At 43.2% G+C, this 144,179-nt stretch overlaps 4 protein-coding genes and 1 pseudogene across 5 annotated transcripts in view; 4 read left to right on the top strand and 1 right to left on the bottom strand.

The window, feature by feature from the left end:
- LOC311052510 (lactoylglutathione lyase-like) overlaps positions 1-20,892 on the top strand; it is a 25,412-nt gene extending 4,520 nt beyond the window's left edge. The window contains exons 2-6 of the mRNA XM_084067490.1: positions 11,914-11,996; positions 15,225-15,365; positions 18,014-18,081; positions 20,501-20,590; positions 20,752-20,892. Coding sequence (XP_083923616.1) covers positions 11,914-11,996; positions 15,225-15,365; positions 18,014-18,081; positions 20,501-20,590; positions 20,752-20,843 — 474 coding nt within the window. The 3' untranslated portion in view covers positions 20,844-20,892. The remainder of the gene's footprint in view (positions 1-11,913; positions 11,997-15,224; positions 15,366-18,013; positions 18,082-20,500; positions 20,591-20,751) is intronic.
- Positions 20,893-26,439: 5,547 nt separating this feature from the next.
- LOC311047123 (solute carrier organic anion transporter family member 3A1-like) lies at positions 26,440-52,640 on the top strand (annotated as a pseudogene). The gene is made up of 8 exons: positions 26,440-26,445; positions 30,027-30,212; positions 35,613-35,928; positions 38,628-38,779; positions 39,014-39,112; positions 43,928-44,170; positions 45,834-45,998; positions 52,624-52,640. The product of its transcript is annotated as a solute carrier organic anion transporter family member 3A1-like (transcript).
- Positions 52,641-54,370: 1,730 nt separating this feature from the next.
- Positions 54,371-59,683, bottom strand: LOC311047026 (nucleoporin NUP188-like; the record flags this gene model as incomplete). Its single annotated transcript, XM_084059608.1, has 1 exon — positions 54,371-59,683. One exon carries the CDS (start codon positions 59,681-59,683, stop codon positions 54,371-54,373), a length of 5,313 nt encoding a protein of 1,770 aa, XP_083915734.1.
- Positions 59,684-77,673: 17,990 nt separating this feature from the next.
- Positions 77,674-83,676, top strand: LOC311046921 (protein mono-ADP-ribosyltransferase PARP14-like; the record flags this gene model as incomplete). Its single annotated transcript, XM_084059500.1, has 5 exons — positions 77,674-77,683; positions 80,763-80,797; positions 81,641-81,890; positions 82,101-83,151; positions 83,490-83,676. 5 exons carry the CDS (start codon positions 77,674-77,676, stop codon positions 83,674-83,676), a joined length of 1,533 nt encoding a protein of 510 aa, XP_083915626.1.
- A 46-nt stretch (positions 83,677-83,722) lies between these two features.
- On the top strand, positions 83,723-92,425 carry LOC311046820 (protein mono-ADP-ribosyltransferase PARP14-like; the record flags this gene model as incomplete). Its single annotated transcript, XM_084059394.1, has 12 exons — positions 83,723-83,752; positions 84,016-85,085; positions 85,424-85,606; positions 85,956-86,043; positions 86,533-86,754; positions 87,235-87,459; positions 88,175-88,283; positions 88,705-88,854; positions 89,481-89,543; positions 89,847-90,032; positions 90,653-90,856; positions 92,298-92,425. 12 exons carry the CDS (start codon positions 83,723-83,725, stop codon positions 92,423-92,425), a joined length of 2,658 nt encoding a protein of 885 aa, XP_083915520.1.
- Between the last annotated feature and the right edge of the window lie 51,754 nt (positions 92,426-144,179).

Genomic DNA, 144,179 nt, shown 5'->3' with positions numbered 1-144,179 from the left:
CCAAATTCATCTTTATCTTTAATTAAAATCATTGTTAATTTAACTCTGAAACACGCACAACGTACAAGTTTCACAGGTCCATTTGGTTCCTTCCTATCATTTAGCTGGGGACCCCCTGGAACTCCCTCAAGACCCATGGTGGTCCCTGGACCCCACTTTGAGAACCAATGGTTACAGAATGTATAGGGAAAATTCAAAGCGTGGCAATAACAGCGTCAGGACGTCGTGACGCTGGCTGCAGACCGCCGCAGACTCTTCTAAAATGCTACTCCGCCGGACATTTCGGTGAGCGAGACATCTCCGGCGTGAGGAGGGCGTGAGGAGGGTGAGCCTCCGCTCGGCGGGGCCCGCTCTGTCCAGGCCGGCCTGACGTCAGTTGCAACGCCGATCTGCTAGCTGGGTAGATTATATATTTATATTTTCCATTGGTCACTAGATTATATATTTATATTTTCCGGTGGTCACTAGATTATATATTTATATTTTCCGGTGGTCACTAGATTAGACATTTATATTTTCCATTGGTCACTAGATTATATATTTATATTTTCCGGTGGTCACTAGATTAGACATTTATATTTTCCAGTTGTCACTAGATTAGACATTTATATTTTCCGGTGGTCACTAGATTATATATTTATATTTTCCGGTGGTCACTAGATTAGACATTTATATTTTCCGGTGGTCACTAGATTAGACATTTATATTTTCCGGTGGTCACTAGATTAGACATTTATATTTTCCGGTGGTCACTAGATTAGACATTTATATTTTCCAGTTGTCACTAGATTAGACATTTATATTTTCCGGTGGTCACTAGATTAGACATTTATATTTTCCGGTGGTCACTAGATTAGACATTTATATTTTCCGGTGGTCACTAGCCTTGTTGTGTTGGTGGTCACTAAACTGGACAGACGGTGATTTTAAGTTTGACAAACATATTCACTCTGTTGTTAAATCCAGCTTTTATCAGCTGAGGCTTTTAGCCAAAATCTGCTGTAATCCTTTCTGATTCTGAATGTCTTATCCATGCTTTTATCTCAACCCGACTCGACTACTGTAAAATAAAGTGAATGTGAAACATGGCACTTTATGTTGGCCTTAGCCAAGCCTGCTTGTCACGACTACAGTTAGTCCAAAACGCTGCCGCTCGCCTCTTAACAGAGACACGGAAATATGATCACATCTCCCTGATTCTTGCCTCCCTACAATGGCTCCCTGTTCGTTATATGATTCAGTTTAAGACTTTAATGTTTGTCTTTAAGTCTTTAAATGGGCTGGCACCAATATACATATCAGAGATTCTACCTCCCAATAACTCTACAAGGGTCTTAAGGTCTACTGACCAGTCACTCCTTAAGGTCTACATTACATTACATTACATTACATTACAGTCATTTAGCAGACGCTTTTATCCAAAGCGACTTACAATAAGTGTATTCAACATAGGTAGGGAACGAAACTACTAATCACCAGAGGTCTTAAGTGTATTTCCTGTAAAAACAAGCAACCAAGAGTATACCTAGCGCTAAGGTAAAAGTGCAATATATCAGCTATCTACTTTCAAGCACATGAGATAAAATAGCCAAATCAAATGAGCACGAGCTAATCAATCCAATACAACAATAGTTCCTAAACTAGTTAACAACAAGTAGGCCAGGCAAAGAGGAAGGGTAGTGTTTCCTGAAGAGGTGGGTTTTCAGCCTGCGGCGAAAGATGGGCAGTGACTCTGCTGTCCTGACATCAGTGGGAAGTTCATTCCACCACTGTGGGGCCAGAACAGAAAAAAGTCGTGACCGTGTCGATCGACCAGAAGGACCGTTGAGTGGCGGGGGAGTCAGTCGCCCCTTGGTGGCCGACCGGAGTGGTCGGGAAGGGTTGTGGGCATTGACCAATACCCGGAGGTAAGAGGGAGCTGTTCCTTTCACTGCCCTATAGGCTAGCACCAGGGTTTTAAACTGAATGCGAGCCGCTACGGGGAGCCAGTGCAGGGAACGGAGAAGGATAGTTGTGTGAGAGAACTTGGGGCGGTTGAACACCAGACGAGCCGCAGCTTTCTGAACAAGCTCCAGGGGTCTGATGGCAGATGCCGGAGCGCCAGCCAGGAGGGAGTTGCAGTAGTCCAGGCGGGAGATGACAAGAGCCTGGATGAGCACCTGGGCTGCCTTCTCCGTGAGGAAGGGCCGAATTCTCCTGATGTTGTAGAGGAGGAATCTGCAGGACCGTGTCACTGATGCGATGTTAGCCGAGAACGACAGTTGATCGTCCAGGGTCACACCCAGATTCTTCGCAGTCCGAGTTGACGTCACCACAGCGTTCTCAATGGTGATGGCCATGTCTCGGTGAGGACAGCCCTTCCCCGGGATGAACATCAGCTCGGTCTTGTCCAGGTTGAGCTTCAGGTGGTTCGTCGACATCCACTCCGAGATGTCAGCCAGACAAGCAGCAATGCGTGCCTCCACTTGTGTGTCAGAGGGGGGGAATGAGAGGATCAGCTGGGTGTCATCGGCATAGCAGTGGTAGGAAAAGCCATGGGAGCGGATGACAGCACCAAGAGATGTAGTGTAGAGAGAGAAGAGAAGAGGACCCAGAACCGAGCCTTGGGGAACCCCAGTAGTGAGCCTGTGTGGTTCAGACACAGACCCTCCCAGCATCACCTGGTAGGAGCGACCCGTCAGGTAGGATGCAAACAGGGAGAGTGCAGAGCCTGAGACACCCATCCCCTCGAGGGTGGAGAGGAGGATCTGATGGTTCACTGTGTCGAACGCTGCAGACAGGTCCAGGAGTATCAGGACAGAGGAGAGAGAGTTCGCTCTAGCGGCATGGAGTGACTCCGCCACTGCCAGGAGGGCAGTCTCTGTCGAGTGACCCACTTTGAACCCAGACTGGTTGGAGTCCAGGAGGTTGTTCTGGTGGAGATACGAGGACAGTTGTTTGAACACAGCACGTTCGATAGTTTTAGATAGGAAGGATAGAAGGGAAACCGGCCTGTAGTTCTTGACTTCAGAGGGGTCAAGTGTCGGTTTCTTGAGGAGGGGGGTGACTCTGGCAGTCTTGAAAGTAGAGGGAAAGTAACCAGATGTCAGAGAGGTGTTAATAAGGTGGGTTAAGAAGGGAAGAAGTTCAGGTGCAGTGGACTGCAGCAGAGGGGATGGGACAGGGTCCAGAGAGCATGAGGTGGGGCGGCTAGAGGTAACAAGGAGAAGGACCTCGTTAGGAGAAAGGGGAGAAAAGTGGGATAGAGAGGTGGAGGGGGGGGAGAGAGGAGTAGATGAAACTAGAGAGGGGAGGGTGGAAGAGGGACGGGTGTGGGTAGTGCGCAGGGCACCAGCCGGGGGAGGAGGGAATGAGGATCGGATATCGTTCACCTTCTTGTCAAAGAAGTTGGCGAAATCGTCAGGGACGAGGGACGAGGAGGGAGGAGGGGGAGGTGGTTGCAAGAGAGAGGAGAAAGTTTCAAAGAGTTTTTTTGGGTTAGAAGCAGAAGCCTGAATTTTAGTGCAGAAGAAAGCAGCTTTAGCAGCTGATAGAGAGGAGGAAAAGGTAGAAAGGAGAGATTGGAAGGTAAGGAGGTCCTCCGGGAGGTTGCCATTTCTCCATTTACGCTCAGCTGCTCTTAGGCTCCGTCTCTCAGTACGCACTGAGTCCGACAACCAGGGTGCAGGTGGAGTTTGGCGTGCAGGCCTGGTGGTGAGGGGACAGAGATGGTCCAGGGAAGAGGATAGAGTAGAGAAAAGAAGATCAGTGGCAGTGTCGGGGGATAGTAGGGCAAAGGATTCGGGGGCAGGGAGAGCAGAGAGGACAGAGGAGGAAAGATCAGAGGAGGATAGTGAGCGAAGGTTGCGACGTGAGGAAATCATGTGGGTAGGGAGGGGCTGTGGGGGGGGGGAGGAGAGAGAGAGAGAGTAAGACATGAGGTAGTGATCAGAGAGTTTCTTACCCTTTTCACTGGGAGGAGGAGTGACGGACAGGTTAGCAGTAGAGCAGCCTCTGGTGAAGATCAGGTCCAGTTGGTTGCCCTTCTCGTGGGTAGGGGGAGATGGGGAAAGGACTATGTCGAAGGCGGCGAGAAACGACAGTAGTGGGTCTAGCTGCTTCTCGGTCGGGAGGTTGAAGTCACCCAGAAGGATGATTCCAGAGCCGTCGACCGGGAAGTGAGAGACTAGATGGTCGAGTTCCTCCAGGAAGCCACCAGCATGGCCCGGTGGGCGATAAACAACTGCAATGGTGAGCTTGACTGGATGAGAAACCGTGACCATGTGATATTCAAAAGAGTTAGGAGAGAATTGTGACAGTGAGACAGGAGAGTATTTCCATTTTCTGGAAATTAGGAGACCAGCACCACCACCTATCCGCACGCCTCTGGGAGTGTGAGAGAAAGAGAACACATCTGACAGAGCCGCGGGTGTAGCAGTGTTTTCTGGTGGGATCCAAGTCTCAGTCAGGGCAAGGAAGTTAAGGGAGAGCCCGGATGCGTAGCCTGTGATGAAAGCAGCTTTGCCTTCCACCACAGCCGAGCGGCAATTCCAGAGCCCCCCTGTTACCACTTGCTCGACGTGAGTTGAAATAGTAGGATATATTAGATTAGCGGTCTCAAATATACTCAAACTATCTAGGTGACTCAGGCAGAATACAGGGTTCCTTCAGCTGTTGAATTTACACACTGAAGTCACACTGGCCCCACACTGACTTTAAACACCTTGACACTGTGAATGCCCCTCCCCTAATTATACAAGTCTTCAGTTCAAAGTGCCTTTAATAGGCTGTCAGCTGAGCAATAGAGCAAGCTAAATAACAACTAGTTAGAAGCTAAAGCAACTATACAACTACACAACACTACAACTATACAAACTACACAACACTACAACTATACAAACTACACAACACTGACACTTTAGAACAAAGTACAGCTACTTAAAGCAACCTGCTATTAGAAGAAAATATACTCAAACTATCTAGGTGACTCAGGCAGAATACAGGGTTCCTTCAGCTGTTGAATTTACACACTGAAGTCACACTGGCCCCACACTGACTTTAAACACCTTGACACTGTGAATGCCCCTCCCCTAATTATACAAGTCTTCAGTTCAAAGTGCCTTTAATAGGCTGTCAGCTGAGCAATAGAGCAAGCTAAATAACAACTAGTTAGAAGCTAAAGCAACTATACAACTACACAACACTACAACTATACAAACTACACAACACTACAACTATACAAACTACACAACACTGACACTTTAGAACAAAGTACAGCTACTTAAAGCAACCTGCTATTAGAAGAAAATATACTCAAACTATCTAGGTGACTCAGGCAGAATACAGGGTTCCTTCAGCTGTTGAATTTACACACTGAAGTCACACTGGCCCCACACTGACTTTAAACACCTTGACACTGTGAATGCCCCTCCCCTAATTATACAAGTCTTCAGTTCAAAGTGCCTTTAATAGGCTGTCAGCTGAGCAATAGAGCAAGCTAAATAACAACTAGTTAGAAGCTAAAGCAACTATACAACTACACAACACTACAACTATACAAACTACACAACACTACAACTATACAAACTACACAACACTGACACTTTAGAACAAAGTACAGCTACTTAAAGCAACCTGCTATTAGAAGAAAATATACTCAAACTATCTAGGTGACTCAGGCAGAATACAGGGTTCCTTCAGCTGTTGAATTTACACACTGAAGTCACACTGGCCCCACACTGACTTTAAACACCTTGACACTGTGAATGCCCCTCCCCTAATTATACAAGTCTTCAGTTCAAAGTGCCTTTAATAGGCTGTCAGCTGAGCAATAGAGCAAGCTAAATAACAACTAGTTAGAAGCTAAAGCAACTATACAACTACACAACACTACAACTATACAAACTACACAACACTACAACTATACAAACTACACAACACTGACACTTTAGAACAAAGTACAGCTACTTAAAGCAACCTGCTATTAGAAGAAAATATACTCAAACTATCTAGGTGACTCAGGCAGAATACAGGGTTCCTTCAGCTGTTGAATTTACACACTGAAGTCACACTGGCCCCACACTGACTTTAAACACCTTGACACTGTGAATGCCCCTCCCCTAATTATACAAGTCTTCAGTTCAAAGTGCCTTTAATAGGCTGTCAGCTGAGCAATAGAGCAAGCTAAATAACAACTAGTTAGAAGCTAAAGCAACTATACAACTACACAACACTACAACTATACAAACTACACAACACTACAACTATACAAACTACACAACACTGACACTTTAGAACAAAGTACAGCTACTTAAAGCAACCTGCTATTAGAAGAAAATATACTCAAACTATCTAGGTGACTCAGGCAGAATACAGGGTTCCTTCAGCTGTTGAATTTACACACTGAAGTCACACTGGCCCCACACTGACTTTAAACACCTTGACACTGTGAATGCCCCTCCCCTAATTATACAAGTCTTCAGTTCAAAGTGCCTTTAATAGGCTGTCAGCTGAGCAATAGAGCAAGCTAAATAACAACTAGTTAGAAGCTAAAGCAACTATACAACTACACAACACTACAACTATACAAACTACACAACACTACAACTATACAAACTACACAACACTGACACTTTAGAACAAAGTACAGCTACTTAAAGCAACCTGCTATTAGAAGAAAATATACTCAAACTATCTAGGTGACTCAGGCAGAATACAGGGTTCCTTCAGCTGTTGAATTTACACAATCTACTAACTGACCAGTCACTCCTTAAGGTCCTACTGACTGACCATTCACTCCTTAAGGTCTACTGACTGACCAGTCACTCCTTAAGGTCTACTGACTGACCATTCACTCCTTAAGGTCTACTGACTGACCAGTCACTCCTTAAGGTCTACTGACTGACCAGTCACTCCTTAAGGTCTACTGACTGACCAGTCACTCCTTAAGGTCTACTGACTGACCAGTCACTCCTTAAGGTCTACTGACTGACCATTCACTCCTTAAGGTCTACTAACTGACCAGTCACTCCTTAAGGTCTACTGACTGACCAGTCACTCCTTAAGGTCTACTGACTGACCAGTCACTCCTTAAGGTCTAGACTGACCAGACACTCCTTAAGGTCTACTGACTGACCATTCACTCCTTAAGGTCTACTAACTGACCAGTCACTCCTTAAGGTCTACTGACTGACCAGTCACTCCTTAAGGTCTACTAACTGACCAGTCACTCCTTAAGGTCTACTGACTGACCATTCACTCCTTAAGGTCTACTAACTGACCAGTCACTCCTTAAGGTCTACTAACTGACCAGTCACTCCTTAAGGTCTACTGACTGACCAGTCACTCCTTAAGGTCTACTGACTGACCATTCACTCCTTAAGGTCCTACTGACTGACCAGTCACTCCTTAAGGTCTACTGACTGACCAGTCACTCCTTAAGGTCTACTAACTGACCAGTCACTCCTTAAGGTCTACTAACTGACCAGTCACTCCTTAAGGTCTACTGACTGACCAGTCACTCCTTAAGGTCTACTGACTGACCAGTCACTCCTTAAGGTCTACTGACTGACCAGTCACTCCTTAAGGTCTACTAACTGACCAGTCACTCCTTAAGGTCTACTGACTGACCAGTCACTCCTTAAGGTCTTAAGGTCTACTGACTGACCAGTCACTCCTTAAGGTCTACTAACTGACCAGTCACTCCTTAAGGTCTACTGACTGTCCAGTCACTCCTTAAGGTCTACTGACTGACCAGTCACTCCTTAAGGTCTACTGACTGACCAGTCACTCCTTAAGGTCTACTGACTGTCCAGTCACTCCTTAAGGTCTACTGACTGACCAGTCACTCCTTAAGGTCTACTGACTGACCAGTCACTCCTTAAGGTCTTAAGGTCTACTGACTGACCAGTCACTCCTTAAGGTCTTAAGGACAAAGAGACTGTGTCTCAATGTGTTTTACTGGTTAAATAAAGGTTAAATAAAAAAATAAAAAAAACTGACCAGTCACTCCTTAAGGTCTTAAGGTCTACTGACTGACCAGTCACTCCTTAGGGTCTTAAGGTCTACTGACTGACCAGTCACTCCTTAAGGTCTACTGACTGACCAGTCACTCCTTAAGGTCTTAAGGTCTACTGACTGACCAGTCACTCCTTAAGGTCTACTGACTGACCAGTCACTCCTTAAGGTCTTAAGGTCTATTGACTGACCAGTCACTCCTTAAGGTCTACTGACTGACCATTCACTCCTTAAGGTCTACTGACTGACCAGTCACTCCTTAAGGTCTTAAGGTCTACTGACTGACCAGTCACTCCTTAAGGTCTACTGACTGACCAGTCACTCCTTAAGGTCACAGCAACAAAGCTGGAGATAGATCATTTTCCTCCATAGCGCCACACTGTGGAAGGAGCTTCCACCCCATGTTAGAGCGTCTCAAACCCTGCCTGTGTTTAAAGGAGAATTCCGTTCATTTTAAGTGTTATGTTTGATGTGAGTCAAATCACTTACCAACGTAGAAATGAAAATCGCGTGACTCCACAGATCCCCCTATCGACCCCCACCGTTGGCATGATAGTAGGATTGTGGATAGCCCAAATTCGCCTATTTTAACAAATGCAAAGTCTGTTTTTTTGCTTCTAGTACTCATTGTTGAGTCCCATGATAATGTAACAGGCGCTAAAACTCCGAGAAGCTAACGGCTAATAACAGAACGAACGAAATGCTGGTTGCCGGTTTCTCTCCCGACCTGGCAACCTGGGGCTGCCATGCAGAGATATAAGCAGCCCCAGCGTTAGCTCGTTCTGTTATTAGCCGTTAGCTTCTCGGAGTTTTAGCGCCTGTTACATTATCATGGGACTCAACAATGAGTACTAGAAGGAAAAAAACAGACTTTGCATTTGTTAAAATAGGCGAATTTGGGCTATCCACAATCCTACTATCATGCCAACGGTGGGGGTCGATAGGGGGATCTGTGGAGTCACGCGATTTTCATTTCTACGTTGGTAAGTGATTTGACTCACATCAAACATAACACTTAAAATGAACGGAATTCTCCTTTAAATCACGTTTGAAAACTCACTTGTTCTCCTTGGCGTTTGAACATTCAGATTGAGAAGCTGCTGTTTCCTCTACAGGCATTGTGTCTGATGTTGTCCTGTTTATTGTGTTGTTTTTGCTCTTGTTTATGTTAGTATTGTGTTACTGAGTGTTACTTTGGTTCAACATGTTGTTTTAAATGTGCTCTATGACCAAGGTACACAACTCTGACTGCACACTAACACTTATACACACAGTCCTATGATCAGAGATGAGGTTCCACTGGGCGTGGCTACCCCATAGGTACAACAGCGGCAAAGGGTCCTTGTTTTACCTTTTTCACCACATGGTATCTATAAACTAAACAAAGGGTCCTTGTTTTACCTTTTTCATCACATGGTAACTATAAACTAAACAAAGGGTCCTTGTTTTACCTTTTTAACCACATCGTATACATAAACTGTGTGTGTGTGGACCATCTCTGTCCCCTCACCACCAGGCCTGCACGCCAAACTCCACCTGCACCCTGGTTGTCGGACTCAGTGCGTACTGAGAGACGGAGCCTAAGAGCAGCTGAGCGTAAATGGAGAAATGGCAACCTCCCGGAGGACCTTCTTACCTTCCAATCCCTCCTTTCTACCTTTTCCTCCTCTCTATCAGCTGCTAAAGCTGCTTTCTTCTGCACTAAAATTCAGGCTTCTGCTTCCAACCCTAAAAAACTCTTTGAAACTTTCTCCTCTCTCCTGCAACCACCTCCCCCTCCTCCCTCCTCGTCCCTCGTCCCTGACGATTTCGCCAACTTCTTTGACAAGAAGGTGAACGATATCCGATCCTCATTCCCTCCTCCCCCGGCTGGTGCCCTGCGCACTACCCACACCCGTCCGTCTTCCACCCTCCCCTCTCTAGCTTCATCTACTCCTCTCCCCCCCCCCCTCCACCTCTCTATCCCACTTTTCTCCCCTTTCCCCTAACGAGGTCCTTCTCCTTGTTACCTCTAGCCGCCCCACCTCATGCTCTCTGGACCCTGTCCCATCCCCTCTGCTGCAGTCCACTGCACCTGAACTTCTTCCCTTCTTAACCCACCTTATTAACACCTCTCTGACATCTGGTTACTTTCCCTCTATTTTCAAGACTGCCAGAGTCACCCCCCTCCTCAAGAAACCGACACTTGACCCCTCTGAAGTCAATAACTACAGACCGGTTTCCCTTCTATCCTTCCTATCTAAAGCTCTCGAACGTGCTGTGTTCAAACAACTGTCCTCGTATCTCCACCAGAACAACCTCCTGGACTCCAACCAGTCTGGGTTCAAAGTGGGTCACTCGACAGAGACTGCCCTCCTGGCAGTGGCGGAGTCGCTCCATGCCGCTAGAGCGAACTCTCTCTCCTCTGTCCTGATACTCCTGGACCTGTCTGCAGCGTTCGACACAGTGAACCATCAGATCCTCCTCTCCACCCTCGAGGGGATGGGTGTCTCAGGCTCTGCACTCTCCCTGTTTGCATCCTACCTGACGGGTCGCTCCTACCAGGTGATGCTGGGAGGGTCTGTGTCAGAACCACACAGGCTCACTACTGGGGTTCCCCAAGGCTCGGTTCTGGGTCCTATTCTCTTCTCTCTCTACACTACATCTCTTGGTGCTGTCATCCGCTCCCATGGCTTTTCCTACCACTGCTATGCCGATGACACCCAGCTGATCCTCTCATTCCCCCCCTCTGACACACAAGTGGAGGCACGCATTGCTGCTTGTCTGGCTGACATCTCGGAGTGGATGTCGACGAACCACCTGAAGCTCAACCTGGACAAGACCGAGCTGATGTTCATCCCAGGGAAGGGCTGTCCTCACCGAGACATGGCCATCACCATTGAGAACGCTGTGGTGACGTCAACTCGGACTGCGAAGAATCTGGGTGTGACCCTGGACGATCAACTGTCGTTCTCGGCTAACATCGCATCAGTGACACGGTCCTGCAGATTCCTCCTCTACAACATCAGGAGAATTCGCCCCTTCCTCACGGAGAAGGCAGCCCAGGTGCTCATCCAGGCTCTGGTCATCTCCCGCCTGGACTACTGCAACTCCCTCCTGGCTGGTGCTCCGGCATCTGCCATCAGACCTCTGGAGCTTGTTCAGAAAGCTGCGGCTCGTCTGGTGTTCAACCGACCCAAGTTCTCTCACACAACTATCCTTCTCCGTTCTCTGCACTGGCTCCCCGTAGCGGCTCGCATTCAGTTTAAAACCCTGGTGCTAGCCTATAGGGCAGTGAAAGGAACAGCTCCTTCTTACCTCCGGGTTTTGGTCAATGCCCACACCCCTGCCCGACCACTCCGGTCTGCCACCTCGGGGCGACTGACTCCCTCCCCACTCAACTGTCCTTCTGGTCGATCGACACGGTCACAACTTTTTTCTGTTCTGGCCCCACAGTGGTGGAATGAACTTCCCACTGATGTCAGGACAGCAGAGTCACTGCCTATCTTTCGCCGCAGGCTGAAAACCCACCTCTTCAGGAAACACTACCCTTCCTCTTTGCCTGGCCTACTTGTTGTTAACTAGTTGTAGGAACTATTGTTGTATTGTTGTATTGGATCTATTAGCTCGTGCTCATTTGATTTGGCTATTTTATCTCATGTGTTTATGAAAGTAGATAGCTGATATATTGCACTTTTACCTTAGCGCTAGGTATACTCTTGGTTGCTTGTTTTTACAGGAAATGCACTTAAGACCTCTGGTGATTAGTAGTTTTCGTTCCCTACCTATGTTGAATGCACTTATTGTAAGTCGCTTTGGATAAAAGCGTCTGCTAAATGACTGTAATGTAATGTAATGTAATGTAATGTGTGTGTGTGTGTGTGTGTGTGTGTGTGTGTGTGTGTGTGTGTGTGTGTGTGTGTGTGTGTGTGTGTGCAGGACTTCATGATGCAACAGACCATGTTGAGGGTTAAAGATCCGGTCAGATCCCTGGACTTCTACACCAGGATACTGGGCATGACGTGAGTGTTGATTTATCATCCATTCATTGTTGTCTCCACCAGGCCGAAAGGCCTGGCGAGTATGTTTTACCATAGATATATATATAAAGGCTAGATGGCTCAAGGGGGCGTCGCAAGCGCAGCTCAACCGCGGCCATCTTGTGACGGTCATTCATAACATTATATCTATGGTACATGTACTTTGAAATAACCATAGCGTGCTCAATTTTCATCCCATTTTCAAACGGTTTGGTGTTTTGTAAACACCAAAGATGTAGTTATGATACCGCATACTTAATTTTATTAAAAAAAAAAACATGATTATAATTATGAGTATGCGGTATCATAACTACATCTTTGGTGTTTACAAAACACCAAACCGTTTGAAAATCGGATGTAAATTGAGCACGCTATGGTTATTTCAAAGTACATGCACCATAGACATAATGTTATGAATGACCGTCCCAAGATGGCCGCCATGTGGCAGCGTCGTACTCCATTGGCCAGCAGCGCGGGTGAGTCATCTAGTGTTTATATATATCTATGTGTTTAACCCTCTGTCCGTTTGTCCGTCTGTGACCAGCTAATCTCCGCCACCGTTGGCTTGATGACAGTGAAACTGTGCACACACACTCCCTGAATGCCAATTCAGAACTTCTGGCCCAAACATGGGCCTTTTATAGCGCCACCAGGTGGCCGATTTGTGCAAAACATATTTTTTGACAGTACTCCTACACATTTTGTCCAAAAATCTCGCAAATCGGCACACAGTATCTCTATAGTCATAAACAAAACGGTTTCCAGCAGTGGTCCGTTTTCAACAAAATGCCTCAAATCAAAACACAGCGTGCAATTTACGTGAAATGTTGCACGCATATTATCACTAGGCAGAGGAAGAAATACCACATGAAAATGTTCAAATCAGCCTCATGGTGGCGCTATAACAGGCCGATTCATGTTTTTACCTATAACTGCACCGATCTGTGTAAAACTTTGTATGTGCACTCCCTAGAGGCCAAGGAAAAACTTGGCCCTGCATCTTTCACATCTGCCTTTTATAGCGCCACCAGGAGGCCGACTTATGTAAAACATTTTTTTTTATATTACGCCTTCCGATTTTATCCAAATTTCACGCAAATCGGTACACATGATTTCTATAGTCATGTGATCAAGTGATCAAGACGGATGTATTGTCATTTTTCATATTCCATCCTCATTGGCTAAGATTGACATCTAAAGTTTGCATTATTGGCTTGTTTTGAACAAAATTCCGCAAATCATGAACGCACCGTCCGATTGCGGTCAAACTTAGCGCGCACATTCACACTATGTTGGGAACTAATGTCACCCTTTTAACATTGGCCTGTTATAGCGCCACCAGCAGGTCTAATTTAGCAAAACATTTTTTGGCACAAAATGCCTCAAATCATGAATGCAGTGTCCGGTTGCCGTGAAAGGCCTAAGAATAAATGGCACCCTTTAAACATTGGCCTATTATAGCGCCACCATGAGGCCACAATGACCTACCTGACCTGGCGGAGACCTGTGCTGAGTTATTTTGTCAGATTAATTTAGCCAGTTAACCTCGATATGTTTATTATCCATAGCCTCGGAAACCCATGCCTTTTTTTTTTGTTTCAAAAGAAAAAAAATCACACCCAGTGTGAAGTGGGCGGTGTGTGGTCATCACAGTGATGGAAGCTCACTTTTAAAAAAAAGTGTTTTCTTTGAAGTGCATAGTTATTAATGTCATCATGTGGTGTACACTACAATGTCTCTGTATTCTATGATCTTATAGTTTACTGACACACTACACTGTCTCTGTGTATTCTATGATCCTATAGTTTACTGAGACACTGCACTGTCTCTCTGTATTCTATGATCCTATAGTTTACTGAGACACTACAATGTCTCTGTATTCTATGATCCTATAGTTTACTGAGACACTACACTGTCTCTCTGTATTCTATGATCCTATAGTTTACTGAGACACTACACTGTCTCTGTGTATTCTATGATCCTATAGTTTACTGAGACACTACACTGTCTCTCTGTATTCTATGATCCTATAGTTTACTGAGACACTACACTGTCTCTGTATTCTATGATCCTATAGTTTACTGAGACACTACACTGTCTCTGTATTCTATGATCCTATAGTTTACTGAGACACTACACTGTCTCTCTGTATTCTATGATCCTATAGTTTACTGAGACACTACACTGTCTCTGTATTCTATGATCCTATAGTTTACTGAGACACTACACTGTCTCTCTGTATTCTATGATCCTATAGTTTACTGAGACACTACACTGTCTCTCTGTATTCTATGATCCTATAGTTTACTGAGACACTACACTGTCTCTGTATTCTATGATCCTATAGTTTACTGAGACACTACACTGTGTCTCTGTATTCTATGATCCTATAGTTTACTGAGACACTACACTGTCTCTCTGTATTCTATGATCCTATAGTTTACTGAGACACTACACTGTCTCTCTGTATTCTATGATCCTATAGTTTACTGAGACACTACACTGTCTCTGTATTCTATGATCCTATAGTTTACTGAGACACTACACTGTCTCTCTGTATTCTATGATCCTATAGTTTACTGAGACACTACACTGTCTCTCTGTATTCTATGATCCTATAGTTTACTGAGACACTACACTGTGTCTCTGTATTCTATGATCCTATAGTTTACTGAGACACTACACTGTCTCTGTATTCTATGATCCTATAGTTTACTGAGACACTACACTGTGTCTCTGTATTCTATGATCCTATAGTTTACTGAGACACTACACTGTCTCTGTATTCTATGATCCTATAGTTTACTGAGACACTACACTGTCTCTCTGTATTCTATGATCCTATAGTTTACTGAGACACTACACTGTCTCTCTGTATTCTATGATCCTATAGTTTACTGAGACACTACACTGTCTCTGTGTATTCTATGATCCTATAGTTTACTGAGACTCTACACTGTCTCTGTATTCTATGTATGTGTTTACCTTGTGTATTGTAAGTCAGTCTGGATAAAAGCATCCGATAAATGAATACATTATACATTGTTTATAACTATACATTAATGGAACTTCTAATTTGTGTGTGTGTGTGTGTGTGTGTGTGTGTGTGTGTGTGTGTGTGTGTGTGTGTGTGTGTGTGTGTGTGTGTGTGTGTGTGTGTGTGTGTGTGTGTGTGTGTGTGTGTGTGTGTGTGTGTGTGTGTGTGTTTAGTCTCCTCCAGAAGTTTGACTTCCCGTCCATGAGGTTCTCTTTGTTCTTCTTGGGGTTTGAAGACAAGAAGGAGATTCCTGCTGATGTGAAGGAGAGGACGGCCTGGACCTTCTCTAGGAGAGCTACTATAGAACTGACCCAGTACGTTTATTATATATATATGTATATAGAGAGAGAGAGAGAGAGAGAGATTATGAAACACCTAATAGTCCACCTAATGTAATTTCGTTCAAATTTTCGGGGGATTAGGAAAACTATATATTTTTGGAAACTTCAGAGTATAACAAATCAGAAAATCCATGATTCCATTTGCGCAGAAGCCAATATGGTGGCCATCTTGGATTTTGAAAAATGGCGACCTTTGAATATTCGTTTTTCAATATCTCGACTTCTTGATTACGTAGGATCTGGATTCTAGTGGCTAAATCTACATTTTTAGGGTCAGGAAATCCAATGGTGCTAATTAAAAATATTTACAAATGATCAATGGCACAGATTTGGTCATAATCCTTGATTTTGGGGGAAACAATGTAATATTCGTTTTTCCACTATTATGACTTCTAGATTACATAGGATCATGATTCAAGTGGTTAAATCTACATTTTTCAGGAAATCCAATGGTGCTAATTAAAATCTGTGATCAATAGCACATATTTACATAACAATCTCGAATTGTAATATCTGATTATCTGAAGAGACAGAGACAGATGATTTCTCTCATTGACACAAGGTTGCGTCATTTATTTACACAAACACAAACTAGACCAGTCTATACATCATCCTCACTATCATCATTGCTGTCACTAGCCAATGTATCTTGACAGTCTTCATCATTTTGGCAGTCAGCAATACACTGACATAGCTCCATACAGGGTAGCCCCACTGATCTGCATGAACATCTAAGTGAAGAACAGTCTGCTTTACAGTGACATCTGACCATCTCAATGATTGCCTCTGGTGCTGGGAGGGACTCAGTTGTAACTGGTTTCAGCTGGTCGTCCTTGTCCTTGTAGTAGCCATTGTTGAGTGGGTCAAGGAACTCCTGCTGAGTAATGTGGACTCTTAGGACATGCTGCTTGAGAGCACCAAGGGCGGGTGGAAGCTTGTCCCCTTCTACAGTACCTTGTGTTTGCAGAGTATCACTCACTATCATCATTGCTGTCACTAGCCAATGTATCTTGACAGTCTTCATCATTTTTGCAGTCAGCAGTACACTGACATCTGTCAGCTGGGATTTTGGAAGTGGCACCAATATGGAAAATTCTGGGTGCAGACCGAGCCAAAGCTTTGCCTGCATTTCATGCCTTTACAGGAGCAGACAACACTGGGATAGGATAGGCAAACCTACCTGGTGGAACAGCTACCTCAAAGCTGGTGATGATGTCCTCCAGGCTCTGAAGATGCTTTCTCAAACCAGTGATGTGATAGAGGATCTACTAACTACAGTAGCTAAGTTTGTATGCACTGCATACTTACCAAAGGGGATCAAAATCGAAAACATCCCTGAGCTGAGATGGCATCTATTATGCAAACACATGGCAGAAGGGGACAAGCTTCCACCCACCCTTGGTGCTTTCAAGCAGCATGTCTTAAGAGTCCATATCCAGGCCAGAGTGTGGAGTCAGGCACACATTGCTCAGCAGGAGTTCCTTGACCCACTCAACAATGGCTACCACAAGGACAAGGACGGCCAGCTGAAACCAGTTACAACTGAGTCCCTCCCAGCGGGGTGCTCCTTCCATTCCGACATCTCACCACTCCGACTAGTGGCTTCCGCGTGCGGTTAAGGTTAGGGTTAGGGTTAGGTATAGGGTTAGTTAACGTCGGAAAGGCGACATGTCGGAAAGGCGACCCCCACCAGAGGCAATCATTGAGATGGTAAAGCAGACTGTTCTACACTTAGATGTCCGTGCAGATCAGTGGGGCTACCCTTTACGGAGCTATGTCAGTGTACTGCTGACTGCCAAAATGATGAAGACTGTCAAGATACATTGGCTAGTGACAGCAATGATGATAGTGAGGATGATGTATAGGCTGGTCTAGTTTGTGTTTGTTTAAATAAATGACGCAACCTTGTGTCAATGAGAGAAATCATCTGTCTCTGTCTCTTCAGATAATCATATATTACAATTCTAGATTGTTATGTAAATATGTGCTATTGATCACTGATTTTAATTAGCACCATTGGATTTCCTGAAAAATGTAGATTTAACCACTTGAATCATGATCCTATGTAATCTAAAAGTCAAAATAGTGGAAAAACGGATATTACATATTTCATTTTTTTTCCCAAAATCAAGGATTATGACCCAAATCTGTGCCATTGATCATTTGTAAATATTTTTCAATTAGCACCATTGGATTTCCTGTGGTGAAAAACGAATATTCAAAGGTCGCCATTTTTCAAAATCCAAGATGGCCACCATATTGGCTTCCGCGCAAATGGAATCATGGATTTTCTGATTTGTTATACTCTGAAGTTTCCAAAAATGTATAGTTTTCCTAATCCCCCGAAAATTTGAACGAACCTTCTTTTTTGGACATATAGAACTGGACTATAAATCACACATAGAACTTGTCTGTAAAAACACTTCAGTTTGACATTTTATTTTGCTTTGATCCATGTTTGAGTCACTCCCACAGACGGGTCCAATGTGGGCGTGCACTCCTCTTTATGTAAATAGGTGGCTGTGGTAAAAAATGTCTTTCTCTCTCTCTCTCTCTCTCTCTCTCTCTCTCTCTCTCTCTCTCTCTCTCTCTCTCTCTCTCTCTCTCTCTCTCTCTCTCAGTAACTGGGGTTCAGAGACAGATGAGACTCAGTCTTATCACAACGGGAACTCAGATCCTCGTGGTTTTGGTGAGTTTTACATTATTATCATAATGCATATTTTAAACCCCATGTTTTCAACGAATGCCTAAGCGTGTAATCCCGGGCGCTACTCTCTCTCTGCCAGCCTGGGGAGAGATCCAAACTGAGATCATGCTTCCTTCAACGCATGAGGAGTGAGCAGGCCGCTTCTTGTCACCTGACAGGGGGGAGTGTCCCCGGTAGGACGTAGCTTCTTGTCACCTGACAGGGGGGAGTGTCCCCGGTAGGACGTAGCTTCTTGTCACCTGACAGGGGGGAGTGTCCCCGGTAGGACGTAGCTTCTTATCACCTGACAGGGAGGAGTGTCACCGGTAGGACGTAGCTTCTTATCACCTGACAGGGTGGAGTGTCCCCGGTAGGACGTAGCTTCTTATCACCTGACAGGGAGGAGTGTCACCGGTAGGACGTAGCTTCTTATCACCTGACAGGGGAGAGTTTCCCCGGTAGGACGTAGCTTCTTGTCACCTGACAGGGGGGAGTTTCCCTGGTAGGACGTAGCTTCTTGTCACCTGACAGGGGGGAGTTTCCCCGGTAGGACGTAGCTTCTTATCACCTGACAGGGGGGAGTTTCCCCGGTAGGACGTAGCTTCTTATCACCTGACAGGGTGGAGTTTCCCCGGTAGGACGTAGCTTCTTGTCACCTGACAGGGGGGAGTTTCCCCGGTAAGACGTAGCTTCTTGTCACCTGACAGGGGGGAGAGTCCCCGGTAGGACGTAGCTTCTTGTCACCTGACAGGGGGGAGAGTCCCTGGTAGGACGTAGCTTCTTATCACCTGACAGGGGGGAGTGTCCCCGGTAGGACGTAGCTTCTTATCACCTGACAGGGTGGAGTTTCCCTGGTAGGACGTAGCTTCTTATCACCTGACAGGGTGGAGTTTCCCTGGTAGGACGTAGCTTCTTATCACCTGACAGGGTGGAGTTTCCCCGGTAGGACGTAGCTTCTTATCACCTGACAGGGTGGAGTTTCCCTGGTAGGACGTAGCTTCTTATCACCTGACAGGGGGGAGTGTCCCCGATAGGACGTAGCTTCTTATCACCTGACAGGGGGGAGTGTCCCCGGTAGGACGTAGCTTCTTATCACCTGACAGGGGGGAGTGTCCCCGGTAGGACGTAGCTTCTTGTCACCTGACAGGGAGGAGTTTCCCTGGTAGGACGTAGCTTCTTGACACCTGACAGGGAGGAGTTTCCCTTGTAGGACGTAGCTTCTTATCACCTGACAGGGGGGAGTGTCCCCGGTAGGACGTAGCTTCTTATCACCTGACAGGGGGGAGTGTCCCCGGTAGGACGTAGCTTCTTATCACCTGACAGGGGGGAGTTTCCCCGGTAGGACGTAGCTTCTTATCACCTGACAGGGGGGAGTTTCCCCGGTAGGACGTAGCTTCTTGTCACCTGACAGGGAGGAGTTTCCCTGGTAGGACGTAGCTTCTTGACACCTGACAGTAGGGGTGTGCCGATATATCGTCCCGCGATATATCGCGATACGTTTTCGCGACGATATGTATCGTTTTGGAAAAAAAAAATATCGTTTTTGAAATTCTTTTTTTTTTTTTTTTTTTTTTTTTTTTACAATCATAATAATCAGGCATGCAAACGGCCCCGAAGTGAAAAGAGTGACAACATGTTTTTTTTTCGGGTCAGGTGTCATACTATTTGGATTCAAAACGGCTATTGTAGCTGAAAAGCTACAAGTTTGCATGTCTGAATAATGCAAAAACAGAATTATTTGTTTGCATTTTCTTTTTTTCTCCTCCATATATTTTCATAATAAAAAAAGTGCGTATCATATCGTATCGAAATCGTATCGAAGTTGTGAGCCAAATATCGTATCGTATCGTTTCGTGAAATTAGTGTATCGGCACACCCCTACCTGACAGGGAGGAGTTTCCCTTGTAGGACGTAGCTTCTTGACACCTGACAGGGGGGAGTTTCCCCGGTAGGACGTAGCTTCTTATCACCTGACAGGGGGTAGTTTCCCCGGATATATTTATATATATATTTATACAGATGTGCCATTTCAAAACTTTAAAAGTCCTGCCATCGGCAAGACAGTAAATTTTCAGGGGATTCCCAGGGCAATAAGAGGGACAAAGAAGGGCATTTAAAATGCTGAATTATTTTGATGATCACTGCTTTTATGATGCTAATTAATTTGAGCAACTGGTCAAGGACCTCTTCAAATCACCTTTCGCCTCATAATGAGTCTGACACCTTCTTCAACACACATTCTTTTGTTCTCATGTATATGGATGTCTGTTGAAGGGAAAAACGGAGTTGTGTAGTGACAACTTCTTTTCAGGGGCAAAACAGTGCATTTTTAAGGGCAGAACAGGGAAAGAACAGTAACGTGTGAAGTTTTGAAGTGGCACATCTGTATATATATTTCATATATATTAATACATATTTTCAGGTCATATTGGTATAGCAGTTCCAGATGTTTACGCTGCCTGTAAACTCTTTGAAGAACAAGGAGTCACGTTTGTCAAGAAACCAGACGATGGTGAGAGAGATGATGCACACATATAATTATATGCACTATAATATACTATTATATATATACTATATGAGTGTGTGTGTGTGTGTGTGTGTGTGTGTGTGTGTGTGTGTGTGTGTGTGTGTGTGTGTGTGTGTGTGTGTGTGTGTGTGTGTGTGTGTGTGTAGGTAAGATGAAAGGCTTGGCGTTCATTCAGGATCCAGACGGTTACTGGATCGAAATCCTGAGTCCCAACAACATGGTGTCAATCACATCATAGACCCGCCCCCTAGCAACCACCCAGCAACCACCTGACAACATGGTTTCAATCACTTCATAGACCGGCCCCCTAGCAACCACCTGACAACATGGTGTCAATCACATCCTAGACCTGCCCCCTAGCAACCACCTAGCAACAATTTGACAACATGGTGTCAATCACGTCATAGACCCGCCCCCTAGCAACCACCTAGCAACCATTTGACAACATGGTGCCAATCACTTCATAGACCCGGCCGCCCCCTAGCAACCACCTAGCAATTAGCCTAATGCAGATCAAGCTGTGATCTTTCAGTGAATATCTGGGGAGAGAATTATTATGATAATGATTTTAATTATATATATATATATATATATATACATATGTATATGTATATGTATATGTATACGTATACGTATACGTATATATATATATATATATATATATATATATATATATATATATATATACATATATACATATATATATATATATATGTATATGTATATGTATATGTATACGTATACGTATACGTATACATATATATATGTATATATATACATATATACATATATATATATATATATATGTATATATATACATATATACATATATATATATATGTATATGTATATGTATATGTATATGTATACGTATACGTATACGTATACGTATACGTATATATATATATATATGTATATACGTATACGTATACGTATACATATACATCGGGTGTCAGCATTTTATAATAACAGATCACGTTTGGTGGCCGAAATCTCAGCGTTGAGCTGTGCGGCGCTGTTTAAGCTGTAGGCTCCACGATGTGCATTTCATGTGAAAAAAAACATGCCTCCATTTTGGCCGATGGTCCTGGCTAACGCCTGGAACGATAACATCTCTCACACGAGTAACAATGGCGGATCGATCGTGTGTACGAAATGAGTCGTTTTCCCCAGCGTAAAAGGTTTGGGAGTTAAAGGGGTTTTAGAGGAGGAGATAGAGCGGAAGTGGATGGGAGCCATGTTTTTTGACACAATGATCCATCTGGCCTTTCCTTCTCAGAATCACCGTGGGTGATCCCAGTGGGTGATCCCAGTGGGTGATCCCACGGGTGATCCCAATGGGTGATCCCAGTGGGTGATCCCAGTGGGTGATCCCAGTGGGTGATCCCAGAGCTACATTTCCCGTATGGAAAAAAAAAAAAGACACCAAACACGGTTCAGACCGCGTTCGGCACCCGATGTGTTAATAACAACAAACAGTAGCTTGTTCATAATGTTTACTTTATTGTTCAGTAAAGTGAACGTCAATCAGCAACTCTGTGACTCGTGTCATTTTTCTAACCATGTTGCATCATGTTGAGCTTGTAGATCTATAATATCATGTTGAGCTTGTAGATCTATAATATCATGTTGAGCTTGTAGATCTATAATATCATGTTGAGCTTGTAGATCTATAATATCATGTTGAGCTTGTAGATCTATAATATCATGTTGAGCTTGTAGATCTATAATATCATGTTGAGCTTGTAGATCTATAATATCATGTTGAGCTTGTAGATCTATAATATCATGTTGAGCTTGTGGATCTATAATATCATGTTGAGCTTGTGGATCTATAATATCATGTTGAGCTTGTGGATCTATAATATCATGTTGAGCTTGTAGATCTATAATATCATGTTGAGCTTGTAGATCTATAATATCATGTTGAGCTTGTAGATCTATAATAATCATGTTGAGCTTGTAGATCTATAATATCATGTTGAGCTTGTAGATCTATAATATCATGTTGAGCTTGTAGATCTATAATATCATGTTGAACTTGTAGATCTGCTATTTTCACAATATTTATCTGTGGAACCGAGTCTTTGATTGATTGAATTGATTGATTGATTGATTGATTGATTGAAAATGTTATTAGGCAAAAGAATGTAAAACAACACAGTTACATTTATAATGCTTTTGTCTAAAAGGTCCGGCCAAAAAAGTCCTTGCGGGCTTGTTTCCATTGGGGTCCTTGAATTAATTTCATAGACATATATAGTAGCAACCAAACAGTTCAAAAATCAACATAAGAATACAGAGGGAAAAAAAATATATACCATTATGTACAAAAAAGGTCATGAGAAAATAATGAAATATATACAAAACAAAACATGATCAAAATAAAATAAAAAGTGTGTACAAAAAAGGGGGAGGGGGGGGTCGTCTGTCTACAGGGGAACTGGTACTAGCTCCTCTTTAGGCCTCCAGAAAGATGAGTTTTTAGGGCTGTTTTGAATGAGCCCAGCGAACTGCATTTTTTGAGGGATGGGGTTAGACTATTCCATTCCTTGGTGGCAGTGCTATAGAAGGAGAATTTGCCCATGTTTGTTTTATGGGTGGGTCGAAACTAGAAAAAGTGCTCCTCGGAGCACAAGTCTCCACCAGGTCAGGTACGGTTATTATGGCCTCCTGGTGGCGCTATAACAGGCCAATGTGAAAAGGGTGTCATTTATTCTTAGGCCTTTCACAGCAGTCGGACACTGCATTCATGATTTGAGGCATTTTGTTCCAAAAATGTGTTTTGTTAAATTAGACCTGCTGGTGGCGCTATAACAGGCCAATGTGAAAAGGGTGGCATTTGTTCCTCGTCCTAGTGGGAATGTGCGTGTGAAGTTGCACGGCAAACACACTGCGTTCATGATTTGAGGCATTTTGTTCAAAACGGACTAATCCTGCAAACTTTGTAAGTCAATGTTAGCCAATTAAGATGGAATATGAAATATCGGACACATCCGTCTTGATCACATGACTAAAGAGATACTGTGTACCGATTTGCGTGATCTTTGGACAGAATTTGAAGGAGTAAGAGCAAAAACTGTGTTTTCCAAAAGTCGGCCTCTTGGTGGCGCTCTAAAAGGCATATGTGAAAAATGCAGGGCAAAGGTTGTTCCTTGGCCTCTAAGGAGTGTGCGTGCAAAGTATCACGCAGATCGGCGCAGTTATAAGTAAAAATGTGAATCGGCCTGTTATAGCGCCACCATGAGGCTGATTTTAAAGTTTTGAAGTGGCATTTGTTCCTTGGCATAGTGGCAATATGTGTGCACAATTTCACGGAAATTGCATGCTCTGTTCATGATTTGAGGCATTTTGTTGAAAACGGACCAATCCTGCAAACTTTGGAAGTCATTTTTAGCCAATCAGGATGGAATATGAAAAATCTGAAAGACCCGTTTTGTTTAATGACTATAGAGATACTGTGTACCGATTTGCGAGATTTTTGGACAAAATATGTAGGAGTACTGTCAAAAAATATGTTTTGCAAAAAGCGGCCTCCTGGTGGCGCTATAAAAGGCCCATGTGAAAAATTTGGGGCAGAAGTTCTGAATTGGCATCCAGGGAGTGTGTGTGCACAGTTTCACAGCCATCAAGACAACGGTGACGGAGATTAGCTGCTCACAGACGGACAAACGGACGGAGGGTAAAACATACTCTCTCACCATGCCTTACGGCCTGGTGGAGACAACTATGTTCTCATGTTTGTTCTATAGATGTATAGATTACATTATGGTATCAGAGTATAGATTACATTATGGTATCAGAGTACAGAATGAATAATGTTCTATAGATGTAGAAACACATCATGGTGGCTCCCTCTAGTGGTGAGACTTTATATCACTCACAGGCTAAACTTAACCCTGTCTTCTACCCTATAGAGTACTGAGTACTTATACCCATAGAGTTATGAGTACTTATACCCTATAGAGTACTGAGTACTTATACCCATAGAGTAATGAGTACTTATACCCATTGAATACTGAGTGACATACTGTTACTTATACCTACAGAGTACTGAGTACTTATACCTATAGTGTACTGAGTACTTATACCCACAGAGTACTGCAGAGTACTTATACCTATAGAGTACTTAGTGATATACTTATTGTATCATTATTTTGTGAATGTAATCTAAACTGTACCTTCTAATAGATCTAATAACAGAGGGTTTATAAACCGCTCACAAAATGTAAGGAAACTTGAATTTGGGCCATTATATCTCCCCATTACTAATACCAATCAGTAAAGTGTTATATATCATTTTTATCGGTGATTAGTCACCTTTACAACGAGGTACAGCTTGTAAGCATCGGGCATTCGTGGAATGAGCAACACAGGCAAACCTAGCGCCGAGCAAAAATGTGCCAAAATGGCCTGTTAGACTTTTCTGCTGACATTCAATGTTGTGACATTCATGACATTCAATGGGCTTCAGGTGTGTGCCAGTCACAGGTGTGTGACTGCCTCACAGGTGAGTGACTGGCACCTGAACATGGGTTCTGCAACTTTGTTGAGTTTGTGTATGCTCCAAGCAGCAACACTGCCCCCATGGAAAGATGTCACTTTTGTCAGGATAAGGCCCGTGCAACAGGGCAAGTGAAGCTGGTGCAGTGTGACAGCATTATTTGGTGTTAGCCCTGGTACCATTTCCAAACTTAGGACCAAGTTCTGTGAGACTGGTGAAGTCAACAAGGAAGACAACAACCCAGACCCCTTGCTTCACTGAGGAACCATAGATTTACAGGCAAGATTTGCACAACGGTACCAAAGACAGATGTCAAAGGTGCAGGGCCCATGCTCAGGTGCCAGTCACACACCTTTGACTGGCACACACCTCCCTGCAAATGGTACCCGGGCTGACATCAAATAATGCGTAATCTGCGTAACGGAACACCAGCTTCACTTGCCCTGTTGCACGGGCCTTATCCTGACAAAAGTGGCATCTTTCCATGGGGGCAGTGTTGCTGCTTGGAGCATACACACTCAACAAAGTTGCAGATTCAGGTGCCAATCACTCACCTGTGAGGCAGTCACATACCTGTGACTGGCACACACCTGAAGCCCATTGAATGTCATGAATGTCACAACATTGAATGTCAGCAGAAAAGTCTAACAGGCCATTTTGGCACATTTTTGCTCGGCGCTACCCTCACGTTTGCCTGTGTTGCTCATTCCATGAATGCCCGATGCTTACAAGCTGTACCTCGTTGTAAAGGTGACTAATCACCGATAAAAATGATATATAACACTTTACTGATTGGTATTAGTAATGGGGAGATATAATGGCCCAAATTCAAGTTTCCTTACATTTTGTGAGCGGTTTAGATCTAATAACAGAGGGTTTATAGATCTAATAACAGAGGGTTTGTAGATCTAATAAGAGAGGGTTTGTAGATCTAATAACAGAGGGTTTGTAGATCTAATAACAGAGGGTTTGTAGATCTAATAACAGAGGGTTTATAGATCTAATAACAGAGGGTTTATAGATCTAATAACAGAGGGTTTATAGATCTAATAACAGAGGGTTTGTAGATCGTCTCTGCAGTGCAGTGATGCAGCCTGCTATGCTCTGTCTCACCCACCAGAGGTCGCTGCGGTTCCTGTTCCTGAGCATCTGCTGCTAAAGAGAAGCTGGATGAAGACACTCTGTTATTAATATGAATATATGTAGATCTATAGATCTATAGATCTATAGATCTATACAACACATTATATACATGTTCACATCATCACTAACAGCCGCCATGAGGATCTACAGGCTTTTCTAAAACAGCAGATCTACAAGCAGCCGCCAAATGCAGGTGAGAGACATTTAAACCTAGCATCCATGTTCCAGCATTACAGCCAAAACATGCAGATCTCATAAACGCACCGCGGCTGCAGACACGCTGGCAGCTTGGAGATCTGTTATTAGTGTGGTTGCCCAACAGGGCAACCAGACTATAGTACTCCACACACCATCTTTATTAGTGTGGTTGCCCAACAGGGCAACCAGACTATAGTACTCTATAGCTTTCTTTATTTATAGATAAACAATATTTCAAACCGCTATTTCTCCCTCCTTTCCGCCATTTTGCATTTTCTTCAAAACACACTTTTTGCTCCTTTTCCTTCAAATTTTGTCCAAATCTCACACAAATCGGTACACGTGATCTATGGACCCATGCGATAAAGATATCCAAACGGCATTTTGATAGTCCTTACCGTTCTTCCGTAAATTGTTTCCAAAGTTAGCGGGAGGGGCCCGTTTTACCAAAAATGTCAAAAATAACAAACGAAACGTCCAATCGATCCCAAATTTGAATCACATGTCGAGTGTGATTTACTCAACGAGTCCCCAAAAGCATTTCCACTTTGACCCATAGGGGGCGCCACGAATGCGCAAAATGTCACCGTTTGATGCAAAAACATGATTTTCGGGGGAGTCGGTCCCTTCAAAATGAAACGCAAGCGATCTCAGTAGTGACGTGACGATGTGATTGGCGCAGTCTCCGACGGTATTCCTCCCGGCGTAATACTGGAGTCCCGACCGGCGTCGGCGCAACCACACTTTGCAATTTCCCAGAATTGCGACGCGTCTAGTTTATAGATAAACTTTATTTCAAACCGCTATTTCTCCCACAGTTTTTATCCCCCAATGTTGTGCCATATGTCAAAATGACCGTCTAAATCGGGAATCGTGCGCGTGTATAGGGCTAAGGGATTGGTTGAATAGTTTAATTGATATTAATTTATTAGTGCCATTAAATGTCCCCATTCGCTTTAATGGAAAAGTGAAAAAACTCAAATTCAAGTATTTTTTTCTCAGAAACCGTAAGAGCTAGAGTTATCAGATTTGGAGGGATAATTCATAATATTGTCCGAAATTATTGAAAAAAATATCACACCATTCGGCCTCATGGTGGCGCTATAACAGTCCCCTTTACGTTTTGGCCTGTAACTCTTGAACCGTAGGTCCTAAAATCAAAATTTCTTTTCACCTGGATTCCTTGGGTCACTACGCATCTCCCCATATAGGCCACGACCATTTGCGTCAGGATAGATTTTTTGATATTGATTTATTTCTGCATTAAATTTCCCCATCCACTTTAATGGGAATTGCAAAAACTCCCATTCAAGTATTTTTTTCTCGGAAACCGTAAGGGCTACAGTTACAAGATTTGGAGGGGAGGTTAATAGTTTTTTGCGAAATTATTATGAAAAGAATCACACCAGTCGGCCACATGGTGGCGCTACAACAGCCCACTTTACCTTTTGGCCTATAACTCTTGAACCGTAGGTCGTAAAATCAAAATGTCTTTTTCCCTAGATTCCTTGGGTCATTACGCAGCTCCCCATATAGGCCACGCCCATTTGCGTCAGGATAGATTTTCCGCCATTTTGAATTTTCTTCAAAACACACTTTTTGCTCCTTTTCCTACATTTTTTTTCCAAATCTCACTCAAATCGGTACACGTGATCTATGGACCCCTGCGAAAAACCTGTCCAAACGACATTATGATAGTCCGACCGGCGTCGGCGCAACCACACTTTGCAATTGCCAATTGCGACGCGTCTAGTTAGTGTGGTTGCCCAACAGGGCAACCACACTATAGTACTCTATACACTTTATTTATTTATAGATTAACAATTTTCGAACCGCATCTCCTCCCACAGTTTTTATACCCTAATGTTGTGCCATATATCAAAATGACCGTCTTGAACGGGAATCGTGCGCTTGTATTTTGCTAAGAGATTGGTTGAATACTTTAATTGATATTAATTTATTAGTGCCATTAAATGTCCCCATCCACTTTAATGTAAAAGTGAAAAAACTCAAATTCAAGTATTTTTTACTCAGAAACCTTAACAGCTAGAGTTATCAGATTTGGAGGGATAATTCATAATTAAGTCCCAAATTATTTAACAAAATATCACACCATTCGGCCTCATGGTGGCGCTATAACAGCCCCCTTTACGTTTTGGCCCGTAACTCTTGGACCGTAGGTCCTAAAATCAAAATTTCTTTTCACCTGGATTCCTTGGGTCACGACGCATCTCCCCATATAGGCCACGCCCATTTGCGTCAGGATAGATTTTTTGATATTGATTTATTAGTGCATTAAATTTCCCCATCCACTTTAATGGGAATTGCAAAAACTCCCATTCAAGTATTTTTTTCTCGGAAACCGTAAGGGCTACAGTTACAAAACTTGGAGGGGAGGTTAATAGTTTTTTGAAAAATTATTAAGAAAATAATCACACCCGTCGGCCACATGGTGGCGCTATAACAGCCCCCTTTACCTTTTGGCCTATAACTCTTGAACCGTAGGTCATAAAATCAAAATTTCCTTTTCCCTGGATTCCTTGGGTCACGACGCATCTTCCCATATAGGCCACGCCCATTTGCGTCAGGATAGATTTTCCGCCATTTTGAATTTTCTTCAAAACACACTTTTTGCTCCTTTTCCTTCAATTTTTTTCCAAATCTCACACAAATCGGTACACGTGATCTATGGACCCATGCGATAAACCTATCCAAGCGGAATTTTGATAGTCCGTACCGTCCGTCCGTAAATGGCTTCCAAAGTTAGCGGGAGGGGCCCGTTTGACCAAAAATGCCATAAATCACGAACAAAACGTCCGGTCAATCCCAAATTTGAATCACATGTCGAGGGTGGTATACTAAACCAATCCCCAAAAGCATTTCTACTTTGATCCATAGGGGGCGCCACGAATGCTCGAAATGTAACCGTTTGATGCAAAAACATTATTTTTGGGGGATCAATCCTCTCAAAATGAAACGCAGGCGATCTCAGGAGTGACGTGACGATGTAATTGGCGCAGTCTCCGACGGTATTCCTCCCGGCGTATTACTGGAGTCCCGACCGCGTCGGCGCAACCACACTTTGCAATTTCCCCGGAATTGCGACGCGTCTAGTTTTATTTGTGTCTGATATGTTTAATATGGACGTCTTGATCTCAGCTCCGTTTTACAACTACAACTATCAGCAGATCTATAAGCAGTGGTGGAAAGTAACTAAGTACATTTACTCAAGTACTGTACTTGAGTACGATGTTGAGGTATTTGTACTTTACTTGAGTATTTCCAATTTCCAATGCTTTTGCTTCTACTCCACTACATCTCAGAGGCAAATGTTGTACTTTTACCCCACTACATTTACTTGAAAACTTTAGTTGCTAGTTACTTTTCAGATATAAACTATGATATAATGAAACATACATTAACCACTTTAGCCCTATTTTATACCTAGGCTATTTGAAAATAGCCGATCTACAAGCTCACACAACGCGTCGCATCGCGACACGTGTGTGTGTGTGTGTGTGTGTGTGTGTGTGTATGTGTGTGTGTGTGTGTGTGTGTGTGTGTGTGTGTGTGTAGGTGGATCAAGGCAGCGTGCACGGCAGCGTGCACGTGGTGGAGGGCGTGTCGGAGCGTAACGATGATGATGAGGACGATGATGATGGACAGAGGATGAAGAGCGTCTCCTGTTTCAAAAACATCAAGATCTTCATGTTGAGTGAATGTGCTCTGATGTTAGCCCAGGGCACTGTGGGGGCCTATCTGGTATGTATATATCTATATCTATATCTACAGTATCTATCTATGTATCTATATCTATCTATATATCTCTATATCTATATCTATACATCTATATATCTATATCTATATCTCTATCTATGTGTGAGTGAATGTGCTCTGATGTTAGCCCAGGGCACTGTGGGGGCCTATCTGGTATGTATATATCTATATCTATATCTACAGTATCTATCTATGTATCTATATCTATCTATATATCTATATCTATATCTACAGTATCTATCTATGTATCTATATCTATCTATATATCTATATATCTATATATCTATATATCTATATCTATACATCTATATATCTATATCTATATCTCTATCTATGTGTGAGTGAATGTGCTCTGATGTTAGCCCAGGGCACTGTGGGGGCCTATCTGGTATGTATATATCTATATCTATATCTACAGTATCTATCTATGTATCTATATCTATCTATATATCTATATATCTATATATCTATATATCTATATCTATACATCTATATATCTATATCTATATCTCTATCTATGTGTGAGTGAATGTGCTCTGATGTTAGCCCAGGGCACTGTGGGGGCCTATCTGGTATGTATATATCTATATCTATATCTACAGTATCTATCTATGTATCTATATCTATCTATATATCTATATATCTATATCTATACATCTATATATCTATATCTATATCTCTATCTATGTGTGAGTGAATGTGCTCTGATGTTAGCCCAGGGCACTGTGGGGGCTTATCTGGTATGTATATATCTATATCTATATCTACAGTATCTATCTATGTATCTATATCTATCTATATATCTCTATATATCTATATCTATATCTATATCTACAGTATCTATCTATGTATCTATATCTATCTATATATCTATATATCTATATCTATACATCTATATATCTATATCTATATCTCTATCTATGTGTGAGTGAATGTGCTCTGATGTTAGCCCAGGGCACTGTGGGGGCCTATCTGGTATGTATATATCTATATCTATATCTACAGTATCTATCTATGTATCTATATCTATCTATATATCTATATATCTATATATCTATATATCTATATCTATACATCTATATATCTATATCTATATCTACAGTATCTATCTATGTATCTATATCTATCTATATATCTCTATATATCTATATCTATATCTATATCTACAGTATCTATCTATGTATCTATATCTATCTATATATCTCTATATCTATATATCTATATCTATACATCTATATATCTATATCTATATCTATATCTCTATCTATGTGTGAGTGAATGTGCTCTGATGTTAGCCCAGGGCACTGTGGGGGCCTATCTGGTATGTATATATCTATATCTATATCTACAGTATCTATCTATGTATCTATATCTATCTATATATCTCTATATATCTATATCTATATCTATATCTACAGTATCTATCTATGTATCTATATCTATCTATATATCTATATATCTATATCTATACATCTATATATCTATATCTATATCTCTATCTATGTGTGAGTGAATGTGCTCTGATGTTAGCCCAGGGCACTGTGGGGGCCTATCTGGTATGTATATATCTATATCTATATCTATATCTACAGTATCTATCTATGTTTCTATATCTATCTATATATCTATATATCTATATATCTATATCTATACATCTATATATCTATATCTATATCTCTATCTATGTGTGAGTGAATGTGCTCTGATGTTAGCCCAGGGCACTGTGGGGGCCTATCTGGTATGTCTATATCTATAATAACTATATATTATCTATCTATCTATCTATCTATCTATCTATCTATCTATCTATCTATCTATCTATCTATCTATCTATCTATCTATCTATCTATCTATCTATCTATCTAAAAATAGATATAAGACTTATAAAAATAAATTGGTAAATATTATACGATTTCAGAAGAAGGAGTATTACCGCAAATTACTGGAACACCATAGGAGTGATACTCAAGGGACATGGAGGGTAATAAACAGTATAATCAGAAAGGGTACTGCAAAAGCCGACTATCCTAACTATTTTATAAATGACAATAATGAAAATATTAATAATCCAAAGGAAATTGTTGATAAATTTAATACATATTTTGCAAATGTAGGATATAATTTGGCTAATGAGATTGTGGAACCGACACATAAGGATGGGATAGAGGATATTGTTGACCGTAATTATTATTCAATGTTTATTAGTGGTATTAATGAAATAGACATAATTGAAGTAGTAAATCAGTTCAATGACAAAAAGTCTACTGACTGGACTGATATAGATATGTCACTAGTTAAAAATATAATAATGCACATAGTAAAACCACTGACCCACATTTGTAATCAATCTTTTCAAACAGGTATCTTTCCAAACAAAATGAAAACTGCAAAAGTAATTCCAATTTTCAAAAACGGAGATAGACATCAATTCAACAACTACAGACCAATTTCTCTACTGTCACAATTTTCCAAAATTATTGAAAAACTATTTGTTAAAAAACTCGATCAGTTTCTAGATAAACATAACATTTTGAGCAATCACCAATATGGGTTTAGAGCAAATAGATCAACTTCAATGGCGGTAATGGAACTAGTTGAGGGAATATCTACTGCCATTGAAAATGGCGAATATACGGTGGGAGTATTCATTGATTTAAAAAAAGCATTTGACACAATAGACCACAGCAAATTATTAAATAAACTTGATAGATACGGGGTAAGAGGGATAGCTAATTCATGGATAAAAAGTTACCTAGAGGATAGATACCAATATGTTCAAATAAATAATGAAAAATCTGGTTTAGAAAAAGTAACCTTCGGCGTCCCGCAAGGTTCGGTTCTAGGTCCGAAATTATTTATACTATATATAAATGAGATTTGTAAAGTGTCACCAACATTGAGGTATGTCTTGTTTGCTGATGATACAAACCTTTATTGTTCTGGGAAGAATTTGGAGCAGCTTCTGAATGCAGTGGAAGGGGAATTGAAGAAAATAAAGACGTGGTTTGACATTAACAAGCTATCATTGAATCTAACTAAAACAAACTATATAATATTTGGCACCAGGAAAATAAAAAATCAAGCTACAATTAAAATCAGTGGTATGGAAATAGAAAGAGTATATGAAAATAAGTTTTTGGGAGTAATAATAGATGATAAACTATGTTGGAAATCACATATAAATAATGTAAAAATAAAAATGTCAAAAACTATTGCAATACTATATAAAACTAAATATATCCTCTGCCAGAAAGCACTGTATTTAATATATTGTTCACTCATAGTTCCATACATTAATTATTGTGTGGAGATATGGGGAAATGCATATAAAACGAATACCAACCCTATTTTTATATTACAGAAGAAAGCTATAAGGATAGTAAATAGATCAGGTTATTATGAACCAACTAATAAACTCTTTATTAAGTATAATACCTTAAAATTCTATGATATAGTAGCACAGAAAACGGTTTTATTAGCTTTCAAAGCACAACAGAAACTGCTTCCAAGATGCATTCAGAATCTGTTCCAAATTAAAGAAAATCAGTATGAGCTGAGGGGTATACTTATGTTTGGAATTACTATAGCTAGAACAAATATTAAAAAGAGATGTACATCGGTTATGGCAAGAGAAATATGGAATAGTTGTGAAAATGACCTAAAGAAATGCAGTTCAATCTATAAATTCAAGAAAATGTTTAAAGATAATATAATAGATACATATAAAAAAATATTATAAACCATTACATGTTATTTTTTGTAGATGAAAAGACAAATTTTGTCTTTGTCTTTGTTTTGTTTTTGTTTTGTTTTGAGTATTGATTGATGTTTTGTTATTGTTTGTTTTATAACATTATAAGGGTAGGCATTATAAGCTACGGCTTCAGCCTACACCTTTTCGGTCCATGAATTTTATTTGTATTTTTGGAAATGTCAAACTCTGTACATGGCCAAATGACCGAAATAAAGTATTCATTCATTCATTCATTCATCTATCTATCTATCTATCTATCTATCTATCTATCTATCTATCTATCTATCTATCTATCTATCTATCTATCTATCTATCTATCTATCTATCTATCTATCTATCTATATATAGTGGGACACTGATGAAGACACAGATAGGCAGGGTACAAACCCAATAAAGGGCATTTATTGTCTCCACCTGGCCGTAAGGCATGGCGAGAGAGTATGTTTTACCCCCTGTCCGTCCGTGTGTCCGTCTGTGGACAGCTAATCTCCCGCACCGTTGGCTTGATGGCAGTGAAACTGTGCACACACACTCCCTGGATGCCAATTCAGAACCCCTGCCCCAATTCTTTCACATGGCCCTGTTATAGCGCCACCAGGAGGCCGCTTTTAGCAAAACACATTTTTTCACCGTACTCCTACAGATTTTGTCCAAACGTCACGCAAATCGGTACACAGTATCTCTATAGTCAATAAACGAAACTAGTCTTTCAGATTTTTCATATTCCATCCTGATTGGCTAAAAATGGCTTCCAAAGTTTGCAGGACTGCTCCGTTTTGAACAAAAGGCCTCAAATCATGAACACAGGATGCATTTTCCGTGAAACTTTGCACACACATTCCCACTATGTCGAGGAAGAAATGCCACTTGAGATTTTTCTAATAAGCCTCATGGTGGCGCTATAACAGCCCCATTCATGTTTTTACCTATAACTGCACCAATCTGTGTAAAACTTTGTATGCGCACTCCCTAGAGGTAAAAAAAAAAAAAACCTTTGCCCTGCATTTTTCACATCTGCCTTTTATAGTGCCACTAGGAGGCCGACTTATCTAAAACATATTTCTTTACATTACTCCTTCTGATTTTATCCAAATTTCACGCAAATCGGTACACATGATCTCTATAGTCATGTGATCAAGACGGATTGGTTTAATTTTTCATATTCCATTCCGATTGGCTAAGATTCACATCTAAAGTTTGCAGTAGTGGCCCGTTTTTGAACAAAATGCTGTCAATCATGAACGCAGCGTCCGATTTCCCTGTAACATATATACATCTATATCTATCTATATCTATCTATATCTATCTATATCTATCTATATCTATATCTATATCTATCTATATCTATATCTATGTCTGAGTGAATGTGCGCTATAGTTATGTATATATAATGTATTGTATTGTTATATATTTATATGTTTCAGGTGAGTGTGTTAACGACATTAGAGAGACGTTTATATGTTTATATGTTATATATGTATATGTTTCAGGTGAGTGTGTTAACGACATTAGAGAGACGTTTATATGTTTATATGTTATATATGTTATATATTTATATGTTTCAGGTGAGTGTATTAACGACATTAGAGAGACATTTATATGTTTATATGTTATATATGTATATGTTTCAGGTGAGTGTGTTGACGACATTAGAGAGACGTTTCGCTCTCCAGAGCGCGGACGCCGGCCTCATCGCCAGTAGCTTTGAGGTGGGGAACCTCGCCCTTATCCTATTCGTCAGCTACTTTGGGGCGCGCGCCCACTGGCCGCGTCTGATTGTCTGCGGCGGCATCGTCATGGCGTTAGGGGCGTTGCTCTTGGCGCTGCCGGAGTTCCTGTCTCATCGGTACGAATACGACAGCCTGGACGGCTGGAGCCAAGACCCCAACGGAGGGATCTGTGCTACAACGCCACCAGCAGGACGGACGGGAAACAGCGGGGCAGCAGGTAATATGATCTACAAGATCACAACACATAGTGACGTGTTGTGAGCTTGTAGATTTGGCTATTTTCACTATTTCCTTTAACACACATTTAACACATTTAACCAGTTACTGGGCCGGCCCTAGGATTTTCATGGCCCTAAGCATGATTTTTTTTGGAACACCCCCATTATAAAACCATTGTCATTTTGTATTGCATACTAAAATAATAGCAATTGATCTCAATTTGCACATAGCCATTTACCATTACACACACACACACACACACACACACACACACACACACACACACACACACACACACACACACACACACACACACACACACACACACACACACACACACACACACAGACTGGTCAAAACAGAGCTCACAGACCTGGGTGTGATCTTGGACTCCGACCTAAATTTTAATTACCATTTTAACAAGGTCACAAGTCCTTATCCATGCTTTTATAACAAGCCGGCTAGATTACTGCAACTCTCTTTTCACAGGACTACCAAAGACATCCATTGGAACATTACAGGCAATTCAAAATATGGAGAATTGTTATTTGTTTACAAAGCTCTAAATAACTTAGAACCTTTATACATCAAGGATTCTGTTGTCGTATCTGGTTATATTTTATACCAGTATGCAAGTAAAAACATATAGAATGTAATCTACAAAAAGCTAAAGTCAGAATAATAGTGTGTTGACTCAGGCCCAGACTGGCGTCTGCTAATCAATCAGGGACACTCTGCATAGCTGTGAAGTACAGTCATTTAGGCCTACATGTCTTTGTCTTATCATCCTGATCACACCTTGAGCAGGATATAGGAAACAGATAGAGAGACAGTAGGCTACCATTTGCAAAGGATCAAAGAACTCCTTGAACAGGTGGGGCTCTCATTGACCCCCACCCAACATGAACTATTTGCATTCTAATGTGAAGCTATTTGTGTTATAAAAGCTGAACTAAAATGTAGCTCAGTACGAGTACAGTTGTCACACGACGTCAGGCTGTGCGGGAGATCAGGGCTCTGCCCTGGCTCTCTGCTGTTGCTGTTGATGCTGCTGATTGAATAAATGCTGATTGGGAAACTCTGGGTCCGCGACGTCTCTTCTCCTCCACTACTTTTGTAACATCTGCCAGCCGGGTAACCCGCATTTTGGGCCTCTTCTGACACGACACTGTCAAATGTTATGTTCCAACCAGAACACTCAGGTCCTCCTCCGCTCTCCTACTAGACGTTCCTGATGCTTCCTGACGCTAACCCTAACCCTAATGCTTCTCATAAGAACACGTTCTGGGTCTACCCCCTGGGTCTACCCCTCTAACCCTAACCCTAATGCTTCTCATAAGAACACGTTCTGGGTCTATGGACCTACGTTGTGGAACAAACTACCTCTAGAGCTTAAAACGTGTTTTTAAGAGTAAACTAAAAACATATCTTTTCTTATGGCATTGTTTTAAATTCATCTTGTGTTTTATGCTTTTATTATTGTTATTGTCTCCGCCAGGAGAGTTTGTTTTCACTTTCTGAAAATGGGACTAACATTGGTCAAGCCTCACGTGACACGTGACAATACGGTGAAATAGTGTGATCTGATTGGCTAGTGACGTATAGCGGCCTATAAATACATGTGTCACTTTGAAAGAGTCTTAGCCTCTTTCAAAGTGAGGTAAGACAGGAATAATCACGAAATGGCTGAGAAATGGCGGATACTGTAACAATTGGATAGGACACTTACACAGACAGGACGGATAGGACACTTACACAGACAGGACGGATAGGACACTTATACAGACAGGACGGATAGGACACTTATACAGACAGGACGGATAGGACACTTATACAGACAGGACAGATAGGACACTTACACAGACAGGACGGATAGGACATTTATACAGACAGGACGGATAGGACACTTATACAGACGGATCGGACACTTATACAGACAGGACAGATAGGACACTTACACAGACAGGACGGATAGGACACTTATACAGACAGGACGGATAGGACACTTATACAGACGGATCGGACACTCATACAGACAGGACAGATAGGACACTTACACAGACAGGACGGATAGGACATTTATACAGACAGGACGGATAGGACACTTATACAGACGGATCGGACACTTATACAGACAGGACAGATAGGACACTTACACAGACAGGACGGATAGGACACTTATACAGACATGACGGATAGGACACTTATACAGACAGGACGGATAGGACACTTATACAGACAGGACGGATAGGACACTTATACAGACAGGACGGATAGGACAGTTATACAGACGGATAGGACACTTGTGTCATGTTACTATGACACAGTAACATGTTCTATTTTTTGTAAGAATTAGAACATAAGAATTAGAACATTCCCAACACAAGTCTGCTGGCGGAGACTTGTGCTCCGAGGAGCACTTTTTCTAGTTACTTTTATTTTGTATTGCTATTTATATTTTGATGAATATGTATAATTCTGCCCCATGTTGACTTGATCTTTAGTTTAACTGCATTATTTATTTATTTATTATAGTTATGTTTCTGTTTTTTCTGGCATTCTACTGTTTATTGTCTTGATGTGAAGCACTTTGGGTTGCAATTTTGTATGAATAAATGTATACAAATAAATGTATTGTTATTATTATTATTGTTTGTAGTTTGTAGTTTGCAATTTGTAGTTTTTTTGTATTGACAGGAAGTGTGGAGACAAGGCCAACACAGACATGATGTACTTGCTGCTGATTGGTGCTCAGGTTCTGCTGGGGATCGGAGCCACAGCCGTTCAACCACTGGGCGTGTCTTATATCGACGACCATGTACCGCGAAAAGACTCTTCCTTATATATAGGTATGTATTATTATATATGCCTTTATATACCTTTATACATGAATATTGTAAGTGACTCTGGATAAGGAGCATCTGATACATGATACATTTTAAATTGACTATACATTTACATCTATATGTTCCCTGTGCCATATATCATCCATAGAAATGTTAAAATCTCTCTCTCTCTCTCTCTCTCTCTCTCTCTCTCTCTCTCTCTCTCTCTCTCTCTCTCTCTCTCTCTCTCTCTCTCAGGTATATTGTTCTCTACCTTAGTGTTCGGTCCAGCCTGTGGATTCATCCTGGGTTCAGTTTGTTCCAAAGTCTACGTCGACGCCGTCTTCATCGACACCAGTGAGTTATTACCTCACCTTATTATTCTATCAGTCTGTTGTTGTGTAACAGGATGAGGTTCTATCAGTCTGTTGTGTAACAGGATGAGGTTCTATCAGTCTGTTGTGTAACAGGATGAGGTTCTATCAGTCTGTTGTGTAACAGGATGAGGTTCTATCAGTCTGTTGTGTAACAGGATGAGGTTCTATCAGTCTGTTGTGTAACAGGATGAGGTTCTATCAGTCTGTTGTGTAACAGGATGAGGTTCTATCAGTCTGTTGTGTAACAGGATGAGGTTCTATCAGTCTGTTGTGTAACAGGATGAGGTTCTATCAGTCTGTTGTGTAACAGGATGAGGTTCTATCAGTCTGTTGTGTAACAGGATGAGGTTCTATCAGTCTGTTGTGTAACAGGATGAGGTTCTATCAGTCTGTTAATGTTCTTTTTAATCATTTATGTTGACATTTAGTACAGCACATACAAGACAATGCACAGACACATTGTGTTAACTTATTCATAAAAGGGTGAGTGTCAGAAGACACATTTATACAAATACAAAACAAAAAAAAATCAATAAAACAAACAAAATAATAATAAAAAACAATATTCAAGTGGTTAAGGCTTCAAACAGGGGGGGGGGGGGAGGGATGTCACCACCTCCATGAAAGAAGGACAACACTGTGCAGCGAGGAAATCTAAAGAAATGAAACCATGTTCTATGTGCAGAACTCATAATTACATGTAAATCAACCCCTAAGAGATATGACATTTCCTCAGTTTAAACTGAAGTTGGTTTTCAATAAGGCATGAATTGTTTGCCAAAAAGGTTTAATCTTTGAGCAAAACCAGAACATATGCGGATATGTACCCAAAGTTAATTTGCATTTATTACCTAAGGGCGAATACTCCTGGGAAATCGTATTTAAACAAACTGGAGTTCAAAAGGTTTTGAAAATGAACTTGTAATAATGTTCCAGAACTCTACAGGAAAGTGTAGATAGGTTCACTTCTGCACTTATCTTTGTCTTAAGCAGCGAGGTTAGTTGACAGGTGTGCTAAGCACTCTGAAGTGGTACATACAGGTGTATTCCTGTTGGGTCAGCATTGGGTCAGGGTTGGGTCAGTGTTAGAGGACAGGTGTTCCATGCACTCCAGTGGTACATCAGCCTGATCGCCAGAGAATTAGTATACATTGCACGGATTTGTGCACGTCATTCCGTGCATAGTCGCCTAGAAACCCCCAAATTCCATGCATATGTACGGTGAGTCCCACGGTGGGCGTAACCAGTCGCAACCCGGAAAAAAACAGGAAGTAGAGCAGTCCCCACAACAAAATTTACGATTCTGCGCCTATCGGTACGTAACTCAAACGGCGCTGAGTAGGCTCAAGGGAATGTCGCAATGTTCAGGACGGCAACTCGCTCGCTTTAGCTCGCTCGGTGGTCCTTCACACGGCGACAATTCCCTTGAGACTGCACGCCTCCGAAATGGTTTAGTCACAATGGGGGAGATGTTAGGCGGCTATGCACGGAATTTGTGGTTTTCCAGTAGTCTATGCACGGATTTTGAGAAACGTTGAAAAACGTTCAATGAGAACGTTTCCTCTGGCGATCGGGTTGGGTACATACAGGTGTAATCCTATAGGTGTCAGTGTTGGGTCAGCGTCGGGGCGGCGTTGGGTCGGAGTTGGGTCAGCGTTGGGTCAGCATTGGGTCAGCGTTGGGTCAGCGTTAGAGGACAGGTGTTCCATGCACTCTAAAGCGGTACAAACAGGTGTAATCCTGGTGTCCCCAGTTGGACAGCACATGGACCTCTATGAGGCTGAAGGCCTTCCGGTTGCCCTGGTTCTCAGAGAAGGTCTGCAGAGCGTCTCCGTCCTGGTCGTAGGTGTAGCTTCCCAGCAGCGTTCCTCCACGCTCCTCGTCCTCGCGGCCCTCGCTCTCCAGGCCGTAGACGGTGAAGTCTCGGGGAGCGCTGCGGATGCTGCCGGCCGGAGCCAGAGATCTGGGGATGTGCTCCAGGGAGAAGAAGGCGGGGACCACCTTCATGGAGAGGCGGATCACCAGGGACCCCTGGGATCCGGCGAAGCCCCAGCAGTTCCCCGGCTGGTTGTCGGGCTGCAGGACCACGCGGGGGGGCTTCGTGATGAACGTGTTGGACGAGGAGCAGTCGGCGGGAGGAACGCAGAACAGACTCCAGACGGAGCTGTGCGTTCTCAGGACGGCGCCCCCTGCCGACTCCAGGGCGTAGTCGGCCATGCCGGTGCGATCCTCGGAGAAGAGCCTCAGAGCGCTCTTCACGATCAGGTTGACCTGCTCCTCTGTCACGGCCCCGGCGCCCCAGCCGCCGTGCCCCGCCTCTTGTCCCGTCCTGTCGCCGAGCTTCAGAGCGCCGAGCGCCGCCTCCAGCTCCTCCCTGCTGACGTAGCGCTGCTGCAGCCAATGAAAGAGGGGCGAGTCGCCGCCGTGGGGGAGGAGCTGGGACCCCCCCACGCCGGCCGCCGTGGGGGCCAGCTGGTCTCCGGCGGGGCGGAGCAACAAGGTGCGGAGCTCTTGGCGGACCTGCGCCGCGACCTGGGCGGAGACGGTCTCCTGGACGTTGCCGCGGTCGTCGTCGTCCAATCCCAGGAGCCCCTGGACGTCCCGCCTGACGCTCTCCACCGCCGCCTCCAGCCGCCGCACCTCGGCCAGCAGTGCATGATGGGATACGTCCTGGCTGTGCTCCCGGTGCCGTCCGGCCGCCAGCAGGTCCTTGAGCTGAGAGATGCTCTTCTCCAGCCACAGGAGGCGCTCCGAGTCGCCCAGGATTCTCCCCCAGTGGGTGACGTTGACGGAGGGCAGGCGGAGGCGCAGCTCCCCCAGGAGACCCAGACCCCCCCCACCCCACCCACGCCACCACGCCCCACCACCCAGCAGGAGCAGGGCGGCGAGGACGACCACTAGGGGCGCCGGCCGCCTGGCGAGGCTCCGACTCTCGGTCTCCGAGGCTCTGCGGCCGGCGCTGAAGGTGACCAGATTGTGCCACGCCCTGCCCAGCCACCAGGGGACGTCAGAGACCACCTTACACACCTTACAGTCCAGCTGCTGGTTCCTGCTCCTGACGGATCCCAAACCGCCGAACCGAGACGAGGGCGACAAGCTTGTGGCCTCGCTGCATTCTTTTAGTCGAGTGTTTGACCACATGTCTGTCTGTCTGTCTGTCTGTCTGTGTAAAGGACGTCACTGGAGGACAAAAGAGGATTTAACGGTAATAATTTATGAATAACAGTTTGATTATTTGACACTTGACTTTTAAAGGACATTTATATGGCTGTGATGACGTCATTGTGTCGTGACGATGGCGGATGTCACGGTGACGGCGGCGCCGACGCAAGGCTGCAGCTGTGCACGCTGGAGCTGCAGTTTTAGCCTCTTTAGTTTCCTTAGTTACATTACATTACATTACATTACAGTCATTTAGCAGACGCTTTTATCCAAAGCGACTTACAATAAGTGCATTCAACATAGGTAGGGAACGAAACTATTAATCACCAGAAGTCTGAAGTGCATTTTCTGCAAAAACAAGCAACCAAGAGTATACCTAGCACTAAGGTAAAAGTGCAATATATCAGCTACCTACTGTCTTAAACAGATGAGACAAAATAGCAAAATCAAATGAGCACGAGCTCAAACAAATAAGTGTATCGACTAAACAAGATACAATAAAACAATACAAAACTAAAACAAGAGTTCCATAGGGTAGGCTCCATAGGGTAGGCTCCATAGCGTAGGCTCCATAGGGTAGGCTCCATAGGGTAGGCTCCCATTGCCATCGATACTCCTCGCCAACGTCAACTCGCTGGACAACAAGATGACAGAACTACGAGCGCGGATGCGGTTTCAGGGAGAGACAAGGAACACTGGAATAGTTTGTCTCTCTGAGACGTGGCTGGACGCTGAGTTCCCCGATTCAGTGATGGAGCTCCCTGGCTACTCTCACTTCCGGGTGGACAGGACGAAACAGCTGACCGGTAAGGAAAAAGGGGGAGGAGTCGGCGTCTACGTCATGGACTCCTGGTGTTGTGATGTACAGATCATTGGCTCCCTCTGCTGTCCAGACGTGGATGATATAATGATCCAACTCAGACCATTCTGGCTTCCCAGAGAGTTCAGTGCTGTTGTCTTTATTGGTGTCTACATACATCCAAGAGCCAGTATAGACACAGCACTGAGCGAGCTGCACAAAGCCATCAGTGAAAAAGAGACTGCTCAGCCAGAATGTGTTTTTAATAAAGTAAAGCTTAAGAAGGTTCTCCCCATGTTCCACCAGCACATCACCTGCAATACCAGAGGTGATAGCACATTGGACCATTGTTACACCACCTTTCCAGGCGCCTACAAGCCTCCTCCGTCCTCCTTTTGGGAAATCGGACCACAGCGCCATTCAGCTCCTGCCTGCCTACAGGCAGAGGCTGAAAGGAGAGCCCATCTGCAAAAAAGAGATGCAGATTTGGTCTGAACAATCGAACTCTGTACTACAAGACTGCTTTGACCACGTGGACTGGGGGATGTTTCGGACCGCTGCTGAAAACAATGTCAACGAGTTTTCAGACACAGTCACGTGTTTTATCAGCAAGTGCATTGAGGACATTGTTCCAAAAAAGACAGTTTGGATTTTCCCCAACGAGAAACCATGGATTAACAGCGAGGTACGAGCTGCTCTCCATGCACGCAACATCGCCTTCAGATCTGGGAATCTGGGGGACACCCGTGCGGCGCTCCTGAGAACCATCAGGAAAGCCAAGAGGGACCATGCGACCGATTATATTATAATAATATATGATAATATATTTTTCAGGTAAATTGGACATCACCCCAGACGACCCCAGGTGGATCGGCGCCTGGTGGGGGGGCTTCCTCCTGTGTGGGGTGTTACTCTTCTTCTCTGCTCTCTTCATGTTCGGCTTCCCCCAGGCCTTGGAGGACCAGGATTCAGACTCCGCAGCAGAGAGCGAACAGGCTATGCTGCCTCCGTCTATGAAACCTACCGATGTGTTTAACACTACAGACTCTGGACTGACTGTCTGTCAGCATCTGAGAGGTATGTGTCTGTCTGTCTGTCTGTCTGTCTGTCTGTCTGTCTGTCTGTCTGTCTTTGCTATGTACATTATATAGCAACATGAATACATATGTAACCCTGTTGTTGACTGCAAGGATGGCATAAACTATATTTAAATGAGCTTACTGTATGCCTGCTTAACAACCTCTGGCTACACTCCATTAACAGTTTAAACAGGATTCTAACAGTATGTTTTAACAGCGGGAGACAGTAGGCGACTCTGGGTGATAAAAATCGCCCAGAGGGCGTTCCTTCTGTGATTACCGTATGAATGTTTACCGTACGTGTGGAAGGTAAACATAGCAACACATGAATTTGATTGGCTATCGCCGGACAACATCGTCCAAAAAAATATATCCTTGTGTTCAACATCGTCCCTCTTCCCACTATTCGACTATCGCCTCTTTGCCAGCTATCGCCAGTAGTTGCCGGCTCTCATAGACGAATAATGCACTTCCGGAGAATACTTTCCTGAATCCGCTGTAGCTGATGGTGGAGTCACTAACAAATCCTGATATGAGGCACTGCTTAAAATGATCAAACAGACCCAGTAACGTTTTACCTTTGTATTGTTAGTGATGCAATGAATAAGAATTAACCAGCGCGGTGCCTCCACTGCGGAAATACTACACCGACTGTTATAGTATATCCTGTTCTTCATACTACACCAACTGTTATAGTATATCCTGTTCTTCATACTACACCAACTGTTATAGTATATCCTGTTCTTCATACTACACCAACTGTTATAGTATATCCTGTTCTTCATACTACACCAACTGTTATAGTATATCCTGTACTTCCCCAGAATATATATGAAAACCTCTGACCAAACAGACAACACAGTTCAACACTTTATTGTCTCCGCCAGGCCGAAAGGCATGGCGAGAGAGTATGTTTTACCCTCTGTCCGTCCGTCCGTGGGTTCGTCCGTCCGTGTGTCCGTCCATCCTGTCCGTCCGTTACCAGCTGCCAGATGCCAATTCAGAAATGTTTCAGATTGGCTTGTTATAGCGCCACCAGGAGGCCGATATGTGCAAAACACATTTATTGATACTACTCCTACAGATTGTGTCCAAACATCACACAAATCAGTACACAGTATCTCTATAGTCATGTGATCAACATGGATTCATCCGATTTCCCATATTTCATCCTGATTGCCTAAGATTGGCTTCCAACGTTTGCAGGATTGGTCCGTTTTGAACAAAATGCCTCAAATCACTAATGCAGCTTGCGATTTCCGTGAAATTTCACACGCACATTTCTAGTAGGTCGTCTAATTTGGCAAAACACATTTTTGGAAAAAAATGCCTCAATTCATGAATGCAGTGTCCGATTGCAGTGAAAAGCCCTTGAACAAATGGCACCCTTTTCACATTGGCCTATTATAGCGCCACCAGGAGGCCACAATAACGTACCTGACCTGGCGGAGACCTGTGCTCCGAGGAGCACTTTTTCTAGTATAAATATGAAAATGTTTATTACTACTTGACTGTGTGTGTGTGTGTGTGTGTGTGTGTGTGTGTGTGTGTGTGTGTGTGAGTGTGTGTGTGTGTGTGTGTGTGTGTGTGTGTGTGTGTGTGTGTGTGTGTGTGTGTGTGTGTGTGTGTGTGTGTGTGTGTGTGTGTGTGTGTGTGTGTAGTCATCCCCAGGGTAACCAGACACCTCCTCTCTAACCCAGTGTTCAGTTGCGTAACCCTGGCCGCCTGCATGGAGATCGCTGTGGTCGCCGGGTTCGCTGCGTTCCTGGGGAAATACCTGGAGCAGCAATTCAACCTGACAACTTCCTCGGCCAATCAGCTTCTAGGTAGGTGGGTCCAACATCTCACAGTACACCTCGTCAGCCAATCATCTTCTAGGTAGGGGGGTCCAACATCTCACAGTACACCTCATCAGCCAATCATCTTCTAGGTAGGCGGGTCCAACATCTCAGTACATTCACAGGCTGTGGCCTGTGAATGTAACTATTTGGGGACTTAAAGGTGCAATGCGTGCTTTTATTGTGTTATTATTAATGGTAGGGTAAGTGATATTTGGGATATTTGGGTTTAACCTATGTTACTATCACAATATAGACCTATTTAACACTGTTACTGAACAAACACTCTATGGTAATGATTACTATCACAATATAGACCTATTTAACACTGTTACTGAACAAACACTCTATAGTAATGATTACTATCACAATATAGAGATATTTAACACTGTTACTGAACAAACACTCTATAGTAATGATTACTATCACAATATAGATCTATTTAACACTGTTACTGAACAAACACTCTATAGTAATGATTACTATCACAATATAGAGCTATTTAACACTGTTACTGACCACACACTCTATAGTAATGATTACTATCACAATATAGAGCTATTTAACACTGTTACTGAACAAACACTCTATAGTAATGATTACTATCACAATATAGAGCTATTTAACACTGTTACTGAACAAACACTCTATAGTAATGATTACTATCACAATATAGATCTATTTAACACTGTTACTGAACAAACACTCTATAGTAATGATTACTATCACAATATAGATCTATTTAACACTGTTACTGAACAAACACTCTATAGTAATGATTACTATCACAATATAGATCTATTTAACACTGTTACTGAACAAACACTCTATAGTAATGATTACTATCACAATATAGAGCTATTTAACACTGTTACTGAACAAACACTCTATAGTAATGATTACTATCACAATATAGAGATATTTAACACTGTTACTGAACAAACACTCTATAGCAATGATTACTATCACAATATAGAGCTATTTAACACTGTTACTGAACAAACACTCTATAGTAATGATTACTATCACAATATAGATATATTTAACACTGTTACTGACAAACACTCTATAGCAATGATTACTATCACAATATAGATCTATTTAACACTGTTACTGAACAAACACTCTATAGTAATGATTACTATCACAATATAGATCTATTTAACACTGTTACTGACAAACACTCTATAGTAATGATTACTATCACAATATAGATCTATTTAACACTGTTACTGAACAAACACTCTATAGTAATGATTACTATCACAATATAGAGCTATTTAACACTGTTACTGACAAACACTCTATAGTAATGATTACTATCACAATATAGAGCTATTTAACACTGTTACTGAACAAACACTCTATAGCAATGATTACTATCACAATATAGATCTATTTAACACTGTTACTGACCACACACTCTATAGTAATGATTACTATCACAATATAGATCTATTTAACACTGTTACTGACCACACACTCTATAGTAATGATTACTATCACAATATAGAGCTATTTAACACTGTTACTGAACAAACACTCTATAGTAATGATTACTATCACAATATAGTGCTTTAACCTTTTAACAAAATACTTTTTGTTTTAACCAAAACATATCACTTACTCTACCTTTACTTTATTCATTCATTACATGTTATAATGTCACAGTCTGCTACTGAACAAGGTTATTATTAATGATGTTATTCATTCATTATTAGTTACGTTTACTACACCTCCTGAATGTTAAATAGGAGGAGGAGTCACATCTGCTTCTTCTGGGAGGCAACAGTGACCATCTATCTATATAGTATTTAAACCTCTCTCTCTCTCTCTCTCTCTCTCTCTCTCTCTCTCTCTCTCTCTCTCTCTCTCTCTCTCTCTCTCTCTCTCTCTCTCTCTCTCTCTATCTCTCTCTCTCTCTCTCTCTCTCTCTCTATCTCTCTCTCTCTCTGTCTCTTATAGAGGAGGAGGAGTCTATTTAAGGCAGTGGGCGGAGCTTGAGCCCGTGGGCAGTGATTGGCGGGTCCAGGGACCGGGACCAGCACTGTGTGGTAGAGTGGAAGTGTAATTGTAGACGGCCTGGGATTCGAACCCACGTCTCCAGGCGAGCGGGAAGGGGACGGTACACTAGAGCCAAACCTCTAATCCGCTAGGCAGAGGCTCTGAGCTACGTCGTTACGTAATATAGAAAACAGCCAAACGGGGGGAAACACTCTTCCAGTCTGTTGAGGCTCAACTCAGACTAACTTTGGCCTGCTTTCTATCCCAGACTTAACCCATTAAAACACTTCCAGTCTGTTGAGGCTCAACTCAGACTAACTTTGGCCTGCTTTCTATCCCAGACTTAACCCATTAAAACCGGGAGAGCTCATTTCAAGTTTTTGCGTTGGCTATTCAAACGTAGCAGATCTACAAACGTGCTGCGCTGAGAGCTTGTGCATCTGCTATTTTTTAACATTTTTGAAAGATCTTGAATGTGTTTGAAAGATTTAGTTCAGAAGGCATTCAGGTCTTAATGGGTTAACTTGTGTGATCTGGGTGGGGAAGCCGAATGGAGCATCTGGTTCGTCCAAGTCGCCACCGGTTAGAGCTAAACATACCAGAACCGTAACCTTAAAGTAGTAGTTCACCCCAAAAATGACTTATTTTTATCAATCACACACCCCATGAAGCATTGAATTCATGGAGATTCTTTTGTTTTTGTTGCATTCCTGAGTCAATAATTTGATTACCGGCGGAAAGATGCTAATGTATCCGGTAGGAGACACAAAGGAGTCTCTTTGAGTCTCCTACCGGAAATACACCCAGTCATCAAATTATTGACTCAGGAATTCGACAAAAACAAAAAAATCTCCATGACTTCAATGCTTCATGGGGTGTGTGATTGATAGAAAATGAGTCATTTTGGGGGTGAACTATCCCTTTAACCCTAACCCTAACCGATGTCCCACCGGTTCTAGCTGTCAGTACAATAGCTCCGCCTCACTTCCCAGCCTACTCACTAATATTCACACTCACAGCTCCCGTTTCTAACACAACCAGGCCAACTCTATTGCACACCGAATTAATATACCTTATATAAAAACAACAAAGGCTGTGCTACCCTAACCCTAACCTTAACCCTAACTCTAACCCTACCAGTTACATACAGTAGCAGACAAAGACTACCGGTTAGAACTAAGCAGACAAACCAAACAAAGTATTTACAAAAATAAAACTTGGAGAAACTGGTGGGATTGATAAAATGACAGCGTTTCCACATCGGCTCTGGACTGGATCAGAAAACTGAAAAATAACTTGACCTAACCCCAGTCGAATTCAGACCAGTTTGATCCAGTCTGATCCAGTCTGATCCAGTCTGATCCAGTTTGATCCAGTCTCCAGATTCAGAAGAAGACATCTGATTGGCTCATCCGTACAAAGACTGTTGAAGTAAATAATGTGACAATAATAATAATAATAATAATAATTTAAAAAAGCATATATATAGTATGAAAAATAATAATCAGTTCATGGTCAAAAGGGTTATTAGCATTTTATTTTCAGACATACAGTAGTACATCTTAACATTACATGTAATCATGCATTTATGTACATTCACATGTACATTTATAGCAGCATTGACTATTGCTTACTTTGGATCATTATTGGCTCACACGATAATACACGTTAATTATTTCATACAAAAAAAAGAAAATCCATGGAGCATTGTTCCTATCCAGAGATTATTCATGAAAACTAAAGGTTAAACATGTGCTTATAATTTCTGGGTTTGGGGCTTTTTTTGTGAAGCGAGTTGGCTAGTTGGTTAGCTAGTTTAGCTAATGACTCAGTTTCACACATATAGGGCCCTCTTTTGCGCGTCTTAATTACCAGGCCTTATGTCTTAATAATAGTTACACTTATGTCTCAGTAATTAATATGCAATAAATAAAGTGACGTATGTCTTGACTTAAGACCTCGTGGCCAATGCCATTTTGCTATTTTTAGGAAGGTAAAATGCCTGAATTAGTCATGGCGCCATGGTGCGAATAATTCAGTGGTGTTTACTACACAGCGCCTTGGAGCAAAGCACATGTTACCATTGTTCCTTCATTTCATTTTGAGGACGGTAAAATGTGCCATGCTCCAAGGCGTTATGCGGTAAACAGCCCTGAATTAGTCGCACCGAATTTTACCGTCCACAAAATAGCAAGAAAAAAAAGAAAGAAAAAGGACTATAATTATATTCGCGATGAACTACCCCCCCCCCCCCCCTCCCCTCTCCCCGCCCCAATATAAAATATTACCTCCAGTAATGAAAGTATTTTTTAAACTCATGCAAAAGTAGCAATACCACAATGTGGAGATTCTCTCTTACAAGTACGTGGCCTGCATTACAAATGTGACTTGAGGAAAAATACAAAAGTATTTTTTACTTGAGTAAAAGTACAAAAGTATTGGCATCAAAATATAAATTTAAACAAATATAAAACTGTACCAGAGTAAAACTACTCAGATGTTTCAAAGTTTGTGTCAAACCTTGAAAGAATAGCATGTAAACAAGTTCATCGCTTGTTGTGAGCTTGTAGATCGGCTATCTTTTAATAGCCAAAGCATAACATAATACAATAATAGGGCTTAATTGGTTTACTTTAAAGTATGTTTTGTAATAGTAACTAAAGTGTAGTGGAGGAACAACATCCAGCAGTAGTATTTTGATCAAATGCATGTCAACTATGCATGCCACCAAACAGGACCATTCATTAATGACTTCATTAATTAATGATGTCACTCTGCACAGACATGGCGATTGTTAAATATCATATTTTGAGCGTTAAAAAGGGCTTTATAATGCATAATGCATTGTGATGAAGACTAACAAATATATTTATATTTTTTATTTCAATGTATAAATGGTCACATTTTTGACCAGCGGCGGCTTAATCATGTGACATCATAATCATGTGACATCAGCTTAATCATGTGACATCATAATCATGTGACATCGATCCACCAATAACAGATTCATGTTTCATGTTCAAAACCTCTTCATATATGATGATGTTTCATGTTGTAGATTTTAGGATCAGGCTGAATCATACAGTATGTGATACTGCCCTCCAGTGGTGAACAGCAGCAGTTACAACCTTTTGTTTTAATGGCCCCACTTTGATATTTCAGCTCAGCAAAAAACACGCACACACACACATGCACGCACACACGCGCACGCACGCACGCACGCGCACACACACACACACACACACACACACACACACACACACACACACACACACACACACACACACACACACACACACACACACACACACACACACACAGAGTATTTGTCTTGTCGTTTTCATGCATTAAGCAGTCAGTGCTCATTGGTCTGTCAGGCTGCATAAGGTGCATAAGGTGCATAAGGGCTCTGAGAATAAATGATCTGAATGTCCACATTAATTATGGTTAAAGGAACACTTCACACATTTTCAACCTTATCTTCATATAATTGGTCCTCACTAATGCTTATTATAATATGACATCATGTCTGTTTACTCACTCTGTGTTCTCATTGGAGGGCTGTGGACAGTTCATAAACCTTTCTGTTCAAAAACTTCCTACCAATGATGTCACTGGTAGGCACTATGTGGAGGGGATGTGCTGCTGTATACCTGTTGTGTAAACCACTGATAAATCAACCTCTTTTTATGACTAGTGTGTCTGTAGCCTCGTTCCCAGTCTTACTCATCTGTATCGTATCATTATAACTACGTTCGGCGTTCGTTTGTATGGAAGTATTTCACTGAAGATGTGGACAAAAAGACGGTAGCGAGTAGCCTAGCCTTGTTGACTAGCCATGGATCACACAACGCTTGTCCGTTGTGAGCGTCATGGCTGAACTTAAACCTGGTGTTTGCTTTTCTCCATTTACAACCCGTACATCTACATAAACGTTCATAAGTCAAATATAAAGTGCTTATCCCATGTCCACGGATGTAACAATTATGTACGGGCCCGCGTAAGTACCCGTATCTTCCGTATTGTTGAATAAAAAGCATTTTGATCAGATTGGTGGGCAAATTGTCTCAGAATTTTCACCATTTGCTTTCAACTACGCGACCGTATTGGTTGGGAGGTGTATTGCACTCTGATACATTATAACTCTATGAAAAAATGGCCGCCAATCTGATTAAAATGCTTTTTTTTAAACAATACGGAAGATACAGGTACTTAGACCCACCGAAGTGAATTGTAACATCCAACATCCAACATGGGATAAGCACTTTATATTTGAAATCTGAAAGTTTATGTAGATGTACAGGTTGTAGATGGAGAGTACACACACACGGTTGAAGTTCAGCCAGGACGCTCGTGATGAGCTAACGAAATGCCGTTGGGGGGGTGATTAGAGGAGTGGCTAGGGGTCGAATAAATTACCCATTGTTCACGCCCATTACCAGGAGCTGAGAGGTGCTAGAAGTGCAAATTCCTTAGAAGGGATTTTCTCAGTTTGACTATTATAGTTTAATAACAAGATTCAAATGAGCATATCTTCTTCAAATATTTTCCTATTTTAATGAATGACTCTTCATTAGAAAGCTTATATTATATCTGCGTCCCTGCTCAGTCACACTGGTCACATGACACTCATGTTTGACTCTTTTGTCTGAATAGGGGCGTGGCTTAGCAGCATGTCTGCTCGTCACTGCAGTTACTCTGCATGTTTATTATTATATAATATATATATATATATATATATATATATATATATATATATATATTATATAATATATATATATATATATATATATATATATATATATATATATATATATATATGTTATATATTATACTCCATGTCCATGAGATCTACATGTCTATTATTATCCCAGCAGATGGAGCACTAACAGAAAATGCTGCTTTGCCTTATAGCTCTGTATGAGAAAATGGAACCTTGAGCGGAAATCACTTGAGCGGGTCTGGTACGAGCTAGGGTTCTGATTGATGGCGCAGCAATCCTGTAAATAGTGTCTCCATAATCTAGGACAGAAAGAAAAGTGGCTTCAATAATGTTTTTTTTTTTTACAAGATACAGGAAAGCATTCTTTATTTCTATAAAGTAAGCCCATTTTTGTCTAAGTTTGGTGACAAGGTTGTCAACATGAAATTTAAATTAATATTAATTAATTTAAATAATTAATTAATTAATAATAATATTAGTATTATTAGTATTATTATTAATAATAACAAATTATAACAATCATAATTGTATTTATTTTTTATATTTGAATATAAACTAGAAAATGTGCTCCTCGGAGCACAGGTCTCTGCCAGGCGAGGTGGTAAAACTGTTCCTGATTAATTAAGTCTTATTATACCTATTTATATTACATATTGTGATGTCACGTGAAGCTTGACCAATGTTAGGTGTTCACAGACCATTTGCCCATGTATGGAGCTGGACGGACACACGGACGGACAAAGCTGGATGGGGACACACACGGACGGACAAAGTGAAAACGTACTCTCCATTATGCCTTCCGCCTGGCGGAGACAAAACAAGACCAGGAGACCTGGTTCTGCCAGACCCAGAATAAGTACTTTATAAGATCAGAGCACTACGTCACGGCTAAGCAGGACTTCACATGACGTGTCAGCCTGTGTCCCTTTTCAGAGGTCCCTTCTATGCCCATGTATGGACGAAAGGGGGACAGAAAACTGACATGCCCATGTATGGACGAAAGGAGGACAGAAAACTGACATGCCCATGTATGGACGAAAGAGGGACAAAGCCTCATGTAGGCCGACCCTCTGGGTCTGGCAAATATATAGCCCTAATTTTTACAGCAAGTAGCTTCAACATTCATTTAAGCAACACCATTCAGCTGGAAGGACTGTTCTGTTGCTTCTTTCAAAGAGAACCATGTTTTCCATGTTCCAGAAGTATTAAAAATAACGTACCCGTCTGTAAAAGGTCCTCTTTCTCCAGACTATGAATGCAGCATTTACCATGGTGAAAGAAACACAAACGTCCCTTTCCCATGTTGTTCCCATGTTTCCAAGTGTTCCATGAACTGGAATGCAGCATTTTATGTTGAAAGAATCTCTGTGTAGAAATCCATTCTGTACGCTGCATCTCCTGTAAAGGCTTGGTTATACTTGGTCGGGCGCAGTGTTGCGCACCGAAAATAGCTGATCTGCAAGCTCACAATGCATTGCAGCGCGATGCGCTGTGAGCATGTAGATCAGCTATTTTTCGTTGATCCGCTATTTATTTTGCCAAAGATGCCCTTTTAGAAATGTAAGCCCATGCCCCTGTAAACATTCTCTGCACGTCCCTGTGGAGAAGTGCTCTGCTACCACCCGTCCGTCTATCATTGCACAAGTGTGATGAAGCTTCGGACGAGCTGGACGATGGTCTGAGAGGAAGGGACGGCGCCGCCCGCTGGAGATGACGGGCGCGACGCCGCCCTACAGAAGTGACGATTCAAGCCGGAGAGGAGAGTGGTCATCTCAGAGCTCAGCTCCTGTTTGAGCCTCTGCTTGTCTCCGGGGAAGGAGCCACCAGGGTTCTTCAGACACCCGACAGCCTGGGAGATCAGGACGGAGACACACTGCTCCATGGTGAACATCAGTAAAGACCTCAGGGCTGCTTGGACCTCCTCTGATGAGGCTTCACTCCACGGAACAAGCTCTGGTTTCTTCTCCACGTCTCCTAGCAGTGTGAGGGCCACGTTCACCGTGGACACCAGGGTTCCGAAGGAAGGAGGCACGTCTGGGTTCAGGGGCGACGTCGTGAACGCGGGGACAAACAGGGTCCTGAACTCGGCCAGGTCCAGACGCCGCTCCGGCAGGAGCAGGCTGCAGTCCGGAGTGAAGTGATGCAGAGCGTACAGAGTTTTACTGAGGATCTTCAGGAGCTTCTGCTCCACCTCCCGTCTCTCTGCTGTGTCCTTAAGGGGACTTTGAGGGACTTCCGGGGGGTCCCTTACGGGTGTGTAATTCTCCGAGTCCGTCGCCAAAAGCTTACCAAACGGGCGGCCCTTGATATTAACATGTTTGAGACCCGCCGCCTTAGAGGCGGTCTGGGGCGGACACAGAGGATCCGGTGGTAACACCTCTCCATGTCTAACCCGGAGGTACCGCCGGAGTGCCGTCCTGCTCTGAAGGACGTACGTACACGTCTGACACAGGGAACACAGGCTCACCTGCACGTCTCTGAGGAGTCTGGGGAGGTGGAACTGCCACTCCTTACAGAAGCCGGAGAGCTGCAGCAGAAAGGCCAGAGTGTGATCAGCCTCATCCAGACCGTCCAGGCTGTGCAGCGTTCGCACTGCGTTCAGACACCGCAGCACGCCTTCCTGATGAACCCCTACAAAGTCCAGGGCTTCGTTTATGAAGCTATAACGCAGCGTCTTCAGCAGACTCTCCATAAGGGACATGCAGAGTTGGTACACTCTTGTCCAGCATGGGGGGGGGGTGGTGGTGTCATGGCATTTGCGAAAGAAACCTCCGTTTGAAGGGACTTCGTACACGTTGAGAAGCGGAAGACAGATACTCTGAGTAACTGCTGCTCCGGCAACGACTGCTGCCCCCTGCTGGGAGCGGGCCAGCGTTAGCAGCAGCTGCAATGCGGCCTCGGTGAACTCAACATTCTGCTTGGAAACCAGACTGAGTTCCAGAGCACTAAGGAGCGAGGGAAGAAGCTGCTGCTTCCTCATCACTGGCAGCCATTCTCCGTCCTCATCAGCAGCACACAGCTCCTTGGCGAGATGCAGTGACAGAACACACACCTTCTGAAGGCCTTGAGGAGGAGCATCCATCTCCATATCGCTCCTCTTGTTCTGCAGACGCCCTGCTCGGCTCACGTGGCGAGTTCTGTCCATCAGTACGAGTGCCTCATACTTCACTGTCTCGCAGACACGTAGCAGCAGCTGGGGCAACTGGGATATCTGTCCGCCGCGGGGTCCCCGTATTTGCAGCACTGTTATGAGCGCAGAGAACACCTTGGCCTTCGTTCCGTCCATCAACGGATGCTCAGCTTGAAGGACGCTCTCCGTGATGAGGGACAAGGGGGACAGGACGTCCGGGGCAGCAGCCACCACGCTCCTCCACTGTTCCAGGAGGGCAAGCAGCAGAGAGGCCATCGTGGAGCCCAGACGCAGACGAGGAAGCGACACGGGAGCCGTCAAAACTGCTCTGGTTCCGTCCATGATGTTCATGAAGAGCTTCAGTCTGATCGAGTCGTCTGTCAGGTGCATGATGTCTGAATTAGTGGCGGACACCCTGATCAGGAAGCCCCAGGCTGAGATCAGCGTCTGGGTCTCAGAGAAGGAGTGGAGGTACTCCTCTTCCGTCTCCGCCACATGGAACACCAGTGACTTGACGTACTGGGACCAGTACTCATAGCGCCGACCACTGGAGAACTTGTGCAGCACATCCTTCAGCGACCGCTCCAAGGAATCGCCGGCGACATAATAAACTTCTAGGCCGATGATCTTCATAACAAAGGCACAGATCTCCAGAACGCAAGGCTCTTGGGTATCCATAGAAGCGAGGGTCGGGAAGAGAGGCGTTGACAAATTTTCCCAAAACCTCTCTTTGGCGCGTAGGACAGAGATGGCGCTGTCGCTACGATCTTGCCAAAGGGCAAGAAGGAAAGCCAGGGCTGCCCGGTGGAGCGGAGGTGGACTCAGGGACTTGGAGTCGATGAGGTCCAACACAACGTGCAAATAGCTGCACTCTCCTAAGAGGAACTCCTCTGTCTCCTTCCTGAATCTGGAGGTCAAAGACGGAAGCTTGTTTGAGCCCCGGTTTCCGTCTTTGACTTCCAGATTAAGGAAAAGCTCGATGAGGCCTGGCTGAGTTTCCACGGCGACGGAGAGGAACTCCAAGATATTGACCTTCAACCTCAGGTCTTCCGTCCTGCTCCGCAGTCGAGTCAGGAAAGCGTCTCGTACGGCCGCCGCGTCGCCGCCCAGACAGGCGCAGAGCAACATGGGCGTCGCCACAGCGAGCCTCTTCAGCAGCTGGACGGCCAGACGCGGAAGCGCCGGCTCATGTTTGTGGTAGACGTACTTGGCCAGGACGGCGATCAGATTGTCACCGTGGCAACCCCTGTGCTGCGTCAGTGCCCGTTGCAGCGGTGACATCACGTCAGAGGGCGGCGGCTTCAGACGCATCACGTCGTTTGTGATGGAGAACGCCAACTTTACCGTTTGGATCAGTATCTGAACCGAGCCCTCCGATTGGCCACCGCCAAGCTGTGCAGCCAGGCCTGTATGGATGGTGTCTGCTCCCACCGCCATGATGTCGACCACAGCCAGGCCGGCTTCAGTGTTAGCCAGGATGTGGACGCACACAGACTGCAGGGTGGGAGCGCCCACTTCATCCTCCTGAGGGAGCTCCGGAGTCAGGTTGAGAACAGCATGGATGAGCTCCAAGATCAGACAGCCGATCCTCTCTCTGACACCATAGACGCTGTAGCGCCACCTATGGTAGACGGGCAGCATGTTCTTCAACACCAGCAGTATGCAGGGGATCAGGGCGCGGTGGCGAGCGCTTCCTAGGTCACTAGTTCTTCCTTGCTCACTCTTCAATAAGGTTGTGACGAGGCTCAAGAAGGCGATCGTCACGGGGTACTCTCCCCTAGACTTCTCCAAAACCAGCAGGTTGCCATAGTTACCTGCCTTCATGCCTTCGGCGCTCACGCACCGCTCCATGTCGGTCACATCGCCGGAGGCGAACGGGAGGAATCCTGTGTGATCCAGACCAGACCAAACGATTCCTGGCGTTCCGGAGGCCAATGCCACAAGACAGTTCACGCCAGAGGCGATCACATCCAGTGGAGGGTTGATGCATGACATCAACCTCTGCAGCAACAGGGAGATGCGTGAAGTAAGAGGCGACAGACTGTCGGCCACAGTCCAGTCTGTATGTATTATCATCTTCTGCACCAGGTCCAGGATGGGTTTCACACGTTCACAGTGAAACACCTCGTCTGCAGATGTCGCCACACGCAGCAGCATCTCAAACTCACACAAGAAGAGAGTCCAGGAGCTGTAGGAGAAGTCCCATTGCACCACAAAGGCTTGGTCACCGAGTCGCACCCCCACCTGGCCAGAGACTCCCTGAGGCATCTGCAGGTTGGTCTGTCCCTGAGGCATCTGCAGGTTGGTCTGTCCCTGGCCAAGCGGGTAGAGGAGCCTGGCCGTCAGTCTCCTCCACAATGTCTCGTCATCCCTGGACATCACGTCGTTGGGCTTGTGTTTGTAGACCTCCGTGTAGGAGGACATCTTGTCTAGAAAAGAGTACACCCTTTTTGCAGTTGACTTGTTTGACAGAAGAGCAGTCAGGAGCTGTAACAGAGGTCCGAGTTTGTGAGGAAACATCCCGACGGCGCCGTCCAGAATGGTTCCCAGTCCCACGTGGGTCCTCGTTTCCCAGAATAGCTCCGGCAGGCCGGGAGCGGACAGGACCTGACAGGCGGCGTCGATGAAGTCCTGTTGGTCGCCCAGAGTCTCCTCTTCAAAAGAGCAGATGACAAATGAGAGGAGGCCATAGATGCACATTTTTGCCTTGTTCGCTGTACAGTTTTCCCCAGAGACACTGAGGCTTTGCAGCATGGCGCTCAGGTACCGGAACACCCCAAGCCGCAGCGAGGTGTTTCCTATCGTCCTGACGACCACGCGGGATTCATCCGGTTGCAGCGTGTGTCTGAGCAGGAGCCAAGCCAGCAGCACAGGACCATGGTGAGGAACATCACCCAAGGTCAGCAGCAGCCGGTCCATCTCCTCATTGACGTCAGGGGTGTCGGAGAACTGATGCCGCTCCGTGACGCCCTCCAGGGCACACCGATGAAGCAAAGCCACGTCCATTCCCTCGACGAGGATCAGGGAGCTGAAGTAACCGATGCGGTCGAGCAGAGAATTCATGCTTTCGTCCATAAGTTGTTCGTTGGTCTGCCGTAGGCCGAAGCCCACTTCCTGGAACATCTTTGTGAAGCCCAGCAGGTCCGAGGGACTCATCTCAAAGTGTGCGTAATACAAGAAGAGAATCTCCAGGAGCAGAGACTGTTCCCTCAGACACTGGAGAAACCAGCGAGACGCCTGCCTCTCCGTCATAACGTCTCCATGAGTTTCCCACGTCGGTGCCTCTGCTCTGAACAGCTTCTCCAGCTGAGAGCGATAGCTGCCAGCCAGGCGCCGCTCCAGTCTGGTGACACAGTCTGAGAACTCCGTCTTGTAAGGGTGTCGGTCATCCTGGAAATAAGTCAGCAGGAGTAGAACACATCTGAGAAGACTGAGACGTTCCTGGTGGTAATAGTCACACATGTTCAGCAGAAGGACCCGGCTCTGTCTCTCATCCTGAAGAACCGTCTGTAATGAGCCACGGTTTCCTCTGTAGTCCTCCTGTAAGTAACACTGTAACATGTTTACACTCTGCTGCTGGTCCAGACCTAGTGCTGTGCTGACCCTCAGAGCAAAGACATTCAGCGGTTGGTCGGTCTGAAGCTTCCCAGCAGATGAGCTGCTGGGTGCTTTGTAGTAGCTCAGTCCCTCACAGAGCCTCTCCCAGTGTCTGTCCAGTTCTGTGTGGATGTGAGGAGGTTGTCTCAGAGCAGACCTTCCCAGTAAGATGGTCCATAACTCTCCACTGCTCCTGACACAAACCTCCGAGTCCTTCATCTTATATTCCTGTTGGATGTGATACATTCACATCGTTTATTCATCACACTAGCAGCGTGTAACCATCTTAATGGCGGGCGGTGACATCACTTATCTATGACATCAGTCTTTCATGACATATCTATGATGTAATGACTGGCAAGGTTTCAAAGCGACCAGAGTTCTGTTGACTTGCATTAGAATATTTCAAACAAAAAATTGGGCCTGATGCCTGTTGGGAATGCATGTCCCTCAAGTTATGCAATACCCCCTGTACCTGTCAGTACATAGCCTTTCCTTTACCAAGACCCCTCGCCTTGCCTCCTCGCGGCAGCATGCTTTAACTGGAGTCTTGCGACTCCAAGCTAAAAGGTAGGGGATCGACCTGCTGCCTTGTTTCCACAAGGCAGCAGGTCGATCCCCTACCTTTCCAGGAAGACAAAGGCTAGAGGAGCACACCCGTAGAGAAAAGCACCGTGATGGAGGCACACGTAGGCGGGCCACGACACACTGGGGTTTCCTGTAGCTGTGAAGAGGTGCTGGTTGTCCTGGGTTTCCCCCTTGCCACTAGGCTCCATCTCTTCGTGGCAAAGATAGGAAGACTAGCCTGGTAGACAGATAGATAGATAGATAGATAGATAGATAGATAGATAGATAGATAGATAGATTTTTATTATAGTGTCCTGCACCACATGATGCCCAGCCCGCACGGGCTTATAAGACACTCACACAATGTACATACACCAAGATACACCACAAACAGAATACATAAACATTTTGATTGTCCAAGTTGTGGGTTACGGGTACATCGTCCTCCACCTCAACTGCCATGCTTTCTCTATGAATTTTCCTAAAACAAAAACGTACTTATTGAACAGCCAACTTAACAAATAACATTCAGACATCCAAAACAAATCTGGATTCTTAACCTGCATTTTTTCAAATAAAGAATTTCGTACATCATTGTACAGTGGACAGTGAAAAACAAAATGAACCTCATCCTCCACAACTCCCAGGTCACAAAGAACACACAATCGCTGCTCCTCAGGAATGCCAGTATATCTACCCACCTCAACTGCCAGAGGTAATGCACCAGATCCCCAAACCCCCCGATTCTGGAAATCTAATATGCATTTGATTTCAGGAATTGGGTCTGGCCTGAGGGCTTATCTGGGGTTTCTTGCTCGTCCACAAAATGGACTAGCCTATCAGCGTCCTCGCTCATTGTTCTATGATTGACAGCGCATTTTGGCCAATCAGGTGGAACCCGAGTGCAGCCGAGCGAAAACAAACGGCGGCCATTAACACTTTGTCCAAAGTTTTTTCCGCTGTTTTAAAACTTCAAAACGCTCTCAAACTTCTTTTCTAGGGTACGGAATTTACTACATAATGCACTATGTTGATAGTGTTAGTGATACAGTAATAATTCAGCCCCGTATGTTTGAAGTTTCAATCCAAGTGAGAGAGGTAGAGATGAAGCAGGATGTATGGATAATCTAACTAATTATAAGATGAATGTGTGTGATTGCTAAACCTCATTACACTAGTGCAGTGTTCCTGTGTTCATCATCATTTATCTACTCAAACATGCAAGGCTGCTGTTTGCCATAAAGAACAGAAAGTAGTCAGGACGGAAGAGCGATATACAAGCTATCAATAGATCTAAAAGTTCACACAACAGGCGCTGGTTGGTGCAGTGGTGAAGTACCTGCCCACCACCGCCTAGTCCAGGGTTCTAAATCTTCGAATCCACCGCGGTGCATCCGACATTGTCGAGTGTCTATACGAACACAATTGACCTGTGTTTGGGGAAGGGAAACCGGGCGGGGGGCGGGGGGGGGGGTGATATTTGTCACTGCACGTAATCCTGCAGGCCTACCACCACCACAGGTCCACTGGTAAGCAGTGCTTCATCTGTAAATGATTACAAAACATGAACCCGTTGGTCTTGCCAATCTGTCTCTATCTGTCTGTCTGTCTGTCTGTCTGTCTGTCTGTCTGTCTCTCTCTCTCGTTCAGGACAGCAGAGACACTGATGTCAGGACAGCAGAGACACTGATGTCAGGACAGCAGAGACACTGATGTCAGGACAGCAGAGTCACTGATGTCAGGACAGCAGACACTGATGTCAGGACAGCAAGCGTCACTGATGTCAGGACAGCAGAGTCACTGATGTCAGGCCAGCAGACACTGATGTCAGGACAGCAAGCGTCACTGATGTCAGGACAGCAGCGTCACTGATGTCAGGACAGCAAGCGTCACTGATGTCAGGACAGCGGAGTCACTGATGTCAGGCCAGCGGAGTCACTGATGTCAGGACAGCGGAGTCACTGATGTCAGGACAGCAGAGTCACTGATGTCAGGACAGCAGAGTCACTGATGTCAGGACAGCAGAGTCACTGCCCATCTTTCACCGCAGGCTGAAAACCCACTTCTTCAGGAAACAATATCTTTCCTCTTTGCCTGGCCTACTTGTTGTACTAGTTGTACAAGCTCTTGTTTTATTGTTTTCACTTTCCGCCCCCCCCCCCCCCCCCCCCCCCTCGGCCAAGCTAACATTGGTCAAGCCTCACGTGACAATACGTTGAAAGAGTGTGCTCTGATTGGCTAGTGAGACGCATGACGTATAGCGGCCTATAAATAGATGTGTCACTTTGAAAGAGTCTTGGTCACTTTGAAAGAGTCTTGGTCTCTTTCAAAGTGAGGTAAGACAGGAATAATCACGAAATGGCTGAGAAATGGCGGAGTAACACTTAAGACAGGATTAATCAAGTAACACTTAAGACAGGATTAATCAGGAACAGTACTGGCGGAGACCTGTGCTCCGAGGAGCACATTTTCTAGTTGTTTTATTGGATCTTGTTTATTTGATTGTTACGATCCTTAGTCTAGGGAATGAAAGGACTGTGACATCAGGTTGAAAAGCGAATTGTTGTTTTATTGAATGACCTTCTTTTGGTTTCTTTTAAATTTAAGAGGAATTTAAATACAGGTAATGGATGCACCTGAATTTTACATAATGGACAAACCCCGGACGCAAACCAATAAATAAACAAAACAACCTACCTATCCTTACTTTTAACCCTCTAACTATCCTAACCTACACCAAAACAAAAAGTACAATGGGACTCTAAACTAATCTATCTGTTCTAATCTAAACAAGGCAAAAGGTTTGTTTACAAAAAGCTGGCGGTTTGTTATACATACAAGGTTGTGGTTAAAACTATAATACAACAGAAAATAGCGGGTTCACAAAGTCAAAATGTGAGCACCTGTAGAGCACAGGGGCTGCCAAACTTTTAGCACCCCTACTGCAACACAGTAGAGGGTAGCATGAACCGAAACGGATCCCAGGATATTTGAACCGAACCGAACGGACCCTAGAAAGAAATCAAATTTACAGGACCCTGCCCAAAACGACACCGAGAATGATTAGATCCGGTCCGAAATGGAGCCGATTAAAATTGGACCCGATCCTAAATGGACCCGGGGAAAATGGAGCCGATCCGGCCGGGTCTTTAGACCCGAACCGTGTCCGATGCTATATTATGCTTATTTTCTCCATATCATCGAGACTGGTCATCTCAGCGCCACCCTCCCCCGCCTCTCCGAGGCGAGCTACAGCGGAGGGTTGCGTCATGCAGAAGTTGAACAGCTACGTTTTCACAGACTTTCACATCCCCCCAGCTCAACCTATAAATGAACATAGGAATGAGCCTAGATGCATATCAATTGTCCATTGTGTGACCTGTCCTGTTGTAGGAGTTAGAAATGAAATGAATAAAGTGGGCATGAGTGAACTGCTGCGCAACGAATACCAAAACTATGAGAACGCCCGCTCGCCCCAAAACACAGTCGCCCCGGGGAAAATCCGGCGGTATTCACCTGGTATTCCTAAACATATCAGTAAAACTATGCCTAAACCTAACTTTATTCCTAATCTTAACCTCAGTAAAACTATGCCTAATCCTAAACCTATTTCTACCCTTATCCTCAGTAAAACAAATACAAGAATACAAGAACCGCTGGTCCGCCTGAAAAATGGGGGCGAGGGTGTTTTGGGACGAGCTGCGCCAGAGCCTTTCCCTGCGCGAGTGCATGACACCGTCGGCCAACTTTTACCACTTTATCCATTGCAGACAGACAGTCACTGTGCTTGCATAATATCCACGACCCACACGTGTTCGGGTCCCTTTAACGACAATTGGGTCCGGCTTGGTTCAGATTCTATCAGTGACACCTCGGAAAATCTCGGTTCTGTTTATCAACACTGAGCGAACACCCTACTCAGCGCTGATTAGGAGGAGACACAGCTGTGTCTCTCAGCTGTGTTGTGGCGTATCAAAAATAGCAGACATACAAGCTCACAACGCAGCGCATTGCGACGTGCTGTGAGCTTGTAGCTCTGATATTTTCAACGCGCGACACCATCGTACAACGAATAGGCTAATCTAAACCACACAGTCAGATCATGATAAAAGCTTTAAATGATTATGATTTTAATGGTTGTAGCCAGCTACTTTATCCAAATGATAATATTAATAATAGGCTTAAATGATAAAATAGCCTAATAACAGCATTTTCCCAACCGGACACGGTGGCCGGTGGTGTTTATAATTACCGGCCAATTAAACATTTTACCGGTCAATGGCCGGTAAAAACCCGGATACTAACGGAATCCCTGCTTTGTAGCTCTTATTTGTGTGTGCATTGAGTGTTGTAGACAGTAGGCCGTTGTGGGACAGTGTAACTGATGTGAATTATTTTATTGACCCTTAAAGGAGACAATTGGAGAAGAGGAGAAGGACTGATAAACTATATGGACTATATATATAATCACAGCGCGTCTTTTCCAGGACTTTGTCAGAATCTAGCTTACTACTTACTTTTTATTGTTAGTGTTTATAGCTAGTAATAGCTAGATAGTTTATAGCTAGATAGTTTTATAGCGGGATCTCGGGAGGGGGGTAAGTTGCTGCGCAACTCACACACGTCAATGAATGAATGGAAAACAATAACAAGAACTTCAGCGTTCATACCGAAACGTTTATTTTGTTTAAGCACCTGGCTGAGCGCATAAGGTATGTTTGTCACATGATGCAATGTGTTGTTTATGTTGCGTTGTATTCTTTGAATGTTTTCACCAAGTTATTAGTCACTTTTGACTTTTGAGTGTCATTCTGCCGATGAGTTTTTGGACCCTTTGGGAGGCCTCAGTGGCGTGAATGAATAATTAAGAGTAAAACGTACATTTCATGTTTGCTAAAAGACATACATAATACAAATAACTTGCATTTCATTGTTGTTGGTTTAAGAAGATAAAAGCTATTTTCTTTGTGATTAAGAGAATTGATATTTTGCTATTTCTTATGTTTTGCACTCTAAAGAGAGATTTAGTTTTAAAAACAATTCATGCTGAGTAATGGTCACACAGGCTCTTGTCAAATGTTGTTGATCTGTATTATTTTGCATTTGTTACAGCATATGGTTTTGTTGGATATGTTTACAGCAGCCATATTGTAACGTATGTTTTGTTTTCTGTTTTCCCACCTGTACAGTCAAATCATCCTTGATCAGCTCATCATGATCTCAGGTCATCTCTGTAAATAACCTTTTCAGCACCCCTGAATAACATTGTTACTTTATAGCACCTTAAATTTATGTCAAATTACGCTACGCAAATATGTCAATCTTTCCCCCTAAGATACAGCGTGTCAATTTCCTTTAGGATTTAGGACAGATTGACGTTATAGGCCTACTATACGTTTAACCACTTGAACCCCAGCATCCCTATTCTGGGAGGAACATTAGCCAAACATAGCCGATCTACAAGCTCACAAACAGGTTGCAAGGGTGACACGTTGTGAGCTTGTAGATCTGTCATTTTTGGCAAAGATCTTTGGAGTACATCAAAAAAGAACGTAGTGAGGTCTGGGTTTACTGAGTCTAAGTGGTTAAACTGAAGTGATTTGATGAATTCCAAATATTATCAAAGCATCCTGCTGTGGCACCCCTGGACTTGTGTCACGGCACCCTAGGGTGCCACGGCCCGTGGTGGAATAAGTACTCAAATGTTTTTTAGTAAAAGTATCAATACTCTAATGCAGAAGTACTTTGTTACAAGTAAAAGTCCGGAATTCAAAATGTACTTGAGTAAAAGTACAAAAGTATTGGTATCAAAAGGTACTTAAAGTACCAAAAGTAAAAGTACTAAAATATTTGAAAATAGCGGATCTACAAGCTCACAACGCATTGCGATGTGACGTGTTGTGAGCTTGTAGATCTGCTATTTTTGAATAGCCTATGTATAAAAGAGGGCTATATTGGGTTATATAAACAACCCAAACCCAATAAACAACCCAATCTGACAGACCTCTGTCTGTCTGTCTGTCTGACAGACAGACAGACAGACAGACAGACAGACAGACAGACAGACAGACAGAATGACACACACGCACGCACGCACGCGCGCGCGCGCACACACACACACACACACACACACACACACACACACACACACACACACACACACACACACACACACACACGTCACATGATGTATTTATTGTTCTGAATGTCTTGTCTTTGTAATATATTTGTTTTGTCTCACACAGTAAAACAATGAGTTGAGATGAATGAATAAATGTAATAAAATAAAGTCTGACTTTGTCTGTTTCTTTATAGAACTGAACCACAACACACCTATTATTATTATTAAACATATATTGAAAGTAGCCGATCTACAAGCTCACAACACGTCACACTGCGACGTGTTGTGAGCTTGTAGATCGGCTACTTTCACTATATTTAAATAGGGGCTTAAGTGGTCAAATATAATATGTTTTCCCTTCCTACAAATGTAGTCAAAGTCATGTGCTTGCAAATAATAATAATAATAATGATGACAATAATAATATTGTCCATAAAGTGGGGAGTACATGTACTTGAGTACATGTACTTTATTACTTTAGTTACTGTCAGTACATTAGTTCTAGCTCTATGTACACAACAGCAGCTGCAGTACACACATGTGGCCCGAGGAGGGCAGTGCTACTCCGTATATTAAACCGTTACCTCTTGACGCGTAGAGCTCTCTGCTATAAAACTACACGCACGCTGTTTGATGACGTCATCTAAAGCGACAACTGCAAGTGAAGGAGCAGCAGAGAGAGCAGAAAGCATTGAAATCACTTTAATGATCAGATTAAAGAGCATTTATAACAGTTAATATTAACTCTATGTACGGAATAATGGAGGTGGACGGCAGTGTGATGGAGGGGGTGAGTTTATGTATTAACATCCCTACCAAAACACGAGTGAAGTATAACAACAGTAAGCCCTGGTTTTCTAAATCACTCAGGATGCTCAGGAATGAAAAGCAGCAGGCTTTCAGAAATGAGAACAAGGATCAGTACAGGCTTGCAAGACAAAAACTAAATAAGGCCATCAGAGCAGCGAAGATTGAATACAAAGTCAAAATGGAGGCTCAATTTAATGGCTGTGACTCATCTGCTGCCTGGAAGTCACTTAAGAATTTAACCAACTATAAGAAGAAACCACCACAGGTCGCTCCTTCTGTGAATTTGGCCAATGAGCTTAATGTGTTTTACACACGATTTGAATTGCCCTCTATTGACGGCCCCCAGCCCCTCCCCCCTCCACCCCCCTCACTGGAGCCATATGTAGGGCAGACCCCACTGGAGCCAGCTGCAGGACAGACCCAACATCAAGCAGCCCCCCTCAGCATCGAGGAGAAGGATGTGCTCCGGCTCTTTACCCGGCAAAATGTCAGGAAAGCAGGAGGCCCAGATGGAATTTCTCCGGCCACCCTGAAACACTGTGCCAGAGAGCTAGCCCCAGTATTTACTGGCATTTGTAACGGATCCCTTGCCCAATGCAAAGTGCCAGCCTGTTTTAAATCATCCATTATTATCCCCATTCCCAAAAAAGACAGAATTACAGGCCTCAACGATTACAGGCCAGTGGCCCTAACGTCTGTAGCCATGAAATGTTTTGAAAAACTAGTTGTTGCCTACTTAAAACCCATCACTAACCCTCACCTTGACCCATCACAGTTCGCATACAGAGAAAACCGTTCAGTGGATGATGCAGTCAACATGAGCCTCCATCATATTTTGGACCACCTGGACACCTCCGGTACCTACGCCAGGCTGTTGTTCATTGACTTCAGCTCTGCTTTTAACTCTGTTTTACCAGAGCGGCTCTGCGAGAAGCTTCTAGCCCTGGGTGTGGACCCCTCCATCAGCCGGTGGATCAAAGACTTCCTTACCAATAGGACCCAACAGGTGCGGCTAGGTTCCCACCTGTCTGACCCCCGGGTCACCAACATAGGGGCACCCCAAGGATGTGTACTATCCTCGTTTTTATATCTTTTGTACACCAATGACTGCATCTCCACCAACCCGACCATCAGGGTGATCAAGTATGCGGATGACACGACTGTGCTGGGTCTTATAAAAGGCAACGATGAGTCTGCGTATAGACAGACAGTGACCGACCTGGCTGTGTGGTGCTCTGAACACAACCTGGAGCTCAACCCACTCAGAGGCCCTCCCCCACTTGCACCCCTGATAATAAACAACACGACTGTCAAGGAAGTGGAAGCCTTTAAGTTCCTCGGCACAACCATCACTAATGACCTTAAATGGGAGACGAACACCTGCTCCATCATTAAAAGGGCCCATAGCGGGATGTTCTTCCTCAGGCAGCTGAGGAAACTCAACGTGTCTCGTCTGGTTCTGACGCAATTTTATAGAGCCACCACAGAGAGCATTCTTTCCTCGTCCATCTCTGTGTGGTTTGGTTCAGTCTCTGCCCTTGCAAAAAACAGGCTGCAGAGAATTGTGCGTACAGCAGAGAAGCTGACTGGGCAGAGGCAGCTCTCTGTTAAGGTGGATTTCCATTGGCATGGTACCACACCACACCACACCACACTGACCAACACAGCATCGGTTTCCACTACAATGAAGTGGGTAGAGTGGGGTGTAAGTGGTACTAAACTGGTGCCGAAAAAGGACCTACTACTGGGTAGGTCTGAGCTGGGCCAAGCTGGGCCATAGCAGTGACGTATAAGGCTGCTGCTACTGATTGGTCGGCTCACAGCTGTGTCTGTCCACTCAGGTCTCTGTAAAATGTAAACACTACGGGAGCAGTGTTGCCATGTCCACTTATTATAAGCGACATTGGGCTTATTTTTCTTGGGCTTATTTAAGTTGCTTGTAAATATTGGTAGTACTTTTACTCCACTACAATTATCTGAAAAGTATTAGTTACTAGTTACTTTTCAGATATAAATGATTACATTATAAAACATACATTAACCACTTAAGCCCTATTTTATACCTAGGCTATTTCAAAATAGCCGATCTACAAGCTCACAACGCATCGCATTGCATCATTGTAGATCTGCTATTTTCAAACATTTTAGTACTTACTTTTGGTACCTTAAGTACATTTTGATACCAATAGTTTTTGTACTTTTACTCAAGTAATTCCAGACTTTCACTTGTAGAGTGCTTCTACATTGCAGTATTGATACTTTTACTTAAGTAAAACATTTGAGTACTTTTTCCACCACTGCTTGCTTCTAAAATGTAGTTGATTATTTGGGGCTTGTTTCCATATGTTGTTGAAACCAGTGGTTCTTAAACATTTTCATGTCAAGCACCCCCAAATTAATATGTATTTGTCATCATTATATATGTATATATTTTTTTTAAATAGCAGATGCACACACTCACAATGCGTCGCATCGCTACGCGTTGTGAGTTTGTAGATCTGCTATTTTCAAATAGCCGTAGATAGTCGCTTCTTTTGGGATTGTTTTCATAGACCTGATTGCTTATTTTTTTCTGCTAAACCTGGCAACAATGAAAGCCGACGACACACGCTAATAATGTTTATTTTATTTAGTGATGGCAACGTGTTTAGACACCACACAGGTCTTCCCAACAATAGCGAAGATTAAAGTCAGGGTGAACATGGCCAAATAATAACTTAAGAGCCAAACTAGCTCTGAGGAAGCACGCTAGCATTTAGGCTAACCCTGTAGCCTGAGGCTAGGTTGGTGTGTTAAAGAAAGGGGCGTTGATTTCCTTCGGGAGGGGAGGGGAGGGTGGGGATTCTGCGAGTGGGGACTTTTGTGCAATGGAAACGCAAGACATTTTGAAGCGGTTCGGTTCTGGTCTGGTCAATGCTGGACTGGACTAGGCTATAAGCCGTAATGGAAATTGGACTTAGTGAACTATACAATGCCAGGGTCAGAAAGCGAGCAGGGAAGATCTTCTCGGACCCCTCTCACCCTGGAAACAGTTTAATTAAAAAACTCCCCTCTGGAAGGCGTTTCCGTTCCATTAAGGCCACGACTACTCGTCACCAGAACAGTTTTTTCCCTAGGGCTATTTCGCTTCTTAAGAAGAAGTCATGAGCTCTATATTGTGCTGTTTTTAAGTTTATTATTTTTTCATTTTTTATGCTGTTTTAAGCTTTTAGAAATGTTCACTGTAGTTTTTAGAATTGTATCATATCCTGAGTATGTTGTCTTGTTGTGCTGTCTGTTTTTCTATCCGTTGAGCTGTGCTACACCACAACAAATTCCTGTGTGTCCTTGTGATACATTTGGCAATAAAGTGATTCTGATTCTGAAGACCCCCTTTTTTGAGAAAGATCCACTTTCTCAAACTTATTCATGTCAAGGACCCCCAAAATGACATGTTCCAGGGACCCCCTGCCCCCAGAAAGATTTGAGTTACAAATGTTCCCTTTAAAAATATGTGTATTAAAAATGTAAAATATTTGCAGTTAATGGTCAAGAGTTTTCAAAAATAGCAGATCTACAAGCTCATAGCTCGGCAGAGAGTGCCGCGCTATGAGCTTGTAGATCTGCTATTTTTGCTACTTTTGTGTGACATAGAACGGCCCTACAGTATATGCAATGTGTTCCTCTGGAGTGAGTGTGTAAATACCCAGCCAACATGTCCATCCGGGCCCCACATGCATGATGTCACTGTGTACACCTTTAACCAGGAAGTGAGGGTAGTGGTTGGCAGCAGGTAGGCAGCATGCCATCATGTTCTTCACTGTTATTTATGTAAAACATTCATTAACCTCCAACACAACTGTGTGGACTTCAGCTCATTACACAGGCCAGAGCTTGATCAGTGTGAGAGAAAGAGAGTGAGTGAAAGTGAGGGGAGGGAGGGGAGTCACCCACACACACATCTAGGAACCCATTCAGGAAAATAAAGAGGAAAGGGAAAGAGAACGACATAGAACCTCATCTCGGAGCTGTATAGCGGAGTGAGAGGTTCTTTATGGAGCTAGTGTAGCACTGGCCCTTTAAGGAAAGTGCATAAAGAGGGGTGGCCAGGTTTGTGGCCTCCTGTCTAGCCAGAAGCCTGGTTTGAGTGTTTGTGAGAGAGACCTGGAGGGATGAGGGGTACAGACTAATTCTCGGTAAGACAATCTGAAACAAATGACAAGGTTTTTTATAACTCATTGTAACAATAGTATATGTATAAGAGTTTAGATAGGCTGACAATATTAGGCCTGTTGTTAATTATATTAATATATATCTGTACTTCCAGAAGCCTCCAGGGCCTTTGAGTAGCAGTACTCTGTGGCTGTGCAGCCCTTTATCAATTGGAGCCATGAGCATACATTGACTATTTGGGTATGTTTGTTATTTTTCTGTATTTTGTCATCTTGCTATAGGAGCCTAATGAATTGATGAATTGTTGGAGGGTTGGTCTAATGTTTTATTATTTGATTTTTGTAGGAGCTGAACTAACTAATCACTGTTTTTTCCACCGTGCCATATATATATATATACTATTTAGACTGAGTGCAATAGGGTTGACTGAGGACAGAGCTATACTGGCCCATTAAGTAGCATTGCATGATTTTGACTTTGGTTTTGCTTATTTGTAGTTTGTTTTGATTTGCTTATTTGCTGATTTGCTTTTGGTTACTTATTTACTTTATTCTCTTTTGGTTTTGCATTATTTGGATTTGCTTTGTTTAATTTCTGTATATTTAGTTTAGAGGCCCCGAAGCCCCTTACCCTTATTGCCCCTTTGCTTCTTGAATTTAGTCCATTTTGCAGAACTCTAATACTAACCGCTTTATTCCTTTCTGTATTTTAACCTGATTATTTTTATACCAACTGTTGAATAAACTTGACACATTTGATACATCAGCCTCTGGTTCTGTTAATTCTGAACCCGTACCTTCCTGGGGAACCTTACCTTGTTCAGTCCTATATATCTATATATCTACAGTATATGATTAATGTGTTTAAAGGATCCCTCACTCCTATATGTGTGGGTGGCGTAGTCATTGCTTTTCCTAGCCCTGCTACACTAGCTTTACTGGTGACATTCCAGGGCACACTGGGGAGATGGTCGCTAAGACTCTCATAGATACGAAGATAAAAGTCAGACTGGATTACAAATTTGGTAAGTGGACTCAGACCACCAATAGGGACGAACTGAAATGAGTTAAGGCCCGCCCCAAAGGCACCGCTTCCTTCACACCGGGTGTTATTTTTTTAAATATTTGGAAAAACATTTAAATTATTTGTATGTAATGGCATGCCCACAGCACTGTAACATTGATGCTGCTATGTACTATGTTGCCGTGTATAATAGCATGTATTCTTCTATAGATAGCAGCTAATATTACACTAACATTTACTATGTTGCAGTGATGTATATAGTCTGTATACATTTATACTATACTATCAATGTAGGTATGTATGTAGCTGTGATGTGTATATAGTCTGTATTCTTCCATAGATATCACTGTAATATTAAAGGTAGGGTAAAAGTGATCTTTTTTTTGTAAAAAACAAAGAACTTTATGTTAAAAGGTTGAAGCTCTATATTGTGATAGTAATCATTGCTATAGAGTGTTCAGTAACAGGGGTCTTTCCATCTCTTTAAAAAAAAACATTGGTATTCCGACCTGAAAATGCATTTTATGAACAAACACTCTATAGCAATGAGAATATAGACCGATTTAACATTGATTTTAGCCAAATAAAATCACTTACCCTACCTTTTAATACTGGTATGTATGCTGGGGTATTTCATCATGTCTCACACTGTAGGTGTGTGGAGTGAAGTCTCTTTACCAACACAGAACACACTGGTTATTATAACCATTATTATGGTCAAGCAGTGATGAGAGGCTCTTTGCTGCCTCTCGTGGTCACCTTGTGCATTACAAATACAATTTAGGCATTTAGCAGACCCTCTGATCCAGAGTGACTTCCCAGAGTGTAAGATCAGAGTAAATGACATGAACCCTATAGTCAAACAAATAGCCGGCTAAATGCTCACATAAATAGAGCAAAGAAAACAAGGTAGTGCTTCAAAGAAACTAGGATGGCAGGTAAACGTCCATCCTCCTAGGATCTGTCTAAACAGCACAAAAACTAATCTCTGAATAACATGATGTGAACAAATAACCAGCATATCTCTGCATAGTTAGTATAAGTAGCATTTATTCCACATCTTAGAAGCCAGGAGGGAGAAGAGTCTCTAGGATGTGTGGCTGACATGTTATTTAATGAGATAGTTCACCACCAAAATGTCATTTCTTTTTTCCTATCTATTCTTATGGAGACTTGAGTTGAATGGATGGATATATATTTTTTTTTTCACATTCCTAAGCCAATAATTTGATGACCCGCTGCCTACCGGTCCGCTGGTCCTCAAATTATTGGCTTAGGAATGCGACAAAAACAAAAAAAATAGCCATGAATTTAAGTCTCCATGGGGTGACTAATCGATAGAAACAAAGTGTCTCTTTGGGTGAGCTGAGCTATCCCTTTAAAGCCACTCAACCTGCTCTAGTGGCCGTAGAAGACTGGCTGTACTGTGAAGCTCCCAGGTACAAAATGTCTGTTAACTGAACACTATGTAGAAGCCAGGATATTACTAACAAGTACTTGATATGCTCAACAAACCTCACCTGATTAAATAAAATGTCAGTATATCAGACGATAACAGTGTCGTTAGAATATAAAGAGGACCCTTTTGGTCAAGAAGCTATTTGTTTGCATGTTAATTTAAATGTGGTGAGAGAGTAACTCCAATACTGCATTCGTTCACATCTTACCACATTATTACAACCTCATTTCACTAATGCTCAGCCTGAGTTGAATTAAATCACTGTGATAAACAGGCAATAAAGAGATGAAAACGGGTGAATCATGTTCATACCATAAGGTTCCAACTCTCAGAGTTAAATGAACACTGAGGATTTCACTGTGTAACCACATGTACTAACTGTAACAGTAATGTTGTGTGTTCTCTCTGCAGGCGAGACCCACTCCACCACACCTCACCTCTAGACATGGCTGACAACATCCTGGATGCTGCCTGCCAGAGAGAATCACCACAGGCTGCCAAGGGGATGAAACTGGACACTAAGGTTGGGCGATATGCCAAAATATTCCCATCGGCCATCGCCGGCCCAAAAATCGCCGATTGACGATATATTTGTGCTAGAAAAGCAATAATGTGAGAACAGCTCCCCAGTCCTTTAAGCTCGAATTATACTTTGCCGTACAGCGGGTCGCGTGTCAAAAATAGCAGATCTACAAGCTCACAACGCGTCGCGGACATGACGCATTGTGAGCCTGTAGATCTGCTATTTTCGGCACGCGACCCTGTCGTACGACGGACTATACATTGGGCTGTAACACGTGCTGTGTCGGGTCAATGAAAAAAACGAGATGAGACGGCATGACTCTGTTTCTGCTGCCATGCACCAAGCTCACTCTCTCACTGACCAAACCTTTAGACAACAAAGAATTGTAAATCACTTCCATAGAGGATATTCTTTCAGGACTAAGCTTAGATCACAGGTTAGGAGATGAAGTGAAGTTGAAGCAGAGGAGCCTACCTCAATTTGCAGCAATGATGTGGCGAAACACACCCATCCAGGTCAACTTTTTTATATTCGGACAAATAATAAATCGTGGTGCTGTGGGATAAATCACCCGTCCAGGCCGCCCTCCCCTGTAACTAAAGGGACTTGCAGTGCGTCGGGTCGCGCGTGAATTCACATTTCAAATGGTATTGATTGACTACCTGGTGATATAAACATACAGTAAGCTGACACAAGTTTTAATATCCAGAATTGACAGCAGAAGTAAAGAATCAATTGCTTGATCTTGTAAGACCGGGGGACACACCTTAGTGCGTCATCAAGCTTGCAAATGCACAGAGAGGATTTGCAGAAACGGGAGCTTTAGTTTCAATTTCGTTTTTATATAAAAATATATATACAGCTGTCATCAAACGTACAGTAGCTGATAAACAGACAACTAGGAAAGCAAAACTATTCCCTATTTCCTCTGCTCTCCTCCACTTCATTCAGTAGCCCACCTACTGGGGAGGGGACTGGGTTTTGTAGCCTAGACTCGTCAGAAATAAGCGCAATAAACTATTGAAATGTTTTGAAATCTATCTCATACTCATAAGGACTATTTGGAATAAGACACTTGCAACACTGATTTACTTACTGATTTACTTTTTAGCCCAGGGGCGAAGAGTCGTACACCATCGTCCGGGGAGGCACAAAGCGAGGAAAGGAGCGCTTGCTCGATAACCGTGGGTTTACCTACACAAAGCACAAGACGGTGACGACGCCATCGGAATACACCACGTGGCGTTGCACCGAACGTGCTTTCAAGTGCAACGTCACAGTGAAGCAGGTTGGGGATTGTTTTGTGCCTGTGGGCAGACTTCACCACATCTGTCGCAGTGAAACGCCTGCCGTTGCCAATAAGGTAAATTAACTAGTGATTTTGTGTGTGTATAATGTGTAGACAAACCAAACTGACCAACTGATATTGCTAATATAATCGTCCGGTTGAGGGGGGTTGAGGGGGTGTCGCCCCCCGTGACGCCGGGCCTGTTCCTAGCTAGGAGACTTTATCATGATTTCTAATGTTGCGCTTGTCTTCAGAGTCTCTGATTTTTGTTTTTCTCTAAATGTTCACCAATTAGGAGAACTAGAAGCGTCTAGCCCTTCGGGTTGCCGAGGGTCTAGTCGGGGACCGGCCTACACAGGAACGATGTAAATAGGGAATGAATGCTCCACCCTTTAAATCAAACCCCATTATACCTGTTGTCATAGGACCCGTTTTGGCCATCTGTTTGCCTGTGTCCATTTATGCCCATCTGTGTGTGCATTTATGCCCATATATGGAGCTATCTGTGTCTGTGATATATGGACATCTCTGTATGTGTCTGGGTGTGTCCCTTTTATGCCCGTATATGGAGATCTCTGTGTCTGTCTGTGTCCATTTATGCCCATTATCCTAAAGGAGTTCGCTATAAACAATGTTGTCAGTAATGCCCTTGTCATTATCCACAATGAAAACTTTTACAGCGCTGGCTCTCTTTCCTCTAGAGAAGGCTGTGTAGAGTTGGCCATGAGCGAACACAGGTTTAGGCAAGTAGATGCCAACTCGTTCATTCTCTTGGCCCTGACCCTTATTGATTGTAACAGAGAATGCTAAGCGGATAGGGAACTGTCGTCTAATGAAGGTGAAGGGAAGCTCACCTCTGTCATAGTGAGGTATTCTTGGTAGGAAGATTGTTTCACCCCTGTTTGTGCCTACTGCAATCTCACACTCAATGACTCTGTCCATCATTTGCATTACCACCATTCTGGTGCCATTCTTGAGAGCAGCTTGACTGGTGCGCCTACTTTCAATTTGAGGTTATGATCAGGGATTCAACATAACACTGGCATTGATGAATCTGGAGATCTCATCCCTGTCTTCAATATCGAGAGTGCCAACATCAACTCCTTTATGGACGTATTTGTACAGGTACTTGATGGTACGGAAGGAGCCAACAAATTCAACATTGATGTGGCATTTATATTTAAGTAGGACCCAAGCGTTGTAAGGAACGACCCACCTGCTGTCAAACAGAAAGTCATTCTTCTTATGGGTGTGACCGACAATGGGCCGTCTGTACTCTGGGTAGCCATGACCATCATGAGGAAGTCGTGTGTTGGCACAGAAGTTTTTAGGGAATTTCTTAGTACAGATACCATTGACCATGCAGGGGCTGTTAGGGTAGGCCGGGCCACAGGGTCCATGTAGCATGAATCGACACACCAGCTCATACAGCTCTGGCTCCTTTTGTTTGTCAGGTATGTCTGCTCTAATTATTTGATCGATGTCATCAACAGTCAAAATCTCATGTAGGAGCAGCAGTATGTGGGCATGTTTCAGTCCTCTCATCTGTCCTTCAATAGTGTGTATTCTAGCCTTCATCTTCCCAAAGACGCCGAGCTTTGTGTCGTGGAGGAGCTCATCCAAACTCCTTTTGAAAACTTTGTTAACAATGTCTGGTCTGTCAGTGGGCTGCTGTCCTGGAAAGATGTTACTCCGTACACCTTCACTCCTTGCGTTTGACGTCATGGTAATGAAGAGGTCAAACCTTCTATATCTGGCTGCTATGGCAAGGGCATCTTGAAAGCGCTTGAATTGGTATCTGGGGCTACCAGTGTGTGAGCCTGGAAGAATTATCTGTTGACCAATCCTGGTGGCCTCAGTCTGTCCTGGCTGTGCTTGCTGTGCAGTTAGGGCATCATCCAGACCTGAATACTGGTGGGCCCTGTACTTGTCTTGTTGTTCCCTACTCCTGTAGAATTTCATCCGGCAACTTTCAATTTTGGAGTATTGATCACAGAAGTATTCTTGAGTAAGTCTCCCTGACTTCAGAAGGGTGTTGAAAGAATTAGTTCTTTGTTGTAGATGGAATCTGAAGAACTCCTGAAGAGTGACTTTGCCTCTGGCTGAATTTGCATTAACCTTGAGGATGGGATTGTCGATGCTGAAGCCAGCATCTCCATATGGCAAGATCAAGGGATAGGCAGCTGGGTCATACATAGGGTGGAGTGAATTGATATGTGTAGTTTGTCTGTGATTAGGTGCATCAGCTGGAGTTCTGTACAGAACAATGTCTCGAGGTTGTGTCTGGTCTCCTGGTGCAAAAATAACAACGTCAGGGACATCAGGAACACTGTCTCCTCCTCCGTCTGCTCCTCCTGTCTGGCCAGCAGATGTTGACTGTCCCATCTGATCCCCTGTCATAGTTTTATGCCCATATATGGAGATCTCTGTATCTGGTTGTCTGTGTCCCTTTATGCCCATAATGGAGATCTCTGTATCTGTCTGTGCCTTCGACTGTGTTGCAGACACAGTGCCGGTTCCCCCTTTAATGCAAACCCCATTATACCTGTTGTCATTGGACCCGTTTTGACTTTATTATGGAGATCTCTGGATCTGTCTGTCTGTTTCCCTTTCATGCCCATATATGGGGATCTATGTATCTGTTTGTATGTGTCCTTTTATGCCCATATATGGCATATATCTCTGTCGCTTTTTGTTTGTTTCTTCTTTAAGCAGAATATGCAGCCTGCATAAATCTGCATCATTCAAGTCATCATCCCAGTCCCACGCTTTGTTGCTCTTTTCTTTTTTGTAGCGGGAGAGTTCAGCTTGAGTTTTTTTGGAGAACTTGTTTTTTGTTGGTCTTGTGCTGTTGATTTAGCTTGTCTTATGTTTGTCTCCCCCGTCTGCACCTCATCCAACTCAGATCTTGACTGATCCTTGTTTTCTTCAGTAAAAGCAGCACAGTTAATTAATTCTTCATCACCGATCTCATCAAAAAAACTGTCTCCTCCTCTGTCTGCTCCTCCTGTCTTCCCACCAGATGTTGACTGTTCCATCTTCTCCCCAGGAACACTGGCCCTCATTTATCAACGCGGTGTAGACCAAATAATGGGCGTACGGCGAGATCACCGCAATTTTCGGCATTTATCAATATATCCTGACGTGGGCTTTATCCTACGGTACGCTGAGATCTCACGTCTGGTCGGGACCAGTTGTTGACGTTGGCTGCACCCGTTTATTCCATCCTAGACCTGCGGAGCAGCATTGTTTGACTGTCTGAGAGGCATTGGACACCTAATCCACTCATAAATCTGTATATCTACACTAATAAATAATCCCTGTGAAAATATAACATTTTATAAAGTAATTTAAACAAACTGCTTTAACAGTCATTCAGATAAGATTGTAGATCTGTCTGTATTGAAAATAGCAGATCTACAAGCTCACAAGCCAGCAACGCGTTGTGAGCTTGTAGATCTGCTATTTTCAAAATATACGGGCGCTTTCTGCGAGAGCACTCTTCTGCGCGAGCACCGGTCTAACAGGCGGCGCTGCTGTTATATTTTCATGGCCACCGGGAGATCAGACATTTAACCCATGGTCCAATACACACCAGCCTTCATTCATTAATGTTCTCTCCAGGCTATCTCTCATTAATGCGGAGCGGGACGGGACTCGCCCGTCCGACGGTCCGAGTCTCACTGGGAAATGGGAATAGCCTACATGACGGCTTTATTTTAGTGTAACTCGAACGCGCACTGCTCGGTATGGGTTAAATAAATTAATATACAAACGTATTCCATTCATGGGATGTGATTGGTATCATAATATGTCATTCATGTAGGCTACAAGCCTACGTGACAATTAGATTGTACCGCTACGGTGTGTGTGTGTGTGTGTGTGTGTGTGTGTGTGTGTGTGTGTGTGTGTGTGTGTGTGTGTGTGTGTGTGTGTGTGTGTGTGTGTGTGTGTGTGTGTGTGTGTGTGTGTGTGTGTGTGTGTGTGTGTGTGTGTGTGTGTGTGAGAGAGAGGTGTGTGGCGAGGCGAAGCGAAGCGATCGGGGGAAACTATTTCTTATTGGCTTTTCATGTCTTTGGTCGTATTCTGGTTCGTCTTCATGTCGTAAAATCGGGGCGTTTTGAGAATATTTAAGGGCGTGTTATTTAAATGACGCTCGGTTTCAGCCGTGACATTTATCAACGCTGGGACCAAGTGTACGCTCGGATCAGCTGTGTAGGATGCGTTGATAAATGTGACTTCGACGTTGGTGTACGGCCGAATATATGGAAAAATATACGCCGGTTTATACGCTGCGTTGATAAATGAGGGCCACTGTCTCCTCCTCCGTCTGCTCCTCCTGTCTGGCCAGCAGATGTTGACTGTCCCATCTGATCCCCAGCAACAGCATTATTAGCTTTCCATTTCGCATCCCAATCGAGTTTTGTAATTCTTTGGTTCATTTTTCTTTTTTCCTGCTCCAGTTTTTGTATATAAAGAAGGACTTGAGTCGATGTCTTGAAGGCCTGCTCCTGCAATTCCTTCCGGCTTTCCATGAACTTGCACTGATAATTTAGAAGTACCAAGTTGTTACGAATTATTTCTCCTTCACCGGGGTTTAGCTTTGGTGGCTTTTCTGGAGTACTCATTTTTTTGAGAGCTGCTTATAGACTATATGCAGAGGTCTGTCAAGAGTGCTGGACTTAGCTTAGAAGCCGGCTTATATACTTTCATCTGACACGTATGCCACGTGATGTCAGAGCCCTTTATGGTGTGATGTCACAATGAGTCAGCGCTTGCGCGAGAAGTGATTGGCAGGTGAGATTGACCACCCGGAAGTAAATTTGGTCAGGACTCTGCATATGGAGATTCCGAACCTTTCGCGTTGGTTCCGGAAAACCGCATATCGGGTCGGGTCGAGGCCTAGCTAAGATCGTAGGCAAAGGTCTGAGCTATCTGTGTGCGAAATTTGGAGTCTGTAGCACCAACCATGTGCTGTCAGGGCTCATCCATGCGATTTGGCCCAATTCGGCCTCGGCTTCAATTAGTAGTCACGAATATGCCCAGAATAGGGACGCTAGGGTTGATTGTGTGGTTGATAATGCTTAATGTCTCACTAGCATGTACACAGCATGCTGCTGATGTTTGACACCCTGTTGGATGAAAACTAACATTCTCTCTTCTCACCCTGGAAGCACATTGGAAGAGTTCTTGCACGGAAACTCTCACTTTATGATGCAGATTTGATTCTTTTCTCTCTCTCTCTCCCATCTTTTGTCCCATCATTCTGTATCATTCCTTTCTTTCTCCGCTCTATTCTTCCCTCTGTGTTTTCCCTTCCATACACCCCTCTACCACCCTCACCCCCGCCCTCAGGCCGCTGGAGACCCAGCCTCACCACAGAGAAGCTGGTACGTCACTGTGTGTTTAAAACGCTGTAGAAACGGGGTCTGCTGCGTGCTGCGAAGCGCTCGCGTGCAAATGTGTCACCCCAACGTGACATGTTCAAAACATCTGCACACTTTCGTATGGGTTCACTTATTGGCCCGGTTTTATTTTAGATGTGATATTTCATCCAAAATAATGATACTTCCTTGGATGTGATCGCTAAGAATGTTGCTGGTATTGAGTATTGATAGTGTTAGATAGTTATAGTAGGGTCATAATACAATGACATCAGTATTATGACGTCACTAGAATGGCATTATGCACTATGACGTCACTAAATGGCATTTCTCCATTGAAATTACCCCAAAAACGGGGGGAATAATATTAATAACTAGAAAAAGTGCTCCTCGGAGCACAAGTCTCCGCCAGCAGACTTGTGTTGGGAATGTTGGGAATGTTCTAATTCTTATGTTCTAATTCTTACAAAAAATAGAACATGTTACTGTGTCATAGTAACATGACACAAGTGTCCTATCCGTCCTGTCTGTGTAAGTGTCCTATCCGTCCTGTCTATAAGTGTCCTATCCGTCCTGTCTATGTAAGTGTCCTATCCGTCCTGTCTGTGTAAGTGTCCTATCTGTCCTGTCTGTGTAAGTGTCCTATCTGTCCTGTCTGTGTAAGTGTCCTATCCAATTGTCACAGTATCCGCCATTCTGCTGGCGGAGACTTGTGCTCCGAGGAGCACTTTTTCTAGTTCATACTTTATTCTAAACTATTGAAATGTTTTGAAATCTATCTCATACTCATAAGGACTAGTTGGAATAAGACACTTGCAACACTGATTTACTTACTGATTTACTTTTTAGCCCAGGGGCGAAGAGTCAGATGAGACCGAAGAGGCAGAGGCAGATGCAGTCTCTTACACCATCGTCCAGGGAGGCACAAAGCGAGGCCACGAGCGCTTGGTTGATAACCGTGGGTCCCTCTCGCATCCCCCCCCCCTCCCCCCCGGCCGCGAGGAAGCTGAGGACCTGGAACAGACCGGCGAGGCTTCCTCCCGGCCCCACCCCCTGGCCACAAGGAAGCTGAGGCACAAAGCGAGGCCACGAGCGCTTGGTTGATAACCGTGGGTCCCTCTCAGCGCATCCCCTCCCCCCCGGCCGCGAGGAAGCTGAGGACCTGGAACAGAGCGGCGAGGCTTCCTCCCGGCCCCACCCCCTGGCCACAAGGAAGCTGAGGACCTGCAGAAGACCGGCGAGGTAAAAGTGACAAATGAAAATGCACCGTGATATGTTGTTAGCTTGTAGATCTGTGTCCTCAACCCAGTCAAAGAGGTCGCCGGCAGCTTGGAGAAATTTATTGTAAATTACTCACAAGTTGAAGAAACCATCCGCGTCAAGTCCAATGCTGTGGTCCAGTTCATTCTGAAGAGGAAAAAAACAGAATGGACCAGTTTTGCTACGACAAATGAAGTGAGAGTCCATTTTGATCCCAGCCGGCCAAGAATCAAACTTTCTGGTGCGCGTCTCCATGTCCAGAAATCCAAGGCCTCCCTACAAAGTTTGGTGGCAGCTCTCTGCACTGATGCACACACAGTGGACAAGCCTGGGGCTAAGAAGTACTTCCTGTCTCAAGAGAAAAAGTTCCTTACGTATATCGTTGACTGCGTGGTGGTGCTTCAGCAGGACAAGGAAGAGGAGTATGATGAAGATGAAGACGGCTATGAGGAAGAAGGCGGGGTGGGAGGATCGATCTACTGTGAAGTTAAGACGGCCTCGGGAGTCCTGGTCTCGGTCTCGAGGACTGATATCTGTAGCTTCAGGGTGGATGCTGTAGTCAATGCTGCCAACGAGGAATTGAAGCACATCAGAGGTGTAGCTCTGGCGCTGCTCAAGGCCGCTGGGCCACAACTCCAGAAACTCTGCGATGACTACATTGCCACGAATGGACGTCTGCGACCTGGGGATGCCATTGTGACAGATTCAGGCAACCTGCCATGCAAGTATGTTGTTCATGCTGTCGGCCCTCGGTTCTCTGATTCAGACAGGAAGACGGCAGTGTCACGGCTAAACCTGGCCATTCAGGAGAGCCTGAGGCAGGCGGCGGTGAACAACTGCTCTACTATTGCCGTGCCGGTAGTGAGTTCTGGGGTGTTCGGCTTCCCTCTTGAGCTTTGTGCTGAAACCATTGCTCAGGCTGTACGGGAATACTGCAATACTGAGAAAGCTCCCGGTTTGCTGACTGAGATCCACCTGACGGACAATAATGACCAGGCTGTGAGGGCTCTTGCCAAGGCTGTTAACAAGAAGTTCATAGACCTCCAGCCAAAGATGACTCTACCACGACAGGGAGGCAGCAGACATGCTGGATATTCAAGGTATAAATAAAGTGAATTCATTTACAATCATTTGGATAGTCTTGTGTAGAAGACATGTATACTACCAGGTTGTTTCTTTGCTTTGGTCTTGAACAAAGTTTAGAGGCTGCAAAAAAGAAATTAAAGGCTGAACCATGTATCCTCAAAATAATACTATATTAATGGTGGGGAAAATTAATAAATGTTTATTTCTTTTATGTTTAACAGTTCTTTCATTCATATGTTTATTTATTTTAATCGTATCTTACAAAAGAAATCCAAATAGATGCTATGCTACTACAGTTCTGCAGCACATTTAATCTCCAATTTTCTTGTTATTTTTCAATTTCTTCTCCCAGTGCGCATCAGGGACGAGGACAGTGGGGAGCCAGAGGACAATCAGGGTCCAGGAATCTGACAGCCAGCGGACACTGGGGCAGGGGGAGAGGACAAGGAGGATCTGGAGGGAAAGAGGGCCAACAGGGACCCAGAGGAGCTCCTAGCCCCAGAGGACACCTTCGGTCTGGTGGGGAAGACAGAGGGTAAGGGAAAAGGCTTGTCCTATACTTAGTGTTATAATTGCGCTACTGCTATGAGTAATCTGAGGACCTGGAACAGACCGGCGAGGCTTCCTCCCGGCCCCACCCCCTGGCCACAAGGAAGCTGAGGCACAAAGCGAGGCCACGAGCGCTTGGTTGATAACCGTGGGTCCCTCTCAGCGCATCCCCTCCCCCCCGGCCGCGAGGAAGCTGAGGACCTGGAACAGAGCGGCGAGGCTTCCTCCCGGCCCCACCCCCTGGCCACAAGGAAGCTGAGGACCTGCAGAAGACCGGCGAGGTAAAAGTGACAAATGAAAATGCACCGTGATATGTTGTTAGCTTGTAGATCTGTGTCCTCAACCCAGTCAAAGAGGTCGCCGGCAGCTTGGAGAAATGTATTGTAAATTACTCACAAGTTGAAGAAACCATCCGCGTCAAGTCCAATGCTGTGGTCCAGTTCATTCTGAAGAGGAAAAAAACAGAATGGACCAGTTTTGCTACGACAAATGAAGTGAGAGTCCATTTTGATCCCAGCCGGCCAAGAATCAAACTTTCTGGTGCGCGTCTCCATGTCCAGAAATCCAAGGCCTCCCTACAAAGTTTGGTGGCAGCTCTCTGCACTGATGCACACACAGTGGACAAGCCTGGGGCTAAGAAGTACTTCCTGTCTCAAGAGAAAAAGTTCCTTACGTATATCGTTGACTGCGTGGTGGTGCTTCAGCAGGACAAGGAAGAGGAGTATGATGAAGATGAAGACGGCTATGAGGAAGAAGGCGGGGTGGGAGGATCGATCTACTGTGAAGTTAAGACGGCCTCGGGAGTCCTGGTCTCGGTCTCGAGGACTGATATCTGTAGCTTCAGGGTGGATGCTGTAGTCAATGCTGCCAACGAGGAATTGAAGCACATCAGAGGTGTAGCTCTGGCGCTGCTCAAGGCCGCTGGGCCACAACTCCAGAAACTCTGCGATGACTACATTGCCACGAATGGACGTCTGCGACCTGGGGATGCCATTGTGACAGATTCAGGCAACCTGCCATGCAAGTATGTTGTTCATGCTGTCGGCCCTCGGTTCTCTGATTCAGACAGGAAGACGGCAGTGTCACGGCTAAACCTGGCCATTCAGGAGAGCCTGAGGCAGGCGGCGGTGAACAACTGCTCTACTATTGCCGTGCCGGTAGTGAGTTCTGGGGTGTTCGGCTTCCCTCTTGAGCTTTGTGCTGAAACCATTGCTCAGGCTGTACGGGAATACTGCAATACTGAGAAAGCTCCCGGTTTGCTGACTGAGATCCACCTGACGGACAATAATGACCAGGCTGTGAGGGCTCTTGCCAAGGCTGTTAACAAGAAGTTCATAGACCTCCAGCCAAAGATGACTCTACCACGACAGGGAGGCAGCAGACATGCTGGATATTCAAGGTATAAATAAAGTGAATTCATTTACAATCATTTGGATAGTCTTGTGTAGAAGACATGTATACTACCAGGTTGTTTCTTTGCTTTGGTCTTGAACAAAGTTTAGAGGCTGCAAAAAAAAAATTAAAGGCTGAACCATGTATCCTCAAAATAATACTATATTAATGGTGGGGAAAATTAATAAATGTTTATTTCTTTTATGTTTAACAGTTCTTTCATTCATATGTTTATTTATTTTAATCGTATCTTACAAAAGAAATCCAAATAGATGCTATGCTACTACAGTTCTGCAGCACATTTAATCTCCAATTTTCTTGTTATTTTTCAATTTCTTCTCCCAGTGCGCATCAGGGACGAGGACAGTGGGGAGCCAGAGGACAATCAGGGTCCAGGAATCTGACAGCCAGCGGACACTGGGGCAGGGGGAGAGGACAAGGAGGATCTGGAGGGAAAGAGGGCCAACAGGGACCCAGAGGAGCTCCTAGCCCCAGAGGACACCTTCGGTCTGGTGGGGAAGACAGAGGGTAAGGGAAAAGGCTTGTCCTATACTTAGTGTTATAATTGCGCTACTGCTATGAGTAATATGCATGGTAATAAATACAGTAGTAGTATTAGATTAACTAGTAAGTACTTGTCTCGTTTCCTGGCAGCATCCCCTCTACACCAAATTTGCTCTGAAATTAGCCAATCTACAAGCTCACAACACGTCACAATAGGTTGTGACTTATAGATTTGCTATTCATGGCGAATCTTACTCTATTTTTGCTATGTTCGCCTATTATGACTTTCCCAGAATAGGTTGCCTAGTGTTTAAGTGGTTTACTTCTCCAATGTGTTGACATCATTGTTCAGTTCTTTTGTGATTTGTCACAGGTATAGGAGACTGGACCATGAAAGAGACCTTGAAACCACACACACAAGAAGGGCTGAAGATTTGTCTCAGAAAGGGAAACATCCAGGAGCAGGATGTAAGGACATACAGTGTGCATATTTCATCCTAGAATATATCCTGTGCACCGGACTCTTTTCTCAACTGACATTTGTGCCTACCTAACCCTAACCCTTGTGTTGTGGAAATTCTATAAGTGTGAGGTGTAGTCAAATAAGTAAATTCCACAGAACGGGTACAAAATGTGATGATTCAAAGTTAGTTTATTGGGAGCTCTTAAGAGAACAGAACACATCATACAATCACTCAGATTGTCAAATCCTGTTCAAATCTGTTTACCTTGTTATATAGTAATAAACATACCGGCGTAATTTACAGCAAATGGGAGTATTATTCGCTTTACCTTCTGGCTATCATTTGGCAAGCATTCTAATAAACCTCATTGTTAGCTGAATATGGTGCTCAACCTACACAACCTACCACAACTGTGGTTGTCATATGCTGCAAAATATAAAGGTAAATTATACTTAATGAATGTTTTCTATCACACTCGGTTCCCAGACTGATGTCATTGTCAACACCATCTCTGAAAACCTAAACCTGGACTCAGGAGCTGTTTCCAAAGCGATTCTGGAGACAGCCGGCCCGAGACTCCAGTCTGCGGTCAAACAAGAAGCCGGTTACGGTGATATCATTGTAATAGCTGGATTTAACCTGAAGTGTCAAAAGGTCTTCCATATCATCTGCCCCCTCTGGGACAACAGGGCCGGGCAGGCAGAGGAGGTGAATGGTGTAGTTATAGAAAGAAGGTCTGGGGAACAATTCATTGTTTAACCTAATCCCAGATGAAGTCAAACTTTATTCGTCCCTAATGATAAATTGTTGGCGCAATGCCTCAAGCACAAAAAAATACAACATATGGTATTTTTCTGTATAAAAGGAACACAAGAGACATACAGTATAACCTGCGACCTCAAGGGAAATATTTTGTTATAATGACAATATTCTACCCACTCTTTCCTGTACAGTCCAGTAAACTTGAAATACTTTTGAAGAAAAAAGAACTGACCTTGCTTTCCTCAGTTGCTTACATCACCCATTTTCCCACTTTTCTCTTTTGATTAGATTACATATGAATGTTACTGATAACATTCATAATATTATGATAAGTTTCTGATATTTGTTTTCATAAACCTGCGCATGTGCGAATATTGTCATTTTACAACTTCAATCAATAATGTTGATGCTGTCGTTCTGTTCCAGAAATTAAAATCCATCATCAGATATTGCCTGGAAGAGGCAGAGAAGCTCAGAATGGCGTCAGTGTCTTTCCCAGCGATTGGCACTGGTAACAAGGGTTTCCCTAAATCTCTGGTGGCCAGACCCCTGCTGGAGGAGGTTCACATCTACAGCCAGAGGAGAACACCCCAGTATCTGAGGGAGGTGGCCGTGGTACTGCACCCTAGTGACACCCTAGCGACTGTGGAAGTGAGTTCCTACATTTCATCTCAATTCAGTTAGTTCATCTTTAAGTCTAGTTTATGCTTTGTCAATATTTTCTTGACACTTAACCCATTAAGACCTGAGGCCAATTCTACAAATGCCTTCTAGATCAGTAGTTCTCACACTTTCAAGATGTTTAAATTCAAAATGGCAGATGTACAAGCTCGCAGCGCGGCACAAAGTGACGCGCTGTGAGCTTGTATATCTGAAATCCTTTGAATAGCCAATGCTAAAATCTAAAATGACACAGATGCTTTCCCGGTTTTAACGGGTTTAGCCTTTAGTTCAACTCGAGTGTTTGTGTATAGCCCTTAATCACTGTTAAAGTCTCAACAGGCTTCACTGGCCCAAATTTAACAAAGGAAACAAAATTACACACTGCCATTCATTCAAACTGATTCAACTCAACGCAGATCAGTTTCATTCATCGATTCATCGTTTAAATCATCGATTTGATAAAAATGGATTCTAATAATTTGACTGTGCATTCATATTGCACAAGTATACACTGGACTAAAAACATGCAGAGCTATGGAGACTCTACAGTACGTACTGTATCATACAATGAGACGGACCCACACTAAGGTCTGTCTGTCTTATTTACAGTATGCTATCTAAAAGTAGAAATAACCATCCTCTTAGCATTGCCACCTTTCCAGAACTTGTCAGTTTTTGTTATTGTCCCGTTCTTGTTTGTCAGAGTTATACCAGAGAGTTCAAAGGTCAGAAGCCGGGAAATCATCAGGGAGCACGTGCTTTTGACCCATCATCACCCTCTAAATCTACTGTACAATCCCAGCAGACCACTGGTAAGATTTTCCACCCTGAAAACATTTATTTTCTTTCTTTATTGATGGGTAAAGTTAGGGTTTAGCACATTTTGGACCTACATAGGACAGGTATGTGCCTAGAGGTGGAGGTCTAAACCACTCAGCTAATACTATCTACACATTGCGTTTGACCTCCATTCACTGCATCACTGTAAGGTTTTCTTTGCATGTATGCATTTACTTTACTGGAACAATCGTAGTCTCTTTGACACCAGTTGTTGATGGAAAATAATTGCTACTCAATCAGTTTCTTCTTCTCAGCTGGTCAGGAGAATTGAACCTGGACCCTTATTTACCAAGCCTGACTCTCTTCTCTTGTCCCGTAACACTTTTGTCTGTGTGTGTGTGTGTGTGTGTGTGTGTGTGTGTGCGTGTGTGTGCGCGTGTGCGTGTGCGCCAGCATCCTTCAGCCAGGTGTCATCCCCCTCTCTCGGTGTGTACCAGATGAAGATGGGTCAGCTAAACTTAGAAGTCTCATCTGGAGACATCACTAAGGACAACAGTGATGTTATTATCAACTCCTCCAATAAGGACTTTAACCTCAAAATGGGTGACTATGACCTTTAATCATTAAACTCTTTGGTGAGAGTTAGGGGGGTCACTATACAGACTTCTACTCTAGTCAATATACCGTTGTTGTCTTGATTCATGGCGATTATCAACAAATAAGGAATAGAGGAAAGAGAGCTTGTGTTGCACAATATTAGTTGCTTGTTTCTGTCAGGGTGTGAGACAGAAGTGTAGGTGAAAACGCTGAAACGACGAGGGTATTTAAATTCAAGGGTATTTAATAAGAAATAAACAGGATACACAAGGAAGCAAACTGGAAAACTTAACTATTATGGGAAACACTAAACTAATGACATGTAGATACAGATCTGGAACAGACAAACTCACAGATGACAAAAAGTAATAAACTGGCAATGAACACACTCAAACACAGGGCTTAGATAGACACAGGACTAGACACGGGTGAACTCAAAGACAAATTAATACAGGGGGATTGGCTGGGGTACAACAGGACGCTGGTGGAGAACACTTATCAAAGGGTAGGTGAGACAAGACAGGCAACAGCTACAAGGAGAACAGGAAACACTGGGACGATACCACTAAATAAGGTACAAGGAGACAGATCCTGACAGTTCAAAAGGTCAATATTGTGTCATTTTGATCTAGGTGTTTCCAAGGCCATTTTAGACAGCGCTGGATTTCAAGTGGAGTTGGAATGCTCAACGCTTGGTATGTTTTCATTTGATGATTTTTAATTTTTATAATGTGAACCATAGAAGGGCTGCAGATTATCAGTAAATGAGGGCAAATAATTAAAAAGACACTGCTCTTGATGGACAAACTATAGACGTACATGTTTCAGCCACTGGAAATGCCATTGTAAAATTATACAATATATCTATCTATCTATCTACAGTAAATCCATATAGATGCAGTATATAGATGTGTTTATCTATCAATTATGTAGTATTTCTTCTGAAAATAGCTTCTGTTAATCATTGTGTTTGCCATTCACTTTCTGCCTTTCTGCAGTTAGTTCTCCTAGTCACCAGTCATCATCCATGATACTGACATCAGCCGGATCTCTCCCTAGTCGACACATTCTCCATATCATAGGGCAGAATGATCCTGCCAGGGTCAAAGATGTGGTCTGCCATGTGCTGAAGTACTGTGAAGAACAGAAATTCACCTCCGTCGCCTTCCCTGCCCTTGGAACAGGTCTGTTTACTGCTCTACACTATGCCACGTTGAGGTGACATCATTATCACATTATGCATTCCAATTCCAATTATATAATACAGTATAACATACCCAGCCTTTATTTGACCTTGGTAAGGGGGGTGATAAAAGGAGAGGGTGATTAGCTTGTGCTTATTGGTCAACTGCTGTATAACCCCAAGGGCTGGTAAGGCAGCTGACCAATCAATGCAAGCTAAAGCCATATCTGGCCTAGGGGTTATACAGCACTTTAAGATTAAATTCTATCATAATGTGCAGATTTCATGAATGAGGTTGCATATGTGAGCATTGCTGCTCCATTCATTAACGCTCTCCACATCTTGTTTAGTGGCGGTTTGTGGCCTCATACAGTATGTAGCAGTTGGTGACAGTCATTTTGTGAGTCAAGTTGGCCACAGCCAACCTTGAAAGCAGTGGGGGAATGACGTGCCCATGGCTTTTCAACATGCGTGCCTACTAGATTCACCAATCTTCTAGCAAGGTCCCTGATTGTCTCTCTGTGTGTTCATTGTTCAAAATGTGTTCAGTGTGTCAGATCTGCCTGTTCATCAGTCATCCATATTTGTTAGTCTGTCCATTCATCTGTGTGTCTTTATCAGGTCAGGGAGGTGCCAGTCCCACAGCTGTGGCAGATGCCATGATAGATGCTGTGGTGGAGTTTGTGAGGAAGAAGCACCAGTGTTGTGTCCACACTGTGAAGATCCTGGTTTTCCAGACAGCCGTGATGAAGGAATTCCACAACAGCATGAGGAGGAGAGAAGGTCAGGACGTAGCGGAGAAGAACGTCTTGACCAAGATCGTGGGTATGTCACACAAGATGGGTTATTACTGCGAGGCTCTATAGGAGACTAGCTGTCTATTAAGTCACTTTCACAGTTGCACTGTATTATGTAACGCAACATTATTGTATATGAACAGAGATGTATAATCCCTTTGCTTCACAACAAAAAAGATTTGAAACATAAATATTAACAATATAATATTTCCTGAATGTGTATAAATGTATTTGGTAAAGTGTGTGTGTGTGTGTGTGTGTGTGTGTGTGTGTGTGTGTGTGTGTCATTGGAGGAAGAGGAGATATCTTACTAAATGCGTGGAATGGAAATGAAACTAGAGAATAATGATCTGACCCCAAGAGTTCATCATTTAGGAGAGAGAGAGAGAGAGAGAGAGAGAGAGAGAGAGAGAGAGAGAGAGAGAGAGAGAGAGAGAGAGAGAGAGAGAGAGAGAGAGAGAGAGAGAGAGAGAGAGAGAGAGAGAGAGAGAGAGAGAGAGAGAGAGAGAGAGAGAGAGAGAGAGAGAGAGAGAGAGAGAGAGAGAGAGAGAGAGAGAGAGAGAGAGAGAGAGAGGGGTGTCATTTCAATGTGTTTTCACACCCAGCAGAATATTGAAGCTACACACCGGTCCAAGTCAGAGCCTGAACTACACAAGGTAACTTTCAATTGATTGTAGCAGTGAGCCAAATGGGTTGCAATCTCTCCCCTACAGTGAAGCCGTAATCTGGGCCAAGAAAATGTCTTGACTCTACTCCACCTTTCAATTGACTATAACAGTAATCCTCAATGGTGATGTTGCAAGTATGACATGTAGCCTAATTACCTTGTCTTTCACCAACAGGAAATCTTATCAGAACTCCCAGGAGAAAGTCACAGGATTCCAAAAGGTACATTTTGATAAAGTTTGGAAGTCATCTTACTCTGGCAAAGATTTAATTGGGGAGAGATATTGATGTTGAACTTGAAAATTAAGATCTGCACCAGCCAAAGTATAGCCTCAAATTCACAGGCAGACTGTCACATAGCCTCAAATTCACAGGCAGACTGTCACATGGTTTGTTTCTTTCAGTTTCCCATGTCGGAGAAAAGTAAGAATGGAAGTATTATTTATCACTTTTTTAACACTTACGTGTTAGTGTATTATTTCTGTTTCATATCAACATAATTGTCTTCATTGCAGGTTGGCAGAGTGTGCCGTTTTTCTTTTTGCAATTTAGCGTTGCGTTTTCTTTTTGTTTCAGACTTTTGACCAATGCCCTGATGAGTCCTTTCTACTTGCATGGACAGCATGAGAGAGCTTTCAAAAGCACTGCCTTCTATCTGTCATCAAAGGTAAAAATAACTTTGTCAGTGCTAGTTATTTGTTGATTGATTATTCACGTTGTAAACGTGTGACTGACATATACTAGATAACCTCTGTAATGTCTACTGTCAGCCTGAGAGTTATTCGTCATTGTTTTGACTGCAGAAGCCGTTCAGAAGACATTCAGAGAGACAATGGAGAACCTGGTCAGCGCTGCCATCTCTGACCACTTCAAGCAGGCGCCTGGTAGAAGTGGTGGAGGGGGTTACAAGAAGAAGAGGACAACGCCTTGAAGCAAATCCAATGTTATTATTTGATCAAAACATTTTGTTAAGACTTGTCTTTTTTAGTTGTTTAACCCATTAGGACAGGGAACGCATCTGTGTCACTTAAGATTTATTCGGCTATTAAAAAAAACAGCAGATCTACAAGCTCATAGCGCTTCAGATATTCATTCAGATATTATAATACAACAAAAAGGCTAAATGGCACCATCAGCATCTTCAGTGATGTTGTAGTAGCCTACAGGTGTAAACGTGTGTTTACAAGAAAACATAAGAAGTGGGTTTCAGGTGAGCTGATTTGATTCTGAACAAAGCCAATACACACAGTTGTCAACAGTTTCAGTAAAATTGTTAATTTCTTAACTCATTAATAACATTTCATGTAATCATACAACAGGACAAAGGTGACACACTCAGCAGGGTACACAGCACTGCAGGGAGTTGCACCCTGGATCCAGCAGACGCTAGAAGTACTACTACCAGTGCTTGTTGGCTTTGTGACACACCACCATGTCTTACTTGCATGTGAAAACAGAAAATATTAAAAAAGGGCTGAATAGCCGGTGTAAAAACACAAATCGGCTGATTACAAGCCAATCTACAAGCTTGTAGATCGGCTATTTAAAAACATTAATGAAGTGTTTTGGAATATTTGCATACATAACTGTCTCAAATAGGAACACACAGTATCCCCTGTCACAGTGGTTCTCAAACCTTTTAATTTCAAGGACCCCCAGTTTGATATGCATTAGACCAAAGACCCCCATTTGATAACATTTTCTATATCTCTGGGACCTCAATCTATATTACAAAATCCTATCTCTCAGAGTGTACAAATGGAACCAAATGGACCCCTGAGGGTCCATTTGATTCCATTTGTACACTCTCAGTGCCCTATAATGTACAATAAACAAGAGCATGGGGGCCTAGACATACACAAACAGATCAGATACAGTGATTAGAATCAACATCTACAATACATTACATTGTCTGAAACAGTCCATCACTAATTAGATTTCTCCTCATTTAGCAGTATAATATATATCATGCATGTTACACTGAGCGGTTTACAGAACCCCCACACACCCCAGATGGAGGTAAACATGTGTTGACCAACAACACACATTGACCCATGACCACAAAATATTAAACTGTCATGTTAAATAACAGTACAAAAACGGAGCTAGAGCTCTTTCCCTCAAACTGCTATATAATAACCAAGCTAAAATATATTATAAATAATATGAAATATAAAATCGGGGACTAGATATGACTGTTTGTTAGCTTTAAGCAGCTTTCAGCCCACTATAAAGCCTGCAGCAGCAGCTATATGAAAACAGCAGTTACAGTCAGCCCAATACACACTCATAACATCCCAGATTGATCTAACAATGAATCCACTGTCCATTCATCAGCTCACCAGGTTATCTGAGCACACAACCGTTATCTTTACAGTGTTATAAACGGTCCCATACAGCCTTTAAACCCCTCAATAAATGACGCTAACGCGCTAATTTCGCTAGCATCTCCTCCTTTCAACAAATAAGAGCCTTAAACTAAGCTAAATGTATATTTAAAATCATATTAAACATAACATCGTCTTCCTTAGGGACTAGGGAGTATATACTGATCAATGATTATGTCCTATTAGCACAATTGGAGCCATTTAAACGTCTGTTTACAACGTTAGCATAGCATCCCTTGGTCATATAAAAAAAAGAAACATATGTCAGTTTAAACACACAATGTTACACAATGTGTTAAGTGCCGTTTTGTGGCGTTTTGTGTCTGACTATGCTCTCACCAGTGTGACTTTAATGTGGATCTGCTGTTTTCATACTGACGATGTAAACAGTAGGTTTAAAAGGCCAGCCGCTCGTTTCACTCCCAAACCTGGCAACGCTGGCCGTAACGGAAGGCTGCGACGGAGATGTAAGAATCCACGGCTTGATGTCATCAAAAGCTCATAAAACATCAAATCTAAACGTTATTGGGTCCCAACCAGCACAAAGAGACCATCCGTTGGGGCTCGCGTGGCCCATATAGTCCACACAGTCGCTTCTTTTGGGCTTTGTTTTCCCAGACCGGGTCGCTCGATTCTCTCCCACAGTCTGGCAACGCTGGCTGCAGTAGGCCCGGGCCCGGGCGTGCCCTCTCGCATGTACGCATGTCTGCTTGTCAGACCAATCACAGCCCTTGCTGACTTTGTCCCTCCCCTTAAATCCACACCTCCTGCGCTGCTCGTATCACTTCTCATGTTATCGTGCGGATGCTACGTCTCTCCGTCCGATGAGAGATTACTATGGAAAGTGTTCTACTTGATGTCGCTTCATATTATATCACTGATCTACTTTCATTTCGTCGTCTTTTGTCTGAGGTGAGTAATATTACTTTATATTTACTTTTTTCCCGCCTTTATTACTTTATATATTTTTTTCCCGCCTTTTTTGGAACCTACATCTACGTTCATATTTCAAACACAGTTTGTACCCCATGGCCACGGATGTTATAATTATGTACGGGCCATCAGAAGTAGCCGTATCTTCCGTATTGTTCAATAAAAACGCATCTTAATCCGATCGGTGGCCATTTGCTCATAGTGGGCACAGTCTATCAGAGTGCAGTACACCTACCAACCGATGGGTAAAGCAGTTGAAAGCATGGCGGACATGCTGAGAAAATGGCCACCGATCGGATTAAAATGCTTTTTATTGAACAATACTGAAGATACGGTTACTTCTGTGGGCTCGAACAGAATTGTCACATCCGTGGCCATGAGGTAAGAACTTTATATTTGAAATTTGAACGTGTATGTACATGTACGGGCCTTAAATGAATTAAGTGCAATGGCCAGGTTGCGTTTGTTTCAGGCCCCAGGACTCTGGGTAATGGTTTGTTTTAATAAACTTATGTCACAATCGACCTGTCCATAACAATTCATTATACAACGCAGAATGCAGCTTTTAATCAACATTGCATTTGTTATATCAACAACAACATGTTGGTTTTCACATCCGTGTAATGAACTAGAGTTAGTCAGAAGCTAGCTTTCATCTGTAGTCCCTGAGCAGGCTGTTAAAAGTGGTGATATAACTATCCATACAAAAACGGTTGTATTAATACCATACAAGACCAGTAGACATAGTACAGGAGACAGAACAATGATATTTTATATGTTAGTGGACTTTACTGAGACAATGGCAAACAACGTGGCTTTGACTCAGTATAGAGTAACATGAGTTTAACTCTAGAAGGAGATACTGTTGTAATTTGACTGTTTTACTAGCAGTAAATAGACATTCATTTGACGCACTGTTTGGTTCAACAAGTGTTTATCTGCACCGAGCATTGTACTGGGTTGACTAATGTTAGAGGACGACGCGGTTTTGTTGTTTGTTGTTGTTTCTCTCGCTGAACCTGGCAACTGCCATGTCCGCTTATTGTAAGCGGATGGTCGCGCTTCTTTTGGGGCTTGTTTTGGGGTTGAAAAGGACCGTATGAGAGTAGACGGTGCACGGTTGGTCGTACCGTGTCGGTCGCGCATGCGCGCCACTCTCAATTGTATATTAGGATCATCATATTTATGATTATGTGCCCACATTTGCCTCTAAATTGTGGAGAAACTGTCGATGCGGAACCAAACTGTCAATCAATTGTTTCCGCCCAGACACGTTTCACTGTCGCACATGCTAAAAAATAGCAGATCTACAAGCTCACAACGCGTCGCGCTGCGACGCGTTGTGAGCTTGTAGATTGGCTATTTTCAAATAGACTATGTATAAAATAAGGCTAAAGTGGTTCAGGTATGTTTTATAATGTAATAATTGATATCTTAAAAGTAACTAGTAACTAAAGTTTTCAAATAATTCTAGTGGAGAAAAAAGTACAATATTTGCCTCTGAGATGTAGTGGAGTAGAAGTAAAAGTATTGGAAATTGGAAATACTCAAGTAAAGTAGAAATACCTCAAAATTGTACTTAAGTACAGTACTTAAGTAAATGTACTTAGTTACTTTCCACCACTGCCTTTTAGCTCGAGACCCAAAATAAATCTATAGTCTCCCCGTGACCCAAACTAGTGAAAATAGCCGATCTACAAGCTCACAAGATGCGTCATGTTGCGAGCTTGTAGATCTGCTATTTTCACAAATTCTTTAAAGTACTTTTCCCCCTCTAATTAATTGATTTTTAAATGTATTTGTATGCTTTCGAAAAAAAGTTTTTTGTTGGGAATGTTTTGATAATCTTTTGAAATAATAAAAAAAATGAGGAAGTTTGGAATCACAAAATAAACATATTTACTCGCGTGACCCATACAACACGACCCACATATGGTTCCCGACACACTGTTTGGGAAACGGTGGGTTAGAGTACCTCTTTCTCAAGTGGTATGGTAACGGCCGTCTCTCTTTTGTCATGAGGCGGATCGCTGCTTGGAACAAGATAACAATAAAATCAACAACAAGGGAAAAGCTGCCATTCAGCTATTGATTTTGTGTCCAATATTGTTTGTTCTGAAAATAATAATAAATTGATTGTTTGACTGTGCTATGAAATCTAGCAGCGCAGGTATGGTTTTCAAATGGCCTATACTATAAACATTGCTTGTGGTGTTTGTCTTCTCCCGAAAATAAAACCAATCCGGTGATCTCCAAAGTAATGCAGCTAGTTTGTTGTGGTTTGCTAAATGACTTACAGTACGTGAAGTGTGTGTTTTATGTTTTTGGGTCTTCATAGTGGCTCCTAACCTAAGCTCTTGTTTGATTTCAACTCTCATAGATCACTGTCATTGGACGCTACGGTAGCACCAATGCCCGGGCCAAGATCCCATTGGGCTTCTACTATGGCCACACCTACATCTTACCATGGGAGAGTGAGCTGAAGTTAATGCACGACCCGCTGCGGGGAGAGAGCGATGCAGCCAGCCAGCCAGATGTGGACCAGCACCTGGCCATGATGGTGGCACTGCAGGAGGACATCCAGTGCAGGTGAGCCAGGACATGAACCACTCCCACAGTTACATCACTCTGGTTACTTTACAAGTTAGATAAAATGGTGAAAGCAGCTGACCACACAAGCCAGTACCGTCCACACTGATTCCAATCACTTTCATAACCCATTTGTTCAATGTAATTGGAAGTTATAAAATAATTGTAAGAGACTCTTGTCTCTGCCTAGACTAGAGGAACAGCTCCGACAGTGGCGCACACGCACATGCTCACAGGGAGCAGCCCCAACTCGTAATGTAGTCACAGTGAGAGACAGTTTCTTGTCAAAATCAACTTTTCTCGTTTCACAGCTTGAAATTATTTTAAAAGAATTACTTTCTACACATAAAGTACTGGAATGTCTGCACAGCAGCACCCAGTGGCGTCTCCACTCCATCTTGTCAATGAGTAAACAATCACCATTCTATTGGAGCTGTCGGCTCACAAGGCAAGTCATTTCAGGGGAAGAGGAATGCTCATTTTGGTTAATTCGTCGTCCCGTTTTGGTCGTACCACAACAGTTATTCGCACAAAATAATACTCACAATTATATTTTGAAGTCACACAGATGACATTTCGGGCGAATATGCACAATTTGAAGCCCTTTAGAGTCCATGGAAAGTGCAGTGATGTGTCTCTTCTTCGTCCCTCTTCCCATCCAGGTATAACTTGGCGTGCCACAGGCTGGAGACGCTGCTGCAGAACATCGACCTGCCGCCGCTCAACAGCGCCAACAATGCCCAATACTTCCCGCGCAAGCCCGACAAGGCTGTGGAGGAGGACCAGCGTGTCTTCTCCGCCTACCAGGACTGCATCCAGCTGCAGCTCCAACTCAACCTGGCCCACCACGCGGTCCAGAGGCTACGCGTGTCCCTGGGCGCCGGACGCAAAACGCTTCCAGAGGCCGGGGCCACGGTCGCAGATGCACAGGAGCTGATTCAGAACTCTTCCACCGAGCAGCTGAGGACCATCATCCGCTACCTGCTGGACACGCTGCTCAGCCTGTTGCACTCCAACAACGGTGAGGAGAATGGTGGGTGGTTCAGGCAGGGTGATGGGTTTGGGTGGGGGGGGCTGTGATTCATTTGAGTGTTTTGTGATTGAGTTTAACTGCATGTGTTATTAACCACATGACATCTAGCATCCCTACTATGGACATGTTATAATAGACTTATATAACTTATATAACTTATATATAGATATATAGTATAATGGACCCTTCGCTAAGCCCCACCCACTCGACTCTGTGACTGGTGGTGCAAAGTTAGTCACACCCAGGCCTGGCAGCGCCTGGCAATCTCTGCTTCTCACCCATTGACTTGCATGTTAAATGATGGCTTTTCCCCTTAAAAATAATCGATCATTTCAGGAGCAAGAGCTTCAAAGTCTCTTCTAAATCTAGTCAAGAAAGCCTGCAGTAGGCTATGCACTGGACAAATGTGCATGACATTATTTCAATAAACTAAAAACATGGGAAATGTTAGAGGGAGTAATAGCCATGGATACACGATGGTCGACTGTCACGACCGTCATGGATGAACTTCAACCTGGTGTTTGCACTTTCTCCATTTATGGCCCGTACATCTACATAAACGTTCATATTTCAAATATAAAGTGCTTATCCCATGGCCACGGATGTTACATGTATATACGGGCTCTCAGAAGTACCTGTATCATCCGTAATGTTCAATAAAAAGCATTTTAATCTGATCGGTGGCCATTTTCTCCATATGCTTTCAACGGAGTGACCCTATCGGTTGGTAGGTGTATTGCACTCGAATACATTATGATAAAATGGCCACTGATCGGATTAAAATGCTTTTCATTGAACAATACGGAATATACGGGTAATTTTGAGAGTCCCGTGCATAATTGTAACATCCGTGGCCATGGGGTAAGCACTTTATATTTAAAATCTGAACGTTTATATAGATGTACGGACCGTAAATGGAGAAAGTGCAAACACCAGGTTGAAGGTGATCCTTGACTGTAACAGGAGTTTTCATGTACCGCAGGGACTGCAGTAGCAGTTAACAAATAGACAAACAAATTAATTAATATACTTTAACGTGCGGAATCCGAAACAGGCAGCGCTGTGATTCTGAATTTTGTTACGATTACGGTGATTAGTAGCCTATTATTGACACCACCTGGGCGAGTGAATCGTGTAACTTTCCCGAGGTAAGTTAGGCTGCGTATGTGTTCAACAACACAGCCATGAAGCCTTGCGGTTTAAGTGCAGATTTCAGCTTGGGAAAAGTAGCCTCCAACGGGTTTGGGTACGTGGTTCATAGTCACCATTACGTTATCGTGGTATTCCTATTCTTGCCATTATGTTGGAAATGATTGTGTGTGTGCGGACGATAACATTGACAGCTATGGCAGGTGACGAAAGCTTGCCAGACCTATGCCAGGCTAGCAACGGTTGCTAAGCTGGCACTGGACAATCGCTTTTGGGTTGGGGTTTAGCGAAGGGTCCATTGGCAGCCACATACAGTATGTAATAGGGGTGCACAGTGTGCACTACATTCTTATGTTCTTAACAGAAATTGAGCTAAGGCCAGTGAAGTCTCAAGTTGAAAAAATAATGAATTGCATTAATTTCTTTAAGTAAACATTGAAAATGGGTCCCACAGACCCGACAGTGTTTAAGCATAACCTATGAAATTGTACACGTTTGACTCTGAGAGTGTTGGATAGTTTTTGTCTAGATCAACAAGATGATGTGGTTTCAAAGCAAAATATATTTTTAAAATTTGTTTTATTTCTGATAGGTCAGTGTAGAGAGACAGGAAAACAAGGTCAGAGAGTGAGGAGAGCCGTGTAAGACGCGCTCACTAGGAGAATAGAGTATGGTGTGTGGCTGAGTCACCAGGCACCCAAGTATTTTGACCTACTTTTAATGGACATTGGAGATGCATATTTTATGCCCCAAAATGTACTTAGGGGGGACCACGCAAGTTGTAAATTGGGAATGTATGCCCCACCGTTGTTATGCAATACCCATCCCGTTGTACCTGTTGTCAGAGTTCTCGCTGTACCCCTTTTTTAGAGTACCCTGTGTGGCACTGGTACCCGTTACCACACTTTTGGATGTAAATCGGGAGCAATGCAGGACTTATGTTGACAAAGAGGCTCATATGTAACGCAAAGCTCTGCGAACAATTACACAGAGATTCAGTATGTCCTCCGCAGACCCATGGACTGTCAAGACACAGATATTTGTGTTTTTTTCGGTTATCGGAAAACCGTTGGTCCAAGACACTGCACACCTCTGTAATCTGGGGGACACAGTGTCTTGCTCACGCCAAGTTTGAGGTGCATCGGTTAGACGGCCCACAAATTATGCCACACACACACACACACACACACACACACACACACACACACACACACACACACACACACACACACACACACATTCCGTAAATAGATAGATAATTATACAAGTACATTTGGCAGCCACACTTATCCATGCAGTTGAATAAAAGTAGCTTTCTCAAAGTTGTCCAAGGTTAGCTGGGGAACTCTTGGAGCTGTAAAAAACATACTAAACAATGTCCTCCTTAACAGTCAGTCGTCTAATCTAACATAGTGCACCGTTGTGCAGATTCACACGGCTGCTTTCATGAAAGGGAATAATGCATCATCTCCCTAGCGGCAGGCTCTCGCCGTTTCTTTGATTGTCCTATGCCTCTATCCAGAGTACACTGAAGGCATGTTAAAAAATGCCTACAGTAGCCTCATTATTTCTCTAGCCTTGTGGTTGGCTCTCCCCTGAAGAGGCAGCAAGTGGAGCAAGATAAGCAACAATAAAATAAAATTCTCATGAATGTGTAAAACTGGTTGAGTAATGATTTCCTATGTAGGTGTTTGAGGAGACTCCGGTATGCTTGCATGATGCAAAAAAAAAGTGTCGGAATGATTTTGCTCCCACTTTTCTTTGTTTGTCTTCCCTTGTTGATCTTCCACTCAGTTTGTCACGTCCTTACAATACAGATAGTAGCAGTTATTATGGCAATGCTTTTCAAAGTATTCCAAGTCTTCTCAACAGTGAGAGTCAAGGAGAGAATAAGTCAAGGATAGCAACTTAAAATATAAAGGTTTCATTTTAATTTAAATATCATACCGTATTTACCGATATGTGACAAATTATGGGCGGCAGTGAGGCAGAGCGACGGGTTTGTTCTCCGTCTCCGCCTGGTTTAGTTTTGAGTGTCCTTGAGCAAGACATTGAACCCCTATTTGCTCTCAGTGAACTGGATGGTGCCTTGCATGGTTGCCTCTGCCGTAGATATGTAAATGACTGATGCTTGTGAATTAATGCTATACAGTATGTAAGGAACAAGACCGGTTCTAATAACGGTGTGGCTTCCTTGTTGGATCTATGATGTAAAACTAAACCTTTTAAAAAGATAAAAACTAAAGCAAACTGTAAATCCACTAACAATGTATTAAAAATAAACTTAAATTGAAAACAAATATTCCAAATAAAATAAAAATAGAAACTAATGAAAAATGAAAATCAATAATAACCTTGGTGTATTGCACTCGCCCCTGTCTTTTTTTAATCGCTATGGCAGACGGTTCTAAATCTGATTTAGATCAAACTTGGCAGATGAGTTGGAGGTAGGATCAGGACAAAGCTGCAATTTGATTATTTGTTTTTGGTTACATTTATGAAAGTTCAAGGACACAGCGCAAGTTTAGCCCTATGCTTATAGTATGTGGTGCAGTTGAAATAATGATAATAATATAGTGCATTTAACCCATCCTTAGTAACAGGAGCAGTGGTCCTTCGGTTTCCCAGGCGGGCTCTCTCTCTCTCTCTAACCATTCAGCTATGGCCGTTGTAATTAATATTTCGATTAATGACTAATGGTCATTAGAATGATAAAACTCAGTCCTTTTGCTCATGATTAGTTTTTTAAAGCCATTCGGACATTTTGCTCTTGTCAAATACTTATTCAGTCACTTAACACCTATTCTGTCTCTCTGTCTACTCTCTCTTTCTCCCTTCATCTGTTTCTCCCTCCTTATATATCTCTCGTTCCGCTCTGTCTTTCCTCCCTATGTCTCTCTGTACTCTCTCTCTCCCCCTCTTTCTGTCTTTCTCTCCATTCTTCTCCTAGGCCACGCGGTACCCTCGGTACTCCAGAGCACCTTCCACGCCCAGGCCTGTGAGGAGCTCTTCAAGCACCTGTGCATCAGCGGCACGCCCACAATCCGTCTACACGCGGGCCTGCTGCTGGTGCAGCTGTGTGGTGGCGAGCGCTGGTGGGGACAGTTCCTCTCCAATGTCCTGCAGGAGCTGTACAACTCAGAACAGCTGCTCATCTTTCCCCAGGACAGGCAAGAGAGGGCACACAAGCTTCACTATTCCGTTTCATAATGAAGTTTTCAAATCTGTTAATTATTGACTGATTATTAAAATTAATTGTTATGACGTGACAGTAGACAGTGTTAAGAGTGATATAGGGTAGGATCATCAACTATCCCTATCTTCTATGTCATTTTCTGCAAATAATACACAAAACACACATTTTGTGATGCCAAACGTGTCGTTTTACAGCATTATTCGTGCATTTCATATTTTTTGCCACATATCAGAAGAAAATTAACATATAGGGTTTGGTAAAATACAGTTCTGTTTATGTCCTGTGTCTGACAAATTGTTATCATGGCTTATAAATGGTCAATTACTTGCTGATAGTAATTCCATGATGTTTATGGCTCATCTACCCCAGGGTGTTCATGCTCCTGTCCTGCATTGGCCAAAGATCCCTCAGCAACAGTGGTGTGTTAGAGGGCCTGCTCAACCTCCTGGACAACCTGCTGTGTCCCTTACAGCAGCCTCAGGCTGCCAGCCAGAGGAGGACTGAAGGTAAAGAAGAAACACCTGACACACCATTCCGCACAACTACTAGCTGGCAGTATCTCAGTGTGCTGTACAAGCAAGCCCGGTCAAAAATCACTGTACTGAAGTTGAGCCAAGTTCAACTTCTACTGCCACACTGTGAACACATAAATGCTCTCAAAGGCCTCTGAGTTGAGACAAAGGCAAGTTTATGCATAGCACATTTCAACAACAAGGCAATTCAAAGTGAATTGAGAACATTAAGAGCATTAAGACGATGTTTAAAAGAAACGCATATCGTAAAAGACATTTGAATACAATTATAAATGGTTATTAAAGAGTTAAGAGAATAGGCAATAAGTATAAGCTAAAATAAAACTGATAATGTACGAGAATAATGGTACAGTGCAGTACAAGAAATGAATCAAAAGCCTCAATAAAAGACGCCTGCAAACAGAAAAGTCTTCAGCTTTGATTTAAAAGAACTTGACAGCTGTAGCAGACCTGCAGTTTTCTCAGTTTGTTCCAGATATGTGATACGTAAAAACGGAACACTTCTTCCCCATGTTTATTTTTGTCTCTGGGGACAGAAAACAGACCTGTCCCAGACGACCTAAGAGTTCTTGATGGTTCATAATGTAGCAGAAGATCATAAATGTATTCAGGCCCTACACTATTCAATATTTTATAAATCGGTAGTATTATTTTGAAATCAATTGAAATTCACCTCTGAGTCCATGACTTCACCAAGAGGTGAGGTTTTGAGCTCACTGAAAACTTGGGGGTGTTGCCTCTATTTAGGGCTGTCTACTTAGATTTGTTATGGCTATAAGTATAACCTAAGGCACTGCTTTGAGGAGGTAGCTCTCAGAACAGTGAAAATACCAAGATGTCAAGTATTACTAAGATGATATAGTGGCTCAAGAAACTTCAAGCTGTTAATATAACGTTATTGTAGAAGAAAATCATTGAATTGGCAGATTGTGCAACGTGACTGCAAGTTTCCTTTAAAGGCGTAGTTCACCCCCAAAATGACTTTTTTTCTATCGATTACTCACCCCATGGAGACTTCATGGATATAGCCAATAATTTGATGACAAACAGTGGTTCCGGTGTCTCCTACCGGAACTGCTGCTGGTCATCAAATTATTGACTTAGGAATGCGACGAAAATAAAAAAATATCCATGAATTCAAGTCTCTAAGGGGTGAGTAATCGATTTTTGGGGGTGAACTACTCCTTAAAGGCACTGCAAGTTAAATGAGGGAGATGAAATACTTACCAAAATAGAAAGTTATTGAAACAGTTGTAGGTGAAAGCAGTTTTCCCAGATATGCTGACCTAATTGTAACCTGTGTGCTGAACCATGATATCTGAAATGCTGCTGTCTGCTTTTGGCCAGAGTGTTAAAATTACATTCTGTGTATGCGCTTGTTTTCAAGGTGTGCTGGACATTCCCATGATCAGCTGGGTGGTGATGCTGGTGTCTAGACTTTTGGACTATGTGGCCAGTGTGGAGGACGAGGCTGCAGGCTCTAAAAAGCACCTTGGAGGGAAGGACAGGGACAGGACCTTCACAGGTACTTGAACTGTCTGCAATCGACCACTGAGAACTGAGATGACAGGACCGGTTCACATAGTCTGTGTGCTTAGATTTTCATTGGTGTCATTTCTTTATTGGCTGTCAAGGAAATACTTTGTGTGTGTCAGCCTTCCTCAGACTCTTAACCATATGCCAGTCTGATTCTTTATTTAAATCCCTACATAATTCACCAATATAACCATCTGGTGTCTAGACAACATTATTACCAACTTGAAGTGAGGGATATAAAGTCAATTAATTGAACTCAAAGTTAGCTTTTTTCTAGTAATCTTATTGGTGGAACAAATATTTTGGATGCAAGAAGGGGTTTGACACAAATAAGTCCATTCTATGACTATTGAAAAGTATTTGCCTTTTCTTGAGCTTTGTAACCTGGGAATTACTGCCTTTGTCAGAGTTGTGTGCAAGTGCCCCTCAAAAGTGAAAGTTATTGAACTAACTCCTCTGCCTTCTTCATCCGTCTCACCATGATTAAATGCAGGGAACCAGTGGAGTTTTATAAACAACAGTCTGCAGTCTCAGAACTCTAGCAGATCAACCAAAGGCAACAGTAGCTTGGACAGACTCTATTCTCGCAAGATCCGCAACAAGCTGGTCCACCACAAGCAGGTAAATGTGTCTCATCCCAACACCATTAGAAAAGCTTTATCCCGATCAACAACTTTGTTGTTGAGTACGTAAAACAAAACACTCTGATTAAAGCATGATTAAAGCATTAAAAAAAGATTGGAAATGAAGTGATGATTGTTTTTCAGATGTACTGGAATCTCCAGTGTCATCATTTTCTGAGCTGCAGGATCTTTAAAAAACATTTTCATAATATTTATACATTTTTGAAACTTTAAAAAATAGTCAAAATAGATGGTCTACAAGGTCACAACACGTGCCGATGCAACAATCATTTCATGGAGGCACTGCTTTTCAATGTCACTTTTCACAAACTCTGATTGCACAGTAATAAACTAATATTAGTCGTACCTTTTTAATCTGGAGTCATACTACATGGACCACAATAACGTTTCTATGTGCTCCTTCATCGGCCAGACATTAAATCTTCATGCTGAGTTTGTGTGTTTATGCGTATGTTACGTGGTAGTGATAGCTACACTACTGGCTCTGTGCCTCTGAGCATTTTTGTTGTTCCCAGCGCCTTTGGCACTTTTCTGCTCACACAAGATGCCTAGAAGACACAGGGCCTAAAAGCTTCTCACAGAGTTCAAACGGTGGTGAAATGTGTTGTGTTGGATTGTGTATTTATCATGCCCTTTTCATTGTAGCAGTTAAATCTATTGAAAGCAAAACAGAAAGCTTTGGTGGAGCAGATAGAGAAGGAAAAGATCCAGAGCAACAAAGGTTCCTCCTATAAACTCCTGGTGGAGCAGGCCAAGCTCAAACAGGCCACATCAAAGGTGAGCATTCCCACATAAATCATCACATATCTGCTACCACAATGAAAACAAACTACTTCAACGCTACCCTAATTTAATGAAAGACCTTATTTAGCTTTCTTAAAACGGCTGAACTTGTGATGTTGGGGCTTTCTGAACATGGGTTAACATGGAGAATGATTAAATGTTCGTTCAACTTAGTAACTCTTGGTATCCTCGTGCCTCGCTCTCCCACTGCTCCTTTGATCCCAGCACTTTAAGGACCAGATTCGTCTGCGGCGTACCGCCGAGTGTCCCCGCTTCACGCTGGACACGGAGGCCACGGCGGCCAAGGAGGCCCCCGAGGTGGAACCCCTGCCCTTCACGCTGGCCCACGAGCGCTGCATCTCCGTCGTGCAGAAGCTGGCCCTCTTCCTGCTCTCCATGGACTTCACGTGCCATGCCGACCTGCTGCTCTTCGTCTGCAAGGTCCCAAATCTACCTATTAAATAGCATTTCTAGACTCCTCCTGTCAGTCTGCAAGCAGATGTCATTTGGACACGTTTTTGCATCTTATTCACCCTAAATGATTTCTTGACTGCCTCCATATTAAATGATGGATTACTGGCCATTAAAAAGTGAAAGAACTGGGAGTGATTTTAAGAGAGATGGATTGATGGTCTGTATTGTACTAATAATTGATGTATTAATTTATGAAACTATTAATCTGTAGACTAATACAGAGGTCTTCAACAGGGGGTCCGGAACCGCTAGGGGGTCCTCAGCGTTACCACAGGGGTCCGCCAAATGTTTCTGTGATTTTTACATTAACCACTTCAACCAAGCATCCCTATTCTGAGGAGAACTTTAGCCAAACTTTAGTGGTTTGGTGTAGGGGGAAAAAAGAGCAGACTAAGTACAGAGTGAAAGGTCAGGTTTACTAAGTATTGTTTAAGTGCATGGTTACATTTCTGGAAATACACATTAACATGAATCCAACATGTGAAACAAGTCTATGAAGCTGCCGATGAAATCTATGAAAAAATAAATATTTTATACAATATATAATGGGGGTCCCTGCTTTATCTCGCTCTCAGCCAAGGGGTCCTTGGCCTGAAGACGTTGAAGACCCCTGGACTAATAGATGAAAGTGAAAAGGAAATGTATATTTTTCAGTTCACTATTACTTCATGAGCATGAACTCTCTCTCTCGTGTGGGTGTGTGTGTGTCCACTCTAGGTCCTAGCTAGGATAGCGAATTCCACCCGACCCACCATCCACCTGTGTGAGGTAGTGTCGGAGCAACAGCTGGAACGCCTGTTGCTCCTCCTGGTAGGGACAGACTTCAACCGGGGGGACATCTCCTGGGGAGGAGCCTGGGCCCAATACTCACTCACCTGCATGCTACAAGACATCTTGGCAGGTAGGCGGTTCTGCTCCTGTGGGGCAAATAAGAGTGGTAGGACATGCATTGACATTGTCAAGTGGTGTTTGTGTCATATTTGTTCAAAGGGGTTGCAACAGTTAATCGAACTGATACATTAAATAGTAGCTTTTAAAAAATGGCAAAACTACAAGCGAAAATAGCTGATCTACAAGCGAAAATAGCTGATCTACAGTACATGGTACTACTACAGTACATGCACTCAACGCATTTTTTTGCGTGACACCGTTTTACAGTTTTTTTCTTATTTTCTTTACTTTAAGGACACATAAGGCCCACAAAGTAATTTATGTAATCAATTATGTCCTCCTCGTCCCCCAGGTGAACTGCTGTCCCCGGGCTCTCTGGATGTGATGGACGAAGGGGCGGTGGGGGAGGAGGCCGGCGCGTCGTCCTCTTCAGGGGCAGGGGCCGACTCGGACGACTCCCTGCCCCAGCAGACGCCCATCCCCCTGGTGGAAAGCATCGAAGAGGTCCTGGCGCCTGATATCATCGCAGGTACACCTGGTACCTCCTCTGTTTTCCAAAGTGCGTTGGTAGGCCACCCCGTAAACACACACACGCTCCCAAAAGCACCACATGGATTTTTTTCCCCCCATGAACCCTCACATTTGTATGATCATGATGACGGTGATGCATTTTATGTTTTAAAAAAATGTTTTCTTCCCTTCCTTCCCCTCTTCTTTTCATAGCTGCATGTTGTATTTTGTTTTCTTCCACAGTGTTGTTTTGCAGTACTTGTATGGCTTCCTGTGCGGAAATTCTGTTTTGTTTTTTATAGGGTATTTGCAGGTTATTCTAACAGCCTTCATTGTTAATGTACAGTTTTTTTGTGTTTTTGTCTTTTTGAAGTGAGAGTTCAAACATTGCAGATTCATGGCATGTCAATTTGATTACATGCGTTTTCTTATGTCAACTGCAGTCATGTTTGCATGGTCATGATTAGATTTGTATTCCATTTGTAAACTATTATGTCTGTCTTAGGCTGTAATTACTGACATAAATGTAGTAGTAGAAACCACCTTCAACTCAATTTGGCTCTTCTCTATGATTTTGACATTCCTATAAGAATGCACAGATTTGGTAGAGTTGGTTGGATTTGATGAAGTTGTCAGATGGTTTCGACTAGTGTTGGCCAACAAATCCTTTGTCTGGACTCTCCCTATATTACAGAGAAACCAGTGATTTTAATCGGCCTTAAAATTGCCTAGTAACTTTCTAAAGAAAGGCCAGTTTGAGTTTACTTGCTGGTTGTTTTTTTAGTGTGCTTGCTTGGCAATATTAAAGCTGTTTTCGTTATCCAAAGGTGCTCCACCTCTATCATCTTTGGAAAAAGATAAAGACATAGACTTTGACTTGCTACAAGACCTGATGGATGTTGATATTGATCCTTTAGATATTGATTTGGAAAAGGATCCACTCGCCGCCAAAGTATTTAAGGTATGTTAAGCCTGACTTCCCTTGTCTCTGTTCAACTCTGCATTTATTCTGTGTTTTCTCCTATACTGTATTGGTATTTGGCTAGTGGTATTGGCACCCTCCAGTTAACAATTGATTTAGTGAAAAATAAATCAGTTCAAGCACCAGTTCAAATGAACACCAAGCGCATCAATAATGTAGCTACACTGACCTCAACCCATCCAAAAGATATTTGAATTGTTACTGCACAGTACACAGCTCCACAACACTACTGAATACCTATTAAATTGTGTAGATGCATTCAATTGGCCAAGCTAACCATCGTCGGTAAAGTGTTACTCTTCCTTTCTCAGTTTGTAATTTAAAATGTTCTTGCATGTAAATGTAGCCATAGGCAACTATTAAACCAACTGTAGCGGTTTTATTTATTTATCTTTTGTCTTGTGCTGTCTTGTGGTAGTTTGCATGCAAGCACAAATGTACAGGTATGTGTGTTGAGAAAGGAATGATTACATTTTGTATTTTTGTTTTTGTCTATTGCTCCCTCCCTCCCTCCTGTCCTTCAGCCTATAAGCAGCACCTGGTATGACTACTGGGGCGCTGACTATGGCACGTATGGATACAACCCCTACATAGGAGGGGTTGGTATCCCCGTGTCCAAACCGCCAGCTGCTGTGGAAAAGACCGGCTCACAGGGTCTCTCCGTTTCTGTGTCACAAGGTGAGAAAGGGGCTAGTGAATGTAGACATTGTAGTTCAATTATTCTTTTCATTTCTTTAGGGCAGGGGTCTTCAACAGGGGTTCCGGGACCCCTAGGGGGTCCTCAGAGTTACTACAGGGGAGCGACCAAATCCACCCAAATCTTGTAACTTTTTTTTACATTAACCACTTGAACCCTAGCGCCCCGATTCTGGGGGGAACATTAGCCGAAAATTGCAGATCTACAAGCTGAAGGACATTTTGTGTCAAATCTTCATTATCATGGCTGTGACCAGACGAGGTGCCATTAGCACTGTCTTGATTAAAAATGTTTACTCTTGCAGTGTAACGACGAGGCTCTCTTTGCAATTTCACTGCTATCTTTAAGCTGGCGCCCATTATAAGCTGATATGGACATTAACCTCAGATACAGTATGAAATCTCATTTACTGAGCGATGCCCACATTTATTGCACTCAATAAATGTCATGATCCGATTTAGCAGGTATCACTTGTTACAACAGTGTCTGCAAATTCTGCATGTTTGATATGGATCCCTTAACTCGATTGAACCGAGAACTTTCCAGTTCCAAGACAGCTGCTCTACCCCTAGAGCCACTGCCTGATTGTTGGCATTGTTAAGGATGAAGAATTTAACAGTGTTCAATTTCTTGCTAGAAGTGGTTTAGCAGTTCAATAGGATCTGGTAAATCCTGGTAGTAATCTTTGGCCTTTTCCCGTCTTTGCTCTTGACAGCATTGGATGCCCGCCTGGAAGTGGGGCTGGAACAGCAAGCAGAGCTGATGCTCAAAATGATGGACACTCTGCAGGCCGACTCCATCCTACAAGCCCTCACTTCAACTTCACCTACAGGTACACACACATACGGAGCAGGGAAGCAGCAGCAAATATTAAAATCTTAATACATTAATTGATTGGTTTGTAACTTGTTTTTAACGGATAATAAAGTAAATCTTGAATCATAGGACAAAAAAATCTACATTAATCACCCTTTTCTTATCAGTGTTTTACACTACGAAATAACTTGCACCTTTTTGATTTAGGTTCAGAATAGGTACTATTGGTGTACAACATTAGCGATCAATGATAGTCATTGTAGGTTCTTCCTGGTAGTCAAACCAGATGACATGACGTGTGTGTGTCTCTTCTCTCCACCCCCTGTCCCCAGTGGCCCAGGCCTCCAACGGGACAGATGACTCCCTGCTGAGGGGGCTGCAAGGGGGAGGATCCTCTCCTCCAGTCAGCAGCTTGATGGTGCAGGCCTCTTCTATCCCCATGCTGAGCGCTTGCTTCAACAAACTGTTCTCCATGCTGCAGGTCCACCATGTGCAGGTCAGAATGCAGTACCACTACCTAGTTAGAAAAAATCACACCCTGTGTGAAGAGAGTGGTGCCTTTGATGAGCCCCGTATTGATGTTGTCATCAATGTTTGTTTATTGGACACACACCCGGACAGACACACACCCGGACACACGGACACACAGACAAAGTCAGATATAAATCACACCCTGTGTGAAGGAAGCGGTGCCTTTGATGAGCCCCGTATTGATGTTGTCATCAATGTTTGTTTATTGGACACACACCCCGACAGACACACACCCGGACAGACACACGGACACCCGGACACACGGACACACAGACAAAGTCAGATATAGAGCGGTTGGCACCGCTAAAAACTAAACAATAAATACAAGTTGAACCTGGTTTCAGGGCAGGAGGAGACGGAACAAATATCAATCTTTGCCATTCAGCATGGCTACATTACAGCAGATACTGTGCAATCAAAACACACATGCAAAAGGTTAGAGAGTTATGATGCGTTACGGCATGTCACTCTGTCCTTGTCACCCATTCCCTTTCGACACTCCACAGCTTGGTATTTGGGAAACAGTGGCGGTAATGTAATGTGCCCCTTACCCTAGGTGTCTGTGTTTTTCCATGGGTTCATGAAACCTTCGTCCCTTTTCAATTAGCTGTACTATAAACTCCCTGAATTCAATACCACTTCTACAGGCTTAGATTAAAACTGACTTCAAAGGCTTACAAGGTCACCATCAGTTGCATTTATTTACACATTTGGTGTGTTTCCATCCCACTGATGAGGTGTTTTGTGCTTTAGTTGGAGTCCCTTCTGCAGCTGTGGCTGACCCTCAGCCTCAACTCCTGCTCCAATGGCACAGAAGAGAGCGGCTCTGACATATTCATGTTCAATGCCAGCCGAGTGCCCGCCATCCCACTCAACCAAGGTCAGTGTTCATCATAATGCTGTATGTACTTTTCTGAGGGTGCCTGGTGACTCAGCCAGTTAGTGCAGGATAATTATGCTCCTAGGGAGCGTGAGGATATGGGTTTGAATCTGAATCCCCCATCTTGTCTTGCATTTCTCTCCTCCCTGTCTGCCTCTGAAATAAAGCATAAAATGAAAAAAAGAGAGAAAATAATCTATTCAAACGTGTAAAGTGTTGACCTACAGTGATTCCTCTAGTGGTTCCTCATCACAGTTCTTTTGGAATGTCAAAAAAATAAAGTACTGTGTGGAAACAGGTTTTATCTTCTCCGGCTTGCTAGTGAAAAAACTGATTTATGGGAGAGACGAGAAAAGGCTTTCAGTGTTAGAAAGCATGCTGTGTAGCAAGATGACTTAACCCCCAGCAGTAAATCTTGATTTGGCAAGCTGGCCGTCTTTAATACACACACAACATACTATTCTTTGAATATTGTATTATTATTCGGGAAAAATGTACTGAAAGACCATAAAAGCTATCTTAATTTTAAAGGCAAAAAACATTTGTACACTATCAGAGTAATATTAACAACCAGGATTTTACTGCATGTGTATGTGTATTCAGCCTCCATCAGCAGTTTCCTTACCGTGCTGGCTTGGTATCCCAACACTTCCCTGAGGACCTGGTGTCTGGTTCTTCACTCGCTCACCCTCATGACGAACATGCCGGCCTGTGGTCAGTACTCAACACTTGGTATGTTTTTTTTAGAAAGAGGTTTATATATATATATAATCTGAATTAAGTCAGTGTTGTTGTTGTCAACCTTACCATTTTGTATGTGTATGATGAATGAATTAATAAATTACCCCCTTGGTTCCCTACGTAAGATACTGCTGACTTCCTTGTTTTTTTGCAGCCTCCAGCAATGGGCTGGGTGGTCAGGAAAGCACGGCTCAGCAGATGGTGTCCGACCCCACACTGGTGCATTTCCTGGTTCGCTTCCTCTCCGGCAGCAACCCCCACGGAACCAGCCAGCACAGCTCCCAGGTGGGCCCCACTGCCACCCAGGCCATGCAGGAGTTCCTCACCCGACTGCAGGTGCACCTGTCATCCACCTGCCCGCAGATGTTCAGCGAGTTCCTGCTCAAGCTCATGCACATCCTGTCCAATGAGAGGTACGAGTGTCTTGTCATGGTGTTCTGTGTAGTGACAACTTATGTGTTTCACTGCCATCATCCATGGACATACTTTGGTCCATGGAGTAAGTGCTTGTAATCCTAGGGTCTCTGTTTTGAAGCAGGAGTCGTCTTTACCACAAGTATTAACACCATCCACATAAAGCCTAGACATTGTTTTTGTGTCCATATATAAAGTATTTAAAATGGTCCTGGATCTGGCCCCTCCTGGATACCTGGCCCCTTTATGCGGAAAGTGTTATGCCATTTGTCCTGCCCTAAGACTCCATAAAACAATTCTTATAATTATACCACTAGCCACAAGCTAGGCCATTAACCGGCTGATGGAATGCATTGGCATAAATAAGGAATACTAATAAGCCTTTAAGGTGAACCCAAGTGTAGAAACCCTGTTACAATGTGACAAGTGTCTTTTGTCAAAGTCAATTATTTATTTTTCCATCTGACTGCATTGCTTCCGGTTTGAAATGATGAACTTTCTAGTTACGCGTTAACAAGCTGAAGAAAAGCAAGACAACTCCGTGAGGACTTAACTTGATCATGTTGCTGCCTTCTGTATCGGAAACCATTACTGCATGTGTTCAAATCTCATTAATAAACTGGCTCAGTTGATGGTGGTTGTTTTCCCTCTGTAGGAGCCAGTGGTCTTCACCTGACCAAACACAAGAACTTCCACGGTGGTCTAGATGCCATCTCCGTGGGCGACGGCCTGTTCACCATCCTCACAACTCTCAGCAAGAGGGCCACCTCGGTCCAGGTCATGTTGCAGCCCATACTCACATACATGGCCTGTGGCTACATGGGCAGACAGGTGAGGAAAGAGCACACGTTGAAGGCAGCTTGGGGTTTACATGCATCACAGATGCTCTGGAAAATAGTTTGCACTTTCTGATAAACGTTCCTTGTGGTTTGTCAAAATGACAAATGACATTGACCTGTTTTACCTAATCTCAGGGGTAAAACGTGTTTAGCTTCATGAGTGTTAAGTGGGACATTGCAGGAAAAAAGAACATGCATGCTCAACACATTTTCCTAGCACATGCTAATTCATGGAGGTTAAAATTGAATTTATGACAAATTCAGTGGGTTTTGGCCGTATTAAAAAGTGGTGTATTTCATTTTCCATTTTCCTAGGGTTCTCTTTCCACCTGTCAGCTCTCTGAACCTCTACTTTGGTTCATCCTCCGAGTGTTGGACACCAGCGAAGCTCTCAAGGCCTTCCATGACATGGGTGCATATGCGCGCGCACACACAAACACACATACACATTTCTATTAGGACACATATTCGTATGTGCGGTCTACAGCCCCGGCTGTCGCTTATGACCCCAAGCAATACTACCAGCAGCCCATCGCTACATCAGCTGTGGCCGCAGCACAGCCCCAGCCCACAGTGGCAGAGTCCTACTATCAGACAGGTACGTTCAACTCGCCACTGACTGGACTCGTCATGGTGAAGAAAAGTCCTCCTAGAGCTGTCATTCTCAAAGCTTTTTAAAAACTTTGATGACCTCCAGTTTGGTGTGCATTAGGCCAGTGGTGCTCAAACTTTTTAATTTCAATGACCCCTCATAACTCTGAGAGTGTACAAATGGAACCAAATGGACCTGTACGGGTCCATTTGGTTCCATTTGTACACTCTCAAAAGTTCCAGACCTGTATGTGTCTATTTTGAACCACCTCAAGGAACCCTGAGGGTCCCTGGACCCCACCACTGCATTAGGGTCCATTTGGATACAAGCTCACAGCTTGTCTTATGAAGTTTTATACATTGACTATTTTTCAAAATTTGAGAACTTTGATAAATTATTTTTTAAGTCTTTAAACCTTTGGCTATAATGGCATGCCCAAAATGGGTAAGCCAGGATTAATGTGGTTAACTACATTAATCTACAATCTTTCAACGTGTCGCACTGTGAGATTGTAGATATTTGTAAAGGGGTAAAAAAGGAGGGGGCCCATTATAGACCCCTGGCTGACACCGATAAACACATTATTTAGGAACATAATGGATTGTAAACGGTCACAAAAGATATTAACCCTCATTCAATATACACACGCCCACACACAGGCAGGCTTACTGGACGTTGTGTACTTGTCTCTATACTGTGTATATTTGGCACAGATGTATGCATATTTGACCGGTACGCAAGTTCTATGCTTGGTTCAGGTGTTTGGAAGGACAAAAAAAACAGAACATATTTGCATATCTGGTTTAATAAAGACATAAGCCAATCCTTTTACAGCTTCATAAGTCATAAGGGGAACTTTAGCTTTGACGTGTTTTGGCAATTATAACAAAGATGTCAACATGTGTGTTCCCAAATATGAGATTTATGATATGAGAGCATTGGCCGTACTGACGCACGCTGGAATGATTACCAACGTTTGTCTGTGACTGTGTTGTGGTATTAAATCATGCTGCAGTGTTTTTAGATCTTACCACAATACTGATATTCAGCATGATGTACAATTTATTTTTTTAAATTTCAATTGAAAAGAAAAGGGGAAATCCTTCTTGAAGGTAAAGCCTTTATTGAATAGCTATAATTTCATTTTAGAAAAAAAACGTGTCCACCTACAGAACTCGGCCTTTATGAATTGAATACGCAGGACCACAATGGGAACAAGCCCTCAGGGATTTTTGTGTTATCCTTTTAGCATTATTGTGTAGGCCTTACTGTGCCTCTGTACGTTTTGCAAACTGCTGATAAAGAATTCAATCAATCAAAGCCACACAGCAATTTGCATGATGCTCAAGCAATGGCTGAACATGGCTTTGCTATCATGCTGCCTAGGATGGCAAATAAACAGTGATATGTTGGATGGATGGATAGGCTTTTAGTTTAGTGGTGTTAGTTAACACAATGCAGTGTCGTAAACATACATGTCGTTACAATACACAATGTCATTTAGAAAAGGGTTTGGACAACAAACCCTCAAACGTGTTGCTCTGCTCCGTTCCCCAGGTGGTGAAGCTTCACACCAAGCTGGGGAAACCCATCCCTTCACCCAGACCTCCTCCTCCTCCAGTAAGACCCCCTCCTCTGGCCTGGGCAGCTCCAGCACCACCTCTTCGTCCAATGCTTCTGCCTCCACCCACAACTCCTCCTACCTGAAGCCGGTCAACATAGTGAGCGGTTTGATTGATTGATGTACTTTATTTAGTAAGACATGAGAACAACAGTACATGGAAGTACAAATTCACAATACAAGGTCTACTAAACTGGAAGACTCATAAAAGCACTGAGCTTGTTTCAAATGAGTTCCCCATGCACACAAATCATGATGACATATAAGAGACAGACAGATATACACAACTACTATAGAATGTCATACAATCAGTTTACAGGTTACTGGTATGAAGAGTGAGAAATATGTACAAAAGGAGAAGGAGAGAGAGGGGGGGGGGGGTAGGGGGGTAGGTTAGGTTAGGACTTAGACAGGGGCCATTTTCCAATTGCAGCCTCCTGAAGGTGTATCTTTAGGGCTGTTTTGAAAGAGAGTAGGGTTTTACACTCCTTTACTCCTTTTGGTAGGGCGTTCCACATTTTTGATGAATAGCATGAGAACGAGTTACTTCCCTTTGTTGAGCCAAAAAAGGGTTGGACAAGGTTTGTGGAGCTTCCTCTGGTATTGTGATCATGGACATCATTAACATTTTGGAAGTATTTTGACAAATACAGGGGGATCCCAATGTTATGGTATATCGGTGGCGGGGGGACCAACTCTGTCGGTCAGTAGGTCAGTAGGTCAGTAGGTCCCCTTTGAATGTTGACGTCTCCTGGCGGTATTTGACAATGACTTCATTCTTCACCTTGTTGCCATTATGCTCTGTTCTGTGTTTTTGCTGTATTCCTGTTTGATTAGTATAGCTCTGCATTTAGCCAGTTCAACCACATGAATCCTAGCGTCCCTGTGCGGGGCTTGTCGTAATAGGCAAACATTCAGTGAAAACAAAAATCGTCTCACTACACGTCACGAGGCATTGTGTGAGCTTGTAGATCGGCAGAGATTGATGAGTGATAGAAAAGGACGGGGCCAATTACAGACCCCTTGCACACCCATCTAAGTATATAGGGTTTAAGTCATTGAACCCCTATGTACTTATCACACAATGAATAAAGAAAACTACTTCCATTTTCACTTTAAAAATGATAAAACATTTTTTTTTTTACAATTTGCACCTATAATGACGTGCCCAAAATAGGGACACCAGGTTGAAAGTGGTTCAAACACTCATCACTAATAAAGAGTGAAGCTGGTTTCACAGAGCGTGCTTTGCACTCAAAGGCTACATGCCAATGTCTGGATAAGTCTCTGCCAACTTGTGTAGTGATGGACGGCGACCAGGCGTGCGTTTCCAAACCTAACATTTCTTGAAGTTCTGTGCCTTGTAGAATAACAAGTGTATAACCTAGTTTAACCATGCAGTCAAATGGCCAATAGTTCACTCCTGGCCCTTGTAAATGGAAACGGTCATTGTTTTCCTTTTTTTTTTTAATGATTGTGATTTATTGCATTTGTATGCTGTCCATTAGTCAAAGCATCTGTGGACTAGTGACTCCTCAGTAAAATGTAAAATGGAATGTCACAGTTTTAAGTAAACCAATACTAAGAATCTTTGAATGGGATTGTGTGTTAATAGTGATGCTTTGTTTGTTTTTGCATGATAAAAATTTTGATTTGCAAATTCTTATCGGTTAATCAATTCATTTTTTGTGTGTATTTACGATTAGAGGTTGGGTGTTCACTAATGTCTATGGTAAGTTTACGGTAACTTTTGATTGAAAAATAAGGCCCTGCTACAAATAATAACTTCTCTAGCTGTGGTCTTTTGGAGCAGTAAGGATGAAGTCATTAGTAGACACAATTTTGGGTTTTATTGTATTTGTTGGCTGTTCACTTCATCCAACGCCATCTGCAAACTCACAACACCTTGCATCGCCTATTTTCGCCACTAAATAGGCAATTTATGAAATATTGGAAGAGGGTTTGTGCCCAATAGCAATGGTCTGAGACTAAAGAACCCTACCTCCCCCTTCGCCCCTTGCAGGAGGAAACAAACTGCAGACCACGGCGAAAGCGGATGAGATGAAGGCGGCGGAGATATCCAAGCCAACGCCACCCTCCATGGCTGCCCCAGAGATCAAGAATGATGTCTCTGATTGGCTGTCTGCGGCGGCGCTAGCTGCACTGCAGAACGACGTGCAGCCTGTTGGACACGACTACGTTGAAGAGGTATTCTGACAGTTCACTTGGGTGTTGCTTGCCGAAAATAACTGATCTACATGCTAACACGTCGCATCACGACACATTGTTAGCTTGTAGATCAGTTATTTTTGTGAGTATAAATTATATTGTTAAATTGTCCTTTTTTTTAGTAAGGCAAAAAAGTTTGCACAACTGCAGCAGCCCAAATAGGGAGACAGCTGTTTTTTGTTTAACAAACCCCACTGGCCATGAACCAGAGGGGAAGGCCAGTGCTGTGGATGTGGGGATGTAATCGTTCTATATTGCACTCCATCAAACACAAGTATAAAAGAGTTAAAATGAAGACTGGCTCTGAGTCTGCCGTACAATTGTATTTTTACGGCGTTGCTCGGCCATACCCTACCTGTCTATGAGAGGGTCTGTGTGTCACAAACCACAGGACCGATCAGTGCTAAACTTTGCAATTTGCATGCACGCTACACAGAATTAACTCCACATTGGAGCCATGCTGTTGGATCCTATAAGAGTTCAAGTTAAAACCCACTGCTATAGAGGGAATTGAACATTTTGTGTTACCCATCTCCTTAGGTCCGCAACGATGAAGGCAAAGTCATCCGCTTCCACTGCAAGCTGTGTGAATGCAGTTTCAACGATCCCAACGCGAAGGAGATGCATCTGAAGGGAAGGAGGCATCGACTGCAGTACAAGGTTGGTACATTTTCATAGGTGCAGGCACAAGTTTTATTATGCCTAATGTATTATCTTTGGCTGATGTCGCTTGCTGATCAGAACTGATCTTCAAGTCATGTTTTAGCTGGGACAACGTTATTTTTTAGCATGACAGGTTTTTAGAACGAAGCGAGTAATCTACACGACCCAGGACACTAGACTGAACTATTTTGAATGGTTAAACAATAAGTCATAAGTTGATCATGCCGTCATCTGTCCTGACATATACCTGTGACATGCACACAGGTATATTTTTGTACTTTGAAATGATCTTTGTTTCTATACGCCCAATGTAAGTAAAAGAGAGAAAGTGTCTGAGGAAGAACTTTGTTGGTGTGTGGATCCTCTTGTGTTTTAGGAAAAGTATTACAATCCAGTAGATGGGAGTGGGTTTCTGGCATGGCGAGTGAAATCACTTCAAAAAGAAGCATCAGAGGGACAAGAAAAGAGCAGAAATGTTCAGCCACTGACGGGTGTGTGATTTTGATTGTAGTTAGAATTTAAGGGTTTAGTCACATGTTCACACACACACACACACACACACACACACACACACACACACACACACACACACACACACACACACACACACACAGGAAGAACCAGTGCAACATGTCATGTTTCCCCCAGTCCACTGTCTAGCAACTGTGAAGATGGATCCTTATAGTAAATGCATATCACTGGAAAGTATTGCAGCAGTATATGTGGGGTTTTTTTTCTCTTTTTTTTTCTTGGACTGAGTGAGTAATACTTTTTGCAACACAGTGGACTGGTGCTGCTAATTTGAGGTTTCTGGTCGGCTCCGCAGCTTTTATTTAAATCACTTTTCTCTCTGCTGCTTTAATTTAAATCACATTTCTGGTTGGCTCCGTTGCCTTAATTTAAATCACCTTTCCTTTATTATCATTATTATTTTCATTTTTCTCTGTGTCTTATTAACCTAAAATTGTACAATCATCTATTATCTGTGTAGGTTTGACAGTAGAATATTTATACATCTTTTTTTGCCGAATGACTGAGTGTATAATAATTCACTTAATTTATTTTAAATCACCTTTCTTTTATTATAATAATAACTCACTTAATTTAATTTAAATTACCTTTTATTATTATTATTATCTTCATTTTCTTCTGTGTCTTATTAATCTACATAAAATGGTACCATCATTTAACTACCTGTGTAGGTTTGACAGTAGAATATCTTTTTTTTTCTTTTCCTTTTTGCGGTAAGATTGAGTGAATAATATGTAGCCACTTACACCAGAAACTTTTTGCAACATAGTGGACTGGTGCTAACTTTGCTTTAATTAAATATATTTTCCTTTATTATCATTATTATTATCACTTTCTGCTGTGTTTTTTTATTTATATATAAAGTGTGCCAACATTTAGTGTCTGTGGAGTTTTTTTTTTTTTTTACAGAAGAACATCTTTTTTTCTCTTTGTTTGTCGGATGGCTGAGTGTGTGGGGCTAATATGTATCCACTTACACCAGAAACATTTTGTAACATAGTGCATTGGTTCTCAAAGTGGGGTCCGGGGACCCCCAGGGGTACTTGAGGGGGTTCCAGGGGGTCCCCAGCTAAATGATGGACAGGAACCAAATGGGCCCTTATGGGTCTCTCAGAGTTACATTAACATTGATTTTACAATATAAATTGGGGTCCCAGAGATATAAATGCCATTAAATGGGGGGTCCCTGGCTGTAGCTTAATGCATGTGTCACGGGTTACTCCTACCGGCTCGCTAAACACCATAGATAGGAGCGACCCTGACCTGAAAAGTGTGTGTGTAGGTGCGTGTGAGCGTGTGTGTATATGGCAAACTAAAACAACATATGGCACTGTTCCCCCCCACGTCAACAACCCCTCAGATCCACTCACCTACTGGCACCGGCCAGCTCTGTCGTTGGCCAACACAGCCGGAGCGAGATGCTGGATCTTTCACTGTTCAGATGCGGGGATAATAACCCACGTTCTTTTTATGGTATTTTTCGGTTTTCTTCTTTTTTTCTTCCCGTAGGGTTTTTGTGATATTTATGTATGTATTAGTCTCTGTACAACCCCGACGCTGGACATCATTACGGTGGGACCGTCAGTAACTTATTCTCGTACGCGAAGCTCCACTCTTCTTACTTATTTAGAAACTACAAGGCACAGTTGGACAGCGCTATCCATCCGTCGCTTATCTTCTAAATCCTTAGTTGAGATGTGGCCTCCGGGTGTACTGTGGACCGAACGTTACTGACTCCCAAACCGTGACTCCAAACAACCGAGCCGCCACGCTCTTCAAACACTTCCTCCTCCTGTCCCTGCGTGATGACGTTCACTTATATAGCCGTACCTCCAGTGGCCGGCCGCCGTTGTGACGTACAGAAACAGTGCCAAAACAATAAATGAAAATAAACAAAACATGTGTGCAGGATGTGAAAAGATATGTATGTATATATGTGCCTACATTGCCTACTGCACAATATCCTAACATCTCCCCCCATAAAGAAAAGAAAAAAAACATTTTTTCTTTACCCTACCACTACTCTAAATCATCTTCTCCTTTACACCTAACCTCTCACCCCGCTGCCCTAGAAAGTGTGTCAGCAATGACGTTATCCTTCCCTGCTACGTGCCGTATACACAGATTGTATTGCTGTAGGACCAGACCCCATCGGAAGAGCCTCTGGTTCTTGGTCTTAAACTTCTCAATAAAAACCAGAGGATTATGATCAGTATAGACCACAACCTCCCCACAACCATTGGTCACATAAATTTCAAAATGCTGCAAACCTAACACTAGGGCCAACCCTTCCTTCTCTATGGTTGAATAGAGCTTCTGGTGACGATTTAACTTCTTTGAATAGTAGGCCACTGGCATATCAATACCACTGCTGTCTTCCTGCATGAGCACCCCTCCGATACCCACATCACATGCATCTACCGCCAACTTAAATGGTTTCCCAAAATCAGGTGCCGTTAACACAGGCTGACAAGTTAAAATGGCCTTCACTTGCTCGAATGCTCTCTGACACTGCTCATTCCAAGTATACCTCACAGTCTTCTTCAAGAGATTTGTAAGCGGTTCTGTAATTGCTGCAAAATTTCGCACAAACTTTCTATAGAATCCACACATTCCCAGTACCCTCATCAACTGTTTTTTGGTCTGAGGTACAGGAAGATCAGTAATCGCTTGTACTTTAGCAGCACGAGGGCGGACCTGGCCGCGTCCTACTACATGCCCCAAATATGTCACTTGGGCCTTGCCGATCTCACTTTTTGCTAAATTAATCACTAGTTTTGCCTCGGCCAGCCGTCCAAAGAAGTCTTCTATCTGAGCTACATGTTCTTCCCAAGTGTCATGGTACAACACCACGTCATCAATGTAGGTCACACAGTTCACCAACCCTCTGGTGACTTGGCTCATCAGGCGCTGAAAACATGCTGGTGCATTTCTCAAGCCAAACGGAAGAACCCGAAATTGATACAACCCATCTGGAGTCACAAATGCTGAAATCTCCTTTGCACGTTCCGACAAAGGCACCTGCCAATACCCTTTCAACAAGTCGAATTTTGACACATACTTAGCTGCACCTATCCTATCAATGCAGTCTTCAATCCGGGGAATAGGATATGAATCCGCTTTACTTACTGCATTCACTTTGCGAAAATCTACACACATCCTGATACTCCCATCCGACTTAGGAACGAGTACAATAGGAGAGCTCCAATCACTACTGCTAGGTTCAATAATATCATGCTCTAGCATGTATTTTATTTCTTCCCTAACTGCAGCCATTTTCCCTGGGTTTAACCTATAGGGATGCTGTTTGATGGGCAACGCATCCCCTACCTCTATATCATGTTTAAGCCCAGAGGTTAACCCCGGAGTATCTGTAAACACAGCAGGAAATTTCTGGATCAGAGCATGCACCTCAACCCCCTGCTCTGGCTGTAGATGTTCCACCACCTGACCCCACTTGGCCATCACCTCACTATTTACCAATCGTATTCCCACTGGCTCCAAACTCTCTGCCCCACTATCTTCCTCTGTTTCACTCTTTTCTATGTTAATAGCTACTACTGGCCTCTCCCCCCGACCATGATACAACTTCAACATATTTATGTGACACAATCTTTTCTTCTTACGCCTATCCGAGGTATTAATGACATAATTAACATCATTTATCTTCTCCCCAATCAGATAGGGTCCACTAAAACGAGCATGCAGGGGGTCTCCCCTAATAGGCAACAGTACCAGCACACTGTCTCCCACCTTGAAACTACGCGCCTGCACGTTTTGGTCATACGTAGCCTTCATTTTCTCTTGGGCCCCCTTCAAATGTTCTCTAGCAATCCCACATGCTGCTCTCAGTCTGGCCTTAAACTCTGCTACATAATCTAAGATGTTCACCTCTGTCTCCTGTCCCAGAAACTTCTCCTTCACCAACTTTAACGGTCCCCTTACTTCATGTCCAAAAACCAGTTCAAATGGACTAAAACCTGTTGACTCATTTACTGCATCCCTGGCTGCAAATAGCAGAAAAGGGATCCCTCTGTCCCAATCACCTGGGTCCTCCACACAGTACGTTCTAATCATTGTTTTCAACGTCTGATGATGCCTCTCAAGGGCCCCCTGAGACTGTGGGTGATATATGGATGACTTCAACTGTTTTATACCTAGTTGGTACATTACTTCTTGAAACACCCCTGACATAAAATTGGATCCTTGATCAGATTGCACCTCTCTGGCCAGCCCATACTGTGTGAAAAACTTTATTAGTGCATCTAACACTGTCTTTGCCTTAATATCTCTCAGGGGAATTCCCTCCGGATACCTCGTAGCCACATCCATTATTGTGAGCAAATACTGATGCCCCCTTTTTGTTTTAGGCAGGGGCCCTACACAGTCTATCAACACCCTAGTAAAAGGCTCCTCAAAAGCGGGTATCGGAATCAGTGGTGCCCTGGGAATAACCTGGTTTGGTTTCCCCCCCACCTGACAGGCATGACATGATTTACAAAAATGGACTATATCCTTATGCATTTTTGGCCAATAAAAATGCTGTTGAACTTTGGCTTGCGTTTTCCTTATTCCTAAATGCCCAGCTGTCGGAACCTCATGAGCTAATTTAAGAATGTCCTCTCGATAACAGGGTGGGAGCACCACCTGATACACTACCTTCCACTCTTGATTAGCAGGACACTCCCTAGCCCTCCATTTCCTCATCAGCACCTCATTGTTCAAATAAAATCCCTCTGCTTCATTCTCCATTTCCTCCTGTGGTATCGCACTCTCACACAGTTTCCCAATATCTGGGTCCTCCTGTTGGGCACTCACCAAATCATTATGAGTAAAAGTCTTAATCGAGCCCTCGACATTTGAAAAAAATACATTGGCCACACTACTCTGAGGAGTCTGAGCCTCACCTGCCTCGTCTTCCCTTTTTGCCTCAATCTCCATTCGAGCCTGTGCTCGTGTCACTACACAAGCGGGAAATATTCCTGGGAATTCATCTTGTAACCCCTCAGTCTCCCTTGACAAAGCTGGAGTGGTAGTAATCTCCGGGTCTGCATATACCTTGTCCCCGGCTAGGTCATTACCCAATATAAAATTCACCCCTGGTACCGGCAAACTGGTAACCACCCCCACGGACACCAGCCCACTCACCACCTTAGACCTTAATGTTATTTGGTGAATCGGTACAGATATAAACTCCCCTCCAACCCCCTTAATGAGAGCATACGTCTTTAGAAATGTTCTATCATTCTCCCCAACATTTTCTACTAACAGAGATTGACTGGCTCCTGTGTCTCGCAACACTACAACAGGACTCTCTTTCCCATCGACCATGACTGATCCTTCTGAAATAAACTCTTTGTACATCGCCAGGGTTCTCTCCTTTTCTCTCCTCTCCTCTGACTCAGGGCCCATCGACACCACCCCCACTGGTTTTACTCCACCTTCTCTTCCCACATCATTTTGCAATTTCCAACATTCTGCCTTAATGTGTCCTTTTTTACGACAGTAATGACATGTTGGCCCAGATGGCATTGCTGAGGGTACCCATGGCCTGTCATTCCTCACCTTCATCCCTACCCTGTTATTTGATACTCCAAAATCCTCCTGTACTTCGTGATAACTAGTAATATGTTTCGTACTCCCAAAGTTTGTCCTGTGCGATAATTCATACTCATCTGCCAACATGGCTGCCTTTTGTAAATCTTCCACTTTATGATCTTCCAAATGAGTTTTTATTCCTGGGGCAATGCTATTTTTAAACTCCTCTGTTAGGATAAGCTGCCTAAGTTGACTATAATCCTGATTCACATTTCGGGCCCGACACCACCTATCAAATGCCATTTCCTTTTGTCTGGCAAATTCTAAATGTGACTCCCCCACTTTCTTCTGCAAACCCCGAAATCTCTGGCGATAGGATTCAGGTACTAATTCATAAGCACCCAAAACAATTCTTTTTACTGTCTGATAGTCAGCCGACTTTTCCTCATCTAGAGCTGCATACACCTCTTGAGCTCTTCCTGTCAATGCGCTCTGTGCTAGCAGCGACCAATATCGTGAAGGCCACTTTAAGCTGTTTGCCACTTTTTCAAATGACAAAAAAAATACCTCAACTTCTTTCTCACAAAACTTGGGCACGAGGCATATATTACGCCCCACCTCAAATGCTTTCTCACTTTTCCCCACTCCGTGCTCCAATTTTTTTATTTCCAATTCAACCCTCAATTTTTCCTTTTCTAGTGCAATACGAGCAAGCTCCCGCTCTGTTTGCTCCCTTTCCTTGATTCTCACTTGCTCAAGCGTTACTCGTTGTAACTCTACTGATGACAAATGCTGTCGAGTGGCGTTATCAAGCGGCTCTCCCCCCACCCGTTGCACCAAAATCTCTACCATTTCTCCCTTCTTCATCTCAGGCGTTAATGCTACTTCTAAATGTTCGGCCACTCGCCGTAAATCATCTTTTTTCAGATCATACCATTCGCTGAGCCTGCGAATTTTCTCTAAAAATGCCTCAGGCGTAAATTCCTCACCCATGTTTACTTTTACTGGTTAACTCCTCGGCTACTAATTGTATAACAAACAAACTACAAAATAAACGGTTCAGTAAAGACGAGCCCCCATTTGTCACGGGTTACTCCTACCGGCTCGCTAAACACCATAGATAGGAGCGACCCTGACCTGAAAAGTGTGTGTGTAGGTGCGTGTGAGCGTGTGTGTATATGGCAAACTAAAACAACATATGGCACTGTTCCCCCCCACGTCAACAACCCCTCAGATCCACTCACCTACTGGCACCGGCCAGCTCTGTCGTTGGCCAACACAGCCGGAGCGAGATGCTGGATCTTTCACTGTTCAGATGCGGGGATAATAACCCACGTTCTTTTTATGGTATTTTTCGGTTTTCTTCTTTTTTTCTTCCCGTAGGGTTTTTGTGATATTTATGTATGTATTAGTCTCTGTACAACCCCGACGCTGGACATCATTACGGTGGGACCGTCAGTAACTTATTCTCGTACGCGAAGCTCCACTCTTCTTACTTATTTAGAAACTACAAGGCACAGTTGGACAGCGCTATCCATCCGTCGCTTATCTTCTAAATCCTTAGTTGAGATGTGGCCTCCGGGTGTACTGTGGACCGAACGTTACTGACTCCCAAACCGTGACTCCAAACAACCGAGCCGCCACGCTCTTCAAACACTTCCTCCTCCTGTCCCTGCGTGATGACGTTCACTTATATAGCCGTACCTCCAGTGGCCGGCCGCCGTTGTGACGTACAGAAACAGTGCCAAAACAATAAATGAAAATAAACAAAACATGTGTGCAGGATGTGAAAAGATATGTATGTATATATGTGCCTACATTGCCTACTGCACAATATCCTAACACATGTCAAACTGGGGGGTCCTTGAAATTAAAGCCTTAAAAACTTTCTCTTATGGGGGTCCCTGGCTTATCTTTTCAAATGGGGGTCCGCGGGCTATTAAGTGTCAATTTGGGGGTCCTTGACATGAAAAAGTTTGAGAACCACTGACATAGTGGACTGGTACTGCTGCTAACTTGTTGTTTCGGGTCAGCCTCGTTGCTTTAATTCAAATTGCTTTAATTTAAAATGCTCCTTGCTGGGAGCCGCTGCTTTAAATTAAATTCCATTTTCTTTTACTATCATTATTATTATCACTTTTTTCTGTGTTTATTAATCTACACATACATTCTGTCATTATTAATTATTTGTGTAGTTTGGACAATAGGCTTGAATAGTTCTTTTGCCGACTCACTGAGTGACTGATATCTAACCACAAACACATCAGAAAATGTCTGGTGAAATACTGGACTGGCGCTTTAACTCGCCGTCTCTGATCGTCTTTGCTGTTTTAATTTAAATATTTTTTTCTTCATTATTATTAGACTACTGTCACTATGATTATTACCAGGTCTATTACTTGTATCACTTCCACAGCTGGAGGCTGTAAGGCTCCTGTCTCCAAACTCCAAAGCAGAGTGCAGAACTTGTGGTGTTGCCTCTTCCTGCTGAGAAAGACGTTGTCATCAACGCAGTGTTTGACTCCCTGACTGCATCTCCAACTGGATTGGCTGAGTTTGTGTCCCACCTTGTTATGTTCTCTGGAACGGTAAAAAAACATAAAGTAAAGATAATAGAAAATGTAACCATGCACATTAAGGTTTGAAATGACAACATATTTTTGCCACTTTTCAGGGAAACATTTCCTGCTCATCATACCAAATAATGTAAGTAGATCCATCAATATATAGTATTATGTTTTTTGAAGACAGGTAGATGTGATTTCATTCGTTATTATTGGCTGATGTTAACCCCTGACTTGTTGGGTCTCAGTTTCACCAGACTGGACCAGGACCAGGCCATGCCTACTCTTCCTCAGTGTGTAGCATCATCCATCGCATACATGAAGCTAACTTTAGCTCATCACGTTCCACCAGGTGAGATCTTCTATCTACATGACGTAAACATTGCCTTTACATTTTATTTGCCAGTCTCCCTTTACAATTTCTGCTCAGATGTCCCACTTTCAAACATCCAAAGCATAGTCCTTTTTCCCTGAGAAACTGAACTTTGTCTTCATGTGCCTGTGCATTCATTTTCTGACATTCAGGTAAGGGATGCTTGCCGGTACAGAAAATACATGCGAAATCATATGTACCAAAAGGCATGTTGCTTTTGACAGGTGACTTTTCGGCTTTGCTGTCAGACACTGTTGCCACTGTAGTAGCAAAACTACTCCCCTTGCTCTTAAATCTGCCTGAGGTTGATTCAGCTGCAGTCCTTGGTTTTGAAACCTTCACATTGGCAAGAGGATCATGAATGTCGCCGAAAAGTGGGTCCTGGAGTATTCTCGCTTGCTTTTCCATAAATAGTACCAAGTGGCTCAATCTTGCTCTCCTTTGCGTTTGCTCTAGAATATCACAAGCTGTCGTTCTCCATTTTTCCTTCAATTTATAAGGCAGTTTGGACACAATGAGTTTCAGGTTAGAAGTCAGATCCAGGTCCTCTATATCCTCCAAATCTCTCATTGCGTGAATGTAGCCTGTGTTGGCATTCATATGAAGACAGCTCCTAACCAATTCTCTGCAGGGTCCAGAGGTGTACTGTTCCAAGTAATATAGCCTATCTTGTTGGCTTCTAGTCTTTTCCTCAATACCATGCTCAAATGCCCTCATAAATGCCTGGTAATCTAAAGGGTTGCCATTATAAACTGGGATTTCCTTAGAGGGAAGTGAGGTCAATTTTTGCTGGACAACCAGTAAATCAGCAATCTCATTTTGCCTCTGTATTACAGTCAAGAATTTGTCGTCATTGTCTGACACTAATTCCAGTTCCTGTCCCAATTGCTTGCTGTTGGGTATGAGTTGCTGTGATTTCTGGTGGCCTTAGGCCTGGGTTTGATGGTCCTTGTAATTTTATTTTTTGTCTGGCTCCAAGTGAATTAATTGGAAATGAGTCCATATTGATGCTTGGGGTTTTAGTATTTTCCAGATACTCATTCATGGCATCATCCTGTGATTTTGGCTGTAACATTTGTGGTTGTGATTTAAGCAGTGATGGTGCTGGTGGTTGTGAAATGGAGTCAAGATCCGCCAGGATTTTTAATCTAGCGTCAGATTCAGCCAGGCATATGTCCAGTTCCATTTGTTCCAGTCTGGCTTGCATTTTAGCCTGCTCCATTTCACATTACACATATTTCTGTGTTGATACTGCTGTCGTATCCTAGTGAGGAGGAGGAGCCCCCACCAGGAGGATGTAAGGCCTTCGTCCTACTTGTAGCACCCAATGCCCATTGGCCATAGCTCAACATCATTGAAAATGTCATATTGCACACACAACAAACAAACAATGAACCTGTTAACTTCAAAATTACCTCTCACTATGTTACAGCCCCAGTGGTCAGTGTCTCCGTGGAACTGGAAGGTAACACGTTAACCTGCAGCTCCAGAGGAATCTACCCAGAGCCCACTCTCACCTGGTCCACCAGCCCTTCCACCAACTACAGCTTCTACAACACAACCACTGTCACCAAGACTACAGAGCAGCTCTACCACATCAGCAGTATTCTGACCTTGGCAGCAAAGGCTTGTGTTCACCTGCTCTGTTGGCACAGAGGGAGGAGGAAAGACCATCACCTTTCATTTATGTAAAGCTCTTATCTAAAACTGTTTACAATGATCAAACCTGTGTTATTTCTATCCAAGTTCAGACTCATTCTAATAACTGCTGGGCCACCCTGTCTCTTAATATTTCAGCTCCAGTCCTTGGTTGTGCCATTGACCACATCCTCATATCCCGCCGATGGAAGACATCGATCACCAACTGCCGTGTCTTCAGAGGTGCACAGCTTGCCAAAACAGACCACCGACTGCTGATAGCTGACCTGCGGCTGAAGCTCAAAGCAGTGGCATCTACCAACGCCTCCCTCAGACTGGACTCTTCTCGTCTGCAAGACCCGGCCATCATGGAGTCGTACAGGTGCTCCATCGCAAACCGCTTTAATGCTCTCTCCAGCGGGACACCCCAGGATTGGCCCCACTTTAAGAATGAGGTCATTGAGGCTTCCACAGAATCCATCGGGCGAACAAGACCAGCCCCAAAGAAGCCCTGGATATCCCAGAACACACTGGACATCGTAAACAACAGACGAGCTGCCCGTTTGCGAGGGGACCTGGACCTGTATCGGCGCCTCAACAGCCAGCGCAATATCTCTATCCGGCGTGACAGGGAAAACTTCTGGAGCAATCAAGCGACAGCCATGGAGACGGCTTCCCAAAATAACAACCTGCGGCAGCTATTCAACCTCCTCCGTCAAGGGAAAGCAGGCCCCCGCCAGCGCTCCTTCTTAGTGAAGGACGGGGCCGGCAACGTCCTCTCTACTGAAGCTGACTGCATCAGCCGTTGGAAAGAGCATTTCAGCGAGCTCCTAAACTATCCCCCTGCCCCGGAAGACCCCACTCTCACCAGACACTCCACCACAAACCCGGACTGCTCCATCACCCCCGTCTCCCCAGCCGAAGTCAAAGCAGCCCTGACAAAGCTCAGGAACGGCAAAGCCCCTGGCATATGTACCATCACAGCAGAGATGCTGAAGGCCGGGGGAGACAACATCATCCTCTGGCTCACAGAGATTATCAACCTCGTGTGGCTCTCTGAGTCGCTGCCTGATGACTGGAGACGGGGCATTATACTTCCCTTCTGGAAGCGAAAGGGAGATCAGCTGACCTGCAGCAACCATAGAGGCATCACGCTCCTCTCCATCCCCGGTAAACTCTTCACCCGTATCCTACTCACCCGAGCTCTACCTGCAACCAGAAGCAGACGGCGCCAACAACAAGCTGGGTTCATGCCCAACCGCTCCACCACCGACCACATCTCTGCTCTCCTAATAGAAAAGGCCCGGGAGTTCAGAAAGGACCGGCACCTGTTTATTGCCTTCATTGACCTTAAGGCGGCCTTCGACACTGTGGACCACGGGTCCCTCTGGAACATCCTGAAGTCCCTCGGCGCCCCAACAAAAATCACCACACTCTTCAAGCAGCTGTACCATGGTGCGGAAAGCTGTGTGCGTGTGAATGGTCGGGACTCCGAGTGGTTCCCCATAAACAGCGGGGTAAGGCAGGGCTGCGTCGCTGCCCCAGAACTCTTTAACTGTGTCATTGACCACCTGATGTCAAGAGTCTGTGAGCGGGTCCCCGGGGTGTCACTCGGAAGCTACACTCTGAAGGACCTCGAATACGCTGATGACACCACTCTGTTCAGTGAGACTGCCGATCAGCTCTCTGAAGCCCTCAGCGTGTTTGACGAGGAGACCAAAAAGCTCGGCCTGAAGATAAGCTGGCACAAGACCGAACTTATGCACGTAGGCGACGGACCTGACCCACCACCCCTTCTGTTTGATGGCACCCCTGTCCACTTTGTCCCAACATTCAAGTTTCTGGGCTCGACAGTGTCCAACACCGGCAACCTCAAAATAGAGGTCGACCGACGCCGTGCCCTTGCAGCGTCCCATCATGCAGTCCCTGTGGAGACCGCTGTGGCGACACCGGCACATATCCAGGGAGACAAAGCTCAGAGTCTACAATGCCTCTGTCATTTCTGTCCTCCTGTACGGCTCGGAAACATGGCCGCTGAATAACACTCTGGCGGCCAGGCTCGATGGCTTCGACTCCAGAGCCCTCAGGAGGATCGAAGGCATCACGTGGAGCCAGCATGTCACAAACCAGGCTCTAAGAGAGAAAACCCAACAGCTCCCAGCATCCCGCCTCGCAGCAATGCGACGAGTGCGCTGGTATGGCCACATCATCCGCCTGCCCGTGGAACACCCAACAAGCGCCATCCTGGCCTTCAATCCCCAGCAAGCCGGTTGGAGACGCCCCAGAGGCGCCCCCCGCACCCGCTGGCTGGATATAATAGCACAGGACCTAAAAGCTTGCGATGTGACTCTGGCACAAGCTCAACACCTTGCCCACGACAGACCCATATGGAGAAACCTGGTTGCTACGATTGGCTCTACGCGCCTTAGATGACAGCCCCGCTGCCTCATCTATAAGAAGTGCAAGAGGACTAAGTAAGTAGTCCTTGGTTATGACTCTGCTGATGTGGACATTCCCTGCAAGGCACCCAGCTCTGCTCTGAAGGACTTCCATGTTGCCTGGAGCTTCAACCACACAACCATCCTCAACTCCTTGTCCACCAACCCTCTACCTCTGGTCAAGGACCAATGGAAGGGACGAGTCAAGGGTGTGTCTGAGTCGGGAGCCCTCCAGCTCAGCGCCTCCTCGGTGAAACTGGAGGGTGTCTACAGATGTGAACTCACCCATGCTGACGACACATATGTCACCTACACCACTCTGAAGATAAACCAGAAACCAGGTAGTGTACTCCAAATACGTAAATATATGCTGTTACTTGTGATCTACAGTACTCCAAAATCCTTAGTAAGTCACTGAAGCATGTTGGGGGAAAGTGTACATTTTATGTCAACATGTTGTTTTGTTATCAGGTCAAATTAAATCAATCTCCACTGACCCACTTTTTATTCATTTTATATATTATAGGTTGATTATATTGCTGGGCATAAAAAAGACAATAGGATTTTAATACTAGTCATTAAGTTACTAATATAGACTGAAGTAATTAAAGCGGGTCATGTTTGCATGTTTGGAATCATAACAGCTGAAATCAATAATATATCACTATTCTGATATTAACCTGTGGGCCACATTAAGTGATGGTGGGGGCCACATTAAGTGAAGGTGGGGGCCCCCGGACATGTGGCCCCCGGGCCGCCACTTGCCCATGTATGTCTAAAAGGGACCATGGTGAATTATGTCCCCAAAAGAGTCTCCACAAACTATACAACTTAAAGACTTTTGAAGAGCGCTGATCTCGTCCCTGATTGGCCAGCATTAGGTGCTCGCTAGGGGGTCTCTCTCTGGGTGGTCCGGTCACCCCGTAGCCACTGTAGCCTTCATCACCTGGACATTTTCATCTTCCTCTCTGTGCCATTCACATAGTCAGCTTGATTTATCTCTTCATTGACCTCTTGTGCCCTCTGCTGGTTGAACACTGCATGTGTGCAACAGAGCAAATGATTTGGTTTTCAAACCAATAGCTTTGAATTTGTCATTAGTTTTTATTTCATTTCATGCTGATTAATGTCAGTTACTTTTATGTAGCTTTTAAAGCGGGTGGGGTGGTTTAGTTTAGCTTTTACTTTTGTGAATGTGCCTATTTTTGGTTTAGTTTATACCTTTTAGTGTTAGTTTACGTTTTTTTAAGCGGTGCCAGCCACTTCTAAGAGTGCCCGTGTGTGTGTGTGTGTGTGTGTGTGTGTGTGTGTGTGTGTGTGTCTGTCCGTCCGTATTAGCACGGCATAAACAGCTGCAGCTGATTGCTACACAAAGATGCAACCAGTTACACACATTTAACACAAACAGGAGAGTACCATACATACACATACCTGTGAAAATGTGTCTGAACTCAGGCCTCAACCTTTCTACCCTTAGAGAAGCTCACATAAGAGTTTTTCCACCAAAGGGTTTTACCCTTTGTGATTTCTGGTCGCTTTCTCTTCTTTGTTGAATGAACTGATGTGTCTTTTACAAGGCAGGGCAGTTGTATTTGTAGGCTATAGCACATTTCAACAACAAGGCAATTCAATGTGCTTTTACAAGCAAAGGAAACACAATTATACAATGGCACAGGGGCGTCCATTGGGTATAGCAAGGTATGGCAGTTGCCATAGGCTCCAGGGGGAAAATAAATAAATGTACTTGATAAAATTACAAGTACAATGTTTACCTCTGTTAATGATGTAAGTATAAATTATTGAGGACAATTTTGAAATACTCAAGTTGATTAGAAATACCTCAAAATTGCATTGAAGTAAAGTACTTGAGATACTTTCCACCACTGGGAACAATAAATAGTCCAGATTAGATCTACTCTTCCATCCTCCTTTTTTTCTGTTCATATATCCATTCAGTGACATACAGGACTAGTATACAAAGAGTTTGTTAAACATTTGTATTTATTTATACTTGATTTTGTATTCGTGTCAACAACAAAGACAAACACTAATGTGAATACACTTTTCCACATAAAACCCACAAACTAGTTTTGGGTGACCGACACATTGTAACTACCAGTTAAAATGTCTGTCAACTGAACATCTTAAATGTCTGTCAACTGAACATCTTAAATGTCTGTCAACTGAACATCTTAAATGTCTGTCAACTGAACATCTTAAATGTCTGTCAACTGAACAGTGTGTAGTAGCCAGGATATTACTGAAAAATACTTGATATGCTCGATTAAAGCTTCACTATATCAGATGACTATTGACTACATAAGACGCGAACAAGTCAAGTTTCTTTGCATTTTAAAACGTGGAGAGAGTGACTTCACATCTGACAACAATGGAACACAGGGAGATAGAAAACTATTTTAATATATATGTTCAAGATAAGCAGAAAATAACACCCCTAAATCAGTTCCAGTGTGTCTATTACAGGACTGGTAAATAGTGTTAATTTAACTCTGAACCCACGAGGGGCTTAAACACAGTTCAGATTATATAGTGCCTGCTATTCAGATGGGAGGGGAGAGACATGACGTAAACATGAATGTAGAAAATATTACATTTTATGTGATGGTATTTACTAAACCATCTGTGGTTCTAATGCCATAGTTTGTAGTATGATGGGGGTCAGAACCTGTTGTCTTTTAGCAGACCTACGTTGTCTAGTGGTGGAAAGAACTCATTGCCGACACATTCATAAAGCTACTTGTCTTTATTTACTCACCATATAACATCTGCAATAAAGGATTATCTTATCTATCTTATCTTATCTTGTGTCAATTAATTAGCATTTCATTTCTACACAAAGGAAAATGCTAACATATGCCAATTCAGTATTCCATGACATACATTCATAGTTTGGTATGAAGGATGAAGGTAAAGTAGGCTCAATACGAACAAATGCAGAGAAACTCAGTTCTTAAAGACAGAGGTCATAGTTCATAAAGACTCAGGTCATAGTTCATAAAAACAGAGGTCATGGTGGACAAACAGGTTCTCAAGTAGATTAAGAGTGACACTGAAATCTGTCTGTCTTTGGATGAATATACATTGCTCTTATTTTGTTTATTCTAACAAGAGTCAAGACAATAGTTGAATCAGTATTTGAATGTATAAACAGATATATTTAGGCTTCATGGTTTGAGTTCCACCCTCAAACCTTTGTGTGGAGATATCATTTTACATATTAACCTTATACTTCACAAGAGCTTGTAGATCTGCTATTTCCGCCGAATGTTTGTACATTTCCATTTCGCTAAGAGGGGGGTCGCTAAGACTCTCGTAGACAAAATCGATAAAACACATATTTTTACTTGATCTAAGGCTACCATCACCCAATCCATTTCCTCATTCATTATCTGATCACCTGGTTAGTGCTGATGCTGCTTACATCATGGTTAGATAATACTACTACTGTACTACTAATACAGGATAAATACTCCAGAAACACAATCAGAACAATGCTTATTGCCAAGTGTGTTTGTACATGTCAGGTATTTGTCTCCATGAGGTTGATGCATTGAAAGGAAGTTTACACAGACGGTAGTAGCATACAGCAGTGGTTCTCAAACGTTTTCATGTCAAGGACCCCAAAATTGACACTTATTAGCCCGCGGACCCCCATTTGAAAAGATATGCCAGGGGACCCCCATAAGAGAAGGCTTTTTACGGCTCTAGCAGTGATTCTCAACCATTTTAATTTCAAGGACCCCCAGTTTAACATGCATTAGGGCTACGGACCCACATTTAATGGCATTTATATGCCTGGGACCCCAATTTATATTGTAAAATCAATGTTAGATTTAACTCTGAGGGTCCATTTGGTTCCATTTGTACACTCTCAGAGTTACAGACCCATAAGTGTCCATTTGGTTCCTATCCATCATTTAGCTGGGGACCCCCTGGAACCCCCTCAAGTACCCCTGGGGGTCCCCGGACCCCACTTTGAGAACCATGGGCATACAGTACATATACCATAATATACTTGTGTAAATGAAATGATTGCACACATACATTTAATTTCATATTCAGTCCACATACATACACTTGGTGGAGGGGATTTGTGTGAAGGGGACCTCTGTACAGTAGCGTTACTGTAGTAATTATTATTCATTGACTGTGAGCTTGTAGATCTGCTGTTTTTTTTTAAATATTTGGAAAAACATTTAAATTATTTGTATGTAATGGCATGCCCACAGCACTGTAACATTGATGCTGCTATGTATAATATTATGTATTCTTCTATAGATAGCAGCTAATATTACACTAACATTTACTATGTTGCAGTGATGTATATAGTCTGTATACATTTATACTATACTATCAATGCAGGTATGTATGTAGCAGTGATGTATATAGTCTGTATACATATCTTTTATGAACAAACACTCTATAGCAATGAGAATATAGACCTATTTAACATTGATTTTAGCCAAATAAAATCACTTACCTTACCTTTTAATACTGGTATGTATGCTGGGGTATTTCATCATGTCTCACACTGTAGGTGTGTGGAGTGAAGTCTCTTTACCAACACAGAACACACTGGTTATTATAACCATTATTATGGTCAAGCAGTGATGAGAGGGTCTCTGCTGCCCCTCGGTGGTCACCTTGTGCATTACAAATACAATTTAGGCATTTAGCAGACCCTCTGATCCAGAGTGTAAGATCAGAGTAAATGACATGAACCCTATATACACTCTCAGAGTTACAGACCTCTAAGGGTCCATTTGGAAACCCCTTAAGTCACTCTAGGTCATACATGGGCAACTGGCGGCCCGGGGGCCACATGCGGCCCCCACCTTCACTTAATGTGGCCAGCAGGTTAATATCAGAATAGTGATATATTATTGATTTCAGCTGTTATGATTCCAAACATGCAAACATGACCCGCTTTAATGACTTCAGTCTATATTAGTAGCTTAACTCATTCAGTGCCAAAAATATTTCTGGCTATATCACCCCTGTGCCAGAGCCAAAAATACATTGTAAAAAAAAAAGTGCTTAGGAAGCGAGATACAGCTTTTTTCAGTAAGATGTTAAACAATAAGTGAATGGAGCAGCAAATCTTCAAACCATGATATCTTGGGTTCTGAACATAAAAAAAAATATTATTTTTTTATTCATGACGTCTCAGACGTCATTGGCACTCTGGGCTTATGAAAAACGTGACGTCTCAGACGTCATAGGCACTAAATGAGTTAATGACTAGTATTAACATTCTATTGTCTTTTTTATGTCCAATGTATTTGTATTTAAGTTCATAAAGTTAACATAAGTATAACTAAATGCATTTGAAATTAAATAAAAATTATACTTTTCAGGATTCCAATGAAGAAATAGCAACACAACATTCAGGATTCCAATAGCAAACATTAGGTCATCAAAGTTGCATCACCCCTGGTCTAGATAAAGAGCATCTGATAAGTGACTACATTGTCCTGTTTTTCCTCAGGTTGTAAACACACACGTCACACAGCCTGTGAGGACAGACAGGGTGACGTTGGACCTCGCTCTGAGCCCCCTGAGACAAGACCACCTGAATAACAACAGCACACACCCATCTGTGAGTACGCACGCACGCACGCACGCACGCACGCACGCACGCACGCACGCACGCACGCACGTTCACAACAGAACAACTGACAAACATACACTTAGACAATATTTGAGATATATATATATATATACATACACACACACACACACACACACACACACACACACACACACACACACACACACACACACACACACCTCCACACCCACACCCACACACACACACACACACACACATGCGTGTATATATAGGTGTATGTATATTGAATTGCATACACATGCGCGCGCGCACGCACACGCACACACGCTATGCCACGCTTTCTCCCTGGATCTATTTATTGCAGTCGTGTTTCCTTTCTTGCTTATTATACATTTTACTTCCTTGTATGATTCCATGAGCTGCTGCTGTTCAGCCACAGAGAAGAACGCTGCTTTCGGTTTGAGCTCCATGATTGGTCAAGTTCAAGGATTCTGCTATCGACTTTCATGGTCTTTTACAGGAATACGTGAAGCCTGGCTTTACTATCCTGGCTCGACACAGCCTGGCTTGACAAGGCCTAGCTCGACAAAGTCGCTCCTTTTCAGCCTGGCTTGGCGTTCATGGAACGAAATAAACCAGGCTATACGGACCCGACTTTGTCAAGCCTGGATTTGACTTCAGGCCAGGCTTATTTAATTCACCTTTCGTGGAGTAGGGCCCAGATCAGTGTGTAGTTAAGTTCTCTGATGACACTGTAATCCTCAGTCTAATCAGTAGCCATACAACTGGAGTGGACAGGTTTGTAGGATGGTGTGATGAACACCACTTACAAATAAATGTAAGGAAAACTGAGGAGATTGTGGTGGATCCCAGGTCCATAGGAGACCACATTACGATCACCATTCATGGTCATGACATCAAACAGGTCACCTCCTATAAATATCTAGGAGTACAGATCGATTGTGAAATGAGCTGAAAGTATGTGTGCAAAAATACACCAGCGCCTTCATTTTCTCCGTAGGCTTAGACTCTTTGGTGTATGTAGAAACATAATGCTGATCTTTTATAGAGCTAGTATAGAGTCTGTTGTCAGATATGGTATCACCAGTTGGTTCGGAAACCTGACGGTAAAGTATAAATCTGAGAATCTTAGATTAGTCAAAATGGCAGGGAAGATTATGGGTATGTCCACCCCCCAGGTCATTTTTGAGCAGTCCACCATTGGGCTGGCTAAGAAGATTGTGTCAGACCCCTCTCATGTCCTACACACTGAGTATAGGTTACTGCCGTCAGGTAGGAGGTACGGGACCCATGCGTTCAACTACAATAGGTACAAGTACTCCTTTGTCCCTATGTCAATTACACTCCTCAATGATGTCCTTGCGGTGGACAGACGGCGGGGCAGAAGGTTTTGAGGTGTGCTAAGGTGTTGGTCTTATTGCACAATATGCTGGATGAGGTGGTTATTATTTATTATTATTATGGAGGGTGATGACTAGGAAAAACGGATTGTACATGTCACTGTGTGCTTATGTTTTTGTTTTTGTCTTTGTCTTGTACTGTATGGTATTGTGTATGCTGCTGGTCTGTGTGTCCAAGACAAATTTCTCCCACGGGAGACAAAATAAAGTAACCTTGAACCTTGATGCTTCACGTAAGGCGATTGTTTTAACTGTGTGAGCCTTCCAGAGATTTACAGGCAAGATTTGCACAACGGTACCAAGGGGTGAAATCGAAATCCCAGAAATCTTCCATTTCATATTTTCAAAATGTATAAAATCATTTGAAAATAGCAGATGCGACGCATTGTGAGCTTGTAGATCTGCTATTTTCAAATGGCCAAAGTATATATAGGGCTGAAGTGGTTAATGTATGTTTTGTGATAATAATCAAAATCTACAAAATAACTAGTAACTAAAGTTTTCAAAAAATTGTAGTGGAGTAAAAGTACAATATTTGCCTCTGAGATGTAGTGGAGCAAAAGCAAAAGTGCTGAAAATTGGAAATACCCCAGTAAAGAAAAAAAAAAAAAAAATGTACTTAAGTTGATTAAAAAAGTTAAAAGTTTAATATTTGTCTTTGAAATGTAGCGGAACGAATGCCATAACTAGTAAAGTTCAGATATTCTAAACATTTACTGAGTATTCTACAAATGTACTTAAGTACAGTACTCAAGTAAATATACTTGGTTACTGTCCACCACTGATTGATTGTATCTTTATTATGACTTCTTTATTCTAACAGCAGACCTGCAGTTTGACACTTTGTCCACACGAGGGCGACAAAGACTGTTGAATGAAACCAAATGGACAGAGCAGTTCCACTGAAACCAGAGAGAAAACAAACTGCATGTTTTACACATTAATGTAAATATCATATATATGTATTACACATCATATACATTAGACGTTAAACATCATGTACATTTATTAAACATGGATACATTTATTAAACCTGGATACATGTATTAAACATGGATACATGTATTAAACATGGATACATTAGGTCAAATAAAAAAAAGTTAGTTTGAGTGCAGATTTCAAAGCTACCCTATGTGACACCATAGCAACCAACCAGCCAATCACAGCCTGGACCGTCCCACCGGGCTATGGGATGCACACATACACTTTTTTTTAGAACAAGACAATACTACCTCATCAAAGCTGGTATGGTGACGATATACATTATCAGATAATTGAAATTGTCCTTATGTTATCATCACTTTATCCAAATACAGCTCATGTGGAGTTAGAGGTTTTTGACCATTAATATGGAGGTGTTCAATAGCACTGTTTATGTATATTTTCTTAAATGGAGATAGCTGGTTTCTGCCTGACAGCAACGACGTGCAGTATGTGCAATGTGCAGTTATTTTGTGTATAAGTGTGTACTGCAGTTTTTATGTATACACTTCTCTGTTGTTTGTTTCATGCCGGTGTGTGTTGATTGATCTTATCCTCACATGGAGGAACCAACAGTAAACTACAACTAACCAAGTGTTTGGATATGTCTGTGCTCTCTCTGTTGTACAGGAAGCGTCCATGTCATCCACACAGGACCTTCGGCATTGAACCAAGCTGGAGCAGGTGTCCGGCAAGAGCCATGATCTTCTAGGTGAGTGGTACCTGTCTGTCTGGAAAGACCTCACTTCTGTTGTTTAGTTTGTATTTTGAAATACAATTGTTTATGTTGATTTACTGTATGCACTGCTGGGATGCAATGTTGCTGAAATTGTTGTGTTGTCTGAGGATGAAGGGGTGAAACACACACACACACACACACACACACACACACACACACACACACACACACACACATACACATGCACACACACACACACACACACACACACACACACACACACACACACAAATTCACATTCACACACACACACACACACACACACACACACACACACACACACACACACACACACACACACACGTTCACAACAGAACAACTGACAAACATGCACTTAGACAACATATTTGAGATAAAAATATACACACACACACACACACACACACACACACACACATGCGTGTATATATAGGTGTGTGTATATTGAATTGCATACACATGCGCGCGCACACACGCACACACGCTATGCCACGCTTTCTCCCTGGATCTATTTATTGCAGTCACGTTTCCTTTCTTGCTTATTATACATTTTACTTCCTTGTATGATTCCATGAGCTGCTGCTTTTCAGCCACAGAGAAGAACGCTGCTTTCGGTTTGAGCTCCATGATTGGTCAAGTTCAAGGATTCTGCTATCGACTTTCATGGTCTTTTACAGGAATACGTGAAGCCTGGCTTTACTATCCTGGCTCGACACAGCCTGGCTTGACGAGGCCTAGCTCGACAAAGTCGCTCCTTTTCAGCCTGGCTTGGCGTTCATGGAACGAAATAAACCAGGCTATACGGACCCGACTTTGTCAAGCCTGGATTTGACTTCAGGCCAGGCTTATTTAATTCACCTTTCGTGGAGTAGGGCCCAGATCAGTGTGTAGTTAAGTTCTCTGATGACACTGTAATCCTCAGTCTAATCAGTAGCCATACAACTGGAGTGGACAGGTTTGTAGGATGGTGTGATGAACACCACTTACAAATAAATGTAAGGAAAACTGAGGAGATTGTGGTGGATCCCAGGTCCATAGGAGACCACATTACGATCACCATTCATGGTCATCAAACAGGTCACCTCCTATAAATAGCTAGGAGTACAGATCGATTGTGAAATGAGCTGAAAGTATGTGTGCAAAAATACACCAGCGCCTTCATTTTCTCCGTAGGCTTAGACTCTTTGGTGTATGTAGAAACATAATGCTGATCTTTTATAGAGCTAGTATAGAGTCTGTTGTCAGATATGGTATCACCAGTTGGTTCGGAAACCTGACGGTAAAGTATAAATCTGAGAATCTTAGATTAGTCAAAATGGCAGGGAAGATTATGGGTATGTCCACACCCCCCAGGTCATTTTTGAGCAGTCCACCATTGGGCTGGCTAAGAAGATTGTGTCAGACCCCTCTCATGTCCTACACACTGAGTATAGGTTACTGCCGTCAGGTAGGAGGTACGGGACCCATGCGTTCAACTACAATAGGTACAAGTACTCCTTTGTCCCTATGTCAATTACACTCCTCAATGATGTCCTTGCGGTGGACAGACGGCGGGGCAGAAGGTTTTGAGGTGTGCTAAGGTGTTGGTCTTATTGCACAATATGCTGGATGAGGTGGTTAGTATTTGTTATTATTATGGAGGGTGATGACTAGGAAAAACGGATTGTACATGTCACTGTGTGCTTATGTTTTTGTTTTTGTCTTTGTCTTGTACTGTATGGTATTGTGTATGCTGCTGGTCTGTGTGTCCAAGACAAATTTCTCGGGAGACAAAATAAAGTAACCTTGAACCTTGATGCTTCACGTAAGGCGATTGTTTTAACTGTGTGAGCCTTCCAGAGATTTACAGGCAAGATTTGCACAACGGTACCAAGGGGTGAAATCGAAATCCCAGAAATATTCCATTTCATATTTTCAAAATGTATAAAATCATTTGAAAATAGCAGATGCGACGCATTGTGAGCTTGTAGATCTGCTATTTTCAAATGGCCAAAGTATATATAGGGCTGAAGTGGTTAATGTATGTTTTGTGATAATAATCAAAATCTACAAAATAACTAGTAACTAAAGTTTTCAAAAAATTGTAGTGGAGTAAAAGTACAATATTTGCCTCTGAGATGTAGTGGAGTAATGGTAAAAGTACTGAAGTTTGGAAATACCCCAGTAAAGAAAAAAATACCCCAAAATTTTACTTAAGTTGAGTAAAAAAGTTGAAAGTTTAATATTTATCTTTGAAATGTAGTGAGACGAAATTCATAACTAGTAAAGTTCAGATATTCTAAACATTTACTGAGTATTCTACAAATGTACTTAAGTACAGTACTCAAGTAAATATACTTGGTTACTGTCCACCACTGATTGATTGTATCTTTATTATGACCTCTTTATTCTAACAGCAGACCTGCAGTTTGACACTTTGTCCACACGAGGGAGACAAAGACGGTTGAATAAAACCAGATGGACAGAGCAGTTCCACTGAAACCAGAGAGAAAACAAACTGCATGTTTTACACATTAATGTAAATATCATATATATATATTACACATCATATACATTAGACATTAAACATCATGTACTTTATTTTAATTTTAATTAGTAAGACATGAGAACAGTACATGACAGTACATAACAGTACATGGAAGTACAAATTCACAATACAAGGTCTACTAAACTGGAAGACTCATAAAGCACTAAGCTTGTTTAAGATGAGATCCCCATGCACACAAATCATGATGACATATAAGAGACAGACAGATATACACGCTGCTATACAGAATGTCATACAATCAGTTTACAGGTTACTGGTATGAAGAGTGAAAAATATGTACAAAAGAAGAAAGAGAGAGGGGGGGTAGGTTAGGTTAGGACATGGGGTAGGTTAGGACTTGGACAGGGGCCATTTTTCAGTTGCAGCCTCCTGAAGGTGTATCTTTAGGGCATTTTTGAAAGTGAGTAGGGTTTTACACAACTGTATGGCAAATAATGGCATGCTAATGTCTTGAGACATATTGTATTTTATTACTGCACAATAGTAAATAAATAATTCTACACAATAATAATGTAAACATAACAAATGTAATAACAAATTCTAAACTTCTTATCAGGTAACAACTACATATTCTTGTAACTCATGTCTTGCATTACCAATGCTGGCCAAATCAATCAACTACATGGCAGAAAACACAAGCATCACACATCCCACTACCCACTACATGCCTGACCTCGCA

This window comes from Gymnoscopelus microlampas, assembly GCF_963454915.1.
Source record: "Gymnoscopelus microlampas genome assembly, chromosome: 1".
Taxonomy (NCBI): Eukaryota; Metazoa; Chordata; class Actinopteri; order Myctophiformes; family Myctophidae; genus Gymnoscopelus; species Gymnoscopelus microlampas.
This window is presented reverse-complemented; position numbering and strand designations above follow the sequence as displayed.